The 144,179-nt window shown below is 39.1% G+C and overlaps 2 protein-coding genes across 3 annotated transcripts; one reads left to right on the top strand and one right to left on the bottom strand.

The window, feature by feature from the left end:
* The first annotated feature begins 10,246 nt into the window (after nt 1-10,246).
* NSG1 (neuronal vesicle trafficking associated 1) lies at nt 10,247-28,938 on the top strand. Its single transcript, XM_065735783.1, has 5 exons — nt 10,247-10,385; nt 10,682-10,832; nt 14,182-14,298; nt 23,499-23,609; nt 28,489-28,938. Exons 2-5 carry the CDS (start codon nt 10,704-10,706, stop codon nt 28,687-28,689), a joined length of 558 nt encoding a protein of 185 aa, XP_065591855.1. The 5' UTR covers nt 10,247-10,385; nt 10,682-10,703; the 3' UTR covers nt 28,690-28,938.
* A 2,410-nt stretch (nt 28,939-31,348) lies between these two features.
* On the bottom strand, nt 31,349-83,185 carry STX18 (syntaxin 18). Of its 2 annotated transcripts, XM_065735780.1 has the most exons (11): nt 83,001-83,185; nt 57,459-57,526; nt 48,561-48,676; nt 47,098-47,175; nt 46,923-46,989; nt 43,378-43,493; nt 38,810-38,898; nt 33,396-33,454; nt 33,077-33,146; nt 32,416-32,496; nt 31,349-31,461 (listed from the first exon to the last, which is right to left on the bottom strand). In XM_065735780.1, exons 1-11 carry the CDS (start codon nt 83,160-83,162, stop codon nt 31,366-31,368), a joined length of 1,002 nt encoding a protein of 333 aa, XP_065591852.1. In that variant the 5' UTR covers nt 83,163-83,185; the 3' UTR covers nt 31,349-31,365. The 2 variants fall into 2 exon arrangements, with proteins under 2 accessions (XP_065591852.1, XP_065591854.1); XM_065735782.1 differs by lacking the exon at nt 47,098-47,175.
* Between the last annotated feature and the right edge of the window lie 60,994 nt (nt 83,186-144,179).

Raw genomic sequence — 144,179 nt, forward strand, 5'->3', positions numbered from 1 at the left:
GCAGTAACCCTGAAGAATGCTTTTGACTGAAGTCCTAGTGCAAGCCTCATACAGACAGTGTTTATAAGCCATGCACTTCCACTTTGTCTTCTCATCTGGAATATGTTTTTCTTTCTTGTTGCTTTATGTCACTTTTTTTTTTAAGTTCTTGGAAGAACTCTATTAAAATAAAGCATTAAATAATCTTGAAGTCTAGGACTGTGCTGTGTAATGTATTTCTGATAAGAAGAACTCTTGATGTGGTCTGCAGTATGGGTGAGCATCTTGAGTATTCTGACTTTAGTAGTAACCTGGTTGTAGTGTTATCACTTCTGAAGCTTTGTTTTAAACAAGCTCTGTCAACCAGTATTAACATTGGCACCATTCAGCAGCTTAATTGTAAGATTTTTGCTGTTTGCAAAGTTCTGCCCTCTGATAATGTGATTAGGTAAAACTGCTAATAGAAAGAGTACTGCAGGAAAGGCCTGAAATGCTTAGAAATCAAAACATAAAAAGCATTTGAAAGTGTTCGTATCCATTATTTGTAAGGCACGTTTATGATGCTTTCAGGTAAGCTCATTTGTTTTTTGAATGTGTGGTTTGTATAAAGCATTAGAGTGCTGTCGCTCTCCCTTCTTTCTCCATGGTTTTAGGTTAAGCAATTTATTTTCTCCTCTGGGCCAAATTCCAAATGAAAAATCACTAGTAAAGTCTGATACGGATTGATTCGAAGGTGTAAGTCAGTTTGACCACACGGTGGCAGTGAGAGCCCGAGTTAATAAAGGTGAGGGAGCCCCGTGCTCCAATGGGCTGGTGCAGCTCTTGCCTGGTGAGCCAGTCAGCCTAGAATGCATTACCTTCTCGATACACACTGTAGGTGCTCGGGCTGTGGCTTTATCAGTTGTGATAGAACTCCTTTCTCTATTAGGATCACGGGAACCATTCCAAGAGTAATCAGTGAGTTGTCTGCGTTCAGAATCATTAAAGTGTTTGGAAAATGCAAGATGGAAGCTTCTGAGCTGCGGTGACCCCAAAACGAGAGAGATGTGTCAAAAATCAAGGACTTTTCAGGCACTTCTGTGTCTGAAAATGGTTCCTTTCAGATTTAGCAAATTGTACCTTGAAATAATGAACAAAAAATAAAATCTAATGCTAACATGAAAACTAAGGGCCCGGATCCTTAACATGTCATTTTCAAGGATGCCTTGAAAATGTGGAGTTTCAGTATTTGGCTGTGTGATTTTTGGCTTTGCAGGTTACTATTAGGTGCAGATGAAACATTATAGTGGGTTTTAAACCTGTTCACAGCTCTGGCAGCTGTAAAGGTATCTATAAAGTGTTATGAGAGGAACAGTGTACAACTTGGCTTTACCATTCATGGTAAGGGCTGTTATCTCTATAGTAGGTGTTACTTTGCTGTTACTCCCAGTGTCACTGCCAGAAAAGCAGCAGATTGCCCAAGCTGAAATAGGATGTGCACTTCCCTCTTGCTTCAATCACGCTTTTTCTGCTGTAGCATTTTCAACTCTGTTCAGTAGAATTCTTCCCACCGAGTCTTAAGTAACTGTAAAAGTATTTAGATGTAATTATTGAAAAACATGTTGCCTTTTCTGTTTGCTGAGTGCACATCATCTGATAAGCACGAGTACTGCGTGTAATTTTTCCCAAATAAGAGGGAGAATGCAGTTCATGACTATGAGATGACTTTAATACAACTGCCATTGCCCTCTTGTGTTCCGTGTGCTTCGTGAGATTTCTTTGAGGAAAAAGAATCATATCCAAACGGCCGTGGTTGTAGCCTGAGCAAAAATCACATCTCAAACATGTCTAAGCTTTTTCTGACATCCCATAAACAATATGCAGATCCCTTAGAACAGTGCCTCAAGTACGAATATAATCAAAAGCCTCCATAAATCAAGATCGTAACTGTTCCCCAGAAACAATGTGTTACAGATGCACTGAATCTGGTTATGATCTAATTTGAGGAAAAAAAAGTGTATATATGGATTACAAGTTATCCCTGTGCAGTGGAGAAGGAGCAACCAGTCACTGCTGCTGTTTCTGTAATGTTTTTATGATCTCCAGAGCTGTACAGTAGATGGCAGAATGGGCAGGTTAGCTCTTTAATGGCTGATATCCTTCGTTAGTAGGATACAAACGTTTCCTCATGCAGCACTTGCTTTTGACTTTTTGGTGGTTAACTTCCTTATGTGATAACTGGAGATAGAAGAAAAGAGGAACAGCCTTCTGGAAAACTATTAAAAAGTGTCCATCTGCTCCTCCCTTCATCCACTGAGCTTTATGCTCTTACGATTATCCACAAATTCTGTTAAGAGGTAATTGGCTCAAGTTCAGCTGAGCAAGATGCATGTAGGCAATTCAGGAAGTATTCAAGTACACAACTTTGGACTTCCTTGTAGAGCTTATAACCTGGTGATTGTCAGTGAACTACTGCAGCTGGTTAGCTTGGCCATCAAAAAAACCCTCTGTCCTTTTCTGTCTCTCAAGCCTCAGGACTGCTTTGTTTTTCTTTTGGAATTCAGCATTATCTATAATGGGAAATGGGGCAGGGAATTGTTAGTTCATCTTTGCCCACTGCTTTGTAAATGTAACGTATTTTTGGAAGCTGCTCGGTACAATTGCTCATACTCTCCTTGGGCAAAGGAATCTTAACATTTGTTCTCCACAGTCTGCCCGTAGCCTAGCATTCAAGGAGCTCTTGCTCCCCTTCTTTTCTCACAAGGCAACAGGATGCCTTTACTGCCAGTTCTGATTGAAGGTACTGATTCAAGGACTCGATTTATGGAGAGCTCTGAATGTGTTTGGCAGAGTTGCCATACTTTAATGCACAGTGGGAACCCTGTCTTTATGGAATTGTTCCTTGGTTGTCATGTTCATTTCCTATTTTTCACTCTTTGCAGTTTGACTTGTTCTTTTTTTAACATGCACCGCTCCTAGAGATTTGATTGATGTAAAATTCCTAAGATTAGAATTTTTAGCATCTAGGATTCTTAGTGCCTTAAGTTGCCATTAGCTAGGATAACATGAAATAACTGAAATATCGCCATATATCACAGCATATTTTACAGACTACAAGTAGGATTTGGTTGGTTTTTAAGCTCTTAGATCTCTTGCTGTGCAATATCAGTAATCTTTGCTGGTCAGTACCCATGTTGTCTGGATGGAGCTGGTCTTGGTTTTCCATTTTTTAAGCTAGTAGAGCAGGAATTATTTATGTGGCAAACAAGTCCTGAAGAGTTAATACTACTTCCCAGAAACTTCTGCTGATGTTGCTTGCTGAATCTTTTTGTTGTAATGTTTCAAAGTATCTTCTCTGATGTGGATTGTCACTGTAAAGGAATGCAAAATGGGTTACCAGGATCGGAAAACTCGCCTGTTTTAAGGCAGTGACAGAGCTCTAATCTTACAAATTAGCGTGGTATGCAGCACTTCTATGCTACAAATGAGGTTTTGCTTTTATAGTTGTTAATACCTGGCCAGATTTACACATGTAAAACTCTGTCCACCCAGAATATAAAACTGGAATATTGTATGTTAGCAGAAGTACATTTCAAGCTAAGGCAGTTTCACTTCAGACTTTGAATTGCTCCACTTCATTTCATTCTCTCAATTCTGAAAAATACTAATATAAAGTATTTCTGTTCTGTAACATCTGTCTGTAGTTCTCTTTTTCAGCGCTATATTTAAAGCTTTACGATGGAAAAGTTTATTTACAGTGGAGAGCTGCTGCAGTCTAGGCACCTAACTCTAATAATTCATTACATCCAAAAAGGAACAGCTCATCCTTTCAGAAAAGGCAGCTGGCTCATTCACTACTTGTTCTGCAGGCGCTCTTGTATTTTTCTTCATAATTTCAATTGTTATTTGACATGAGAAGATATTTTCTATCTCTTCTGTCTGTAGTTATGTAAACATCTTTGTGCACAAGAAACATACTTAGGAGCTGCAAAACAGGATGTGTGAAAACTGCCATATGCAGTGATTGAAGTTGTCGTGAATTTGGGCTCCTCTGTTATTTGGCTGTTCTTGAAAACTTTGCCCATTTTCCTGCATCCTTTTCCATTCATTTTGGAATTTCTTCTCATCTATTTAAATATCGAACAACTCTCCTAAAGTGCTGATTTAAGTCATCAAAAGTGAGCTTCAATTTCCCGTGCCTCAGATTCGGAGTGTTCAAATGCAGAGTTGATCTTGCTAAGCTGGCTCCCTTCCCTAAGCTTTCTTGAAGCCTTTTGGTTTCCCTTGTAAAGACCGAATTGCCACTTTTGGAAATGCCAGCTGATGGTGGTAGAGGTAAAAATGAAGTCCTTTTAGAATTCTGTCACAACTACAAATTGCGTGAAAGAGCAAAGACACAGACATCTGAATTTTCACGCACATTCCATAATGCCTGATTGCTTTTTTGTTTTGTTTTGTCCTAGACAAGTTCTATTTGCAAACTGAAATACAGCAATATCAGTGCCATAGGCAAAAACTTAAATGGCAGCTTTTGAAAAGTTGTCCCATTAACCTGATGAGTTTCTAATTGCAGTAAGATGTAAAAGTGGGTTTTTTTTTTCTGCACTGTGTAGAATTTTGTCATAACAGTTTTTTTTTAAAGGTACCCTGCTGTTAAAATAATTTAACTGCAGTGCTGGAGTATAATTTGTCCTATATTTCTTTTGCTTTCTCTGAGGAGTTACGTAACTTTTTCATTTCTAATGACTTTTCCTAAATATAAACTGTGATGTTGTATTACGCACCTCCTTTGGCTCCAAACCAATTAATCTGAAGTGGTTCAGGGCCAAAGAGAAGTCTAGGATGGCATTGTGGCATCGCTGGTGAAAGGTTTGTTTATGCGCTTTTTGTTTTAAATTAATGGTTCAGTGGTTAAGTCAATCTTCTGTTGAAATGGATCTTATCTTTTAAATTCATGTAATACCCTAAATTAATAGAGGATCGTTTGGGTATCTGCGTGGCCGTGCGTAACTTAGATGCTGTTTAAAATCCATTTGTATAATAGCCAAAACATTATTTTGCTTTCTGAAATCAGATAATTTTAGCCATTTAAATAACTGCTTCAATCATAAGCGGAATCAACCCAGGAAGAGATCAATCTCACCTTACCCCCACAGCAAAGCTTCCTGCCTCTAAGTACTGTCCGTCACTGCTGTCTCTCCAAATTCCTCTGGCAAAGCTCTTCCTCCTCATCATCCGACTGTCACCCTTGTGCCCCAGCTCAGCAAGGTGGTGGGGCTGGTAGCTGGCAATAGCCAGAGGCCTGGAGATCTGTTCAACTCACAGCACACATCTCTCCTGCTGTATTTTTGACACTCTGCTAGGAGGTGAATCTCTAAGCCTACAGAGTGAGGAGGTACAGATACAGGATCTGCCTTGCACTGTTTCTCCTTCCTGCTGTTTTGCAAGCTCAGAGTGCTGGCTCTTGCAGAAGCAGTACTTCTGGCCTTATTATTACTTTGTATTTTATGTGGATATATCACTGTTGTTTTCTTCACAGTTTGAGAAACACTTGACTTGAGAATGCTGTTTAGAACTTCCTTGTCTCACTGTTAGTACACTGCGTGGACTACTTTCTTCTTCACAGTGCAGTGACGGAGCACTGGCACAGCTGCACAGAGAGGTGGTGGAGTCTCCTCTGGAGATGTTGAAGACCCACCTGGATGCCTACCTGTGCAACCTGGGCTGGGGAGCTGCTTTGGCAGGGAGTTGGACTCGATGATCTCTAGAGGTCTCTTCCAACCCCTGCAGTTCTGTGATTATGGGATTTTCCTTCTGAGAAATCTCATTTAGATGTTTACATTTGAATTTAGGATGAGTAACCCAGGCTTGAAGAATTGTTTTAGAATTCTAAAATGTTAACGTTTTCATAATTCTGAAGTGACCATTTCTCCCTTTTCCCAGTCCTTTGTTCATGCACACGTTCACTACACATTCTCATATCCTTTTCAGCATGAATTGAACCCTTCTGGAGTGGTTTGCACGTAGGCCTATCACGTATACAAATCAAAGAACAAAATGCTAACGAAGAGGGGCATATTTCATTGTGTAAGAAGTTGAGTCTTAGCTCTGTTGCTGTCCAGGTGTGGATTTACTGGGTGGGGAGAGGGACTGAAGGTGCTGTTAAGATTTCCCTGTTGCTAGAAGTTGCGTATAGCTTTTGAAGACTATGCTTTGTTAAAGCAAAGGAATGGTCTGTCAGCTTGCAAATACCAAAGAAAGAATAACATTGTCATACACAGGTAACCTCAGACCACTGAGGGATGAAGGGATGGATCACTTGATGCTTCAAGGTAAATGAACTAGTAGGACACCAGACAAACAACAATAGGTAGCACTTCTTTCTTCCAGCAGAGTTCGTCCCTTTTCATGAATGCTTATGTTGCACAAGCAATTGCTGCATTGCACCGCATCAGCACTGTTCCTAATCCTGATTTGGAAACGTTAACTGATAAGTTGACAAAGCGTGACACATGCTACGCTGAAGTGTTTTCAGCTGCACTAACACAATAAATTGTAATAGCTCCAAAAGAGCCATTTCAGTTGATTGTGTCCATAAAGTACAGCCCACAGGAAATAAAAATAAAAAGACCTGTGGCCAACCTGAATAAAGTACCACCAAATCATGAAGAATAGCTTAATGGTCAGAGGGTTTTTTTTTACCCCTTCTTTGAAAAAAATACTTTGCAGAAAAAGCCCTGTAATTTTAGGAGCTTTTTCCTCTGATGAATCACAGGTCCGGTCCTGTGGCACTTACCAAATCTCCATTTCCTTCATTTCCGTATGTATAAAACTGGATGCTTCGTAGTCCTGCTGCTAAAGGAAGACTTGGCATGTATTTCAGTGTGGGTCAGTACACAGGCTGTCCCGTGCACTTCATCTTTCTCCTGCTCTTCTGGGACACGTGCCTACTGTTTATCAAGAAGACCTATGCATCATTTCCTGGACCGAGTGCAGCAGGCACAAGGTTAGCATTACTTCCTGATTTTATTCTGTATTTTTTCATTAGGAAGAACTACATCTGCTTGATGGTAATGCGAAAAACCTGCTTTCTTAGGAGGGCTGTCGATACACACTGAATTCTTGCCTCACTGAGCCCTTTAAGGTCTCAGACTAAGTAAATCAGGGTACAGCTGGACTTGATGAGACTAGCCCCTAGGTCATCCATCCTGTGCGCTGGCTGCTTTTTCCACTGCCTATATACCAATTAAAACCCATGTGGTGCTATGTGTATCCTCAGAGATCACTAATACAGATAAAGATTGCTCTCCATATGACTCTTGTGTGCCTCAGCAAGGATGTGCTTTATTGTTAAGCACCTGGAACTTCCTGAGTTACTCTTAAAGTAGACAGGAGGACAGTCCTTTCCCAGAATTTACAGCTCACTGACTAACCATAGCAAGATGACCTAGGGGAAGAGCCCTGCAGGAAAGAGTTGTACTAATTCTGAAGATGCATAATTTTTGTAACATATTTTTTTATGTTAATATTTAGTTTTTCTGCATCCTTAAGACAGTAACTTCTGTCTACAAAACTAGGTAGTTTTCCTAGAAGAAAAGAAATAAGAACTTACTGAAACATCAGTAACAAACCCAAGAAGTTGGTTATTTGCTATCAGAAATGGAATCTGCTTGATTGCTTATTTTGCTTACCTAGCAAGTGGAGATGCTAATCACAGATATTTGTGTGGCACTCGTGATCTCTGCCTTATTCTCATATAGAGGGTGGACTGCACTTAAAAGGGAAGGCAGCAAGCTGTTCAGAGGAATATCAAGTGGCAGCAACGCAGGATTGGAGCTGTGTGATAGAAATCACTCCACAAGATTTCTCTGTAAAACTAGGGAACTGGTGAAGTTATGGCTAGTTAGTTCCTAAAGGGCAGGCTGCCATTAACAGTTGCACAGCGCCAAAGAGATACTTGCACCATTGGCTCTCTGTCCAAAATGCTCCTTTTCTCTACAAGAGATACTGAACCAGCGCCTTGTGAGGCACTTTTGTCAGTTAAGGGAAGAATTCACCTCCATTCATCCTAACCTGATACTGATACTTTCTCAGACACACACTCAATACCCAGTGGCCCATTGCTTTTGATGGTCTTCAACCAGCAGAAATGCCCAACAACGAAATCATGACAGCTAAAGATGAAAGGATCCAGTCAGCCAACTTGCTGAAACATTTGCTGTGTTAGTTTTACTCCCTGTGGTACACTGGCAAACGCACTTCTGATCATCATTTGAACTTCTGGGGTCATTTGGATTCTGAGTGACTTTGGCTTCACACACAAAAGAATAGATTACACTCAGCCATCCGTTGGTTATTCATCTGATCGCTTCAAGAACGTTTATTTGTAAGGGTGCTGCCAAAATCAAATGAATTGCTTCTTGTTTTTGAGAAACTCCTTCATTTCCACTTAGAGGTGTAATTTTCTATATAAAATGAGTAACATTTTTTTCTATGTAACATATCCTAGGCTGATTTATGAATTGTTCCTCAAGTAAGACAAGCTTGTTTTACTCTTTATTTACTCAGAACAGAACACTGATGGGAGAAATGAGATGGACAAGAAGATCCACAGTCAGAGACACAACTTGCTTTATTCCCCAGCTAGCAACAGAATCTGGGCCTCTTGCATCACAGACTACTGATCTCAGGGTAAAAAACAGGAAAAAAAATGAAAAGATGGAATGCAGTTTTGATGCAGTAACTGGAACCAACATAGGAAATTGCTATGTATCAACTAAACTCAACTAAATGCAGGACATATCTTCTAGACACGTGGGTCAAGGAGATCTGAACAATCCAGACTACAAAAACAAGGCACTGAGGGGGATATAATTGCTGCTACCCTCATCGTGTTTGGGTAAATGCACCACTTCAGAGTTCTCAACAAGAAAACAGTACTGCTTGCTCATTAATTGAAGAGGCAAAACAATCCATTTCTAGCTTCAGAACGCTCTCTGTGGGTTTGGTAGTATTCAGTTATATATTTGAAGTATGGTATTCCATTCAAAACATTTTGTTAGTTATTTTTCTCATATTCCCATAGCTTTATTTCTCTGCTGCGAAGGCATTTCTCCAGCGAGCAGGTTAATGAATGAGATGTACTTGCCAGACCTGTGACACTGGTATTATCCGTGATGTTTATGACAAAAAAAACACCCAAACAAATCCAGTGAAGAAAAAGCCATTTGTTTTGTGCCCTCTGAGAACGAAAGGAGAAAAAAAAAAATCAATTATTTGCCAAATAGAAAAAAGGAAAAGGTATTACAGGAATCAGAGTGAGAAAAAAAAATCAGATGTTGAAATTAAGATTTATTTTGATAGGATGCTGGAACATGCTTTTTTCATTATCTCTACACCATATTCACTGAAAGTGAACTCGTGTTTCATGTGTACGCTTAATACCCGATGAAGAGTCTGCAAGAGCCAAGAAAGGGTGGAGTGAGGTGATCAGCCTGAGGTGATTTTCAGACAAAATACAATTCTCACATTAACAACGGCACTCCTAAAACAATACTTTTTTTTTTTTTTTAAAGCAAGCAATACAACAGTTTTGCTATGCTCTGCATGGAATTCCCATTACAGACGTGAAATTCTGACACGAGGCAGAAGGGCTCGTGCCTCAATCCCTCTGCCGTTCCCCATCTCCGTGAAGAGCTGCGCTGCTGGGGCCTAGAGCGTTTCCAGCGGCGTGGGGCTGCTGTGTGGAAGTTGCTCTCCCTGCTGTTTATAAGCTCCGTACAGCGCTGGAAGGGCACGGAGAGGTGCCGGGTCGGGCAGGGCAGCGCCGCGCACCTGTTGCACTGCCCGCAGCCCTTGGTGTGCTGCAGGGGTGCACCTGGAGCTGCCAGGCTCCGGGTCTGAGAAGCAGGAGAGCGTGAATCGCTTTTCGTTTATTTCATCTTAACAGCTCGTAAGATGTCCTCCTCGCCGGGGCTGAAAGCCACTGCAATATGCCCTCAGGCCAATATCCATTCTCCTGTTAGAATCTTTCCCCCTTCTTCGGAGAGACGAAAAAACCCGTTTCCCCCCCCCGAAAAGCACGCCCTGCCAGCCTGGCTGGAGAGCAAGGAATAAAAGGCGACAGCTCGAGCACAAAGCCGCACCCAAGGGCCGCCGCACCGCGCGGCTCCGCTAGGGGAGGGGCGCGGGGGGCGGTGCAGTGCCGTCCCCCGCCCGCTCCACCTGCTGCCGCTGCGCCAGTAGCCGGCTGGGGGCAGCGCCCGCCCCGTCCCCGCGGGGCTCCTTTGTGCTGCTCCAGAGCTGCCCTGAGCCACGCGGCGGCTGCGTCACGGCGCTCAGCCTCTTTGCCCGCTCCGCCATTGCTGCGCGGGCCGCGGCGGAACGACGCCTCGCCGCCCGCCGAGGAAGGGCCGGGAGCCGCGGCGGTGAGCGGCGGGGCGCTGCCGGGCGGGAGCGCTGCGCCGTGTGGGGGGCGGCGGGCGGGAGCGCGGCTGAGGGCGGTGCCGCACCGCGGGCGCGCGGATCGCGGTGACGCGCGGCGGTGGCTGTGCGCTGTTTTAATTCATTTATGTAGTGGTGCGTTCAGCGGTGGTCGCGGTTGTCGCACAGTGAGGCGTGCTCGGGTCGCAGAGACCGACGCCTGTGGGCTGTGCGAGGGGCTGCGTCCCGGCTGGCTGACGCTGCGCTTTTTTATTCTGGGTGTGCGTGCGTCTGCTTGCAGGAAACCGCTCTTTCCTGGAAGAATGGTGAAACTGGGGAATAATTTCAGCGAGAAGAGCACAAAGCAGCCCCTTCTGGAGGATGGCTTCGACACCATCCCCCTGATCACACCCCTGGACGTCAATCAGCTCCAGTTCCCTCCTCCTGACAAGGTACGGTGCCTTCCAGCCCGGAGAATCACACCCAAACAAAGGATGGTTACGTGTGACGAGTGGCTCGGGAGCAGCGGGCAGAGCTGACTGCCACCAGCAGCCGTGATTTGCGTTGAAAAGTAGTGAGGAATGTGAGCGCCTGTGAGGTATTCGGGTTTGTGTATGAAATACGGGAGCAGACAAACGCAAGGTGTTCGGTGCTGTGTTGTCACAGCCCTTCTGGCTGGCTGCTTCGTGTCTGCAAGGAGCTGTGCACTCTGTGCATGAAGGGAATTTTCTCTTCCCTGCTGGGCTGTGAGCACGGCTTTGTCTCTGTGCAGGATGTACATGGGCAGATTGGACACAGAGAACTTACGTGTTCCCTTTGTGCTTTGGTGGCCCTTCTGCCAGCACCATGCAGCCTGAGGCACTGGCATGAGAGCAGATCACGGAGCTTCCCATCAGAACCAGAGGATGGCTTGGCTTGGTAGGGACCTCAGACTGTCTGGTTCCCATCCTTGCAATTTGAGCAGTGTTGATCAAGTACTAGATAGATCAGCAACTTCCATGGCCCCAGACCTCTAAATGGAGGTGATGTAGGTGCTCTGTGGCTGGAAAGGACAGCTCCAGGTGCTGCTTACAGCTTGGAAGGGAAGAGTATATCTGCATTTCTCATCTCATGGCATGAGTGCTAGGGATTCAGGAAGATGACAGAGTAATCCATAAATATATTCATTTCACTCAGATGTTTCAGTATGGGTTGGTATGGGTGGGGCACGCAGTGGTAGGGTACTTTTTTCAGATATTTCAGTATCCTATTTCAGTAAGATACTTACTGGGCTGTTTTTCATGTGCATCTGGCAAAAAAAGCTTTTTTTTTTTTTTAAATCCCAAGATTTAACTGGGAAATGATTGGTAATATGTTCCTTCTGATTTTTGGTTTTGGCATCATGTCTTCCAAGAGCACAGTTTTCCTTTTAGATGAACTGATGGGTACATGTTCCTCGTAGTTAAAAATAAAGAACTCACATAATCCTACCTCAGGGTAAGCGTTTCAGCTTTGCAAGTCTGCCTTAGTAGATGGTGCTTGTAGGCAACACAAACACATTTATGACCTCCATTTTAATTCCTATCAGCATCGTGGTGCTGTGTGTGGTGACCAGTTGGCAGGCATAAATACAATAAGCCGTAACAGCTGTTACAGAGCCTTAGGGCCCATTTTCTGTCCTTGGTTACATGGGTGTAAATCTTGTAACCGAGGACAAAATTGCACCCTAAGGCTTTTGAACAAGTTAAGTCTGACTGTGTCTGATGTGCCTGCCAACTGGTGACTGTGTGGAACTGATTACTGAGAGCAGCATCCAGAGGAATCTGTTGTGTTACTGTGGTGTTAAGCAGGAGGCTGCATTGGGGCCTCGTGGGATAATAGGTTTACCTTGAGTGGAGCTGTGGCAAACATGAGAGGCTCTGTGCCTCCCAACTGCTCCTGCTGGGAGCAGGCAGAGCTCTTCACCTCCATGAGATTTGCCTACGTACACCTCACCTTGAAGCTTTATGAATAAAGGGGCATTCTGCGCTTTCCACTGTCTATTGGTGTGGTAGCTTTCATTTTGCAGACAGTGAGGAAAAAAACAGAAGCATGCATTCGTTGGTCTTAGCTTCCTTCTGTGACGTGGTTAGTTGTGTCAGCATGCCCTTCCCAGTTGCTACAGGCACAAAGGCAGTAGTAGAGTAGCTGATGAGAAATACAGCAAAAGTGTTGTCAGGATTGACAAGTGGATCAAATTTCCAAGTATGAAGACTCTCATGTATAACAAATAGGAGTACGTCCTTCATGTTTCTGTGCTTATTATTCACTTACAAGGCTCTGGTATGGCAGCGAAGCGTCACTTCTTGGGTAGTAGTGACTGTAGTGCCAAGGATTTGATGGTTTTGACAGCTTCTAAATTAAACGGATGAACTGATTTAAATTCATATTTAGGTATGTTAAACAAAAGAAGACATTACATAACCAAGCACATAGAACTCTGTGTTCAGTGTCAGCTGAAAGTGATTTGAGTTGCCTGAGAATTATGCAACTTAAAGGGGGAAGAAGTATAATGTTAAAGAGATGTTCCAGACCATTCGCTTCTATGAAGCTGTTGGGTAATTGAAAAGTAACATAGTTATAATTATCTTATTAATTATAGCTCAAAATAGATTTGGAAACTACTTTCCTTGTCTTCTCTGTCTGTGTGCTGTTATGAAAGTATCTGATAGGCTTTGTGCTGCAGTCACGCATTGTAGATACCATCTCAGAGAACTGGAGAACCCAAAGGTTTAATTTCAGTAGCTGGCTACCTGTAAGTGTACCTTAATTTATCACAATTTACTGCAGTCTTAATATATGAGTAATGCAGTTGCCACTGCTCCCATGGGCTGCTCTGAAGGCCGCATCTGGTTCTAAAAATCTGAAGTGTCAAGTCTTGATATTCATTCTTTGGAACAACAGAGAAAATTGGCCAAGCCTTAACAGCGCCGCCAGTTGAATCAACTGCACCCTGTTTTGTCTGAGATGCTTTGGAAAATGCATCCTGAAAAGTTGTAGAAGGAAAAAAGAAATGAGGCATAGTTTAGGTATGTGAGATTCTGTACAATGAGATTGCCTAGGAGAGTATTCGAGGTACGACTGACACCATGAGTATTTTTGGAATACTCATGGTAGTTTGGGGAAATAGCTTGTAACTGAAGAGCCTTGGGTATCGTGAGAGATCTCATTATCACATGAGGATGTGTGTGTACCTTGCTGCTAATAACTTAGAAGTTATCTGAGATGTTAAAAATTACAGCGCCAAAAGCTTTTGTCTGGCACATAGCAAATTGCATCTAGCTTCTCCAAATGCATCCACTTCTCTCAAGTTCAGAATCGTGCTGCTGGAAAACATGGCTGTGGAACATGCTTCTTGTGAAACAAATGGAGATGGCTGTTTCCTACTTTGGGCAGTCTGAAAGTTTTGTGATTTGGATTTGAACTGGGGTGCTTGCAGCCCAATAACAGAACAGCTGAAAGAAACGGAACGTTCCTGGAAGTGTTGCATAGCAAGTCTTCCTTTAGGTCCATCAGAAACTCTTTGAGAGAATTTTGTTGATTGGTGTGGAGAAAGCAGACAGAAATAACAAACAGCTTGAAGCCTGCACAGGAAAATTGCACAAAATGAGGGGGGAAAAAAGAAAAGAGCATTGTGCTAAATGTGCTTGTAAGCACATGAAAGAGTAAAATAAGGTTCCCATGCCTTGTTTCGTGCTATTCCAAACATGGCACATGCACCTGAGGATGTGCTCCCAAGGTACTGACAGCTTCATGATTTTATTTTTTCAACTTGTTTTAAAGGTTGTGGTCAAAACGAAAACAGAGTATGAACCTGATCGCAAGAAAGGAAAATTCCGTACTCCAAAAATAGCTGAATTCACAATCAGCATCACCGAAGGGGTTTCAGAAAGATTTAAGGTAAGCAATGCAAGCTAATGATGTTTGTGACTCACTTCTGCTGAAGGAATTCGGTGTTAAAATAGTTACATTGCTATATATACCTATATCCAATGAGTATTTAACATCTGGAAGCAGAAGGACTCCATGCAGTGTGATTGGCTGTAGCCCTTCCTGGCAGTTGGTCTTGGGGGCAGTGCTGTCAGTGTGTGTTACACAGCGGGGGTGACTGGGGTCTGTTAGAGGGTACATATGTACGACTTATGGCATGGACGAAGCTCCTGTTGAGGGGCAAGAACTACAAGAGTGTATGTTTTCTTGTTGGCTTACTGTTTTTCTCCGTAGCCAAACCATTCTCTTAAAAGCACTGTCATTGTCCATTAAGTATTCTTTTGTAGTGAGATAGATGACTTGGCAACCTAAGGATGCATACAGAGCTCTTTGCTGTCGATGTTGTGGTCCAGTTATATCATGCAGGTTGGTGATGACTGGTACTGGGAGATGGTGGAGCAGTGAGAGTCTGACTCATACTTGTCTGTGTCCATACCCTTTGTATTCCCTTGAGTAGTTCCAGAGGAAAGCTGAAGAGCTTAACTGATGCAAGAACTGTCAATCCTGGTTCCCACTGGTGGTCAGGTTTTCTTGTGCTGTACAAGTAAAGCAAAGCAGGAAAGTTAGCCTTCAGCTCACGCTTCCCTGTCAATTTTCTTAATGAAAGAAGACTAGTTTTCCAGTGCTGTTAATTTGGCATCGTACCCAAGGACACCAGAGTCTTTTCCAACAGCAGGCAACCAGGCAGGTACTTGGAAAGCCTTCAGTTTAGTCTGAGGAAAGATAGAAAGTTTCAGTGAAGATGTCAGTTCTCTTGATATTTCTAGAATGGTGTGGGTTGGAAGGGACCTTAAAGGTCATCTATTTCCAGCCCACTCTGCTGCAGGCAGGGCTGCCCCCCACCGGATCAGGCTGCCCAGGGTCCCATCCAACCTCGCCGTGAACATCTCCCACAGCTTCTCCGGGCATCCTGTGCCAGGGCCTCACCACCAGTCACTGAGAGCAGTCCCTGTGCTGGTGGGGGTGGGGGTGATGCAAGTGGTACGGCTGAGTAAGGTGCACACGGGCAGCTCAGAAGAAACAGGACGTGTTTGGCAGACTTCTGTAATGGGTCGGACTAAATGTGTACCACTTTGTAGCAGTGGAGAGGGGAATGTGCTGGATTTGAGTGTCCTGCTAGCACTTCAGTTCCAAGCAACTGAGCAGAACCACTGTCTGCAGAATTCTTCACTTCTCTGCTAGCTGCAGGGACTGAGGGTTTTCATCTCTCGAGCATTAAATTGTAGATAAGGGAGGATTTTGAGTATCTGAGCTGCATCTGAACGTTGTACATGTTTCTCTGTAGATTTGGGTTCTTTCCATCTTCGTTGGGAGTGCTGAGCAAGAAAGACCTCACTGAGCAACAAATAAATAGCTTGTCGTGCTGTTAGGTAGTCTTTTCTAATTTGTATATCTGAAGAGTCAGAACCCTGAGCGTTTTTATGTTGCGTTTTTATATGCCTTTGGATGGCATACTTAAAGGAAAATGTCTTTTAGATATTACTTTCTGATGATCGCTCTGGGATTAATCTCATGCTACAGGGTTGCTAGGCTTTGCTGCTAGGTAACTACTGCATCAGAGAGGTTTCGGTAAGATTCTGTATCTCTTGGGAATTACAGGATGATTCACGCTGCCTGTAAGTCAGCTTTTAAAGGAGGGTGTGGGGGCTGATCGATCAGGAAAATTGAGGCTCAGGTAGATGAAAACAATAGTTTCATGCAGAGCATTCAGGACCTAAAAATGTCCCTTAATCTCTAGGAAATGTTTTTAGAACTGAGCTGTGCTGCCCGCATCGTTTTAAAGGGGACTGGCTAGCTCTCCTCCAGGGACAGTTGTCAGATTCACCACTCCCAGTAGTAAATATTTCATAAATAATTGATGCAGTTTTATAAATATGTAGATGGAAAGTACTGATGGTGCGAGGTTTTTCTCCTGGGTCCTTGTTAATTGTGAGCCGTCGTGTTAACTGCTGCTGTTGATTCTGAGAGAACAAAAGGATATTTGTTTGAAAATTAAATATTTGCTATCATTATGAAATGCATTATTTAACTGGTAGGATATTGGCTTTGGCTTGTGCTCGTGAAAAAAGCTTCAGATGCTGTTTGAATGTCTTTAATATTGTGCATAGCTGATGCATGTTTGCCACAAGACACAGCACAAATGTGCTAAAATAAAGCCAGGCAGTCATCTTTGCTAATATTTCACATGTGCATTCCAAGATGTAGTTGTTAAGTAAGGACAAAGCAGATTGCATTTTTGGGATTCAGCAGTGCAGATCATCTAAAGCTGTGCTTCTTGAGAAATTACACATTGTAACAAATGAAGCCACTCCAGCGTGTACATATGTCACCTAGATTGTCTGTTGTTTTAGCAGCTGGGTGAATATGCAATTATAAAATGTATTTTTTTGCATTCAATCCACATTACCACAGTTATTACAACAGAGCTGAGAATGTTTACAAAGAAAACTGCAAGCATAATTTTCCTGTACGAAGCCACGATCTGAATATCAAATCAGAATCTGCTATAAGAATGGGAAGGCTTCCTCGTTCCGAGGCTGCAGTAATTCAGTTTTATGGCAGTACCCACGCCAAGGGGGATGGCACTTCTTGCTGGAGATTTTATTTTTTGTAGGGAAATAGAAGTCTCTCTCCTGTTCCTTTGAACAGTGAGAGTAATGGGGGAGCTGCTTCTTTGAGCAAAGTGGATTTTCCTCTCCTGTAAATTGTTTGCTGTACAGAACTGAACTGAGCAGCGTGGCTGGGAATGTCATTTCAAAAGAGCCTTCTGAATCAGCACATAGGACGAAGCTGTTACAGGCATGAATGGGTGGTGTCAGTTAGCCAAGGCCAAGCCTTTGCCTCCATTGATGGAGCTGTGCTCTTCCAAACTCCACTTGAGTTGTGCAGAGAGATGTGTTGTGTTGTTGGGAGCTGGCAGCTGCACACAGGCACGCCAGTTTCAAAAATTGTCCGCTGTATTGAAGAATGAGATTGGTTTCTTTCTTTGGGGAAACCTGAATAAAGAACACTCAGAAGTATTTTGAAAGCAAGCACTTCTGTTTCCTAGTAAATTTAAAGCCCTTAAATAAAGCCAAGCTGTGGTATGCTTTAGGCCATTTAATGTGTACAAAGGCAGATCAGTTCTTCAGACTTCATTACTGACGTTGTATGTATATGTAGCTGCAGAGCCAATGCCTGCAGCTTGTGTCTGAGGTAACACTACATGGGGCACAGATACACACTGTCAGGTAGCAAGCATGAGGTTATGGAGGAGGAATCCATGCATTACAAAATCAGTGTTCTCAGTTTTACCTGGTTATTTTAATTAGAAAAAGAATGTACACGACATGAATTTAAATCTTCCATGATTGATCTTTCTCAAAGGGACATCTTTTAAAACACATTTCCGCCTCAGGACTGTCTGACTTGATTTTCTTAGTCATTATTCTTACTGCAAAAATAATTGGACACAGAGAATATGTCTGTGTTAGGTTGTGTGTTTTTGTGTTGAGTGGCACTTTGCTTCCATTTAAAATGTGTGCAGTGCACACGATGTCATCCGGTTCCTCTTGCTTCTTTCAGTGTAACTGCTATATTTTTTTTATATGAGATAAAAAAGGTAATGTATTGCGACTGTCTTTATTCTTATGCTTTCTGATTATGGTTGGTTGGATATTGACAATGCTGATAAACTATTGGCTTGAAGGGTTTTTACAGTCAGAGCTGGCAGACTTAGGTGAAGTGGGTAATGCCCAACATTAGCTCCCCTGCTCTGAGCCAGGTGTCCTATGTCATTGTATCTCATTAGAAATCCTTTTCTTGGAGCAAAACCAAGTGACTGAGACACTGGTGACAAAAGATCCTTTGGGTCTCTTTAGATGTTAACACCTACTGCATGTTAGGAAAGTCTGTGTAACCTTTTCCAGCCTTTCTCTTGGCCTCGGTAATCCATTGCAGGTCTGTACAGGAAGGCAACAAGGCTCTCAGTTCAGGGAGTCGGGATGTCTTGGACTGCTTCCTCAGGTCTCCCTGGTTACCAGACTAATAGACGGTGTCTGTGTGATGGAGGATGAAGGGATGTTGCCATGAGCAGTCCTGTTAAGCCACGGTGTTGCTTAGACTCTGGAGGCCGCTGCTTTGTTATCTGGTTCCATGTACCAGCGTCTCCCTCAGGTTTCATTAGTCAGCTCCCTTGCACACTGCCTCTGCTGTATTGCACAGTCACTGCTAAGAAGCACTGGGTTGGAATTAGGTGATCTTTGAGATCCCTTCCAACCCAAGCCATTCTTTGTTTCTATGTGTCTAGCTTCTTTTCAGTTACATCCTTTCATCGATCTTTCTTGCTGCCTCTCCAGGTAAGCATGCATGCTACTTCTCTTCTTCCTTGAGGAGTCTTTTGATTTCTCCCTCTTTCTGTTGCAGTCCATCCCAAGACTGTCGTTCTTTTTGAGGTGGATCCAAGTCATGCCGCTAAACATGACCTGTTGTGTTAGAAACGTCCCTTTGAAAAAGGCACCTGGCTGCCATTTGAGTCACGAGCCATACATATGAATGTATGGTCCTGTGGTGGGAATGGAAGTTGTACCAAATTGTTCTGTATAATCTGGACTGCTTTGTAAATAAATGTGAATCAGTGGCTTTTTTTTTTCATATTGCCATTTCCCTCAAGCTTAATGATTCTTATTCCTTACGTGTATAATTTCAGACATTTTTCATTTAGGCTTCTAAGCACAGGCCCGGGTAATAGCAAAGAAAATCATTCTGGAAAAGCAAAAACGTTGGGGGAAATGGAGGGCTGCCTTCAACTTTGTCTCACGTGCTGGTAGAGTGCATAGCATGCTGGAGAGGCAGGATTTTAGTGGAGAGAGGTGAAATGGAGGTCACAGCCATTTGCAGGGAAGTAAGCACGATGTTTTACGAATTTTAGTCTGCGGGATGTAGTCAGACATCATCTATTGTAATTACAGTCTGCCTACCTAAAATTCTTTTGTAGTTTAAATTGGATAGCAGTAGTCTAAATTTCCTGCCCTCAACGGCTGCACCGAGTTGCTGTATTTCATCCCAAAGGGCTCTGTATCTCACTGGTAAGCAAAGCCTGAATTGGTTCTAAATCACTTGAGATGAAAGGCACTCTGTACGTGCATGCCCTCACTCATTGTGTTTGGTGCTAGCACCAAGTGTGTGCCTACAGACAAACCAGCAATGGAAGTTTATTCCCAGGAGGCTGCGAGTGGAATAGGCAACGTATAGAGTAGAACAGAGATGAGATGTGACTGAGTGCCAGAGACTGAGCACTGAAAACGACTGCATGTGTTGTTAGCTCCACTTTAGTTCCACTTCTCGTAATAATGGCAGTGCTCCTCGCTGGGTTTGTGTGCCCTCTGAATGGTGCATGGTGGAAATGAAAGCAGTGCGGACAAGCACAGTGAGAATGAATTAATGACAGAAATTCAAGCAAGAAGAGGAGACAAGTAGATTTTTTTTTTGTGTGGAGGTTATGGAATAAGAGTTGGCGTCAAGAGGGGACAGTGGGGTACAGGCAGAATGGAAGGACAGAGCTAAGAGTAGCAAAGCAGGTGGAGCTTGTACATGCCTTGAAGCTTGGAATTTGTTTAGAAAGGGACAGGAGCCAGCAAGGGTCTGAAGCAAACCAGCACAGTTGGTGCAGCAGATGCATTTTCTACTGTAACGTTCTGACTTGATTAAAAAGGGAGACCAATGCTGGTGGAATGAGGGAGGAGATTGCAGCAGCCAAGCAAAGAAGGAAGTGCAGCTTGCAGCGTTACACAGCTGCAGCAGAGTAGGATGGACTAATTGGGAAGATCTAGCAGCCCCTGATGGTAATAAGGCCTTACCAGGAGCTGGGTGCACGTTGGTGTACTTGTCAGATCCAGTGAACGTCATTTGTTGGGCTAAATGCTTGGAGTCGGAAGGTAGGGAGTTTTGGTGTTGGTTTTTTTGTTGCTGTAGGTCTGCTTAGTTCATTCATTAGTCATCTCTCATTTTGATTACTGTAATGGCTGCTGGCTAGACATTGTCCTTCTTCTGCTCTTCACTTACAATCTATTCAAAAATCTGCCACGTACATAATATCTGGTCATCTGTTGTGCTTAGTTCTGCTGCCAGATCCTCTCAAAACTTAACCTTAAAGTGCACTCTGAGATGAAAACAACTACACTTCGTATTACTCGTTGAAAGGAACACTTGTTTCTGCTCCCTTCTGGTTATTTTAAAAGCCTGTCACCTGTGTAGTGGGGCAGAGACCTTGGTGTTCTGCAGGGTGTATGTGGCAGTGAAGGGTCGCGGTAATTTGGAGGACTTGTGCTCTCACTGTGTGGGTCCTGCAGTCTGCCAGCTCACTGCCACGGGCAGAAGGGATGCAGCGTTCCCCTGTAAGAAGCACAGGGAGCAGTGCTGCGTGTGGATGGCATCGTCTCCTCCCTGGAGCAGAAGGTGAGGGTGGGTTGCTGCTAGTGCTCTGCAGGAGGAAGGAATAATTGTGCATTAGATTGTGGCAACTACACAGATTTGCTGTGGAAGAAAGCAGTCAGATCTGGTCAGGCTTGTGGTCTGAAGAGCAGCCTGTGGCCTTCTCTCTGTGCTTTCGCTTGTGAAAGGGAACTGCAAGGTGAGGCTCTGCTGGGTGACTGGCAGGAAAAAGCAGCAGCCTGGCTGGGGTGTGAACTGTTGTGGGCAATGAGAGTGAAGGGAAACAGCAAGTAGGAGGAAGGGAGGGATTTCATAGGAGAGAAGTGAACTGGATAAATAGGTGATAGGGATCACCTTGGAATCCAGTGGTGGATTTCTTTCCATATCATTGGCACATGCAGCCGTCCTTTACTGAAGTACACGTTACTGGTATCCTGAAGGGTGGTTGGAGAGGAGGCTCCTGTTAGGAAGGAGACAAAAGCTTACTTGATTAGGGATTTGCAAATGGAGTGTGACTGCAAATTATTGGGGATAATGAGGGCAAAATTTTACGTGCTAATACCCAAATTAATAACATTAGGAGACTGTTTACTCCTGTCTGTGCAGGAGATGGGTGTGAGCTGAGCCAGTCTGTACCACAGCAATTGTTCTTTTGGTGTCTGTGTTTTGTGTCACAGAGCTGTTCTCCTGCAGAGAGCAGGCTTTCTTGAAGGCCCTGTGGAATACATCTTGGAGGGCATGGTGAAACACATGAGAAAGGCCAGTGTAGGGCAGGGCTGGCAGGTACAGGGGGAGAGGGGATGTTGAATGTTACTGAACTGGGCGGTGGAAGATGTGCTTCTTTTGGATCCACCCGTGACATCCTGAGCCATGGCTGGGAGCACGAGCTCTGCAAGGCAGAGCTATCTGTCCGTAAGTGACAAACTTGGAGAAGGCTAATTGGATTTGAAAGCTGGTGTCGGTTTGCAGCTTTCAAAGAGTGATTAAGAATATGATTTTTCTTTTAATCCAGCGTCTGTTCTGAGAAACTGAAGATGTTGTTATTAACCAGAAAGGTCATTTGCTCTGTGTCTCATTTAGATTGGCATTGTTACATTAATATTTACATTTATTCTGCTAATTTACTTTTTGATCCGTGGTTCTCCCTGCCCTCTCCTCTGTCCATCCTTTTATTACATTTTTTACTTTACTTTCTCTCAAAAATCCTTAGCTTCAGCAGCACGCTACTTGCCAGCCTTGTTTCAGCCAGGAAATGTAGCTCTCCCTGCTGTCTGTCCATGGTGGAGTTACCTTTCTCAGCATGACAAGCCCCTAAAAGTTCATCTCAGTCCTTCAGTACCCTGGAGCCACCACCACACGCAGTTTGTGGTGCTGTGAATCTTCTTAGTTCCAGGGTTTATCAGAATGGAAAGGTGTGGTTGCTTTATATATATATATATATATATATATATATTTTTTTTTTTGCCAAGAGTCAAAGCTGCTATTTTCTGGTAGTTTTCTGAAGTAGCAGGTTATTACTTTTCTGCTATTTAGATTACTCTGTACATGATTCATTAATCTCTGAAGTTGTTTCTGTTTATTATTTGTTATGGTGTGGCACATGTTGGCTTCTTTTACCTTGCAAAAAAAAAAAAAAAAGGAACAGTCAGCACTCACCACCCACTCTCTTATTCCGTTCTTCCCATGATCTCCAGAAGTCACTCATTTCTGTGTCAGTAGATGTTTTAGAATAATAAAGACAGACATCTGGGCCGTTCCCCCAGGTAAGCAGTGCTCTTTGCTCAGTGCACGCACCTCGTTGTGTCTCCCATCTCACCTGCCAGGCTGCCTGGTCTCCACTGCTCAGAGCTCAATCCTGGCAAACGTTAGCTTGGCAGCGATGCCGATTTCAGATTCAATTTCAGGTATCTCCTGTTTTTGCTTTAGCTCAAATTCAGGACGAGAGGTACTTAAGGACATGGTGAAGTCAGTGCCACACACACAGTGCAATCTGCGATGCATCGATTTGTAGAACAGTTGTTCCTGAACTTGTCAAGGCAAACCCGTGCTGAACGTGGTGTATTCCTTACGGATCTGGCAGTGACTCCTGTGCAGTCACTGTGTGGCGAAGCAGTACGGGTTCAAACAAGATGTCTGAAGGGAGTATTGATTGGCTTACAGGTGGACTACTGATGTAGCCATGCATTCATAGCAGGTGCAGCAAAGTTACCTAACAAGAGCGGGCAGACATTGCTTTCTCCTAGCCTCACTAGAGCCATCTTCGTGTTATTTAGATGTCACCTGTTAACTTTTTGGCATTTGATTCCATTCTCAGACAGGTGTGAGCAAAACCAATGTGCTTATCAGCTGACATAAACCTAGAGTTACGCTTCCAACATCCGAATACTGAAAAAACAGCACACCCAAACCACCTCCATGTGTCTTTCTGGCCTCTGGTGTGCCCTGAAAAGAAAAGCATCCAGAGAAGTCTGGCAGCACAGAGGCAGTGAGCCACTGACTGTGTATCATCTGCCTTCATCTGTGAGGAGCAGGTGGTGAAAGCACTCGTACTCCTTCTCTGTTCTCCCTCCATGATTAAGTAGCCATTTTTTGCCTTTGCTTGATGGTTCCTGTAAAGTGGCTTCTGCTGCCTTTAGTAACAGCAGTATAATAAGCAGTGCATTACTAACATGAGCGTGTTGTATTTCTTCTCTTCACAGGTAACTGTGCTGGTCCTTTTCGCCCTTGCGTTCTTAACTTGTGTTGTATTTCTGGTAGTCTACAAGGTTTACAAGTACGATCATACCTGTCCGGAAGGATTTGTTTTCAAGGTAAATTGTGCAGCCATTGTAGAAAAATGGGAGACTATGTAATGTTGTCTGTGCTTTTTTTCTGTGTAGCCTTTATGAAGTCACGCTGTATTGTGTGGAAATTCATACTTGTTTTCAAAGATTAGAGTGCTTTCAGATATGTCTCCTTCTGCTTAATTTGTAACAGAGGTTGTGACTACCACCCAAATTTCACACTCTTGTTATTTTTGTTAGTGTAAACATTGCAGAAACATCAACACTGATGTCCTTCAGACCTCCTTCATCTGCAGCTGTTTGAGCAAAGCACTCATTTACTGCATCCTACAATTAGATGTTGCATGTTTTTCCAAATTCTCACGTCATTGGATAGGAGAGTGATAAATCTAAAGACCTGGAGGAAAAGACTCTGGAATATATATCAAAGAAAGACTGAAGTGATGGTCTCATTAAGAGTAGCAGTTACCTTATTTTTATAGAAAGAACTCCTTGTTCTAGAACAGTGACCTCTGAGTCCTGCTGCCACAGGCCAAAAGGGATGCCAAAAAAGGAAAAACACATTTATTGGAAAAAATACTTCTGCTAAGTGAAAGGGAGGCTAGGGCTCACTTAATTCTTACAAGGTGGTAGTGCTGGCTTCTGAACTGTGACCTGAGCTGGAAGCCCAAAAGGTAGTATTGATTTTCTCCGTTGAGAGATTTAGCAGGGTTGAACTCAAGTGTCACGTATTAAGGAAAGCTGCAGTGATTATGGTGTTCTTCCCTCTAATTAAGATTATTTAGTCACCTAATGAATAAGATAGGTACCTGGAATGATTTTCGAGTGATGTAAGGAAGAATGGCTGCTTCGTGCTCCGCACAGTCCTGTCTTAGGAGTTTTGGTTCAGTTTTCCCTTGGCTTAAAGATGAGATACAGTGGTTAGAACATTTGGCTGTAACTTGGGATGCACAGGTCTTAGTTCTGCCTTATTTTTTTGTGTTGTCCCACACAAGTTCTGAAGTGTCTCTTTGCTCCTGTCTCAAGGGATGACAGCCATTTGTTCTAAGCTTTTTCTTGGAGCTGTTTGGAATATGGACTGCATGTTCCTACAGAGCTTCTTGATGTGATCCTGACTTGACAGGCATGGCCCGTTACGTGCTCCCATCACCATTCCGGTGACGGTCTGCAGCTTCTGTGTTCCTTCTCACCATGCCTTCCCTTCCTTTGAAATGCAGCATTCTGGCTTCTTCTGCCTTTTCCTTTTAGCGTCACAAACATTTAAGAGGAGAACAGTTTTCAGAGCTGTGTTTCAGTTGCACAGTGTGTGAAGAACCATCTGGTCAAGTTTCTCAGGATCCTGTCTGAAACCCACATAGGAACCCCCACAGTTGGTGCTCTACAGTGTGGCACATACACAGGGCTGCACTGCTATGGTTCTCCAAGTGCTGGGTTTGGTGAAGGCTGCTTCCTGGATGCTTGATAGCATAATGCCAGGAGGTGTGGCATCTTTGGTCATGTAATCCTTAAGAGTTTTTTTACAGTATAAGCATGTTACCAAATGCCACCAGGCCTAGAACAGTGGTGCTGACATAAATTTGTATTTGCTGCCTGCATGTCTTTTGAGAGAGTCTGTGACATCAGCTGGCATTGCTTGGCACAGGTGTCCCAGGAGAGATGAAGCATTATATAGAAAGCCTGTGGCCAGCTGTGATCACTTTGTGACCGGCCTCTCTATGGACAGGCTTTGTGCTTCAGGTCACTGATACTCCCTGGCCTGGCATCACCAGGCTTTTGGTGCTAATCTGATTTGCTTGTTAAGGGTAGATGTGTCCTGCCTCAGGAAGCCTGGCACTGTGGGAGTCTCTGAATACAGGCTAAGCTACTGCAGCTGTGAGTTAAGTTTGTGCTTCTCTGCCTTGATGTTGTCATAAACACAGCAGTTCCAAACGTTTCAGTGTCTTCAACCTTTTTGCTACACAGGCAGAGCTTGTAAGTGTGATTAAAAAGGTGCTTGTTTTCCTCTGTATAACAAACTGCCTGAGCAGCAAGTTTGTGTGTGTTGAAGTTGACACAAACGTAGTACAGTCGTGGTGTGGATTCCTATGCAGCACTCTTTCTGGTTCAGAGTCAGACTCACTGGAACTATCCTCAAGGATCTGAGCACATTCAGATCCCGGATCTTCAGAGTGCTCCACGCTGCTTCTGTTACTCTTCTCCTTCACTGCAGAGGCACTTGTCTTCTGTCAGATCCATAGACAGTACAAGAGTCACTTCTGTGCAACAGAGATAGCACCATCATCTGTTAAGTTTGGAATTACTGACACAGCAAATAGGAGAGAAGATGCTGTTGTGGCACGTTGGTACCACTGGGCTCTTCATGCCAGGGGAGACAAAAGGAATCATCTTAATGCAGCCAAATATAGCATGGCAACCAGAACTTTCTTTGGCATCAGAGGCCTCACCCACAACTAACTTCTGATATAGAAAGGCCAGGAAAGGAACAGGAGATTGACAACTCCCTCAGGAGCATCACAGTTTCTTCTTGCGGCCTTTGTTATTGCTTCTCATGCTTGGAAACCAGTGGTGAAAAAATTTTTTCTGCTTAAGTTAGAGTGCTTAAGGTTGGAGTTGAGAATCAGTGCCACTTCTTGCAGCTTAGTAACTCCTGAGCGTTGCATTGCTTGCCTTGATCAGATGCTAAGCAAAGGAGTTGTCCTTGGGCAGCAGAGAAGGAGCAGAGAGTAAGTCAGGATGGGAACTCGGCTGTGTATTTCTTTAGGTTCTTCCATCAGCTGCTGTGGGGTTTTGACTACAAAAAATAACATTACTGAGTCATTTTGCCTGTTAAAAAGCAAATTGCTCCTTTTAAGCAACAAAAGATTGTGCCTTTTTTTTTTCAGACTGGCAGTAATCTTGGCTTGCCTTCAGCACTAATAATTATATTCCATTTGCTTGAATTTTCTTGGCAGGTTTAATTTGATCAATGGATTGTGTTCCTTCACCCATTTAAAATATTTAGAGTTGTGACTACATCCTCTGGGTGAAATAATCACTACAGAGGTCTGCATCTAAGTACTTCTTAGTCATCCTATCACATCAGCCATGTCAGTTATCCCAGATAAAGCACAGATAATGCTGACAGGACATGGCGTGGTGATGGAGGTGAACGTGCACACCACACAGCTCTCTGCCACAGTTGTCCTCCACGTTCTTGAAACTTAGGTCCCAGGCTTGCACTGACACACGTGGAGTGATGGGTGATTGTAGGGAAAGCTCTGTGCCTCACAGAGCGTGGAACAACCACAGGTCTTTGCTTCTCTGGGGTTAAACCCTGCCTGCTTTGTATTTCTAGCTCAAGTAAAACTTGGAGGCAAGTTTTGCCCTGACTGCTATGTTAGAAAAAAGATGATAAGCTGACCCTGGTTGGAAGTGGAAACTTCAGCTGCTGGTGTGAGTGACTCGCATGTAAGCTGCACAAAGCAGGCTAGGGCTGATGAGTTGGTGACTCCTGGGTGCACTGTTCATCTTGTGACCATCAGTCTTCCTTCCAGTTTGCCCTAAGATTGCATCAGGTAAGCGGGTTTGTCAGACAGCCCACAGTCAGCAGTGTCCTTTCATGCTGTTATCTTCAGAGTTTTTAGGATGCCAAATTTGTTTTACCTAAGGCTGTCTGCTGGATCTTTTGCCCAGTCTTTTTGTGCTAGATGATTTAAAACAGTTCTTATTGGTGTATGTTTCACAGTAAATGTGGCCATGTAAGAGTTGGATATAGATAGCATCTGGTCATAAAAACCATGACGATTTTATGTGTTTTTGTGCTCAGTTTTCCAACATTAAGACTTGGTCGCTCCGTGAGCAGCAGCACTGCTGACCTGCAGTCGTAACAAATTTTAGCCTTTGGTGTTGGGCACAGAAGATCATTTCTTCTCAAATGAGTCAGCAAAGAAACAATTAGAATCGTTCCTTTTCCTTGAGCTGGCATGAGATGCAGGCGCTCAGCGTGGATCTTAAGAGTGCTGCAGCACTCTGAGGTGTCAGGCCGTAGTGCTTGGCCTGGCAGGTGTGGCAGAAGAGCTGTGGAGAGTGCTGTGTCCTTCTGGAGCAGAACTGAGGGGGTCAGCAGGATCTGTCCAAGTCATTGTGTCTTTCAGTGCAGTTTGCTGCTACGTGTCATCATCACAAGAAGGGCTCAGTGCTGCCCACTGTACGGACACGGTCACTTGATTTTTCAGGATGACATCAGTCTGGCTCCTACTTAGTACTTAACTGTCTAAATCAGGTAGTTCATGTTCAAAGGCTCTGAGCACAGAGGAGTTTCTGTGTAGTGCTCTTCAGCTTCTGGGAAGTTAAATAATGTAGTACTGCAGCTAAAGATAGATTTTAAAAGCCTGATACTGACTTCATCTTTCTGAAATCAACAGTGAAGTACTGTGTTCGTGTGGGTGTGTATACACATCAGCTGGGCTGCCCACAATGTTTTCCTTCTCTATCTTATTTATTAGGCTGTAAAACTGACCCTACCTTGGCACCAGAGTATTTGTATTAATTTCTACCCCACGGACTGAAAACACTTATTAGATTGCACTAAGCTGATCTAATGCTACAATGCAGAATCTGGAAAAGCTGGAACAAGAGACTGAGTACTTAGAAAAATTAATTTGGAGACACTCAAGTATTATGTCCATTAATCATTCTCCAGAATGATTACTGAAATACAGACACAGATTGGCCTTTCTGGCAAATGCCATGTGAGGTGTGTTACAGGGAAGAACACTTTGCACACATTAGGACAGCACTGTAGTAACTGCTGTATGTTGCATCCTGAGTCACAAAGTGAATGCTTGCTTAGACTCAAAGAAAAAGAGAAAACGTAAGTATTGTGTGGGACTGTATTTGTAACCTGAGTGATGGATTTTCTTTTCAGAATAATCAGTGCATTCCAGCTGGGTTGGAAAACTACTACTCTGAACAAGACTCCAGTGCTCGAGGGAAATTTTACACAGTCATAAACCACTACAATCTGGCCAAGCAAACCATCACGCGCTCAGTGTCCCCGTGGATGACAGTACTGTCAGAAGAGAAACTGTCTGAGCAGGAGACTGAAGCTGCTGAGAAATCAGCTTAGTATGATAAGCTAATTATTAACACTATGTCATTTGAAGGTAACTAAGGGACTTTAAGAAACTTTTCATTAAATATAATTATGGATAATTTAGAGGTTACTCATGTTTATGGTGCAATTGCTTCTGTTTGCTGATACTGCTTTGCAAAAAGAAAACAAAAACATGCTGCAGAACATTCATGGGCATAAAACAAGATGCGTATCAGCATTGCTTTAGAGCTTTGACACCGTTTTCAATGTTAAAAAGAAACACAACAGATGTTCTTGCAGTTTATTGGATACTGACAGATTTCTTCTCTGGATTTTCAGGGCTTAGACCTTAAAACGTGTTCTGTTGTCTGAACTGATATTTTATTTATTAATTTTTTTATTGTTAGCCATTTTGCAAACTGAAACACCACAGCCATAACTAGAGTGATCTCTTGTTTAGCTGAGAGCTGCATTTAGTATATAGTTTTGGCTCAAGCAACAATGATAATCAGCACTGATGTTAAGGGCATAACGTAATGACTTGTATGGAGAAAAAAGGAAAAAAAAGTGTCAGGTAGCATTTTTCTTACAATTTTCTTTACTGTTATTTATTTGTAAGTGATAATGAAGTTCTCTGCAAGAAGGCATGCTCAATGTTTTATTAGTGCTGTCAACAGGATTTAACTGCATTTCCACTGTGGCTTTAGCATCTTGGTAAGGATGTGCACCGAAACACAAACTAGATAGACACTATGGAAAAACACAGACAAGTCTAGTAATGGATGTTGAGGATAGCGTAAGAATATAAAGTTAAGGATGTTTGAAAGAGAAATGACATCGATTGATTGTACTTAAGAGGCAGAATGCCTGTTCACAGTAGATGTAGCCCGCTGTGTAATCTGTTGGATACAGCAGAGGGAGTGATGTATCTGAATTTTCTCTTTTATTACATTGCCATTTACCCTTTTTATAAATTAGAGCTTTCAGTTTGTGTATGGTTTGCAGTTTGGTACTTCTTAAACACAAAGCATCAGAACATTAGCATCTTAGTAACACAAGTGGCTGTTGGAAAGCTCCATGTGAAACTGAGTGAAGAGTAGAACTGTCGATGTATGGCTTGGGATGGGAAAAGATGTAGAAGAACATAGTATTGTGGATGCACGTTGAAGTTCCATTGTAATTACAAACTTACCTATTCTTTGTGTGAAACCATGTTTTCATTTTTATTATAAATCTTAAATGCATTACAAAAGAAGGCATCGTCACTTTAACAGAGAAGGGTGTGAAGCATCTGGGTAAGCTTTCATTTTATATAAATGCAACAACTTCCAGAGGACACGTCAAAAGTTCCCTTGTTATAGAAACTATACAAAACCAAAGGAAAAACATGAGATGTGCAGGAGAACAAACACTCTTTTTTCTCCAGTAGAACTGTATCAACAGCTTTTCTTTTCCATCATGACTTAATTCTCTAGGTTTGAAATGAAGTGTGCATTACACAGCAATATCCATACAAGGACTTTTAAAGTAACTGGAGGTGGAATGCCTAACACCCATATGTGCCAAATTTTACTTTGCACTTAAGTCTGTAGTTTTTAAGTCCAGATTTTCAAAATCACTGTGTTTCTATCATATTTACGCTTTACTGAATGTAACTTTTGACATTTTCAGCTGTAAAGAATGATTTGCTGTTGCATATAACTCACAGGCATACGCGTGCCAGGAGACAGATAACTAAACATTCCCTGATCACCACAGTTACAGAAGCCATTTGATGTCACAAGAGTGAAAGTTCTCTTCCCCAGGACTGCCCCGTATAGATATGATCCACAGCACAACCTCCCTTTAAATTTAGCACACAAAGAACAGCTTTAATGGATAAATACTGATGAGAAACCTTACTTCTGTCACGACAACTAACATCACAAAACAGGGAGCTGTACAATCTGGGAGACACCCATTGCCCTGCATTCAAGAGCCAAAGGAGTTTTTCCTCTGATTTAACAGGATGAAGTTTACTGGTTCTCACCTACAGTTGGTTTTGGGACTTTCTTTAGTTAACAAATTGCTCCCCAGGTCAGTACTTTGAAGGGTTTGGCTTTGTACCAGACCTCAGACCATCTGTCCCTGCAGTCCGGTTGGCTGCACTGCATTATCTCTCTGCAGCCCAAAGTAAAGCTCTGTAGCTGACTTCTTAAATTATTATTAAATCAACACCATGAGATAGTTTTCAAGGATTAGAGGTAGAGGTCACAATACATCTGCAGAATGATCACTGGGTACTGAAAAAATGAAAGCCTGAGACAGTGTAGATGCTTTTGCACACAGCAACAATTCTCCTGCTCTGTTCTGTGCGCTGGGAGTTGGACTTTAAGCATCAGAGATGTGGGCAATGTGGGACTCTGACAATGGTAAGACTTTTATTTTAATTTTCCCTTCAGCTGTGCTCCAGCTTGCAGCTTTCTTAGGAGCTCTTCCAGAGGTTTAAGTGCAGGATTAAGTGTGGTTTCGGATCTGATAAAGGGATTTAAAGTGAATGCTACCATCCCTCTCTGCCTTAAGGGACATATGGATGTGCTTAGCTGTTGGAAAATATTTCCATCATAGCACTATGAAAAAAGGCATAAAGAATACAGGTATACCATATACCCCATTAAATGAAGGAGAAAAAAAGCCATAGGATTTTAGCAAGCAACGCAGTCGTTTTAATTAATTATCATACCAGTCCAGGAAAAGCAGGGAGAAAGAACACATCACCAGGAAAAAAAGGATCCATACTCTAAATCCAGCGTTGTTTTTGATTGCCTGTAAAGAAAAGGTTGTCTTGGTTACCAACTGTACACATTTCCACAAAGACAACTCTGTTACTGCACTGTGTCAGTGTGTACTTCAAGAACAAAGCTTGCCATTAACTTCCGGTGGTTAACAGTCAGGTTTGTTACACTTCTCTAGATTTATCACACTGTTGTTTCTCTCAGTCTTAGAGGTGATGATTTAAAAAGAACACAAGCGACATGCAGACTGCACACAACAGAAATACAGCCAATCAGAATGTACATCCTTAAGGGCTAATCTTCAGCTCTGAAAGGGAAATTCTGTGTGATGAGGAATAATCAGTCTTCCTTACTCTAATAAATGTCTTAAGTACGTTTGGCATTAAGAACCACGACTTAATGGCACAGTAACTGTATGCTAAACATTAGTAAACCTATTAAGTCTTAAAAGGGAAAATAAAACACCACCACCACAACTGGAAAGCCCCTCCCATCTTTCCCACCACATGCCATCCCACCACACCTCGGGGACAGCCACCAAACAAAGCATCATTGGTAGGACAGTGGGCAGAGTTGTTTACTGGGCACATGTGAGCTGTGCTCAGCATGGTAAAGAGACTCTTCTGATAATGCTTAATGTTAAACTCCAGTTTCAACAATTGCAGCATTGTCTTCTAGGCCCAAATTTCTACTTCTGAGTTAAAGGAACTAGAAAACAAAACCAACAGAAGAACCTGCAAGCATCAAAGGTGCTTAAATGCACGCGGGGAGACCTTCGTGCTTCAGGGCTGAGTGACACCAAGCACATTCCTGCAGCGGGTAGCAGGGCAGCACAAACTCTCTTAGCTGAGTTTCTTCACAGCTGTTCAGAAGTCACAGTGCACACTCAACGTGTGCTGTGTGTGCAGCCTGCATGTGCTGCTGCGACTGACACCTGGCAAAACTGAAAGGCAGGAGAAAGAGAAACACAACTTAGAGACATCACCTCTCTTATGTCTTCATTGCCTTCCTTGATGTTTTCTGTTGCACCCACAACTAATTGATGGATATTGTCAATATCAGTTTCCTGTTAAAAAAATAATGAACATAAGAAACACTGACGAAGCTTAGGGAAAAAAAAAACACACCACCTGAGGATCTGGAAGGAACTCCAAAGTAACATAGAATCTCATCTTATTAACTTGATGGCTTCATTTATGCTGCCTTCAACGATGCAAAGGCACAGAAGTAATTAAGCTGTAATTTTTTAGTCATCTGTGTTTTTATGAGCTTGAACTCAGGCCACCAAGATCAGTAGAAAGTCCCCTGCTTAGCTTACCTGGAATGGAATCTAAGCTGTCTGGATTTTGATGGCTCTTCTGGAACTGTCAAAAATCTGCTGTTACACGACACTCAGCTTTAATTTTCAGCCAGAGCCATCAGCCTTGCACAGTGCATTTTCCATTCCCAGTATACACAGTACACAGTGGTAGCAGTTACCATTCCGGGTTTTGGTTTAAAAAGAAAACCCTAAAAAAACTCTTCCTTCACATTATGTCAAAAAATCATTAGTCTTGTGTTTAAATCTTGCATAGATCCAAAGACCAAAATACGCCCAGGAAGAACTTTAAGCACTATTTGCTGCAGTACCATTAAATGTTACTAACCTGTTGCAAGACTTTCTCAGTGAAGATCTCTTGTAATCTGGAAATTTCTACCACTTTTCCTTCAATTTGTCTTGGCAAAGAAAAGAAATATTCCACATTTAACCAGTGCTATTTTGGATAACTTTAATGTACATTCAGGAACATGCCTTCATGCTGTGAGAGGACACGGCGTGTAAACCCATACATCTGCAGACTGCACAGCAGCAGACGTGCCCATCTTGCCCCTCCCTCTGCCCCAGCCCCGCAGCACAGTACCCACAGCACGTGCACGTTACCCTGGTTACAGCAGCAATCAGTCCAAGAGACAGAAAAATCATACCTGACTTCATCAAACAGATTATTCATTTCACCGACCAGCCTCTGGTTCTCCTGTTCAAACTGGAAGAGAGGAAGCAGTCGGTCTCACCAGAGTTGCCACGCCTGCACTCGGCGAAGCTTCTCCAGCCCCACCCCACCCATCCCTCCCCTTCCTTCACCAAGCTGTGCCAGGTTTACCACCATCAGCCTGAGTGGACTACAGGAGCTGCACATTGTCACCAACCCCTGCAGCACTTGTCACTGTCCTGTTGTGAACCAGACCCAAAGTTAACCTGCAGTTGGCTCAAGAGTTCCGCACTAAGGAAAATGTACTAGCTCAAATTTGTCCTTTTTTTATTTTAGACATCTGAGTGGAGGGAGCTGTCCTTGTGTGTGTTTGTGTGTACACCTTACCCGTGTGCTACCCGTGGCACGAAGTTACAGCTTTGAGGTGTTGCTACACTGTGAAGCATCCATCCATGTGGTACTTCGTGTCTTACAAATGCACTGTGAATGGCCTCACCTGAGGCCTCCCAGCCAACCTCTCTCATTTAAAACTCCCAGGTAATCAATGAAACATGTAAATCCACTTCCAGCACGGCATTTTTCACACAAACATAAACAGACTTTACACAGGAAAACCAGCTTGGAAATTTCTCCGTGTACCTCAGTGTCAGATCAGTTGGGAATCATTGTGGAAAAGCAAGGACAGTGCTTTTAGGAGAGGGCACTGTGAGGTGGGGCTCTCCAGGTGCCTGCGTGAGTTTGGTCCTGCAGCCCTGCCAGCGGACACAGCTCTTCAAGTCACAGAGGAGCAGTGCCACTGCCTCTTCTGCAGGCACTGGATATAGCAGCACACGGTCACAGCTTCCCGCAGCCTGCTCCTTCCTGCCCTCAGGAGCAGAGCACCTCCTGTGGAAGGGCTCACAGTCCCAGCTGGGGGAGCAGGACAGAGGGGTGTTCTGCCAATTCATTCTTCATGGACAGAGCCCCAGGGACAGCGGGATCTCCGAGGACATCACTTCTCACAAAGCAGGACAGACCTGCGTCCGTGGTTACACAGAAGTAGCACCCAGGACACATCTACCCTGACCCTGTTACCAACTATGTGCTCTAACAAGCTTCATTTCCAAATCCTGAGTGATACATGCAGCAGCCCAAACACTAGAAAACAGGATTAAAATCCCAAAGAATTTGATGCTGGAGCTGTGCAAGACAGCAAGCCCAATTCTACTGCGGTTAATCTACTTACTTCAAACTAGCTTTGGGATTAATCTAATTAATCAAGTTTCATTAACAGAATCCACGCAGCAAGGTGGCTGAGAGGAGTGCGTGGTCTGGGTGTCCTTTTTGGGACAGAGCAGTGTGCTGTCAGCAGAGCAGCACTGCCTGCAGTCACACTGGGTTTGCAGTCTGTGCAGTAGGACCTGCTCACCGCTGGAGCTCATGCCCAACACCTCAGCTTGCAAGAAAACCACTTGATGCTGCTGAATTAGAATCATAGAATCATAGGGGTTGGAAGGGACCTCAAGAGATCATCGAGTCCAACCGCCCTGTCAAAGCAGGTTCCTTGCACCAGGTAATTAGTAATTAGTGAAGTGACGCCCAGCACAGGAGCTGCCTGGCACAGCTGAACCAAGGGAGCTGTGCTCCTTTACGTTCACCTCTCAGATTTTAGGGAAGCTGCCTCAGGACAAAGCGAAGGAGCAGAGCAGTGAAATTAATCCATGCGATTCAGCGCTGAATCGACTGCGTGGACACGGAGGGATGGGGCAGAGCCACCAAGCTGTCAGCGTTTCTCTGATTTCTGCACAAAATAAGGATTTCTGCACATATACAGCATCAAAACATCCCCATGCTGCTGTCTGAGCAAAACTGAGACAACATCTAATTCAGAAGGCAAATTTTTAACTAAGAGTGAATGCTTTTAATCCCTTACAAACAGCACAAATCCAATTAAGTTCTATTAAAAAAAATTAAAAAATAACCTTTGATAAAATCTTCCACTGGCATGAATTGCCTTTTAAACTGCCCAATAGTCTCTGCAAATTCAAATGGTGGCTGATGAACCGAATGGCTCAGCAGCAGGATCTGGTAAAACAGGCACGTGAACAAAGGAGCACAGAATGCAGCACCCCAATAACATTGCATTCCTGGGGGGGTTACATGATGGGGACATAAGACAAACTCCAGCACTCACAGCTTACAGCACATTAAAGTAACCTCCTTGATGACAGTGACATACTCTGTTACCAAAGTATGCCATGAAGTGACCAACTGCTTCAGACATTTCTTAGAATCTAATGTGTGGCAGAAATAATTATAGTTCTTTTTGTTATCCCTTGAAATAAATCATTCAGCGTGCTACACCTGAACTTAGGACAACTGGTTTTGCTGGTTTGTTTTTTTAGTAACTTGCATTGGTCCACTCCTTACAAATCAAATGTTAGGAAGCAGAAATTTAACTCCTCTATAATAGTGAACATAATACAGAGGAGAGATAATTATCCACACTTCCAGTGGCACAAATGCCTGAAGCTGTGAGGGTTCATTAAGTGTTTGTAAAGACCTTCTAATTCCTTCACTAAAAGCCCAGTAAGTCATTAAGTATTGCATATTACTTCAAAGTACTTGAATTATTTCCAAATTATACAAATATTTACATCTTGGACCCAAACTGACATGAAAATAGTGGCTCCAGGGACATTAAAGACCATTACACAGTGCCCAACTTACTGAGCCCAACTCTCAGCTGTAACTTTCCCTGAACAGACACTGAAGGCGGTGCTGCTGCGGAACAGCCCCTGCACACACCCATAGCCTTTGTCAGTAACAGTGATCCCTAACCCTAACAAAATGTTAAAATAATTAAAATAGTTACAAACAAAATCATCAGGAAACACTGTAGGTCCACAGAGCAGACCAATGGCTTGCTCAGCTCAGCATCAACACACGAGTAGCAAAGTGTTCACTGGAAAACCCATTGTGCAAACAGTGCATGTATAAGACTTCCTGCTTGCAGCTCAACGACCCCAATATATATCCAATCCAATCCAACCATAAAAAATGACCTGAGAAGAAATTACCTTCAGCAGGGTCATTTGCTGTAACCAGAAATGAGTAGCTCACTTCCTACATGGCATCTGACTGGTGGAGAAAGAGCAAACCTCTCCATGAACACCACCACGACTCCAGACTCCTTTTTCATGCCACAATACACCTACCTCCTTCCAAGGCATCATGTGGAAGTAACTGATACTTGTTAGTTTTTAGCAGAGTTAAGAAGCAAGCCTGTATTGCCTCACAAGGGTGCTAGGAGAACTGCAGAAGCCACAGGTTTTTTTTCCAGAATATATAATAATAAAAAGCGTGGCATGAGAGAGGTCTAAAAGGACAAGAATAATAATAGATACTTTGCCTCACGGCTCCCCCCCAGGAACAGTCAAACACCTCACAATAAACACTTCAGAACTGGAGATTCAGGAGTCCAGAAATCCTTCCAAGTATTACACTACAAAAACGTTTTTTTTTTCACCTTACTTCAGATTGGAATCATTCCACTACACAAGTCAGTAAAGAAAACTTAGTCCAGGGGAAAAAAAAAAAGAAAGAAAAAAAATCTTAGGTGGGCAAAAAGAAACATGTGAAGATTTTTATTTTTTCCTCATGGGATAAGAGAAAAAATTCAAAGGCTCAAGTAACTCTGGTAAGTCGTGAAATAACTGAGGCCTTACTCTAAAATGTATAAATTGATTCCATAAAAAAGAAATGTATTCATTCCTGAAGAACGACAGCAAGAGATGCAACACATTTAAAGTTACTACAGAGCCTAAAAAAAGCCAGTCGAGCACTTAGCAGTCAGTTCTCAGTGTGCCCTTTCAGAGCTGGTGCCGAGGGGAGCTAATAACACTGTGAACAAGCACAGAACAACAACTACATCTGACAAATCCTGTTCAAAGAGAGAGCAGGACCAAGCCTTCTGATTTCAAATGCATATTCAAGAACAATGCAGCAGAGTCAAGAGCAGCTTGCTCTCTTCTCTAAACCACACCATAATTTTGTGTAACCTACCCATCCAGGATGGGAAGTGATGCACATTCTGCTTGGGAATACCCTAATCCTTGCCAAGGAAGCTTCAGGTTCTCGTACTGCAGCAGCCCCGTGCTGCAGCTCACCATTTTTAAAGCTGTTCATCCACTGGCTGCTTATAAAGAAGTTTTTCCTCTTTGTAAAATCAGTGCAACACGTACAAAAGTAGAGAGAGAGTTTTGAGCCATGCCCCAAATTACAAACTGCAGGAATGCTAAAAGGTAACAGATAGGCTGCCAGCAATCACTCGGATGCTGAATGCTGTAGCCTAACAGTTCAATCACAAACAGAACCAAATTAAACCTATACATCAATCAGCTGATAATGGGAAAAATGCAGAACGGGTGAAACTAATGAGATCCTGTTGTGATGGAAAGCTCGCAGCTATTCTTTCTAATAAAATCACTCTGATTTTGGTCAACCTAATGAAGAGGAATTAAATTAAAAATAGCTATTTGTCTTCTAGGAGTAGTCCAAGTCAAAAAGGGCTAGTCACAAAATCTGACGTTGCTCTGACTTCTACTGTTTCCTAAGAAAGGAAATAAAACCTTTGATTTCAAAACCACTTTTAATCTCAAAGGACACTTCTAATGGGATCTGGAAGGTGATCATCCCAGTATTCAGCTCTGGTGAGGCCACACCTTGAGTTTATGCTCATTTTTGGGCTCCTTGCTACATGAAAGACACTGAGGCATGTTCAGAGAAGGGTAACACAGCTGGAGCACAAGTCTTATGAGGAGCAGCTGAGGGAGCTGGGATTGTTCAGTCTAGAGAAGAGAAGGCTCAGGGGAGACCTTGCTGCTCTCTACAAGTACCTGAAAGGAGGCTGTGGCAAGGTAGGGGTCAGACTCTTATCTCACATAACTAGGAATAAAACTAGAGGGAAGGGCTTCACCATGCACCAAAGGAGGTTCAGGTTGGATATTAGAAAAATCTTCTTATCCCAAAGAGCAGCCAGGGGCTGGAATGGGCTCAGGGAGGTGGTGGAGTCACCGTCCCTGGAGGTGTTCAAGAAACATGGAGATGTGGTACCAAGGGACATGGTTAGTGGCGAAATATTGGTAGTAGGTGGACAGTTAGACTGGATGACCTTAGATCTTTTCCAATCTTGGTGATTCTATGATTCCATGAAAATGCCATGGCTGCATGAAAGTATTTCTAGCAATTTTAAGTATTAATGGCTACTAGAAAAACCAGGAATCTTTGTAAAGGTGTTATCTTGTCATAGCATCGCTCTGCACAAAACAAAAGCTGTAAATGAACTTGCATGAGCCTGAACTTTCTTAGTACATATGGACACAGCAGGAAGCATAACAAAATGGAAAATAAGACTAAATGCATACTTGCCATTTGTATTTCTTCAGGTGACAGCTCATCTTCACCTTTACCATCCCCCCATAACCCAAGGTTAGACTGGGCGTCAGGCAGATTCCTGTCTGTAACAGAACAGCCAGTCTGAGACAATGCAGGACAGTGAGCAGTGGAGCAATAAGCACTGATCATTATTTCTGAGCTCTGATAGAATTGTTAGATATCATTTCTCATTAACTGAGATTCAACATTCGGTTACAGCACAGAATTACACCAATAGCCTTTAACTTCTAAACCACACAGAGGCGTACAGGTACATAAAAATTTGGGGATTATGAGGAGCTGGACTAAAATACTGACAGTAAATGGACCTAGACTTGATAGGGCATAAAATAGGGCACCTGAATTTAGCAGAACAAGAACAGGGTCCCTGCCCATGGCAGGGCACTAAAACTAGTTGATCTTTAAGGTCCCCTCCAACCTAAGTCATTCTATGATTCTATACAAAATTCAAAATGACAGTCTACATGCAGAGCCACTACACCCCAATGAGATTTGACAGAAACACCAGCTCCTCATTCCTCAGATGTAAGAACAGGCTAGCAGAGACATTTTGAGCTAAGCTGACAGGAGAAATCTGGCTTCCACAGACTGCTCAGACTGCATATTACAGGGCAAACCCCACAGCACTCTGGGCAAAGGGTCTTCCTGCATATAACAGGAGTCAGTCCTAAACCCACAGAACAGCCCCTACACATCAGAGCTGCTCCACTGATTTCACCAGCACATTCTCTCTGATTAAAGCTAATCATCTGCATAAATCTTAGCAGGAGTTGGGCGTAAAACATCTTCAATGGCTATTTCTAGGATATTCCCTTCTAGAAGATTTATTTTTAGGCTTAATTATATACCTCTAATTATAGACAAGGAAGTTAGAATGGGAACAAAAAGGAACTTTACAACAGGAACCTACTGTTTCTGAAGCTGTGCTAACATTGGCTTAAACTCCTAACAGTAACACTGCAACCTTGAGAAGGCCTCCTTCCCCTACAGGCATTTTTACAAAACTCAAAACAGAGGTTTGCACCAACTGCAAATGAATTCAAAGCTGAACTTGCTTTAACTTATCAGCTGCAAGTTGCAAATTAAATTACAGTAACATTTAGTTTTTAATTCTTTATAGCTTTCAGGCTTTCTATTTATTCTAGTGGTTCTGTTGTTCTGGGGGTGTTGCTGGCTTTCCTGGGTTCTGTTTGCTTTTAAGGTATTTACAAGTTTTGTCATTTACCTTGCCATGTGTTTTTAAATTTTTAATACTTTTTTTTTCTATTGCATAAGCAGTGTTGATTATCATTCAGATCATTAGTCCTCTTGAGAAGCTCCTGAATGGAGGAGTCCGATTAATGAAAAAATGTATTAAAAGTATTATAAGAAGAAATTTTCCCCATTAATTCTTCATTAGAATATTATAAAAAATTTTTGAAAAATAAATATTGTAAGAGAGCACTGCTGTACATTCTGATTCCCAAAAACCAAACCAGGACACACAAACAGTGAGAATGACACTCATGAAGGATATGGGTCAGGAACACAGCCTCTAAATAAAATATCTGTTCTTTCCTATAAGTAATAAGGAAGAAAAACAAGAGCATTTCTAAAGATTGTGTTGAAGGGATTCAACCCAACGTTTCCACTGGGCACCATCAGTATTTCCAATCTATTTCACAGAGATACAAAACTTATTTGTTTACCTAATCAATATGTTTAAATTATATCAAAATGTATTGGATTCAAAGAGAAGATAATTAGTTTACAGAGCTAAGAAATAAGTTGCGTTCCTGTTTTATCCCAGAGGAACCAATTACTTTCAGGCACTGTCAGCGCTGTTAAAAAACAGCACCTGTATCCAGTGTGACTGCTAATAAGTAAATACACCCAAGAAAGAGGTAAGTGAGTAACACACATCTCCCCAGAGCTGCATTCTGTCACCACGGTCACTTTGGAAGTTGTTCTGCAGCTTTCATGGAGCTGACATCAGCCTCTTTTGCAATTTATCCAGCAAAATCCAGACAAAAAACAGCATCTACATTTCACTTGCAGAAACAGATGTAGTTACTGAACGATGGAGATGCAAACTAATGATCAAATAATAGTAAAGATGAACTCTTCTCCATGCTGAGAGGAGACAGCTGCTAAGCTAGTGGACCAGTTCAAAAGCTACTCAGTATTTACATTTATTTCCATAATGAAATGTCAGGTCTGTAATATGCAAATAAACACTACTGGCAGAGCTTGACTCCAGAGAGATGGTTCTCCTACCACAAAGGCATGTCCAGCATAACCCCTATGTAAGTACGTGCTTCGTCTCAAAAGTAATCACATTTTGGTTTGATACTTGCCAAAACACCAGACAAAACTCAAGTCATGCCCTGGGACTCCAAGAAGGACACTCAGCTTCTCATCATAACGTTAAAATTAAAGGACAGGATTGTGACCTCTCTCAGATGATCTATCTTTTCAGCTGAGACATTTAAGCAAGGAACCCAAGCAAACTGATGACCAAAATGTCAGAGATACAAATGATCATAATGTTATAAATGACCAATACCCCTAGGATGAAACATCTTATTTCTGAACACAAATTTCCCCAGTGTAGATACTTGTCAAAAAGTAGAAAATCCAAGGCAGTAAGATTTGAACAGAGCTGTTTATCCATCAGTCACTTCATTATCACTATGCTTCAACATATTGTCTATCAGTTACATTACTGCTGTGCTTCAACAGGCAACTACCAGTGAAGCCACAAGGCTGCCTTCCATAACAGGAGCTACAGAATGCACATTGTGTATATTTACAGTCCATTTCAGACAGATTTATGTTGATATATAATTTTCCAAGTTTTCTCTAAGACTGGTCAGCATCCCCTTGGAAGTACTACATCACCACCACTTCTGTAAACAAACCCCTACATCTAGCTGCTTCCTCATACAAAACTATGGCATAAACTAGTGAGAGTGAAAACTGGAGGAAACAAAATGTGCAATACGCTAAGCTTAATTTCTGTTTATTACAGTGGTTTGCTGTGTCCAAAGCAACTAGAGAACCGTGTTTCCCATGACATGGCACAGATTTCTGAGCTAAAGATTGCAGTGATGCTTTACACGGTGCTCTCAGAGGTTGTGGAGATGTTTAACAACAAGGAAAGAGCACTGAGCTCTGCAGATGTTACTGTGCTGCCCCTTTTCTGTTGGTACAAACTCACAGCTGTGACATACTGATAACGTGTTAAGGTGAAACTTATCAACGTGCTTGTGTGCTGCATCTCTTAAGACATATTACAAAAATATACTAAGCACTAGAAATGACACCTCATCAAAACCTTTACTTCTTACAGTATAGTCAGCCTCCAGAGGAGGCAAAAACCCACTGAGTATCAAACAGGGCTGCACTACAAACTGCTTAGGAAGATAAGCAATGCCAAAAAAGAAATAGTTTGTATGTTGTAAGGTAATTCAGTATTAGAGTGCTCATTCAGAAATGGAGTACCCCTGTCACATGAACGCAGCTGCTGTATGACCCGAAAGTCACTCTCCAGAGAAACTTCACTCTTTTAATAAAAACCAGAAAAGAAGCAACAGATCAGGAGAATAATATGGTTATTTGGTGCACTTTTTCCTATTCTGATGAGTGTTATATTATATAATATATAAAGCATTTTATTATATAATGACAAGTATTATATTATGGTTGTCATCAATCATTATATAATGACGAGCATTATATTATATAATGCAACATCTCTCTTGCCACAGTTTCTGCTTCCCTCCAAAAACAATTTTCATGCTGTAATCACGCTGTATCCTAGAAATTACAAGCAGGAGAAATCAAGCCAGGGAAAACAGCTCTTTTTCTTTCTGTATGAAACCTGAAATTATCTGCACAGCACTCTGCAATGAGGTTCTGTAAGTGTGCAAGCCCCAGAACAGACCAAGGGGCCATCTTGAGAAGTGGCTGAGAGGAGACTTGCACACACAGCCTCAGAAGCAGCCACTATGAAATTAGTGAGTTCTGTCACTACTTACAGCTGAAACGACCAAGGTCAGAGATGCTGCTTTAGACTTGTGGCTTTTTCCTGCCTACTGAAAGAGAAGGTGCAGTCCTTTCAGCAAGGAAATTCAAGGCTGTGCCTGGCCAGCCACTAAAATCCTCTCTAAGAGCATATTCTACCTTTGTGTTGCTATTTTAGACATGTCTAACTCAAAGTCTCTGTGCTTAAAATCTAGAAATTGTTCCTAAAAACAACTGCAAAATCATTGAACTCCTTCCTTGCCATCAGTCAAAGGTATCTGGAGTATCAGGCACATCTCAGAACCGAAAGGACAGTGGAAAAAATAAATAAAAAGGAGAGTTCACACAGAGTTTTATTGAGGGAGTTAGAAAATCCACCAAGAAATAAAACTTTTTTAGCCGCCTGGAAGAAGCACGTCAAAAAGCTTAAGACTACTTCCCCACTCCCACACTGTGCTTCTCAAGAGCCCCATCAATTCAGAGAAGAAGAATAAAGAAAAGTACAGGAATTAGGCCTGTAACTGTTTTGTGCTTACCTTTACTTTCCTCTGCAGAAAGTTTTTCTTCAGACTCATCTAAAGAACTCTCTGAAAATTTTTCAGGAGAAAGTGGTGATTTGGCCACGTTGCTCTGCTCAGGTTCAAGTTTGGACCTACAAGCACAACAGTCTGCAATTTAATTGAATGCAATTGCATTTCTCTAAACTAAGAAAAACCTCAGATTATTTAAATTCATCACACTCCAACCTGCTCTTGCAGATTTCACAATGAAGATTTCCTAGACTTAGGTGTACTGAGCAACCTTCACTGAAATACTATTACAAAAACAAAGAAATCATATAATCCTGAACAACATAAATCACATATTCAAAATTGAGAAGAATTTTTCAGGCCACAGCACGAAAACCAGACATTTTGTTAAACTTCCTTTCAAAGAATCTAGCATATTAGAATATATAATGTTTTTTCCACACTGAAATTTTTTACTGGAAACAGCCAAGTCAACTAGTTAATTTTTTTCAAGTACTTTTTAACAGTTTACATTATATTTTAGATTATCATAGGGGAAAAGTCCAAAAATATAACAGAAATAGCTCTTTCCTAAAACAAGTTTATTTTATTTAACCAGCTACAAGGAATAATTTAACCAGGATGAGAACAATCCCTAACTTGCCTGACAAGACATAACAGAGTATTTAGAAGCAAAGAGAAGAAAAACTGCATGTAATGGTCGGATATATATTCCATTTAAGCCTCTGCTATGTAATTTTAATACAAAACCAACAGAAAAAAAATGAGAAGCATATTCAGTGCATCAGTACTTCTGTAGTTGTCAAGGATTTTTCCACTATGGCACCACAAAGTCTAAAATTAGTGGCTAAATGTTGTTTTTCCCAGTAAATTTTCGTGGTTTACAGTTGTCTACAATGAATTCTGTAACCACTACCTAGTAGATGGTTAAATGCTGAGCAATTATGTTGACAGAGAAACTAAAGAACAAAAACAGAAATAACACGCTGCATCACCCGCTGTGCCACCTTCAACACTTCCTCCCTTCTCAAATATAATCAACAGTTAATCTCATTATGATCTGCAATCTTCTCCTGCTGCTCAACAGAAGGTGTTGCATTTTGTGTCTTTCCCTCTTTGTATTGTGTCTAAACTCTAACTCATAATTAGAAAATTCTGAGAAAAACAGAATATAGCATATTAGTCATCAGTGACTGACTACATTATTTAAACAAGGAGAAAATAACAGGAAGCATTTATTAGTTCAAAAAACTCTGCAAGGCTGATTTCTGGTAATTTCACACAGAAGAATTTCTCATCTCTCACTGCTCAGGTTTCAAATTTGAGGAATACGAAAAGAAAAACCCAAAACCAAAAACCACTTCTCTGGGTGCCCATACTATTCAAATTATAACTGTGGTACCCTAGAAACATTAATTCAATATATAATCAAATCAAGCTGATTTTTAGTAACTCCATACTTAATTCACAAGAAATTATAATGGAAGAAAAGACACTGAAATGAAATATACATTTGAATAAGAATAAACATAAACTGAAAATCTTAACCAAGTACCATTACACAAAGAGCTGATTGTGTTTCTACTTCTCAACACTTCACATCGGGGAACCACCCCTATGTAAGAACTTTTTAATAAAAAAATATAAGCCCATTGACAAGGACAAGATATGTAAGAAAACTGTAACACTGGCAATTTGCTGAAGAGCTTAGGTTGTTCGGATGTAAAAGTGAACACAAAGTGTATTTCTACTGCAGACCTCTCAGAATTGTCTAAAAAGCACATTATTTTACGTTGACTAAATTGCAGGAAAATGATCTGCACTACAACTGATTTACTTCTAAATAAATGTATTCCTTTGCTATTTGTTTTTCTTACTTTTCGCAGTATAATAATCCACAAAGTTTTCAATTAAAATGAACAAAAAGTCTGGAAAGCACTACTTAAAGTAGCTTCAGTGATGGGAGATATTATCTCATCAAAAGTCTGCTGAAATCCTAGGGGAAATTACAAATCGACTCATTGAAAACACATGAAAAAATGATTTTTTCTTAAGTTATCATAAAGATCAGTTTATTCCCTGTGATTTATTTAAATTGAATTTTAATTTAAATGACAATTTAGCCATTGTATCACATCTGCAATGCATACAGACGACGACTTGGCCAACATGTGGTTTTTAATTCTTATGCCCAGAAGAGGCAAGTATTGCCCAGCATTACAGAAAAGGGCTGTATCTTCAGGGCTATTTTTTAATGCCTTATTGCTCTATTCATTAAATGATATTCTACCTTCTGGCACAGCTCTTTTTTTTACTGTACAAATCCAATTAACTTCTTTTGCCTGGTTAGTCACCTGATAAGTCCCAAACCTTCAACCTGACATGGAAGCAATAATAAAAATAGAACACAGTAGTTGGTACTTGTTAGCCAACTATATTTATGTAAAAACCATGCTAACTTTCTTTGAAATTCTTTACAAGTTAGGTGTTTTCACACACTACAAATATCACATAGAATGTTCCAGTATGTTTTTTTCTTTCTCCGCAAAGGCCTTCAGTGTTTTTATAACTCCCACCTTAATTTTCTCTCATTACTACCTACCAAATTTCAGAACTGGTCTGGGGTATTTTGTTTGCTTGTTTTTGACTTGTACTTCTATTTCTGTCTCAGGGAGATATATGTAAGTGAATACAAATGCATGTAATTATGCTGAATCACTCTGAGTAAAATGTACATACGGACGTTTGGAAACGTCCCTCTAGTTTCAGTGTAGAAGCTGATCAATCAAGTATGCAAAAAAAGAAACTCCCTTAAAGGTACTGGTTTTTTGGTACATGGGGTGCAGAGCCTGCAAGCACATCATCTTTAGGTACTTCCCCCACACACCTGTACCCTTAGGTTAGCAGTTTGAGCCAAATGCAGAAGCAATTTGGTTCAATTCAAAAGTTACATACAAGAGACCGATTTTGAATAATTCTCTATTTGCCACGAAACCTCACTATCTCAGGGATAATTTATTCACAACATAATCCCTTGCTTTAGCAGGAAGACAGTGGTCTAAGGAAGGGGGAAAACAAGGAAGAATGAGGGAGAGAAATAGAGAAATGAATATTTCTTGCACCAAAGCAAATGGTATCCTAAATAACGGAAGACATTAGCAACATGCAGAACTTCATCCTAAACTATTTTTCATAAAATATTGCTTAATGGGACATCTACAAATACAACAAAACATTTTTAAACGTCCAATAGGTTTATTCTCCCTCTTTCTACTAACTTGGTGCTCTTATCATTTACAAAAGGAAATAGTACATAAGGTCGTGTTGGCATTCTGCCATTTACAGAATTAACATGGCACATGAGAAGTATGAGAGCACCCTGGAATGCATCTGCTGATGGTAAAAGTTCTTCATCCAGATACAGATTTCCATCTAAAATAATCTCCTTAGAATCTAAACGTGAATAAAGGTTTTGTTTAATGTCATACAGATTGAAAAGCACAGGTTAATCTGTTTTGCTTATGTTCTGACAATGAGAGCTCATTACTCACAGTCTCTTCTTATCTATCACTCGCTTAACTCGGATGGCCCTCTGTTCAGAATACAGCTTACACACTCCTGTTTGAGAGATCAGGAAACAAAACTTCAGGTCAGGAGAGCACGATTCTTGGAAAATACGCTCATTTGTTTTTAACCACTCACTACTGCAGAAGAAATACTACACACTTTTTAAGTAATCTTCAATGAAGTCTAAGACAGCTGTTCTGTGCTCCTTCACCTGAGCAGACTGGACATCCTTGTGTGCTGGAATGCAAAAGAAAGATAACAGTGTGATCTTTTAACTGGTTATCACATTGAACCAAAGTCTACATTTTCACTTCATACACAAGTTATATCCAAGAGCCTATTAACATTTATATATATATGCAACTACTTTCAAAATTGCTATATTTTAATGTGGGTTCTGAAAAATCAGTAAACTTCTACACGAAAGTAAAACCTCAAAAAAACTTGTGTCACATAACTTTTGTTACTCTTTATATATGCTGCTGAGTCATATCATCTCCATTAAGTACCTAAACAAGAACAGACACCATCAAGCTAAGCACTGCAGAGCAGATTAGAGACTTCACTTATTTAACATGTTAGAATTTAAACATTTTACATTCTTCAGAGTTCACAGATGATGTGGAAATCTTTGGGACTGTGCCCAGCATCCTTTCAATTTAAATACCTGTTATTCTGATACTATGAAATTTCCATGACTGACCCCTATGACTTTCAGTGATTCTGAATAATGTTGGAAGATGGCATCCCAAAGTTGATGAAAACCTTTAGTACGCTGCTAAAACACATACATACAGGAAGACAACCTGAAAATGGCAAAATAGAACTTCTTTCCTCAACTTTCATGAAATAGTGTTGTAAAAGTATTATTTCATACACAAATTGTCAATCTGATGTTACCAGGACTCTGTTCCATGGTATTCCCATTCAGAAAAGTAAAACTGTTAATACTTCTCATAATGAACATGATGTCTTCTGATATACTTGTAAATTTTCTGCAAATATATGTGCACACAAGATTTTACAATTAAAATATTATATTAAGAAAGACTGGTTAGTTTTATTGGTTTCTTTGTTTTTTTTTGTTCGAATTCAAAACTTTAAGAGCTACACTCAACAACTCAAGGGAATATCTGTAGTTGATGAAAATATCCGAAGAGTTAATGCAATGACATAGATGATATTCCATTTGATACAGGGACTTAATTCCTTCAAATTTGGAAAGAGTATCCCTGTGAAATGTTACCAGTGGAAACCACAGAATGAGACATTCACTGAGCTTTGGCTCAGTCCTCTTTGCCACAGTGCTAAATCACAACTAAACAGTAAATATGTAAGACTATTGTTTTTACTGAAAAAGCAAACAAACAAACACACACTGCACTTGCAGTGCATATGAATAAATAAAATTTTATGCTCCAGCTTACCCTTTCACTTACATGAAAGAATCAGGCATGGTTCTACTCAATCAGTGGGATTATACAGATGAAACAAAAGAGGAATGAGACTTCACCAGTCTCCTTACAAAAACATTTCAGAATTCACAATGGCATGCAATATTCATTCTTGTGTTAGCCTTAACTGATAACCAAGAAAGAACATTTAGAAGTTGCTCAGTTTACCTTCTGTTCTCAGTTGATGAATGGCATCTGCACACGTTCTCATAAATATCTGAGCATCTTGATCTATCTGATCACGCTCGGTTTCTGTCATCCTCCCATATTCAGACATAATATGGCTAAGAAACAAGAAAAACTGTCACTTGTGAAATCCTAATATAACACCTACAAGAATACATTTGGGATCTTCTTCCCACTCACAATCTCCACAAATGCCTTTTTGCAACACTAGTTTTCGCAGAACAAGGAGATATAAACTATTTGTAAGAGTAAAAAGTGCAATATCCATCAATTCTATAGAGCTGAATGGTTTTTTAGAACATTTGTTTGGAGTGGTAAAAGATGTAAGAAGAACAACATATTCTATCACCTCTGATACTGTCCAATACTGAGTAAGTTAGGAGAAAATACAATCAGAAAATAAATAGTCACTCTCAACACTTATCTAACTGTGCATACTTCACTTCTGAACATAAGACACCAAGCAGAATAAAGGAACAGCTCCAACAATGAAGAAACTATAATGCCTTGTAGTTTATTTCACTTATGTATGTCTTCATTTCCTAACTGCTGAGCTTCATTTTTAAAGTAGTTGTATTATGGAATATGGGAATTCAAACTACAGTACAAAAGGACATTAAAAAAAAAGAAGTACTTTTACAAAAATCCTGTCCACATGGTTTATTTTCATTTTAGTCGATCCATTGTACATTTAATATTTTCTAGTAAGCTTAGAATATTTTTATGCTACTATATTTTAGTAGAAAGGGAGGCTAATCTCAAAAGGACAAATAATACCAGCGAGTTCAAGGTAAAGCTTTCCAGAAAGATGGATTTCCCCACTATTCTCTCCCATTACATGCCATACCACCCTCCTGAATGTCAGCATACTAACTGTGCTTATTCCAGATCTCCAGCAAATTTTTAGGCTTACTCTAATGTCCCTGAGTGTTGTATCAAAACATCTTCATCCTCATCCTGCATGATTGGTTGCATATGAAAAAGACAACATGTAGTCCATCTGGCTTGAAAAATCAGTAACTGCTGACTGGCAGCTCATACACAAGCACAAATCAGCCAGTAAACAGAAAGGCAAACTGATTAGAAGTAATATTCACTGTTTTCGTCTTGTTTGTTTCCAACACTGTCACCTAGTTGTCAGATAAATCCTGTGAATTTTCCTTTCTAATTAAAACTGCTCTAAATACTCTGTAACTTACAACGAACTTACAGAAATGTTTTCAATTTGTATTTTAATAGTAGTATTGCTCTTTTCTGGTAACAACAGTGAGTCTGCACATACAATAAATCTATCCCATCACCATTCTCTAACCTTACTGTAGAAATAACCATTGCTTTAAGAAGAACGGGCCAAAGAGGAGAAGGACATCACCACCACCAAAAAGAACAACCAAACAAACAATAAAACCACCCATGTGCCATATGTCACAGATGCAAATACTTGCTTAGAATTACTACCAGTGATGTTATTGTAGCAATGAACTGCTGCACCACTAAATCAGGAGAGGTCTTATGAGTCCAGATGATCCAGAAGCAACCTCGAGAACTAGCTAGAGTAGAAGATACGCACTGGCTAATGCATACATATAGAAAGAGGATGGAGTGCAATATTCTTCCAGATGTTTATACTAAACAACTGGAGAAAGCTTCATGGAAATTATGGACTGGAAAGCAACTTGAGTTTTTTGTGATTCTCAAAAAAAGGTACTGAAGAGCAAGGAAAAGACAGCAGCTATCAAGTAGGCAGACTCCAACAGTCCAAAAAATAAAAATACTTAAATTAGGAAGATGAACATTTCCCATAGAAATGACATTGGGATACCTTGCAATTCTGCCCTTGGCAAGAAAAGGCAATGCAATAAGAGATCAACTATGCTATTTCAAGAGCTCTTCACTGAGTTCAAACACAGTTAAGCAGAATACAGAAAGTGCAAATTAGGTCTGATTGCTACTGACAATTCTAAAAGAACACTGCACGTAGGGATGCAATCAGAAAAGGGTCAAGTCCAGGATGAGACATAACTGGCAAGGGATGCCAATAATAACAAGAAGTTACTCTGCAAATGTTACTAAGTGAAAGACCAAAGAAAACTGGCTTGCTACTCAGTAGAGAAATAAAACTATATGCAGAGAATGAAGAAAACCTCGATGTTCCTGGCTTTTTCTACATTAACTTTTACCACTAAGGTAAATTTTAAGCTGCTGTTACTATTCCCTTCAAATCACTGAATAATCTGGGCCCAATTTAGCACATTTGACCTTCAGAGAAAAGTCACAATTTTTAATTGATACTTTTGTCAGTAACAGCAAGCATGAAATGCTATTATGCTATTTTTATAACAGGATGCTGAGTGAGTGAGTGTCTGAGGAAAAGTACTGGGCAATCCAGGCCATTGAATAAGTTTATCTCAGGGTGCAGTGCCTCTAGGCTAATGCTGGAGGTAAAGCTGATGAAGGATATATTCCTCCTCTTCAATTACAAATGGTGTGCTCTGAGAAGAAACTGACTTAAGAAAGACATCCCAGGTGAACACACATCCATATAGTATGCAGAAACAGTAGACAAGGCCCTAGAATAAAACAGGCAACTCATCAAGTTAAAGGATTTATCCTCACTGCCAGGAATCACCACACTGAAGGAGAGTTCTAGGTGGATGTAAGTGCAGCATCTGTATTTTATAAAAGGAATGTTACATTAAAAATAAAGTAATTTCCACATCCCTTGGTCTAAAAAAAAATATAGGAACAAATAGTCAATTTTAAGTGCTTTGAAGAGAACCAAAAAAACAAAACAAAACAAAAAAACAACAGCCGTGACATATCAAGAATAAGTGCAGACTACTTCTGGGGTGCTGAACCAGGTCGTATGGAGGGATGTATACTGCTACGTATCATTACTCAGGCTTTTGCTACTACTTCACATGACATTCTCTTACGCTGCCAGTAAATAAATGCATTAAAAGAAACAGGCACTGTGTAGACGTGAAATGGGGTGGAAAGCTGAACTCAGAGTACTTATAAAGCAAACCAGAAAGACATACTATGTTGTGTTCCACAGTGATCTACTCTGGGTCTGACCCTGTTGAAGGTTTGCATGGGAACTCGGAAAGTGAAATGGAGTATACATTTACTACATCTGCAGGGGCACAGAGCTAAGCAAATTCAAACTGCATTAAGAGAACAAGACTTTGACACAAAACAATATTGCCAACTTGGAGAAACAGCAGGAAGAATTTGAATGAGGAATGGTCAAAGGCTCTTTGCTGCAGCAGGACTAATGACAGGCAGAATGGGGAACAAGCAATTAGGAAACAGTACTTCAGGAAGACATCTGGGATCACACTGGATCATGAACTGAACAAAACAAGATGCTGTAGAGAAAAGTGATAACAAGGACGCATGAATGCGGCACAAGCCATTGCAGCCAAAAGGCAATCCTTCTGCAGTCCTTAGCTTTGGGCAGGGCCTCAGCTGAAGCATTTCAGTTCTGCCCCTCACTGCAACACCAGATGGGACAACATTCAAAGAGAGGAAAAACCATAAGCAAAGAGAGTATGTACGAAAATCTAAATACACAGTAGTCATTGATTCAAGAAAAGACTGAAGAGTCTTTTCAAACTAACAAAATTAATTGATGAGGAAAATCAATCAATCAATCTAGTAGAACAGATAAGGAAACAAAAAAGCAGAAGGAAGATACAGAATCTCCACTGAGGACATACCAAAAACCAAACAAGACATGGTGTTAGGAATGACCTGTTTGTTCCCTTTTTTGAATAAGTGTCAGCTATGTTCATTCCAGTGCACCATTTATGTGATCTTAATTTGCTGGAAAAGCACAGGGAACAGTCTATGGAGGTATTAAATCAGCTTTTGGAATTAGCAACTCTTTATGTTGGTGCATGAAACATTTTCTGCTTACTTATTCAATGAAGACACTAAACCAAGCAGAAAAACTTGATTTTCTTCCTGCATTACAAAATGGAGAAACAAGGTAAAAACTTCTCAAATGACAGAACATTTCAAACAACATCCATGGAAGCTTCAGGTACTATAGCAGGCAGCACGGACATACCTGAATTAACATTTTCAGATTCGCAAAATACTGTTGAGAAATTGCAGAATACTCTTAGGAACAATTACTATTTCTAAAATGTGATATATGAACCTAGAAAATTCAATAAAAAGTCATTTGAAATTAGACTCCTACAGAACAGAAAAATGTTGTATATTCCCCCACGAAGACAACGCTAGACTTCCTCTGAAGTCCTTACAGGTCACCTACACATTTCACTGCTTCTCATAAAAACATAATTAAGTTACCGTAATAAAGCAGGCTGGCAATGTAGGGGAGACAATCAGAGACTATTTTTAGAATCTTTTAATGGTTACTTATTTCCTTTTATTGGTTACATCAAGGGAATACGCTCCAGAAAACACAGGGCATGTGCTCAACTATCTCCTATTAGCTGACAAACACATAATTGATTTACTGTTCGTTTTTTTCCAGCTTTAGTAGGTAGATAAATGTTCATGCCAGAGGAACAATTACTGAACTCCAATGTTATTTATGACAAAAAAAAATTCTTTAACATTACTTTCAAAGCACATCAACTGATGTAAACAACATATGAAATGTTCAAGCACTGTTCAAGCCACCCATCCCACGGAAATAAAAATAATAAATACATTCTACTCAGAACAACCTAAATAACACTGATGAACTACATAAACACTCCTACGGTTGCAAGAAGTGAGTAAATTAGATATCAAATAATCCGTGGAAGAAAGATCCCAGAGATTTCCCATTCACGTATGAGGTGTTCTACCACCACAAACCATCCCAATTCATTTCCAATGTCCTGCCAAATTAAAACAATAAGGATAACTGCTGGTCTTTGAACTTACTAAGCCTAGAAAGATCCTTTGGAGAAACTGGAGACCTGCAGAGGAACATTTCAAATTCCCAAGTGTGAATGCAATACTGCTAGTTCCTAGAACCACAGGTAACACAACTGTACAAATGATCAAATGGTGCAATTGTCAAAAACATAATGGAGCTCATAATGAAAGGCAAAAACACGAGTCACTCACAGCATCAGACAACTTCCCCAAGAACAAGTAAAGGATTTCACCAAAGAAAGCAATGTAGGAATGTATTTTGCTAATGTACAGAGAAGAAGAATATATGGAACACACAGAATAATACTCTAAAAAAGCAAAGGCAAGTAACAATTTCTATCTCAAAAGAATGAACAGTTTGCTTAGCAAGGAAAAAAGAAGTCACCCACATCTCATTAACGTATGCAGGAATGAAGAGTTCCTGCCTCCTCCTTTCCAGAGAAGAATTATCAGAGATAATTCTTATCAGAAAAGAATTTGATATTTGGATTTTACAGAATTATGAAAGGTTTTTTGTTTTGCTTTAAAAGGTACTGTTCATCACTGACTCTCACTAAAGATAGGCATTTGCTGAATGTTATATTGCAAGGAAAATCCTTAAGGACTGCAATTTGGCCAGAATAAATTCCAACATTTAAATTTCTGGTGCTTACCATATTTACTAATCAACTGAAAATAACTTCTGCAGATTATCAAGTATTTCACAATAAACCTACCCGAAGAAGCTGGTGAAGAAGTCCTTAAGATAGAACAGATACTAACAAATATCCAACTACTGCTTATCAATGTGGTTTTTAAGTAGTGAGAGTATTTTCCAACACAAACATTAATTTTCAGATGTTCTTAGATGTTTTAATGTATTTACTAATTGCTGAGTTTCATTTTTCTCCAAAGATTGCTGGAGAGTGGCTGCAGTTAAAAACATGCAGTGAGTACTATGACAGCTACTATTAGCAGGAACAGTGGCAAAGCAACATCCCATGACTTAGCCAACTTTCTTATAAAATATCATGCCACTGAATGTGCTCCCTTTTTTCACAAATAAAAAATTAGAAACTACCATACTTATGGAGAGAAGTCTGATGGAGGAGATCCTACATGCACCCCTCTGTAAATCAGTCTTCTAACTTGTGCTGCCAGTACAAGATGGCACCACTAAAACGTCAAGAAGTTCTAACCAGAGAACATAATGGTAGTTAGGTTACAACAGAAAAGATGTCAGAATAGAAAAATTCCCAACAGAAAGCTGAAAAATCCAAGTATAAGCGTAAGACAGTGAATCCTGATGAACAGGAAAGATACAAAGGCTTAAAAAGAGTTAGCTTAGCTCATTCCATCACTTAAGGTTTGCCCCTCCTATGTTACAGCTGACAGTTAAATCAAGAAGAAAAGAAGTGAACAAGCAACTACTAATTCTTGAGCTTTTTGAACTCAATTTAGTCATTTCAACTGAAAAGTCAGAGCTTGATAAACTTGGTCTGTACCTTAGTTTCAATTAATCCTTCTTCCAGCTGTCTTTCTCATTTGTAGAAATACCCCTCTATAAATGAATTAGAGATCTCTCCTCTCCAGAACACTTTATATGTGCCCCCTCAAAAAATATTTCTAAAGAATTCACTCCGTAATTGAAGTAGTCAAATTTCATTGCCAGGATTAAGCCTCCGATATAAAATCCAGCATAGCCTTTTTGTATTAAACTGTCATAAAATCTTCCCTGTAGTTTAAGTATGTTATTAAAATAGCTGTCTTGAACAAGAGAGGCATTTGTTAAGACTGTGAGAATGACAGTATGGATGCCGTGGTCCTCTTCATATCCACAATTATGGAATTTGACAGCACTATTTAAATTTCACCATTAAGTACAGGATCAATTTCAATCAGATAAGATTAAGTTTATTATTTCACTGTTTAAGAAAGGAAACAACACTTATTTTTCCTCTCCTTCGCTAATACCTACAGCAGAGTGAGGGAAAAAATCATTCAGAGTTCCATGACAACTGGCTAAAAGAGTTTATAAAAAGAAAATTATCAGTTTTTAGAAACCAAAATAGCTCGGACAAAATCTTTACTCTGTGTTCTCACGTCTATTTTATATATGCTATTGTTAATAAAATCTAGAAGTTATCACTGACAGTTTGTTCTTTCTGTACTTTTTTTTGCAGTTTCATAGCTCATACATTCACATGAAGTTTTCACGCAAGAAGTTATTTCAGTATTCAGTTGCTAGCTCCACCTAGTGTTACCTGTTATCTATTCCAAAAGGAACTGAAAAGCAGAGAGCTAGACATAATACATAAATATACGCTACTTTTGCCTGCTGGTTGGAAAAGCAGTTCCTCATATGTCTTCCATATAGAATTTTCACTAATACTATGAATAGCTCTCATTGCCCTACCTTTCCTAAAGCACTCAGAATCTTCACTTCTGAGGTTTCACTGATTTCAGAATCTCAGGTTAGGTGCCAGAAGAGTCCCAAGGACACCTTTTGATACCACTGACCATACAGCATTGCCATCACTGTTACTGACTTTCTTAGAGGCAGTTATTTCTCAGAAAGTCTGTTCTTCCAATACAGAGCCTAAGGAATTGCAGAGGGCTCAAGCTGTTCCTACTCCTTTCCCACATGGGATGAATATCTGTCCAGATAATGCTCCTTACTTGTGTCTATGAAGCCTTTTGGATAGGCATTAAATCAATATGGGACTGTGTCTTCAACAGATAGATGCCTTTAAACTACACTTTCTCAACTTGGATTGCCACAACAGTTTTGTTACAGGAGAACTGGAATGCAGACAGGGCTGACTCAAGCCATGCAATATTGCCACTATGCTGAGCAGAGAAATACAACACTGAAAATGGTGAGGTTTACAGAAGAATCTTCAAAGGGGAAAGTTTACCCACGCCATTTCATTGAGATATAAAAAAATAATGAACCAAAGCAAAACATGCACAGATTTCTTCTCAGACGGCTGTAAAAATATATATTTAGCAGCTTGAAGTTCTTTTTCCCCCCTCTCAAGGAAGGTCATCACCACAATGATCCACTTTGGTCACTTCAAGAACAGCCTACTGACATTTTCTTTAAAATGGCTGCACCCTGAAATCTGGAAACTTAATTTCTTAGAAATTAAATGGCTTCTTTCTAAAGGGTATTTCTCAGCTCTTTAATGAATCTGTTAGGATGCATTAATTATGCACACATTCTATATTCTGCCTATTTTACATCTGGTTGGGATCTGCTGTTTTTGAACCAAGAATCTCAAAATAAAAATGAAGTCCCAGAACCCTGGAGAACACCTCTCTTCCTGTGCATAACTGGGGTGGACAGTTATCTAGCTTTGAAGGATAAGGAATTGGTTAGATGGTCACAGACAGAGGGCTACAGAGGGCTGTGGTCAATGGCTCCACATTCCTGTCATAACCAGCATCTCAGAGGGGTCTGTCTTGAGACTGGGACTCTTCAACATCTTTATCAATAACCTAACCAGTGGGATTGAGAGCACCCTCACTAAATTTGCTGATGACAAGCTGAAGAGTGTAGCTGATTCAACAGAAGAAAGGAATGCCATCCAAAGGGACCTGGACAAGCTTGAAAAGTGGGTCCAGGGGAACCTAACAGGGTTCAAGAAGGTCAATTACAAGGCGTTGCACTTGGACGGCAGCAACTGAAACTAGTCTTCTGTCTCAGGAACCACTTCAGAAAGTTATTCTGCAGCCATTAGGAAGTGTTGGGCTCAGACTGTCAGTCTGATTTGTTTCAGAATACATCCTAAAAACCAGAGATCTTATTCAAATTCTAAGCTTCATTTTGTTTAGGGCCATTTTCTTCCTAAGGAGCTTATAAGTAAGCTAATTAATAAGCAACCTACATTTTTGTTTTTAGCTATTATGCCTATACATTTTGGGCCAGTATGCTTCATAAATAAGAAAATATATTTAAAAAACAATCAAAACCATTTCAGCAAAATACACACTTACCTGTATGCATTAATGTAATCCTTTCTGTGTTGAAGAAGAAAATCTTTCAGTTTCCCAATATTGGAAATCTAAATTAACAGCAACAAAAGAAATCATATTTAAACTCCATAGTTACAGATAGTAATATTTGCATACATTTTCAGTTCAGTACTTCCACTCTTCAAACATAAATTAGTAATATTCACTGCGTAATTAAGCAGCAACATTTATACTCTTTTATAATATAACTTGCACATTTTTCAAGCAGTCAGTACATACAAATCATCTGAAGATGTTTGCTGTACGAAAACAGAATTTTGAAGAGTAGCAAAAATGTACGTCTCATGTAAGAAAGCATAAACTAAACACTGAATACTACAAAATGCTAAACATAAATACAATATAAAACATTAAAATAATAAGCAACTCCAAGCATAACTAAACATTAAAATTCATATCAACTGACAATTCAAAATCCAAAATATGTTTCAGAACATAAATTCATTTTAAATCATACAGGAAATTTTAAAACTCTCTACTGATTAAGAACAATAGAAATACTCAATTTCCTTTGAGAGAACTTGTAGAGCAAGGTGCTGCCTCCGTAATTCCTATTTCTGCAGCAACACAGTGACCAGTTTGTGCCTGAAGTACTGCAGGTATCATCTGAGAATTTTTTGTCAGGACACACATACACAGCAGAATTATTTCCAGACTTCTTTTTCCATTTCTGGGCTTTCCCTTCACCATGGATGTATTTGCATCGTATCTGCAAAACCATTTGATTTTCTTCATAAAAGTCTTCACAGAGACCTTCTGAAAGACTTCCTAATCTATGAAAGAACTTTTGCAAACTTTAGTTGAATTTAAAAGATTTTGTGGAGCATAAGATCCCACTTTGTCTTACAGAATACATGAGCTACAGAAAATCAGTTTTCATCAGCCACAGAAACAACGTGGCTACCTCAGCAGATCTAGAAGGAGAGGAAACGATGGAGTGAGGAGAGAAGAGGTTGTTGTATTACTGCTAAATATAGGACAGGGAGTTGGAGGAATCGTTCTAAAGCATTTTCTCAAATATTCATTAATAATTCTGTGTAAGAAGCATGCAAGGAATTTTCTAATTCAATATTTTAGTTTACAAACACAATAAATGTGGTTTATTCCATGTATCTGGGAAAAAGCATCAAAAGCTGTTCAAATCCTATTTTCATGCAAATGTTCCCTGTAATTAAACAAACAAAAAACCACAGAGACAGAACACACAACAGTTTATATAATAAACAGAAGATTAATACCCCCAATTATTTTTTCACAAGATCAATTGGCCTTTGAAAAAACAGGAAAAAAACAAACTTGATAAGGCCACGGTGATCTGTTAAAACTAAAAACTTGTTTCCTGCACAAATACATGGGCATAGGTTTCCCTGTTATCTGCTGTTTGTTTTTTTACTACAGTTCAACATAACACATAATTGGTTTTCCCTATTTTCATGTTTTAAGTTTTCCATACAAAGAACAGCATGTGAAATTTCAAGCCATTGACAGCAACACATTTCAGGAACTCCAGCAGAACCAAATAAAGTGTGTTAGCACTGCCAGAAGCATTAAGAAGAGAAATACTGAAAACACTGCTCAGGATCAATTGGACACAAACAGTCGATTTAAATCCTTCTACAGATGTTTCTTCTGGAACTTATTTTTGTACTCTTTCTCAGCATTAGTATATAAAGAACTTTGCTTAATAGGCAAACTAAGCTTGACTATAAAAGCAGAATCTTCAAAATAGCCATACAGTACTTCAGTAGAACAATAATACGTAACAAGCAGAAAGTACTACAAAGAACAAAGAGTAGGACTGTAAAATGAGACACATTTGAAAACATTTACATTAATACATGAACAAAGACTAAACTAGAAAAGGGATTAGCAAAATTTTATAAGTAATAAATCTTAATATTATTGCAAAAGCTACAATTTAGGAGTGATTAACAAGCAGAAAGAATCAGAATGACAAGCAAGAACACTGTCTTACAGTAATTAATTCATCCAGTCACAAAGAGCATTCTATTTAGGCTAAAATTGTCATCGTGTGTTTGAATTGCACTGACCCCACTTTGCCTCTCCTTCATTTGTAAAGCTATTTTCATGAATTTAGAATGACACTATTATGCCCATACTTGCATCAAGCTCTCAGTTCCCAAGATTTGCATCAGAAGTGAGACTTCCTTGTTCTACTTTCCCTCAAATTCTAACAGCATCTCCCTGTGATCTTGCTCTAAGGCTATTTCTCTTTGGCCTTTTCTTACCATGTAATACTGGCACAGTACTGAATTAAATTTGTCATTATCACACACAATTAAGCATTTTTTAATTAAAAAAAAAAGTCTCACTAGCATTTAATAATGGGAACATGAATTTTATCTAAAAATGCTCTCAATTCTGTTTATCTATTCTAAGATTCTTTATCTTCTACAGACACAAAACATCCATTATTTCACAAATACAAATCTTGAAGATATCTCCAGGGTCATCAACTGGCATTTGGTTTGGGGTTATCAGAAGCACACCATACACTACACAGAGTTATCACACTCCATCCTAAAAGCAGTAAAGCATCTTCCTAATCCATCTGACTTCCCCCATTAGAATCTTACTGCTCTTACTAGGAATAAGATCTGCCAAAGTTTCAGGTTTCCTAATTAACACATTACACCCATCTGCTCTTGTTTCTAAATAGTCCTTACCCCAAAAGTTCTTCCCTGCACACGTGCTTATGAGTTTGCTCTAAGTAGTCCTGTCTGCCCATAACCCCAGACAAAAGACCCCAAGCTTTTAGTTTTTTCTCATAGGGTAGTTCTGACATTGCTTAATTTGTGACTTCTCTTGTTTACTCCACTTTGTATCCATCCTCTTCCAAAACAAATAACCAGAAGGGTATACACTGGTGTTTGTACTTCACAGTTCAGCTGCAGATATCTTTCTGTCCACTATTTTCATTTATTTGCTTTTTTCTTTTGTTTGATCTCAAACTCCATATTCTATTGTTGGATTTCTTTCTTAACAACTCCAGACCTTGAAGTCATTCATCACGTTCTCTAACAGAGCACGTTCTTCCCTCTCCTTCCTCTCATCACGACATTTTAACAGCACAATCTTACTTCTTCATTCCCCAAAATAAGAACATTATTAAATGTGATTATTCTTAGAATACAAACCCAGAGTAGGTCAACTGTTAACCTCCCCTCAGTGCAGTACTTCTTTCAATACAGCTGTATCACTACTGCTATAGCCACATCTTACTCAGGTAATATTCTCTTTGCCAGTATTCTGCAGACTTCTCATTAGCACCTTATCAGACCCTTTGCCATCAGACACCAGATCTCCATAACAAAGGAAATGAAATCTTCTTAAAGCATCAGGTTGGTTGGGCATAGTCTATTTTTAGTATGATAGCAAATTGTACTCCATTGTATCTTACTTCTCATTTATCTTTTTCCACTTAAAGTCTTTTCTGAAGCCTGGAACACTTCTGCACCAGAATAAAAGCCCCGCTGATGCCATAATCAGTTTCTTTCTGCTGACTTAATTAGAGGCATTAAATTTGCTACCCTCTGATCAAATGAGATCATCACTAACTCAATGCATTTTCATTAAAAAAAAAAGCTTCCATCAGACTGGTGATTTCTCAAATGCACTGTGTTTGAACTCAACCCATAGATATCTGATGGCTATGGCTTGACTTCATCAACATTTCCAATTCCGTGCCCTGATTGCCAGTACCTACCTTGTTGGGCTTTTTTGCCCTGCTCTTCTGTGCCTTTTCCTCATTAACTCAGTTTAAAAACCACACCTAAACTATTCATAACCTATGTTAGAGATGCATGAAAAATCCACTTTTTCCCTAGTTCTCCTTTTATTTATAAGTTGAAACATTCTTTAGCCATATAGGTTTTTAATCCTGGTTAAGTACTGGTTAAATCACTGTGAACTTGTCAATTGTCAACTTTATCCTCACAAAGTCTTTCCCTTCTGCAACAACGTTTTTGGCCAGCCAGTTTCTCTCTCTCCCAATGTTCCCCACTCCTTATTGCCTCTGAGCGACATTTTTTTCTTGTATCGTAACTAATCCTTCAAGTAGACATGGAATGGTTTTGAATCTCCCTTGCATTTTAGTGCAGCCATTTTTTTCCCCACTCTATTTACTCATCCATCATAATCACAACTTCCTATTGCTGTGCACACCTCTTTTGAAAACAAGTATACTGCTGGTCTACACAGCCTTCAGAAGGATAGATGAAAGCAGACCAAGCACAAACATAACAGAGCAGTGGCCCCCATCACAGCTCTTGTAAATTAAGTTGCTTCCCTTATGAAAGTTTGGTCTAGAGAAATAAAGGTGTCCTTAGCTGCCCTGAAGAGTTAGGAGAGCTTAGAGAAATGCCCCTTACAGTAGCAGCACACTTACACGACATTAAAAGAAAAGTTACCTTATGAGGAAGAATATTACTGAATAGCTAGATTTAAATGACATTTTTTGGGGGAGTCATAGGAATTCCTCCCAATATTGCCAGCCATCAGTTACACTAATGCATTAACAGCATGTTCCTGAGCTGCTGCTCACCACCAGAATGCTGAGGCTTGTTTTATTTTCAACAACACTAACTGCTTATGCAGTTCCAGCCTTTGCCACCCCCGTTCCCACCTGCCCACAGTACTCCAGCTCTCCCTTGAGGGTCAGCACCATACAGCAAAACACTGGAATGATTTTTCTTAAATTAAACTTCTGGGAATGGGACTAATCATGTTTAACTAAAATAAATCTACTGCATTCATTTGAGCCCTCAAATACCTTTTTCATCAGAAGGGAGAACAGAAGCTGGGTAACACCAGCAGGGAATTTCCTAACAGACACCTGACAAGAAAGGAGGTAAATTCAGTTACAGCTTAAGAAACTTAAAACAGTAACCTCATAAGCTCACGTGCAGAAATCAGAGACTCCAGGTGTTACTTAAACCCCTCTCAAGCTTAGCTCTGGCAGTGAAAACCCCAATGGCCCTCAGCTGTGAAGCAGCAGCAATTACCCACTGGGTGGCAACACGAGCATCGGCATTGTGCAAGTGAAAAGCACACCATAAATTCACATTAAAGCCTACAATGCAACTTTTTAAACTTGCTTTAGGTTCCAGTTTGGACTTTATCTTCATTTCAAAGTTTATCTTCGTTGCAAATGATCTCTTTAACACACACAATTGTGTTTTGTTGCCACTGTAGATTTTTCAAAGAACTTTTAATAAAACATAAAGGCAACTACTGTATATAATGTAGGTTCAGCACAAAAAGAAGCTGAGAATGGCCGCCATCTGCTACCACAGGTGGCATGCACAGCTCTATTTGTACTCGGGGCCTTTACCAGTAGTGGTGGATGCACTTCTGTTAAGAGATTTTTCTTATTATTTTAGAACAGGTTATATTTCTAAATAAGAAGATGAACAGGAAAGGATTCCCTAAAAAGCAGCACCTTTGAAAGATGCATATACTTTGGACAAAGACGCTGGGTATGTTTCCTGCAGTATCTTAGCAATACGAACACCAATTCTTGCCACTCACAACAAAGAATTGATCACTCATGAAACAGTAGGTTCCAATTTGCATACGTTTAACCCACTGCAAGAAGCAGCAGCATTGTTTACGATTAAAATGATTGGAGTAGGTTCCCGTGACATTGTAGAGGGAAGCCAACAGCGCTGAATAGTCATTGCCATTGAACAAACAGCACTTCAGCCCGTATGCTCTGCCATCAGAACAATACCCAGCTATTCGGGACCATATAAAACTGTTTCCCTTTGCACTATGTTTCTGTGCTGATTTTTTACAAGATGTATTGGTTGAAAAACACTTTAAAATATGTAGAAGTAAAACACAACAGAAAGACTGCAGAAGTTGTTAGAGACGCTGCTCTTAATGTCTGGCTCAGCAGCACTGAAAAGCACAGCTGATGGAAGGACCTCGCTAAGTCCTGAAATAAACAAAAAAAATCCCACCACTACCACAGATGTTTTATATTTAATTTTTCAGTATGCTCAGAAATACTCATTTTCAAATGTCTTATTTAAGTAGATTTCACTTACAGATCCATGAAAAGGTGATGAGTTTTGCAGTCCCCTCTGCTAAAAGCAAAATAATTAAGAACTGAACTCTTAAACACATTTTCAGTTCTAAACATACAGTCAACCCAAACATACTCACTGTCCATTTCAGAAGAAATTAAGAGTTTGTGAGACACTAGGTGATGTGCAGAGACAGAATGTGGTCCCAGTACTAGGAGATACGGCAATGAGCAGAAGAACATAAACTTGCTTTTAGCACATACACGCACAACATATTGTTTTAAGTGTCCAAAGCATTAAAAGAAAAAGAATAAATAAATAAAAAGGAAGATTTCCATTGTTGGTGCAAACTATTTCTGAAATGTGGAATGAAACTCGATCCATAGAATAGAAACAGAAAGCCAACTCATATTAAATAAAATTTTTAAGTGAAGAGTTTGAGTTCTTACCTATACTATTAATGTTGAGAAAGGCTGATCTGAAAGGCTTCAATACGGAAGTTACTCCTATGGATGCTTTTTCCCAGTACAAGCTACCATTGAGTACACAAAGGTATGAACTTATTATTTAACTGCACACAGACAAACAGATTTCAGTAAGTGTTCCTTACATGTAATATTTTAAGCCCTGTAAGCCCCTTTAATTCACACAGGTTTCTGCAGGACTGTTGCCTAAGAGCACGGTACTTAAAAAACAAAGTCTAATATCTGGGTTGTACCCTTCAGAAACTCGAACTTCAGTGATGAAGTGATGCACTTCCCTGCCACCACACCACGCAGCAAAACTGCTCAGCTTCGGCATTTCCTTGGTAGCACGAACACTCGTGGAGAAGCTTTTGCTGACTCCTCATTTCCAGGCTCTCGCTGCTTCCCTTTGCCCATTAGATGGTGCTGTCCCACCGGCATGCAACACTGCCCCAAACTCGCCAACGTTTTCTGATCGTTTGCCTCTGGAGGGTATACATTTGGTTTAGGTTTCCACTGCCAACGTTATAGTTTCTAAAATAGGTCACGCAGATCAATTGCTCCTGTAATCTGAAACCCAAAAGAGCAACTAATATCTAAACAGCATAGGGGTGGCCATATGCTCCAATGGGGTGGGGGAAAGGAGACAGTCAGCCTGGCTACCTCTAATCTCATAGAAATTGGGCCCTGGTTCAGTTCCTGCTTTCCATCAGCATATATGTTACAGGAGCAGATGCGGGCAGGGGAAAATTGTAACTGCATTTTATTAGTAGCCTTTTGTACACAACACAGTAACAAACATAACCAAGAATGGGCATGCAAAGCATTAAAAAAGTATGGTAACACAGGGCAAAATCGTTCAATATTCAACTGAGTCAGTTAAAAGCCATCAAAATGAAGACCCAGTCATTTTAATCCTTCAAAGGTAAATATATTTAAAAAAGTAAATAAAAAATTGCTTAGGAAGATCAAATGTGAAATATTATCAGTATTTCTGCAATTAAAAATAATAGTTTATTTTCCAGAGGGGGGGAGGAGAGGGGGGAGGGGGGGGAGAGAGTAAAACTAAAGTAAAATCTTCAAGAATCATTAAAAAATACATGCATCAGCCACTGTGGGATGTTCAAAGATAAAAATCTAGTTGCAGAGTGCAACGGACAGTATTCGGATCATTAAGAAACTAATTAAGAAGCTTCTACATAGCAGTAAAAGGCAAAGTCCATTTTGCAACATCTGGTCTGCAGCAGAAAATGCTTTGGTTTGCTTAACAGCAACTTGGCAACAACGGCAGTGAAAAAGCATTTTCTTGCACAGTAAAGGGAAAGCAAGCTCACTTTTAAGGCAAATGTTTTTCATTTTGTAATACCTGCTTTACTTAGGATACATTTAAATGTCCTGCCCAGGGTTCAAAAATTCTCTCACGTTGATTCTTGCTACTGTCAATTCTCACTCTGAATGCTCAGCCTCAAATTATGCCCTGGGTGTGCACTTCATCACTTTAAGGTTTTAATTCTCTGTTTATTACAAGTGGAAAATTTGGTAATAAATAACTCACTCTCAGTCTAAAAACTTCAAATTGTATCTTCCCATGCTTTCCTTAAAGCATAATCCATTGACGGGGGATGTAAGATTTGGTCAAGTAAAAGATGGACAGGCTGTTTTGTGTTACAAATTCTTTTAGTAAGAATGAAGTAAAATTAGAAGCAAAGAGGATGACAGCTCTAGTTACCCATCAAACACAATACAGACTGAAAGCACCCAGTATTACCACTGGCTTTAGGTAGCTTTTACTGGGCTGTTATTTGGGTTGTATATACCTTGTGTACAGTACCTACATGAGATTCCAAGTAAAAAAGAAAAATTATTTTGAAGCTTTTATTTTTTTTAAATGACTGAAATTATGATAATGCGTATTACTGCATTCTAACAGAGCATCACAATCATTTTACTCTAGGGATCTGTAAATACAGGAGAAGTCTTATTGTATAGCTGATTGCTTAAAAGCTAGGTTTACATTCTCAATCGGAGAACTGCAATACCTATTATCCACATGCAGAATTTAGATAAGGATGTTTGTGCTCAGTTTGTCACTGTTTTCTTTCATCTTGTGGGAGTACATAGATTTGACACCCATGTGGACAGAAGTGCATCTAAATACTCCAAAGATCTGCAGAGGGTCAACAGGAACGTGAGGTGACCCTGAGAAAAAATTAACAGTAGACTTTAAAATGTACAGTCATGCTAGATGTTTTTATTTAACCAGTCTTCATTTACTCTCTCTGTGGCAATAAATACCTTCAATAAAAAAAAGGAACATCTGATTTTACTTAAACTATTTCCCTCTTTCTTGTTTATAGTCCAACTCTAATCATAACTTTCTTGAACATTTATATTTTTTTTACACAATCATCCAAAACCTCACTGACTAAAATATAAATTCCACAACAATTGTGGGGAATGTTTTGGTTGAGAGATAAAAGCAAATTGGTCAAAATACATATTTGCAATAATTGGCCTTTACCATCGCTGCTCGAAGCGCTCCACTTACAGCACCGCAGTGACTGCATTCAGCTTTATGTCTGCATGAGAGATTTTTCTCATCCCCGTTCTCACAAGCTAAACTCGTGTAGCATTACATATTCCTGCTTAAATATATTTCAAGATGTAATAAGATTTCCAGTCTCATTTACTGCACATGCAGTAATGAAAGGTTACTCTATCTGAGTATCCTTCTGAAATTCCGGATCCAGAATTTTAAAGCACAATTCACAGGGAGTTAAATGTGCACGAGTTAACTGTGGGACCAAACTTTGACAGAAGTCATTCCAGGGCACAAAAGCAGGCAGGCAATGTGGCACCAGCTAGGCAGGCTCCTCTCTGTTGAAGCTGTGGCCAAATGACAACCTCCCACACCAGGTCCTCTGCTCTGGTCATCTTCACTTCATGTTCTGTGTTTTCTGTGCATTTGCAGTCTGCACCAATACACCTATACACCAGTGCTGTACCAACTGACACAGTACACACCATCCCTCAAAATTCCTATCACTATTAAGTATCATTCAAATAGACCATCTCCTCTTGCTTCCATGTTCAAGGATTGTTCATGGATTTTCATCATTAGCACAATTCTGTTGAGAGTACAAAAATTCTTTTCATTACATTTCAGTACCGTTGCTTTTATCACACTGATGTAAGATCACATCAGTGGTTGCTTTAGTGCTTGTGCCAATTTATCTGTTTTTTCTCCCTGAAAACACACGAAGGACTGGACCAAGCACATGGGCTGCACAGAGAAGATCATTACTGTTTACCTACAGAAGGCACAGATCAGGCACAACAGCAAATAAAAAGCTGCAAAGTAGGTATTTCTGAGCACATCAGCTAATAGTATCCTGTCCCCTCCAGCCTTTTTATAGAACTCTTTGTTGCCCTTCTCTGAACACACTCCATGTCCTCAATGTCCTTCTTGTAGTGAGGGGACCAAAACTGAACACAGTACTCAAGGTGCAGCCGCACCAATCTGGAGCACAAGTCTTATGAGGAGCGGCTGAGGGAGCTGGGATTGTTTAGTCTGGAGAAGAGGAGGCTCAGAGGAGACCTATGAACTATCCTATAAAACAGCAATTAAAGCAATCCGTGGCAGCTTTTCAACCCCACAGCACGGGCCAGAAGTTGAAGCCAAGCTCAACCTGGCTTGAAGCAGCACTGAGAATTGAAGACCTTCCTTTGAGTCTACCTGACAGGGTCCTGCCTGAGTCAGTCAAAGCCCAGCAGCAATGTCTGAGCAAAATGCAACACCACTGCCACACACAGCTACCAGAGTCACCCACCAGCTGAGTAAGGTACCATGTAACGTGACATGACAAACCATCTCCAGAATCCTTTGTTTCATCACCACAAAATGCATTTTGTATCAGTTTTGATCTACCTAGGATGTGCCAACTGGTTGGGCCTGTAAAGAAATGGGAATGGGAGGATGGGGGAGACTCAGTTCTACTCGTAAAATTTACAGTAGATGGACATATAGGATTTTTTCCCTGAGAAAGTGCTTTCAGAATTAAGGAGTAGTAAGCTTTAGCTGTAATCCAAAGGGAAATTAATGCTATTCGTTCATGCGTGAGTAATGCTGACAATTCCAATGTATATATTTTTTTAATCACTTAAAAGTAGGAACTCCTGACATGAATTTTAGTTTAGTGCAGCAAGATACCTTTTCTCTCCCCTCTCAACTATGAATCTTAAGATTTCTTAAATGTCCGTTTCCTGTAATTTTAATAATTTTAGACTATAATTATTTATATATGTTTATGATACCTTTGGGGTATCATTACAATTATTTTTGTAAGCATTTATACTTAGGAAAATAAAATTAAGTAATAGCTTCTCTTAAGGAGAGACTGTCAGCCCTGTTCTGAATAAACAATCCCCTTTGCAAGTAAGCTTGTGATTTATATCCCCTGTAACCTCAGAAATTTAGCTTGAGTTTATACAAAATAGAGTAAAGCAATCTATTTAATGAAAATCAGAATAGCACTATTGCAAATGAAAGTTAATGTTCTGTTTTGCTGCACTGATTTTTGTGTTTCCGGTGTTTGTTTTTTGCTTGCTTTAATTCTGCTTTGTATGCAGTCGTAAGATTTTACTTGATGGGCTCTTTCTTACAACTTAATCATACTCAACCAATTTGAATAAGGCATTGGGATACTCGTGTATTTTAGTTTTACTCAAGATGCAGATCAAACAGCAAGATGAAAGTTAAAGACTTTTAGAGGTAAGAAGCTGTAGTTAAATGTAAGAAACATTTTTAAATGATAAAAGCAATCTTTAGAAACAGTTATGACACTGAGACTAACAAGAAAACAGCACAAAAAAATTTATGAGCTTTTGATATAACAACTTCAGGAATGGCAGAAAAGGAAAAATAACAAATTGAAACTACTTTTATGTCAGCATAGCTAAAAATGATAGTATATAGTATGTTAGAAAAAGCAAATGACAGTGTTTACGATAGGGTAAGAGTATTTAGAGAGTTGAATGAAACAATACAGCATGCAGTGTTGGAAAAATAATGATAAAGAATCTCAAGGTTAAAATAATTAAATATTGATAGCTCAGTTAAGTAAGTACATGTATGGAAGAGAACTGGCCAGGTTCACACAGGTATATGTCACCAAGACAACAAATCCTAGCCCAAAAGTCTCAAAATTTTTCCACAGTACAATAGCTTGAAATCATTCCCTGCAGGAACAGCCAGAACTGCTACATAAATCTAACAAAAGCTGTGAAAATAAACAGTAGAATGAACCTTCTTCAAAAGAAATACAACCTAACAGATCACTTCTCTTGCACCTGTACATACTACAAAAAACTATTCTGGTTGTCCTATTATCCACATGTGCTGGGTGTTAGAAGCCTACCTCAGTCATATCAATGGGAAATTATCAGACCATGAGAAATCATTTCAGCCTTATTTACAGCTAGAATGTTAAACTCCATAAACGTAGATATTCTCTCATCTGTTATAAAACAAACTGATGTATAACTGAAGAAAGAAAAAATTAAGCAGCTTAGAAGAGCTTATAAGTTTCTGTAGATATAGCAGCTTCAGTTTCAGGAACAATTCTGAAGTCATAAGGACCCCTTTACATGGGGTTACTCACAGTGCAGGCTGGCTATCTGAAAACCAGCAAACCACTAGGATGTTTAAAAATGTATTAAAAATACAGAATTACCTATAGTTCAAAAACTAGTTTCAAATTTTGGAGTCCTTCTCACTGCCTGTGACAAAGAAGCAAGTTTCCAGAATGGCCTTACTCCTTGCCAGAGGATCCTTTAAAGGAGGAGGTGAATGACTTAACATGCATGGGTGACAGTTTTATTTTAAAGAGTTTTTTTTTTGTTACCAACACATAAAATTATGCTGTTCTCTGCTAAAACATATGACTGGGTCTTGAACACACCTATCAATCTGACCAGACCATAAGCTGTAGCATTACTGGTTTTCTCCAAGCACTTGTGTCTGTACATCCCCCTACAGACCTTTATTTGAGCAAAACTGGCAGCTGGCTTTTAACTCACAGCCAGAAACTGAAACATTACTCAGAGCAGCTTTAACTTTTATATTCAAGAAAACAAAGGTGATGCAAATGACACACTGCCAATTTTTTAACAAGAGCTCCCTTCAAAGCTCTCGCTGTCTCTCAAACAAAGAACGTATGGGACTTTTCCTGGCAAAGTAACTTCCTCCTGTCCTGCACAGAAGAGTAAATGACAGGCCCTCACTGCCCCAGACTCCACCCCTGCACATACTTACACCTTGTAGGAAAAGCTTTGAATTCTCCCAGCTGCATGCAACACAACTCACTAACACTTTCTTCTTACCAGCACCTCAGAGGTTTTTGATAAATCTCTCTTTATCTATCAGTACCCCTTAGCAGTACTGATATGAACACATTAAAACTGGGCACATTTAGGGCCCACACTGATGCCCGCTCTTCCAAAACCACTTTTGTTTGTCACCTCAGAAGTGACTGGGGCAAGCTGAGTAGCTGTGTAATATGACACACGAATATGCACCATTCTAACCCACACTCTCATAGCAAATACTGCTTCGAGCCCTCTCACTTCATAGAAGGTAATCAAGACAGAGACTCAGCAAAACTCACTGCTTGCACAGATACAAGAATGTTCATGTCGTAAGGTAGAGACTGGCTGATGTGAACATTGCAAGGCCACACGCAACCCAGTAAGGCAGTAATTGCAAACAGCATCCCTAGTAAATTACAGCAGCTGCTACAGCATATTGATTACTATTAAGAATCATACTGATTACTATTAAGAATCATTAAGTTAAACGAAATGTATCAATTGGCCTTCGCTTGCCAAGAAGTGCCATCCCAGCAAAAGCACAGCCCAACTGGAAGTGAAAGACACTGCATTTATTGTCCTTACTGTTGCTCCTGTTGCCTCTGAACAGCAACCAGAGACAAAGCACAAATGGTGGTAGCAGAAAGTTTGGCTGTGGTTGATCTCTGCACAGCTCAACAACTTCCTCTGCAAACTACACACATCTTTATCACAGAGAGCACTCTTCAAGTAAAGGCAGTATGTGTAACACAATCACATCAGGAATCACAACATCACTTTGGCAACGTGTGCACACAAGTCAGCAAGCTCAGCAGAGCACTCTCAATGACAAGTATGCTACAGGGTGGGCTGCACGGATTGCAAGGTAACATGGAGATGCCTGACCTCTGACTTGGCAATCAAGAGGATAACATGCATGCACTGGTACAACTGTGTATGTATTCTTTAACACTAGCTGAACTGAGAGGCTGTGCCCTAACAGAAACAAATTAATAAAACAGTCCAAAGCGTATTTGCATCGTTATTTCTAATCAGTGTCAATTGCAGTCATGATCACAGCCAGGTAGGATTGGGATTCAATTTTCTTAAAGAAAAAAAAAAAAAAAACCAATGAAGTTGCATTTATGTCTTTAATCTCGATATTAAATATAATTTCATGAGTACAGAGTATAAATTCTGCAAAGTTGTTCAGATTCTTTCATAATCTCATTGTAGCAACATTAAAGACTCAGGAGATGGTTAGCCCAGTTTTCATTACATTTTAAATGATCTATCCAGTAAACTCTTAGGACTAATTTTATAAAATTCACTGGGATAAAAATGTAGCCATAAACACTAGGTCAAGAAGTTAAATAAATAAATAATTGTGATCTAGCGACTAGACAGCAAAATAAATCCTTTAAAAACTATTCAAGTGAAGCTAGAAATAAAATGAGATATAAATTCAAGTTTTAGACTGTGGTCAATTGAGGTCTAGACAAAACCCTATGTTTGCTCACTGCCTAGTCTCCAGTCTGCTCCAAGTTTGAAAAGGTAATTGAACTCAGTCTGTAATTACTGGATTAGATACAGATGGGCTCTGTACATTTCAGGGGAGGAAAGAACTGTTTTGATTCATTTTCTGATTGCCTGTAAGGTCAAACTTTTCAAAATGTACTTTCATCTGCTAAATGGTTTCTCAAAGTCCCAGGGGGACATCTTCAATAACTGATGTTTTAAGCAATTTGGGTCTATCAGATCCAGTCTTTGAATGTAATAAGCCGTCCATTTTCTAGAATTACAAATGTGCATGTAGGTTAATTGCTACAAACATATTTCCAGAACTGAATTTTCCTGAAAAACTGCAAGTTGTACCTACTAATTGTTATGCATAAATATTCATATACTTATTTCTTTTTTTTTTTAGAGTAAAGAACATCTATGAAGCAGGAATAAGTAACACAAATTAGAAATGTCCTTCTTCACAAGTCCTTCCCATTTCTCACAAGTTTCTGAGAACACTCTCTTACAGACCAATTCAATAAGGCATGAATAGCCCCAAAGAATTCAGTTCACACTTGTTACAAACAAAAAACAATCAAAGCGTGTACCTGACTGAAGGGGTCTAAAAGCACTTCAGAAGACTTCTCTTTCAGTACTATCTATCTTATAAGCATTAAACTCTAAAGGTTTTTTGCAAAGTGCTTCCTTCTATTAAGTTGACCGCAACTCTGAAACGTATTTCAGTGCAAGGAGGTTTTCATCCCACATCTAGCTCTATGCCTTTAGAAGTCTTGCTCAGTTAAAAGTTCAAAAGCTCTGCAAAGGATACCTAGCTCTGCTCCCAGTTAGGGGCTCTGTGAGCTACCATAGCAGCAATTTAAAGCAGAACATGCAACATGCAATTAGAAGGCAATATAGTCATTCAGTTCAGAGTTTCAAAAGACAGAGGAAAAAAATAAGCAAACAAGTTCATTATTCAAAATGTGGAGTTTCAATTTATTTACTTTACAACCATCTTCTTGCTTATAAAATTCTAGTAAGAAAGTATTATTTGTTACAACATAAATTTGTTTTTAAATTAGTAACACTATCACACTGGGAACACCCTTGGTCAAACAGATAAGTTCGCAGGATCAGATACCCATAGTGTTGTTCTTTCAGACACTTGGTATTATCCACAGTGCCATCACTTACATAACATATTTGCGAAGGCAGCCTCCCTCTGTCAACAGGTGTGATAATGAAAGATAGTAGGAGCATGGCAAACAAGTTCATGGCAATTCCACAATGAACATTTTATTCATTTTCTTTCAAAGCCATCCCCATAAAGGACAAATCCTCATTCCAGACCCAGCCACCAGGAGAACCCCAGTAGAAAGATGCTCCATAATGGAAGGAGAACTCTCGGCACATTTGCTTTGGCAGCAGCTTTTTAGGAACTAACAGCTTTTATAGAAACATCAGTAACAATCACTTAGAAGCAAACTTAGAAGCAAATCAAGAAACAATCTTTGAAGTAAGCTTCTGATTCTTGTTAGCATCAAAGACAAGTGTGCAAATCAGCTTTAACTCAAAAGATGAAATTAACGTAGTATTTCAATTGTCTCTTCCTCCCGTGGATGCATCTGAATGAATTTCTTAAAAATTGAATGGTATTTGAAATAGAATTTATGTGGTGCTTAATTCAATAGACTCTTATTTTAAGAGCTCTATAGGAAGGGCTTCTTGTCATTTATTCTAAGCAAAAAAGAAAAAAAAAAAAGCTTCCTTCTGGAAAAAATTACATGCTTTAGTTTTCCCTACAAAATAAAATTATACCATGTATTTCAAGTGCGTTGAGCGAACCCACAACCAACTCCTAAAACTATCATAAATTTCAGGACAGGGACAATAAACTGTGATGCACTGTATGGTAAGATGGTGAAGACACAGCCAGATCACAGCACTGTGCTTTCTATATGCCACAGAAAAAAAAATATATAGAACTTGGTCCAACTTTAGACAAACTTATTTGCTCCTTGATTTCTTCCATTTTTCCTTTCCTTCACATTATGATTCCCTATCAGATGTATTTTTCCTTATTGTGTATAAGTGTCTCTACTGCATTTTGTATTTTTGAATATGATATACATCTGAGTTCTTGTAAGTATTTCCCATCTACACTACAAGAGATGCAATAATGAACTAAGAATCTTGAATTGGAACTAACAATTAATTCTTACAATAACTAGTCTCACTCACTTTTTGACTTATAATCGTGTATTAAAGAGATTGGTAAATGTACAGAACAAAGGAGATACCCAGCTCATGAGTTGATATGCAGACTGCAGTATTATTTCATTAATTAATATCTAACTTGAGTTAATGCATTCTTCATTTTTTTAATGAAAACAAACAAAACCACATGTAACCATCCTTGTACATTCATATACCCTCTGAAATTTGTGAGGAAGTAGTCAGATCATGATGAGTAACAGGTCAACAACATCATGATGAGTAACAGGTCATTTGTTTTGCAGTAAGCAACACCTCTGGTAGATATCTTGACTTCCCAGGGTGCTTAATGAAATATGGCTATGTTAGTTCAGAAAAACTTATACACATTGTTTCCTGTAATTTTGTTTATTATTAAAAAAATTAAGACAGAGCATTCAGACATTTCCAGGCTGAATCAGAGTCATAGGTCACCAGAGGAGAAGTAGTCTGAGATTTGGAAAACCCAGTATCCAATTCTTTGCTTTGGAAATAAGCAATATCCCACATGTAAAAATGAATTTCTGAGCCACCCTTCTGTATTAACTTCTGCATTACTTGTTGAATACCATTTGTACTGTACAGTACTTGCACCTGAGTCGACATGGTACAGAATTAACTAAACCAAAGGGCAGCTGAATCATATCACAAGAACACCCTTTCTCCAGCACTGTATCTCAGTTTTGTCTTTCTGTAAAATCTGTAGACAATCAGACTTTTCATGTTACTATGCCCCCTAACAAAACAGGGGGAGGAAACTTCCCACCACAACACAGATTTTTCAAAATTAAGATCGTTTTTGTAGCTCTTTTCTATTAAAAAAAAAGAAAAATAAAACACTATTAAAAAAGGTTGACAAGAGAACTAGACACAATATACTGCCATTGTGAGAGTGCTATACTCTTTTTAATTGATTATTCCATCCACGTTTCATTAAACTTTTATCTTTTAAAAGATTAAATTTATTTACTTTGCTATCATCTTGAGGGTAGTATTTACTATGAACCAAACAGACCAAATTATGTCCTAATACATCCATGAGCAGAAACAGCAAGTGCCCTGCTCACACACGCAAGGGTAATGTCTGCCCAAAGGATCTTTCCACATGTTTAATTTATTTTTTTCTTTTAAAAACAGAGTCAAATGAACTGTCCTTCAATCTAAGCCTAGACAAAGGAGCTTTCTCCTTGGATAACACAGCAGAAACTACAGTATCTATCACAGTCCAGTGAACTCACCTAAAGAATATTATACATATTAAAGACAACTGAAGAATAGGGAATTTTAAATTAATAAAAAATTTGTAGCTGTCACTTGAAAATGGTATGAAACAAAGTTCTAAATGAGGAATATCCCAAGAACACGCACATCTGTTTAATATTACAAGCCAACTGTCAACATCCTAAGTGAAGTTTTAATTTAATATTTTTTCTTTCTTGATGTTTTACCTTTAGTGAATGCCTCATGAGAATATCAGCTTTCTATAAGAAACTGTTAAATATAAAGAAATGTTATTGTAGCATGTTTGTAAAATCATAGTTCGAGAACTTTCTATTTTTCTAAAGCCTGACCACAACTTAATTATCTGCAGGACATTCCAAGCTCACAATTGCAAGCTCCAGTTCCCAAGCAATTTTAAACAATATCTACTGTATGGGACACACAGTATTGCAAATACTGCTACATGGCAATGTTTCCTAAAGTCAGTATTAGAGCCTTTAGTCATGGTTTTATTTTCAATAAATATTTGTTTCTCTACTAATCATTAAATGGTTTTCATCACCATTATATGTTTGTCTTTCACACATCTGTTTGCTATCATGATTTATTTTTAATACGAGTGAACTAGTTATGAAGACAGATATCATGTATAGGATGTCTTATGTATAAAAATGTTCTAAGGCTAGCCAATGTGGTGGGTTTTTTGTTTGTTTGTTTGTTTTTTTTGGGGGGGGATTTGCTTGTGTGTTATGCACTTTCCTGAAAAAGGGGGAAAAAAAAGCTGAAGTAAGATTAGAGGAGATATGGGGTGGGGGGGTGGGGGGGTAGAAACAATTATCTCAGCCAAAAACTCTTATTACAGCTTTCTTTTCAGAAAGAGAAATACCAAAAAGCCCAGGAATTCAAAATTGCTTTACTTTGTAAGAACATCCAAACCACCTGAAAACAGGCAAGGAAAAAATCCAAAGCAATTGTGTCTATATTTCACTCACATCAATCTGAAAAAACAGCAGATGAAGTAACACTTTTAGAACTACTCAGAAGACAACCATCCTGAACATGCTTGTCCTGAATTACTGACAGTCTCTCTTCTTCCTGCTGCCAGAACCCACTTTCCTATTCTCCGGTCACTATTTGTGGGCTCCAGGATCCGTGCAGCTCTTTGGGCTATCACACACAGACAGCGCTTGCTTCAAAGCTCCTCTTCATCACACCAGGCCTCCAGTATGCATTTCGTTCCAGAAATCCCTCAAATGTTCAGCAAGGTTATTTCTAGTTTTCCAAATTAAAATGTCACCACACTCCATCTGTGCTAGACATTTGAGGTCTTCATTTTTTTCCCCCAACCAAGGCTTTTCTATTAAAAAAATATTTGAATGACCATATTAAAAAAAGTCTACTTAGAATATTATTCTGCATTAGAAATCCAGTAAATGTAGTGAGATTTCATTTTTAACAAGCCCCAAAACAAGTTGCTCCTCTGTTTTCTATCTCAGACCAGAACACTGAGGAGTCCCCTGGTTGTCCTCACTGAACCTCTGCTCACATTCACCTGAAACCTGTTTCTCGCTTTCTGGTTGAGACACGGAGAAGTGGGAAACAGTTCCAGCTTGTGCTACAGAAATTCATCTTACTGATTCTAAATGAATATTAAGTCCACAACAAAAAAATATGGAGATGGATTTGAATTACATTCACAGAACCATAGAGCTGTTAAGGTTGGAAAAGACTTCTAAGATCATCTATTCCAACCATCCACCAATACTGCCCACTAAACCATGTAGCTAAGTACTACATCTACCCTTTCTTTGAACACCTCCAGGCACAGTGAGCCCACCACCTCCCTAGGCAGCCTGTGCCGATGCCTCACCACTCTTCTGAGAAGAGATTCTTCCTAATATTCAACCTGAATGCATTTAACTGCATGTAGGTTTTGTTTACTTGTCTCAAACGCTGGGCAATACCTACAAAAACGGAATATTTTTACATTTCAGCAGATGCAGTACATCCACTTTTCTATTGCTCTTGCTGTTCTCAGTGAAAAGGGGCTTGAGTCAATGAAAGGATGATGACAAGCACACGCCTCAAGGCTGGCGCTCAGTTACTAAAAATGGGCAGTTCTGGCAGACAAAAAGCTTTGCCATGCCACTCTGAAGCCAGGAAGTTTACATTTTCAGTAAGTATTCATAATTGAAAATCCTCAACAGTTACACTAAATTGAAATATTTTTTACGTTAAAGAACATTTTCCCCAAAACTGCTGCCAACAGTTCGTATCTCCAGTTTTCACCCTTTAATTGCTTTCACTGAAGCTGTCGTACCAGAGTTTATTGTTTGTCAGCTTGATAAGTACTTCCAAGCATAGCAGTCTGACATTTCAAAGACAGAGCATGTAATTTCAAAATATTTTACTGACAATTATGACAATTTGACTATGGTGGAACACAAAAACTTGATTCCTTCGTTATAAAAAAAAAAATCACAGTGAATTAGCTCAACATTACAGAGGTAAATAATCTCATTATCCAGTACCAAAGAACACAAAAGTCTCTGTACACCTGGTGGAAGACCATGATTAGTTATTAATTTGCTTGAAGCTGCAAATTCTAAGCTTTGAAATACCCACTTACTCTTACAGAGTAAGAGTTTAAACTTATTTTTGTTGATTTCACCAGTGCAAAGCATGGTATCATAAGTCATCCCCTTCATTTATTACTGCTTCAAAACATCTGAGAGCTCAAAGCAATTACTATCAGAAATTCTGTTTGCTAAGTGTCATTATGGGGAAAGCTGCTTAATTCACTTCTAGGGTTTTTTTTAATAAGTTAACAGAATTAGTGCCCTTCAACTGACAAGTGTAAAAGAAGTATCCCTCTCTATGCAACTTTACACACATAGAGCATGCAGAGAGAAAACAAGTGCAGGATGTTGTGAAAAGTCACATATAAGTTTGGACCAGGCTCTAAGCAACCTGATCAAGCTGTAGGTGTCCCTGTCGTTCTCCCAGCAGGGGAGCTGGACTACATGACCTTTAAAGCCCCTTCCAACTCAAACAACCCTATGATTCTAAGTTCTTCCCTGGTCTACCATCCCCTAAATCTGTCCAGTTTTAAAACAGAACAGAATCAAAACCTGAAAGTTACTTAATTCCAGAGAAACAAACTTTATTTTAGCCTCACTGCTGACATTACATCACTAGCAAATCACTCTGGTACTCCCTATTTGCTCAAATGTAAGTTCTTTTCTGTCACAAGCAAGATTCTAGGTTAAAATACATATAAATAAAGAGATAATTTCTAGCAAAGTCAACTGAATAATGAACAGTGAAATGCTCTTTCTTCAGGAGCTTAATAAATAACTCAGAGAGAGAGCAAGTTGATGCACAGCTACAAGTTTCATTCTTCCCATTTCTTCCTCCTTTTCCCTTCTTGCTTTTTCTAACTCAATTTAGTTACATTCCAACATCCCCTATCCCAGTTCCTGTTTTTATTTCGTTCCTTTGCATCCCTGTTGCTGTCCTCTCAAAGCTGACTGTCCCTTCTCCCACCTGTACTGGCCTGCTTTCCTCCTGCTCAGCCTGCTCACTCTGTCATCATCCCATAGCATCACTTTGGCCCTTCCCAACTAGAGCACCTGCCACTCTGCCCCAGTCCACCATTTTCCTTCTTCAGCTGTCACACAAATGTAACCTGTATTTGAGAAATGAAGGAAGCCATATGTATTAAACCTCAGGTTTCTTCCAATAACACATGTACAACACCTTCCCTTAGGTCTGTCCTTATTTTTCTGCAAGGTGACAACAGCTTACAGCAGGCATCAACTCCAAGACGTCAACTATGGAAGACCATAGACTGCAAAGAGATCCTAGTAACCACCTACATTGAATAATTCCTCCAACAACTGTAAGCCAGGAAAGAACTTCCCACAGCCAAGTGGGCTCTGGAAGGAGGTGGGGAAGGACAAGGAGAGGGAACCCTCTGCCCTCAAACCTGCGCTGCAGCCCTGAAGGACTCTGCAGCACCTCGTGATGCTCAGCTAACCAAAACAACCTCAGTGGGCAGCTAAGGAAGCTGTTTCCCAAGCCAGCTTTCAATCCAGCTGCTCAGCCTATGCTCAGAAATAATTCCCATGGAGTTAAGAATGTGCTGAAAAGCAAACAAACAAAGGGAAGGGGGGACAACAGACATTTGTACAGACATTTCAGATCTTCCCAAAACACAAGAGTTCACAGCTCCTCCTCTAGGGCCAACCTATATCCTCGCCACTGTTACTGATGGAAGTTTTACTAAAACCAGAAGCATCACATGGGGAACATTAGTGATTTGGCTTTTAATCCCACTGCATTAAACAAGGCTAGCATTTCATTCCTCTCCAAAAATCTTTTTAAAATCCTTCCCCTGCTGTTCCTTTAACCCGCTTTTTAAGTTTCTACCCTCTTAATTTACCAACTTTGCCTTCCATCTCTTAGCCTGAGTTGCTTTCTAACAAGGATGGCGGAAACGAGAGGTAAAAAACAATTTGCAGAGAGGAAGAGATAAATCTGAAATAATATCATGCAGTATGCTGTACCTTCCCATTTGAAAAAGTATAATTTAGAATAATGTTTTCTGCCTAGAAAATAGGAGAGGGAGTCCCAGGTGCGTGCAGATGACTACAACATGCAGCCCCCAGTGAACTCAAGAGGGGAGAAGTGAGTGTTCAACACAGTACAAAGGAGACGTCAGCATGAGTTTCAATGACCTCAGCTATGGGTCCAATTTATTAGAATTTACCTCTCATTAAGAGCTAAAAAGTGAACTGAAATATCACTTGCTGTCCAAAATTTGGCACAGTCATTAATTTCTAATAAAGACTGTAATTGGCTGTACCGTAAGCAATAGCTATTTCCCTGGCATCCAGATATTCTCTCATGGGAGTTATTCTTACGTAGTGGTTAGAGCCAGAATGATCATATAAACTAACATGAGTAAAGCAGATTGGAGTTTTAAAGTCTGCCCGAGTATAAAACAGAAGAAATTAAAGAGTTCAGTCTTAACCAGTTTTGGCTATTTCCCTCCTAGTGCTATTAGAGTCAGCCACTCAGCTACATGTGGAGCAATTTACTCATGGCCATGCAGACTGACTCACCAGTTGTGTTCTGCCACACACTTCTAATATTAGATCTCAAATACAGAGGTTTTGGAGATTACTTCTCTATTCTAGACCTGGCAAATGCACACCCTATCCCATAAAAAAAGTTAATACAGTAAGCAGGTTATTTTATTTTAAAACTAACATTTTCAACAAGGAAAAAAAAAAAGGAATGCTTCATGTAGTAATTAACTGGAAGTTGGCAGGTGGTCTGGATAAATACAGTATTGTTAGGTTATTAAAGATGGTTGTATAACTGAAAAAAGTTTGAGTGCTAATACTGACATCCTGGTTTCCCTGGCAAGGGAACAAAGTAGACCTAATTTTCACTTGAGTGTCTCCTTCTTCACATGTAAAGGCAAATTAAATAGTGCTATAGCTGAGGCTGTCTGTGCATTAGCTGTTCTCAGGCTAGTAGGCACCATATTCTCTTCCTCTGTTTTTAGTATTTTGAATATTTCTTGATCTTTTAAAAACTCAGATGTTCTGAAACCACTAATGTGAACACAGGGATTTTTCCTTCTCACTATAGAGAATGAAACAGAGCAACCAAACATATTCTTGATGTGAATATGGGCCTATTATACCAACTAAATATATATGTATGTATATATATATATATATATATATATATACACACACACAGATCATTCTATGGAATACATACAAAGAAATTATATGAAGAACAGATGCAGCCCCATGAATCTGGGATTCTTATGCATTCAACAACTTCAATCACAGACATTTGATCATTCTGAAACTGCATTTAAAACGCTTAGAAACAAGTAACCTCCCAAGTTTTCCATTCTCAAGAACATGTTTTCAGATGCTTCTTGTATCACTTTTGAATATACATTGTAGCACTTATTTTTTTAGCCTTCTGCAAGAACATTAAAAAAGCAGATAATCTCCCTAGCAAAATGAAAAAAAAAAAGCAATAATCTATGGTTGGAATCAAGTCCATTATGAAATTCTGCCTTGCCACCAATTTTTTTTCTGTTAATAAGCTGTAGCCCCTAATTGTATTTCTCTAACACATACTGAACAGTCAGTAGTGATTAAATGTTCTCATCCCTTCCATATTTTCAAATAACTAAGTATATGTGACAGATGATCTTCCTAACAGCTTGTACTTGCCATAAAAAGGCAAGAAAGCTTAAATAGTAATATTTCCCAAGACAGAAAGAAGTTAAAGTGCCTTCCAAAACCGACAATCATTTAAAAATACACAAACCAGTCAGCTTAAGGCTACGGTAAAACTCAGAACAAGTATCACAAACCAGGCCTATGCAATATCTGTACTGGTTATAAATTGGTATCAAATTGGATACCAAAACCAAGCTATCATTTAAGTATGTAAAAGGGTGATTAAAACATACATACTGAATTTAAAACAGTTATGCCGAATTCCAAGGACAAAAAAAGAATTGCTTCTGTTTCTGTTGACCAAAAAGCACTAATACACATACAGTAAATTCTAACATCATTCTATAAATGTAAAGCAATGGAAAGTCCATGGCTGTATCATTGCCTTCCTGAGGGGAATCATTCAACAGGCAGCTCTTGGCTCTAGATGGCATGTAACTGGTGAACAAAGGGAGGGGTGCCAAAACCACACACTAGAGCTTTAGGCATCTCACTACACGTGACAAGCAAATGCTTGAATAATGCAACTGACAGACAGATAGACAGAATTCGTCTGTGAAGCCATCTTAAATGACTCCTGAGCAAGGAGGTATCAAGCCAAAGGTTCCCTGTCACCCTCTGCTCAGCCCTACACTTGCATGTGTGTTCTGGAAGTGTGTGTCCTCACTGCAGGCTGAGCACGCTGTTTCTCTGGGCTTTTCTGAATCACAGAATTGCTTGGGTTGGAAAGGACCTTAAAGATCATCCAGCTGCAATCCCCCTGCCGTGGGCAGGGCTGCCACCCACTAGATCATGCTGCCCAAAGCCCCAGCCCGGCCTTAACAACTCCAAGGTGTGCTCCAGTGCCTGATTCAGAGCGTCACTCAAACAGCGCCCTGCCACCACTTCCCCCACACACCTTTTGCTGAGCATGGAGGCAAAGAATCTCCGACGTTTGCAATATCACTTAATATTATTAAGGCTGGTCAGCATCCAGCTCCTCAATTCCTTAGCTTCTCAGTGCTCATCTTTCCAAGTCGTATAATACCCCGGTTATCTGTTTTCTCGCTGTTTGTAGGGACCCGGCACTTGTCACAAGAAACAAACGAGCAATAAGTGACGACGCAGCGCTACAAAGACTCGCCCACTTGTTCCGGAGCCGACCTACGTGGCAGCCCGCAGGAGGCACCGAGCCCCAGCCCGGCCGGGGCGGACGCGGCCAGGGCAGCCCCAAAGCCCCAGCCCGGAGGAAGGGGGGCTCGGAGGGAGGGGGATTCGGGAACATCAGCGCCGGCTCCCAGCCCACATCCGCCTGGGGACAGCAGACCGCGGCACCGGAGGAGCCGCTCTCCCGCCCGCCCCGGCTCCCCGGGGAGAGCAGCCCGCCGCCGGCCTCCCGCTGCCCGCACTCACCACCTCCCGTGCCCGCCCGGTGAAGTCGCTCCTGGAGCGGGCAGCGCTGCGCTTGAGCAGCTCATCCCGGGCGCTGTCGCCGGCCGCCACCCCCAGCGCCTTGTTGCGGGTCTTCACCGTCTTCACGCTGGCTTTGAAGAGCAGGGTGATGTCCACCGCCATGGCGGCCCGCCCGGCCCCGGCCGCCGGTGTCTCCCCGCATTGCCTTCCCCGAGCAACGCGGCCCCGCGCTGCGCGTTCCGCTCGTCCCGCGGCAGCGGTGCGTGCCACGGGGAAGGTGGGGGCGGGGGGAACGGGGATGCCGCGGGGCGCTGCCGCGTGGGGCTCCCCCGCTGCTGCCTCCCAGCACCGAGCGAAAGCTTGCAGAGTAACGTTTATATTCCAGAGAAACTCTGACTTCTGGATCACCGAGCTCTGGTGTCGCGGCAGGTGTCACCAGGTGGTGCTGTTAGACAGTCAGCCGCGCCGTTAGCCTGGGAATTCAGACTGGGAAAGGCGGGTTAATCAGAGCCCATTAATGGGCTTCGGTAGATTTGCACCAGGATCCGAGGTTGGTGATACCGTGAGATTTCCAGAGGAAATGGCCATACATGTATACATAGATTGGTTATCGGTTATTTCATAGAATCATTTAAGTTGGAAAGGACCCTTAAAGGTCATCTAGTCCAACTACCCTGCAATGAACAGGGACACCTGCAGCTCCACCAGGTTGCTCATAGCCTCATCCAGCCTGACCTCAAGGGTCTTCAGGGACGGAGCAGCCACCACCTCCCTGAGCAACCTGTGCCAGTGCCTCACCACCCTCACTGTGACAGACCTTTTCCTTGTATCCAATCTAAGCCTCCCTTATTTTAGTTTTAAATCATTTCCCCTTGTTCTGTCACAACAGATGCTGCTAAAGAGTCTGTCTTCTTTCTTACAGCCCCCCTTTAGGTTTTGAAAGGCCGCTCTCATGTGTCTCTGGAGCCTTCTGCAGCCCCAGCTCTCTCAGCCTGTCCTCGCAGGAGAGGTGTTCCATCCCTAGGAGCATTTTTGTTGCCCTCCTCTGAACCCTCACCAACATATCCATGTCTCTCCTGTACAGAGCACTCCACATAGTGACACAGTACTCCAGATGAGGTCTCACCAGCACAGAGTAGAGGGGTAGGATCACCTCCCTCCCCTGCTGCCCACATTTCTTTTGATGCAGCTCAGGATATGGTTGGCGTTCTGGGCCACAGGGGCACATTGCTGGCTCATGCCCAGCTTCCCATCCACCAGTACCCCCATGTCCCTTTTGGCAGGGTTGTGCTTAATTTTTTTGTCCTCCAGGTTGTATTGATAGTGTGGTTGCCACAACCCAGGTGCAAGATCTTGCACTTGGATTTGTTGAACCTCATGAGGTTTACCTGGGCCTACTGCCTGAGTCTGTCTAAGAATCTCTGGAGGGCTGTTTCTTCTTGAACACAATAGGTGGAAAGACTTCAATGTACCTGCAATGTGCAACAGTGATTTCTGTGCCAGGATGCTGCCTGTTAAGACCCTTAAGATCTGCTTATATCTTGATCAGCATCACTTCTGCCCCAAGGACATACCCCTCAGAGAGCTACAATGTACAGCTGTTGTTAATTTAACTGAATCAGAAGCTTTCTGAAATATCATTTGGTGTTATTTTTGTTGGGGAAATTTCATTACCATATTCAGTGCAGGAGACAAGTGACTAGAAAGAAAATTGTGTGGCACAGTGGTGGAAACCACTATTCTGACCAAATAACTAGTGGTGGTGGTGTACGTATGCCATATAATACTCCAGGATCCTACAGGCACTATGTCATTTTAACTGTGCTCTCATTGAAAGTAAGCTCCCTAAGATAGATTCCAAAGAAAAAAGAATCAAAATCCCACCTTTCTCCATCATTCTGGAACTTGACCAACTACTTCTGATTTCATATCTGCTCCAGTGTATCAGGACTGTTTCTGTTACTGTTTCTGAGAATTACTGCTTTACTTTCAGTTCACTTCAATCTTAGCAATAGATTATAAGTTCCATCATAGTTATATTGTGGTTAGTATTCGTTCATACTCTGTTGCTCTACTCTAAATCACGTTTTATTGCGTTATGGATATGTATGTCTAATTTAACATACAGTTGCTAAGACACTATCCTCAGTGCTGGATACCCTGAAATATATTTAAGTATTAGCAAGAAAATTCCAGGAACGCCTCATTGTTTGCATTGTCACCTAACAGTCTGTAATTCACTTAATTTCTACGTGTTTATTTAGAACAGAAAGGAACAAACCAGGATAGAAAAGAACCTTTACAAGATCAAGTCCAACTGCCTGACTGCTTCAGGGCTAACCAACACTAAAAATAGTGGGAGATCACCTCTTGGCCAGCTGGCTATGCTGTGTTTAATGCAGCCCAAAATGCAGCTTACCCTGCTGGCTGGCAGGGCACTCTGCTGGCTTATGCAGGGCCCTTCCTGCTGAGCTGCCCTCCAGTCATTCATCTCCCATCTGTACCTTTGTCTGGCATTGCACCATCCCAGGTGCAGAACTTGGCATTAACCTCAGCTGAACTTCATGCTGTTGATCAATACGTATTAGAGCAGTTTTTGTGTGCTGCGATTCTGCCATCCTTAGGGTAACTATGCCTCGCTCCACAGACATGTTACTTCAAGACACAGTATGTGCCAATAGAAATAAACCACTCACAGCTTGGGCCAGAGTAGTATGTTCCAGAAAATCTAGGGAAGGGAATTAACTTCTCTAGTTTTGTGTATATACAGCCTGTTCTATCATCCGGAGTATTCCCATGTAAGTGGACACTGGATAAAAATCTATACATTTTGCAGTTTCACATTTAAACTGTAGGGATACAAATATTGTTTTGAAATTATAATCTTCATCTTACCTTCCTGGTTTTAGAAGCAACAACTTACCATTGTCTATATTATTCGTTCTCTAAAGAAATTTAGGAACTTTAAAATAACTAGAATATTAACTGGAATATTGCAGAGATTCATGCACACATTGAACCACAATGAATACTGTGAATACTCCCACTGTGGTCAGTGAAGCCACACACGCTGCATACAGCTAAGCACATAATGCTTTTCTCACATCAGGGCCTTGGCTCAAAATTCTTTGGACACATGATTGTGTCTTTATTTCTAGTTTTACTTATTTAATGTGTGGTACATGCGTGACCAGTAGTTACTGAAAACCACCCCAAAGCAGTATGGAAGTATTACACAACCAATTCTGAACTTCACCACTTTTAAAGCTTCCACTCAGGCACAAGGAAATAAACAGAGACACGTTTTATAAGAAACACAGTATTAAAATTCCTGATCTCATCTCTCTGAAATGGACTGAACAGTTGATCTGGTAAAGAAAAAAGTTTAAAATACCTTTTCAATGTGAAAGAAGCTTGCTCTCAAATGGTCTAACTCATTAGGTATATAATACCCAGGGCTCTGCTGTAGAGATAAATAGATAGCTTTGAAGATTGCAATTACTTTAAAATCAGTTGCTAAGAAGTGGTGCCTACAGCTTTTATTTGAACTTGATCCTTGCTTCCTGTATACAGTAACTGCAACTACTCAGTAGTTATTTGTGCTTCCACAACCACCTTGTTTTGAAAGTTTAAATCTTGCTTTGGAGCAGATAGGTTTCAGTAGTACATGCTAGAGCTTCCTGTAATTGCTAAAAGTCTAACTTTGAAATATAAGATTTTAAGATTGGAGTAGAATTCCAAAGCACACACAAAGAGCTCCAGTGGCACCTCAAGCAATTCAGGTAAATCTGTAAGAACACATGCACTGTGCACCCATTTGTGCCTCAGCAGAAGTGTCTGGAAGAGGAAGAATTAGGAGCCTTCAAATTACAACAGTTTTATTCGCAGAATGAGGACAGTATGCTGATCATCAGTGTACCTACTTAACTGCTATGTCCAGTAAAATGCCCTGGCAAACCTGCCAGTGAGACAGATGCCAAGCTCCCCTGTGGTTATCAATGAATATGCCTATTAAATGGGGACTAGTGGGGTTTGTCTCCACGCAGAGACAGGTAACTCCTCGGTGCATAAGTTCTGTCTGTGTGTGAGATAAATAAAAGAGAGAAAGCTCCTGAACTACTTCCTTTCTGGTTCACTCTGGTTACAGGGTCCTAATTTGGCATAGACAACAGAAAGAGCTATGCTGTCCATTTTATACATTTTATATTTTTTCTGGCATAAAAACAGTAACTTTTTTATGTGATGGCAATCTTACAAAATAAACAAATTATCAAAAGGAAGGCAATTTGCTTACAGTGCACATTTGCAACTGAGACAAATCAAGAAGAGAGAAACTGTATTTGATGGTTGTATAAACTTTCAAGTCAGTAGCATGCATGCTATTGGCTCGAACTCAAAGTAAATATAACAAATTTGTGGATATGCGAAGAAACCTTTGGTGTTTAAAAGAAGGACTGGAAGACAGTACAACCTGCCCAAGGAAAGCATGCCAACTGTATAAAACGGTGAAAAGTTCTGTGAAACAATGGATATAAACTGACAGCCTATGCACACACAAGTATTACTGTCTGTGGCAACAAATATTGACTGCCCCAAGCTGGTTCAATTGGCTGTAACATGAAGGTTCTGTTATTCCTCTTGAAACTAAACAGTCACATCAAAGTTCACAGTCACAGACAACAACAAAAAAGCCAACCACATCATTGAAAATACTTTTTTTTCTTCAAAATAAGTTGCCATATGTGAAGTCTAATAATTCAAATACCGAGTGGATCTTACACAATGATATCTAAAAAGAAATCTAGAACCGAGGACATAGGTCAGGTTCCCCAAAGGTAATAAGGAGCTGAACTCCTAGTGAGATCTGAATCTGATTCTAATTATTCACAGGTCACTTAATTTTTGTAAGTTTGCGGTGTCAGGACTCAATAACAGCCCTGCTTGCTCCTCTCCAGCCTTCCTTGGAGCTTTCCCCAACCCTGCATGTGTCCCAAAGTCCGATTTCATGCCCCCAGGGTCATCAGCCATTAGTCCATGCCCCAAGAAGGATGCCTGTCCATGGACTCCACCAAGCCAGGCCCAAAACATGGAGTAATTCCAGCTTGATCTCAGAATGTCCATGTCCCCAGGGGTATGTTTGATGAGCTGGGGCTGCCCCAGCCACCCTGCTTCCCTCACCCTGGGGCAGCAGGACAGGCTCCAATTGGGCAGGCCCTGCCCTGCAGGCTATGCTATCAGTCTCTCCATCACTCAGGAAGCAGCTGGACCCCATACTGCCCTAACAATCAAGTATCTCAATCTCGTCATTATGGCTGTCATAATTAGAACAGATAAAGCCAGTAATATCTATGATAATTATCTCCTACAACCAACATATATATCTGGAAAAAGTCAATAGAGACACTGCATTCCTTGTCTTAATTTTTGCTGTAGAAATGTGAGCTTGTTCAAAGCCTCTGGGAGCTATACAAATATAGAGGAATATGTGGCCTGTCTCCTTTGAGATCTTTCCGTACCCTCAAGATTCTTGCAATCTGTATGGCTTCTGCAGAGCTCTGCAGGAAAATAATAAAGCTGACACACAAAGTTCAGTTTGCTGAATTCTGTATGATACTACTACAGAGACTGACAAAGTCACACTGTTCTTCAACATCCGTCAATATTTGTCTAAGAAGTTGAAAAAATTTTGGCCTCTGTATCTAGGAATGAGGAAATGTGTTGTCTACCAGACAAAAAGGAAGAACAATAGAAACTGAGATTCTTTTTAACAACAAAAAATATACTTACAATAACAGGCATTGTTTCCCATGTGCTTAGATAATCATAAAAGATGGTGAAACAGCTGGATTAGCATTTAATTTTCTTCAGTGATCTGAACTTTGAGAGCAATCACTAAAATATTAACAAGATAAAACAGGAAGGTTTGCATTGTCACTTCCACAAGCTGTTATTACTATATGCCTCAAAAATATTATCTTTTTGGAGAAATTATGGTATTTGGAAGAATGGGAATTCAAGAATGAGATAAAAAATATACAGAGCTTAGAGGGCAAATGGAAAATTTAAAGTGATGTAGATAGTGTTTATACAAATCAATACAAATATTCCAATAAATACAAGCTAGGAGCAAAATATAATGAAAGAAAACAGGAGATTGTAAAGCAAACGAGGGAGTGGAAGGTTCTAGACCAGGCACAGACAACAGCATGAGGCTAGAGAAAAAAATTTAAGAACTATGAGAATACATGTGACAATAACCCAATTAACATTGTCTGAGCCCTTGGAATACTCTCTGGGTGGCAATGATGAATGTAAGAGGAACCTTTGGTTAAGCACAGAAATGTCCAGATGTTTTAGACAGAGCTTGGTTTAGTGCCTAGCACATTCACAAATTAGTCTGATAATCATAGTATTCCCTGAGCAGACAAAACCTTACAAATTGATCAGTAGCCAATACAAGGAACCTCAGCACAAAGTTCTTACAAGTGTAATTTAACATAGACAGGGAAGAGAATGAATATCCCCAACAACTGCTTATGTGTCTGTCATCCTATGTAGCCTCGCAAGCTGGATAACATCAATACACAACAGATTTTCTACACCACTGCTCACCATATTGGACTCAAGAAGATTTGGCTTGAAAATATACGTGCAATCAACATTGTGTATGTTGGAGGCTCACGTTGTCGGCTCACGTTGTCCCACAGACTCTGAGATATTGGCAGTGAGCAGAGCTAGAAGTATATATGCAAGAGATCCATTAGAAGTTCTCCAAGAAAAGTCCTCTAAATGATATCAAAGTGAGGGTAATATGATTCAAGTTTCAGGAACCATCCTACAGTGAAGACTACAAACACAGGAGCTCCAAATGATATGGTATGTAATGATATGACATAACATGACAAGACATAATATTATATATGTGTAATACATAGTTCAAATTCAATATCACAAGATTCATGGGTTTAGGAATTAGACCAACCTAGCTATTTCCTAGAATTCCAACCCCTTAATAAAAATAGAGAAAAAAAAAACATGTTATAAAATATTAAGATGAACTTCAGCCATTAAATAAAGTACAGTTCTTCCACTGAAGAACTGAGGTGGTTTGGCCCTTACAAGAAGATGGGCAGAAAAGAAGTATAAAAAGAGCTTGTTTAAATAAATATGTTTAAGGATGAGAGAAGAGGAAAAGGAAAGACTGAAGTTATTTACAGATTATGGCATGAGAAAGAATTCTGAAGTATAGTCAATTTTTGTAAAATTTTCTCATAAGAAACTCAAATCGTGGTGCATATATAACAAACTGTAATGATTGCATTTATAGTGTTGCAAGTGCTCTAAATGAAAAAGGAAAAATTATACTGGGATTTTCATTCTGTTTCGTTACATGTCAGCTGCACCAACTATCTCATATGCCAGAGAAAAAATACTTTTGCCCCAGTGGTCCCCATGTTTATGGGATCAGAAATATCAATAAGACAAATCAAAGACACTTTCGTCTATGGGATTTGAATGAGGCCCGGCATACGTCACTAGAGATCCTACAAAGTCTTTGCCAGAACCACAGAGAACTGGAGTAATTCCATAGCTCTCTGTTTTGACATTTCTGAGGTTAGGCAATACCTCACTATCTGTTAAATATCATGCAGATTAGCAGTACAGTGGCTTGTCATCCTGGCTTTCTCAGTAAATAAAGCGCCGGTAATGATACCAACTGAATTGGCATTGTAGAACTCAAAACAAAGTTCTGTTTAATTGTATTGCTTATGATTTTAAGATTATCTGTGTTCTCACGATAATTGTTGAGTTTTATTACAGCTAAACTCCCTGAACTTTTCATGCCCCATCGCTAGTAAGTACAAGGGAGAGGTAAGAACATTTTAAGGAGAAAGAGTGTAAAGAATCTGCAAAGCCCCAGTTTTTTGCTGGTTTATTGTGTCAGTGAACAGACTGCAAATTAAACCAGCATAAGTAAACCAGGCAGATTAGCCCTATGAAAAATAATTTTACTCTCATTTATATCAGCTCGATTTAGCAACTCCACAAAGCCAGAGAAGAGGCATTGAAAATGCAGTATTTGAGTCTATTCTTGCTTATCTTGGTAGAAACAGGAATTAATCTGGATGTAAATGGGTGTCAGGGCATCATGACATGTTTACAGCCTTCATAGCAGCACTGTATGGAGCTCCCTTAGCTGGCTCCAAGCAGACTAGTATATCCACAGTGTGCTGGATTCAGGGCCCTGAATGTTTTCTGTTGGAATGTAATCATATCCCCTTAGCCTTTCAGCTTAGGCTTGTACAAAGGCATTATTATTACTATAAAGAATGTATCTTACCTGATAGGGTTTTAGAGCCAACTTGTTCTTTTCATGTTGATGACTGAGAGGCAGTGTCAGGGCTTTCCTGGTTGTCTGTCTTTTCTGAACAATTAATGGCCAGTTCATAGCAGCATTTTTCCTTGATAGCTCCTAAGTGGAAGACAGAGAATTAAAACCCTGTAACACTGACCATCTAAAAGTTAATGTAGAGTCTTGACTCATTCTCTGGGCACAACTAGAGCCCATAGTCTTCTTGGCAATGTGGGCTATTCATTGCAAAGGACATCTGTGGTGGGCAAGATGCAGCTCCTTTTTGCAGCTCACAGTCTATCAGGGTGAAAATCAGCTTAGATGAAGCATCTAGTTGCGAGGCTGCCAATTTTGGGTGGTATGAATGCTACCTTTCTGGTCATTGTACTTTGTGTGATAAAAGTATAATATGCCAAAATGCATCGATACAGTACTTACTTGGGAACACTGGAGGGAGCTCACAGAAAGAGACAGGAAGAAAAAGGTGGTAAGAAAGAAAAATTGTTCTAGTTAAGTGAAAGTTTATGTGAATATTTACAACTACAGGTTGTCTGTGTCTTCAGTTGATGTACAAAAGTCGTAAAGAGGTACTTGTGTATCATATTAAATACTAGTTACTTTTCTTTTTACTTGTATCCTGGCATCATTGTAACTTTCTATTTTGAACATGTGTATTTAGAAAACACCCATAATGGGCATTTTCATTTAAATTGATGTTTACTTGAGTTCTCTTGTTTCCTATTCATTTGGCCTCATTCTCTACAGCCAGATATTTAATCTAAAATGGGTGAGAGGGACTTTGGCAAACTGTAGTTATACATCCCTTAGGAAAATGCCATCATCTTCAGTGAACACAATATAATGAGGGGGTGTCCTATTACATAATTGAGGAGGCATTGTCTTTTATATGCTTTCTGGTTCACTTTTCACACTAAATTAATCTTAATAAGCATCTGCTTTGAGTAAAGAGAGTTTTGTGATATTTCAACCATGACCTCTCTGGAAGTCCAAATGATTTCACTTTACATTTCAGACTGGAGTATTCTTTTGAAACATTTCCCTTTACTGTATGATAATCAGTGCGTTAACATAAGCTGATTAATCCCATCAGTCTAACATTGATATCATGGCTCTTGTGCCCTTTCTCCAATAACCTCATGGCTGCAAAGTCGCTGGCTTCTTAAGTGAATTCAGGGCAATCCTATAGATTGTGTTATATGGGAGGTCAAACTTGATGATCACAATGGTCCCCTCTGGGTCTATAATCTATAAATCTGTAACTCCAACTAAAAGAAACACAAAGACTGCACAATAGGAATGTCTGAAGAAATAAAAGTTAATACTTTTAAGATAGAGCTTGTAATACTTATGAAAAGGATTGCATGAGGTGGTTTCCTGCAATAGCTGGAGCATGGACTTGGTGGCCCCGCAGTCACTTCCACATCTATTTTACGGTGTTTCAATTGCTCATCAGCTTGCTCTCATTTTTTACATTCGTTTTAAAACAGTTTTGATACAGTTACTAGGATAACAAATTAAAGATGGATTTTAGCCTTTTAAAGAAAGGCTTTCTTTCATTTCAGATGACAGACTGAATTGAGGCCTATGAATAATGCTTGTGTTGAACTGCCAGAATATGTCTTAGCAGCAATGAATTCTCAAATACCCAGGCTGTGCTTATTCATTTTGAATTCAATGAGAGGAAAGGCAATACAGCCCAGTGCTTAATCAGGCTGCATTTTAACATATCAGTGGCCATGTACCGCACTTTCTTTTAAGAAATTAAAACTTTGCAAAAGCTGCAGTTGATTTTGTGTGACTTTTTATAGTTATCTGCTTGTAATTACACTATCCTACTGAAGGTATTAAAGAAAGTGTTCAAAATTTACAGCAGAGTTCCACAGTTACAGTTCCCTTCTGCCCCAGTAATTTGTAAGACTTGGGAGAGCTACAGCTCAGAGAAGAGCTGGACTGGCTGAATATGGGAAACGGAGACATTTCCAAGAAAAGTAGGAAGTGGGTTTAGTAATTTATTCAGTAGCTCACTGAGGATCTGGACAAACTTAAATCATTGGTAAAATATAGTCTGGCTTGGAGGGAGTAAATAGAGGTCTAACCATTTCAAAAACAAGCTTCTTTCTTGCTCTGAAAGTACATCTCAAATGAGACAGAAAGAGATTCCAGCTCCTCTTTTATCATTATCAATTTTATGGCACTTTTAAGTAAGGCTGAGATTGGGAAAAGGGTTGGCCAAATTCCATTCCCAGTAACTGTATTTAACCACCTTAATTTCTTCCTGGGGTGTCCATTAGTGATGGTGTTGTGAGGCTCTGCTACCCCTGCTGTGTTTTCTTCCAGATGCACCTGCTGGCAGGTGACTACTTCCTGATAAACATTTGCTGCCTCATGGAAAGCTGTATGGGATTCTGCAGATATTTGTGAAACACTTGGAGAACACTTGAGAAAGAGCTGCATCTCTGTAAGGTATCAAACTGAGCTCATAAAAAATAAAAGTATTTTTGAAAATCATAGTTTCCTGTCTTAGGGCTTTATATGCAGGCAAATCTTTCAGACGTGAATTATTTGTTTTGTGTCTGTACAGTACTGAGCATCAGCAATCCTCTACAGAGGTGCAATGATACAAATAGAAGTTATCAAAATAATAGTAAATATCCTAAGGATACTACTAGTTGTGTGGATTTTAAAGATACATAAGAATCCATTATTGTTTTGTTTTAAAAGCAGTTAGTTAGTTCGCTGCAGTGTATCATGCCACGTGGTTTTTAACATCCTCATCTATAATCCAAATTGGGAATCAAGGTTACTTGAGTGGACATCACTATCATGCATCACCCAAACCACTTAAACAATTCATTGTCCCCTTTCATTTCCCACCCATAGTTGCCCACAGTGTACATGCTTAAATTCACTGCTGTAATTCATATGTCAACACTCTCCCATTAACTAATCACAAATTACCAGCTTCATCTCTATAGCTCTGAGCACAGGTAGGTTTTCCCTTTGTTCAACACACTTCGGAGCTCAGACGAAGTTTTGAAGTATGATTATAAGTGTTAAGATATGCAGTGGTAGTGATATTTTGTGCTTGAAAGGGCATATTTAAACCTGCATACTTGTAATTATGTGTGTTTAAATTAGCATGAACTTGTGGTGTGCATATACTCCTATGAATACGTGTATGGAGTTATTCAGTGATATTTAAAAAATGTTTTGTAACTTTATTACCGAAAAATTAATCTGAAACATATGAGCTATAAATGTGGAAGTTAAGAAGATTTTAAAAGAATATTAAACTGTAGGAGAAATATAACTGTGGGTTACAATTTCCCTTGGAGAAGAGTATTACATTAGAATGGCTGAGATTGTTTTCCCCACTGATTTTCCAGGTAGGAAAGAAAGTGAAGTGTCTCTCTGGCTCAAAATTAGCTTCCAAAAATGTTAACACTATGCCTTCTCAATAGTGTTTTTTGGGCAGATATGAGAAAGCAGGGGCTCTGCTAAGAACAAGCCCAGAGTCTGATTGCAGGGAAATCTCTGCACCCTACACAGCTGCCACAGGGGAGCTGCAGGGCTACATCAGGGCTGAGAGCGCAGCACAAGGGGACAGTGCCTGGGTTTCCAGCTTGGTGAGTTTAGGGACCTTTGGTATCCTGTATCCTGAGTGTTGGTTGATAACCTGTGACCGTTGGTGGATATGAGGCTCTGGAGCCTACTGATGAAGTCAGTTAAAGTATCTACATTTTCATGTTTGCTTTCTTTTTGTGAATTCAGTTGCAGGTAGTGTTAGGTTGGGCTCATTACTAATATTATTTATAACACCAGTCTTGAAGGCTATACAAACACACAGAAAGTGTTACTAGGCATCACCAATTAAAGAACACTACCTCAAAATGACCAGAAAAATACCATAAGACAGCTCTAAAGTCTTTCAAGTTGCATCTCTGCTATAGTCATATATGATTTACAAGATAGATAGATAGACAGACAGACAGACAGACAGACAGACAGATAGATAGATAGATAGATAGATAGATAGATAGATAGATAGATAGATAGATAAAAGATAAATCCTTTCTGTTCATTCATATTTTCTCATAATTTTAAGATAGGAAGCAAAGCAGATGTAAAGCTGCTAATAATGTGTAAATATAACTGGTCATGCTTGAAAGGAGCACAGTTTATGGTGTTTTGTTTTTGTTGGCTTCTTTTTTATTTTGTTAATTTATTTAGATTTTTATTTTAGATGCAAAAATAATCTTTTTATTTCAGTAGGTTTGTTTGCTTTTCACACAATTTCTGCTTCTCGTGTGGCTTCTTTCAATAATTCCTTATTTGTCCAACAGGTTTCACAAGCAAAATAATTGGCTGCAAAATATGAAAAGCCTCTGGCAGCTTCTTATTAAAGCAGTGTCAAATCCTGAAGTCCTTGGTCAGCTTTGCCACCATCGTTCTCTCCCTGGCTCAGTATCTCAGGAAAAACAAGTGCTAAGAAAGAAGATATGGATTTTAGCATTTGGTCCGCGAATAGTTTGTAAATTGTTAGATCTGAATTGCTGAAGATGCTAACCAGCCCATTTATACATATTTGCATGTTTCATTCGTGCTTTGAAAACAAAATAGTGTAATCCTTCGGATTGTAGCTGATTTTTAAACCATGCCCACGGTGAATTCTTCTCAAAATCTGTCTAAATTAACGAAGAATTCTTAAATGAGGACAACCCTTTTCTAGAGAGCCAGTCGTATTAACATGAACATGGCCATATCTCATTTGTTCACTTGGCTGATGTATGACAGCTAAACTGTTTGGAAAAGAAATGCCCTTATGATGATATAACAGCTCCCAGACCGAGGGATCGTAACAATTGAATTCGTTTGTTTGTTTGTTTGTTTGCTGCTGCTTTTTTCAACTTATCGGTCACGTCGTTGAGAGCAGAACCCGAGCGCAGATCGGGCCTCGGATCGTGCTCCTATTAGCAAACCAAACACCGCTTTTGTTTTTGTTGCTGACGTTGTTTGTTTTCACTGCCGTCTGAATGAGCCTTTTATGGCCCCTGCCTTGCCTGGCTGACTGCACCCGATTGTATTTAATTACATTTACTCGGCAGTTTCAGCCGGGATCCCCGGCCGTTACCCATCAAGTCCAATCACTATTCTTTAAATCCAATGGCTCAGAATCAGAGAATTTATCTTTTGCACAGTTATTGCCCAAACATCCAGCGTAAACAGGCGGGGCTCCCCGGCCTTGCTCCGGCTGCGCTGATTAAAGGCCGGCAGCAAGATGGATGGAGGCGGTGCGGGCAGCAGGCTCAGCACCCCGCTGCGCCCCAGTCTCTGCCATTGTGCCGGCCTCTGGGTACCAGACTCGCCGTGGTCCTCCCAGCTCCAAAAGGAAAGCTGGCTTTGTTTGCCCGTAAGCATCTGCAAACTGTTCTGACACATGATCTACCCTCTCAGCAAGGCCACTCATTAGGCTGATTATCACTTCAAAGTTTGTATTATCATCCATCTCTAAAGGCAATTAGGAATGGGTGGCTTTGAGTATCAGACACTGGGTGACACTAAGTGACTCATCTTTATTGATTCTTTTGTGTGCAGAGACAGTGATTGAGATGATAGGATTGCTGCCTACCTGCCCCTTTGACTGGTAAATACTGAAGAAAAACGGTGTGTAATTAACTGACAGTTAATATAGGTTCTGTTTAGTGTTCAGAAAGCACAATAGTGGAAGCTGCCCAAAAGGAACAAAGTAATGAAACTCCTTTGACAAGTTAAACTCTAAAGCCAACTGTGTAATTATCTGACGGTTAACGGGGGGAGGGGTGGACTCGGATTCGTGTTTATGAGACCAAAGGAATTCCTGCCCCTGAACAATGGGGACAGTTACTGACAATAATCATAACAGCTACACCAGATATTTGTGCAAGCTCGGCGTGCAGGCGACTGCACCCCGGTACCCAACCCCGCTCCCTGCCTGTGGGTCAGGGACACTGAGCCCAGGAGGCCACAGCCTGTTCTTCACGAGGAAGTACTGTGGCAAAAGTTATCTGTCCTGGATAGCCTTTACATGTTATGCTGTCCTATGTACAAAGACTTCGCTTTTTCAGCACAGTTATAAACGCTCCTTTTAAAGCAGTGGCATCAGCCTTCTGCTAAAGCTGTCAACACCAACCTCAGGCTTGTTAACACCAGCCTTAAGTTGGTCAACAGCAACATAAAGTTGGTCAGTACAGAGGCACACTTATATCTTCCACCTTAACACAGTGGCTGCTCTCCACCTACAAGTAATCCCACAGCACAACATTCCCTGTAGGAACAGTCTCCTTCTGTGGAGATGTTTAAGGCCTCTCTGGATGCCTACCTGTGCAACCGGGTTTAGGGAGCTGCTTTGGCAGGGACTTGGACTAAATGACCTCTAGAGGTCCCTTCCAACCCCTACAGTTCTGTGATTCTGTGAACAGGTTGTCCAGAAACACCTTGAAATCCCCTGTATGGGGTTCACAATAAACCAGTAAGAAAAAGTCACATTCATACCCTGATTTGAACCATACCATTTTGAAAAGGGGTATGCACACCTGCTTTCTCCTTTAAGGCAATAAGAAGGGAGCTGCTGACTTATTAAAAGTCCTCAGAGAAGGAGTCTGATCACTGGAATAAGCCTTCTGGAGTGCTGAAGTCCAAACAGATTATCAAGTCATGCTGTTGGAAATGGCAACCTATGAACCGCTGAGGAACTTCAAAGAAGGCCCTCCCTTTGGAATGACATTCTGTGGTCTGAGGTGTGCTTAGTTTTACTTTTGATTTCAACTTACTGGGAGAGGAGAGGGTTACTTTTACATTGTGTATGAGCTGAGAAAGAGTAAATCACTCTTTACAGTTCTTGTGAGCAGAGGATCTCAAGGCACTTGTCATACTAAATAATCCTGAGAATGTCTCCATGAGATGGGTGAAGAAAAGAGAGTATAACAGCACTGCATATTTTAAAAGTATATATACACACAGACAAACACACACACACACACACACACATATATATAGACTAGGTAGTTTGCTGAAAGAACACTACTGAATGTTTACTTTCCTCTTCTACTGGTGTCCCATTGACCATTTTACATACGGCAGAGAAAAACTCTGGGGACAAGTAGGAAGAGTGGTTATGGCTTTTTATTTTGAACTGTCTCTGACATAAATCATTTCCCTACTGCTTTCACTGATCACTTTTTGTTGGACATGCTCACAACAGGAATGAAAATATATCCGTGGAGTTTATGGAGTTGGTGAAGGTCTAAGTTGGAGAGGTATGGATTTGACTACTAGACTATTAGATCAGTTAAGGACTGGTTGGCTGATTGCAGCCAGAGGGTTGTGATCAACAGTTCTATGGGCGGAGCCAGTCAGGAGTGGTGTTCAAGGGTCAGTCTTGGGACCAGTGCTCTTCAAAATCTTCATCAATGACATAGACAGTGGAGTCGAGTGCACCTTCAGCAAGTTTGCAGATGACACCAAGCTGAGCAGTGCAGTCGATACACTGGAGGGAAGGGAAGCCATCCAGAGGGACCTGGACAGGCTTACTTGAAGAGAGTGTATAAACAGGAGAAACAACTCTTTATACAGGTGGATATTGATAGGACAAGGGAGAATGGTTTTAAACTAAGACAGAGGAGATTCAGGTTAGATATTAGGAGGAAGTTCTTCACTCGGAAGGTGGTGATGCACTGGAACAGGTTGCCCAGGGAGGTTGTGGAAGCCCCATCCCTAAAGGCATTCAAGGCAAGGCTGGATGTGGCTATGGGCGGCCTGGTCTAGTGGTTGGTGACTCTGCCCATGGCAGGGGGGTTGAAACTAGATAATCTTTGAGGTCCTTTTAACTCAGGCCATTCTATGATTCTATGATAAGAAAGGAAGAATCAGGATGACTTAGGGAGCTGCGAGGTTTGGCATGTGATGAAACATAACCTGATAGAAGATTCAGATACATTGGGTCATTAAATAATGAAGGAATGAAAGTCTTGTGGCAGTGGGAGACTGGCAAGACTGTGTTCAGAGATCACATACAAGTCATACTGGGACATAATGAACAGAAAGTGACATGGCGAGAAGATGTGTCAGCAGAGGACCAGCCAAAGAGACAGCAAGGGTGCATGGTCTTTCTGAAGCTGCTGTAGGAGCAGAACATTGTACCAAATATGGATACTCATTTCACCAAAATAAAATACTGACAAGATAGAAGAACAGAAAAGAGCTACAAAGCTCTTTGTAGAAGACTAAATATCTTTATTTAATTTATCTAAAAGAAGCTCATGACCATTCAAAACCATCCATTTACTTATGAGATTTTATCCATCAAACAAACATATCACAAGGCTCAGCATCTGGAAACTAAAATGTGACAAATTCAAAGTAAAAATAAACAATGCTTTTTAAAAAAATGGAGCAATTGATCATTGAAAGACATTATGTAAGGATGTAATGTTACATAGAAATACTGTATCTTCCTTTTCAGGTTTAACTCAACAAGTCTGCCTTTTAAAATAGGCCAGCAGAAGGACCCCTCACAACGTTATCCAGCTTGTGGAATGAAGACAAGTCAAATAAATTAGTGTACTTTTCTTCTGAATGTATGCCTATGAGAGAGTGAAGTAAAGAGGAACTGGAGAGAGTGAGCAGTGTGAGTGATGCCTCTATCAGGAGCTTGCAGATGCTGCTGAAGCACAACAGAACTCCAGTCCTGGCTCTGCTGCTGCTGGCATGCTGTGTCTTTGGCAAGTCAAGATGTCCTGCAAGGTTTGTAATTCCCCAGGCATTCTTTGATTACCTTATCTACTCAAAGTAAAGTCATAAGATAGTACTGCTTCTGAACAAAACAGAGTCCAAATCTCAGACACAGGTATTAATTGCATACAAAAACAGAACACCAGCAAAAGACTTTAACATGGCTAGTTTCTCCCTTCCAAATCACATCCAGGCCTCAGGCTTCTGGAGTTGCAATACAGGATTGATTTCAAAGACTTGCACTGATACAACAGTAAAATGAATCAGTATGAGAAATGTATGGTAGAACAGAAAGTAATAGCAGCCACTGGAAGAATTGTCAACAGGCAACAGTGTGACAAAGGGAGCTAACTATGATAGCTGAAATTATGTTAGAGCCTTTCATTCTTCCCATGACATTTTCTTATGTAACAATAATAAGAGACATTTAAAATTCACATGAGCTAAGGCATTTCTTTTGGACATGCTATTATAGCTACCCTCTACCAGAAACTAATTTGGAAAGTCAGACAAAATGAAGAGAAAACTTCAAACATAATGTTTGCTAATTCATTTTGACCTCTGCTGCTCATTTGTAACAACCATTCTACTTTCCCTGTCTTTCACTTTTACCTTCTTTCCAATTTAATCTGATCCAAACAAATTATACATGAAAAGTCATTTTTGTTTAGGTCTTGTTCACTGAGATACTTAGCAAACAATCAACTGACGAACAAGATAAGAACAGTAAAAGAAAGATAAGCTTTTGTTTAGATAGTGCAGTCACAGATAAAGACCTAGGTAGGCCTGCACACACTCAATAGCCAGAGATACTATCTTTTAAGCTGTGACACTGTGGTTGCTTCCAATGTATTTATTTGCGATACATACTCATATAGGCTAATTTATGTTAGGGTTACTTTATAAGTTAATTTTAAATGTACACAATTCAGATTTCTTTTTTTTTTTCTTCTCATTTTGGATGAAACTGAGTGAAGAAGTCTGCAAAATAAATTATTTGCTTTCGAACCTTTGTATTTTTAATTTGGAAAAAAAGAAAAAAAATATCACTTGAACTTACAGAAAGAGAGGAAACAGAAAAGAAGAAAAAACTGTGGAAGTTAACAGTATTGAAACCCCTTTTCTCATTATGACTTAGTTTTATTAGTGGTGTCGGTGGACCTTCTTTTGTGAGTAAATTTTAAGTCTTATGGATAGAAACATTTCCACAAGGGTTGTACTGTACGTTTAAGTCAAGTATTTAAAAACTTTTTATGAACATTAGCGAAATAAGCTTCATAGCTTTTCTACAGAGTAGGAGGAAAGATTAAGCCCTCCTTATGGATGGGCAGACTGAGTTACAAAGTGATCTGGTGACTTGCCCGCGGTTAAGCAGCAGGTCCAGCAGGGTGGGTAATGAAAACCTGACCTCTTGACACATACTTCTATTCCCTAACCACAGGACCTATACTTCTTCCATAATACTGAATGCAAAGTAATAGTCTCAGGTTGAGGCCCATAGAAAATTGTAGCCTCTGAAGGTATTTATTTGGCACCTTTCACAAGCATGATAGCCACACTATTATTTTTTAAAAGCATGCTTCCACATAAAGTACACTGACAAGTACAGTAATTTATTTATCTCTATGTGAGAAAATACGTACGTACACTTAGAACACAACCAAATTTTTAATTTGATGAGTGTAAATTTTTCTAGCAAGATACATTTAACTGTTCTACTGAACACACTTACCATATAGATCAGCGTAAAAACTTGGAGTTTGTGTGTTGCTGTAAATATGGCCTCAAATGATATTTATATATGGGCCTAAAATTTGTTATTTTTTAAATGTAAGTGATTGAGAACTTGAACCTACAGTTTCTCCATGTCAAAGAAAGGGGTCTCTTGGTGGAATGTCTTTTTGTAACCGAGGAGACGTTTATTTCCTTTAGTTTATGACATATTAGGTTTGAAACCACCATTTATTCAATCATCACAGTGCTATGACAATACTGAAATTTCCTAAGACAATCTAATGAGTAGATGCCAAGAACTGTACTGATTGGAGCATTATGCTGACTGCAGACACTTCACAGTTACTAGGACCCTCCTAGCCAATGCCTGTCTGTGGGCAAAGGAGTTTCAAAGACATGTTTTAAAGAACTATGGAAAGAGATGTTGCTTTTACACCTGTCCAGAAGATCAAAGCAGAAGGAGACATATAAACTTCCCAGTGTCTCATGCAATAAAACTCAAGGACAATAATGTGGAATTCGGCAGTGCTGAGGAGCAGATGGTAGGAATGGAGAAGGAAGGTTCCGTATAACATAGGAACGGATAAGAAAGGGAAAGGAGAGGTTCCTGGAGTCCTAAAGGGAAAAAGGTGTGAATTTTATTCCCTAGAATGAGTAATTAATGAAAGGATTCAGGGTGCCTGTAGTGAACACTGTGGTCAGTGTGGAGTACAGTGAATGTTTTGAATGGGCAGGAGGTCTGCAGGGCAAACTGTCATTAGTGGGACTGGAAGTAGGAGAATCACGAGCAAAAGGATAGATATTAGAAAGGCAAAACATCAGCTGAGGAGGTAAGGGGAAGAATGAGCCATCAGAAAAAGTCCTGCTGTAATAACATCAGAGAGCAAGCAGTAATGCAGCTTAACTTGGAATGAAGGGTAGTGATCTGAGGAAGAAATGAAATTTGGAAGGAAAGAAAATAATTCTTAAATCAGATCTCAATTTGACTCCAGGTTTCAAACATTTTTTATGCTGGAACTTTGGCTCAGCTTGCAAAGGGTGGAGTCACTCAAGACTGGTTCAGATTTCAGTCACAGTAAAGATGCAAGGTTTTGGTTTGACAGCATCTTAGAATAAAACCCCACATAAAACAGCTTGGAGTTAGGTCTACGTAGAGGACAAAATATAGAGTATTATGGTGATTGATATTTGTTTGGGAGTCAAATTTGTTCTGCATGAAAAAGCCAGGGAAAGGGTTCCTCTTCTCTGATTCACTGAACAGAAGGTAATTGAAAGATCTCTTTATGGCGGGATTTACGACCCCTGAGCCTCAGTCGTTTTGAGCTAAATAATAATGCATTTGCATCGTAAGTGTATCTAATTTGAATTTCGCTTCCTGCCTAAACACTTTGAAAAGATGCATGCCTTGAGGTGTCTGCCTGAATAAAATTCCTGTGGAACTGAGGCTAACAAATAAAGTATGTCGTGGTGTGTTAGAATCTGCTCTGCCCTGGAGAATAGCTCCCCTGATAAACTGTCTGATTTATAATGACAACTGCTCCCACTGTTATATACAAGTATACCTTACAGTAATGGAGAATTAAAGAGGCTTTCATGTGAACCAAATATTTAGCTTTGAAGTCAGTGGGAGCTGAGGGAGCTCAGCACCTCACAGGATTAGTCCCTGGGGAATTAACCTTTTCACCTTACTATAGAGGAAGTATGACATTTTGAGGACAATTTTTGCACCGAATAACAGGAAAGATGAGAATTCATAAGAGTGAGCAAACTACTCAAATGAACACTGAGATGATCTTTTAAGACCACTAACTTTCTGAGCACCCTTAACACTTTGATAGAATCAATTTCCAGAGAAGGTAACCTGTGGTCTTCTGTCATAACCTTGGTCATAGAATATGTGTCTCAGAAAGGGACTTTGTGTTTTGAGCTGCTGTGTTAACTAACCCATCAGCACCACATTAGTTGCTCAGAAGCAATATCAGTTTTTATGTTTTCCTGTGAGAGACTTTCCATCTGCTTTCTACCTTTTGTTCCCTGATTGAAAAAACAAAAGCAACCATGAAAACCCAAATCATTCTATAGTTTCTTGGCCAAAAATATGGGCTCTTCTTTTTTTCCAGGTATTCCTTTGTAGATGATGATATTAAAAGTGATTTAAATTGGCTGTTGTGAAACAAACAGAATTTGCTATTGAGGGAAAAGACAAACTGTTTATAATTAGTTCTGGCAACTGGAGGATGGCACTCCTGCTGTTTCTGCTGCTGGCACTGTAAAGTACATCATGTCACAATGCCTGAATTATCTGAGGTCAGCTCTTCCAACACACTCAAATTGCTACCAATTATTAATTAATTAGTATCATTATGGGACTGCCTTAAGGGCTCTATTAGTCCCCTTGAAGCACATGAAGTGACTAAGAAATAAAAGGAGGTAGAATGGGTTAGTGATGAGTAAAAAAGGTAATTCTTAGGACAACCTCATATGGGTCTAATCTTGTAAGGTTCCTAATGATTCCCAGCTGATCTCAAATGCTCTCATGATTTCCAAGTACATTTGAGTTCCAAGGAAATATAAATCAACTGTTGCAAGAGAAATATCAGGAGACTTATCACCTTATAAGTTGTTTCCTTTCTGGGGAGTTTAACAATAAACAGTGTATTCAGAGATGAGATATGGGCAAAGATTTTAAGCAGCAAGACTTACCCTTTGAAGGAAACTTTGGCAAACTATGTTTATTTCAATGGGTTCAATGAGAACTTTGATTTCAGTAACAACTTGGGATACTGAACTTGGCCAAAATGCGTATTTCTAACATGAAAGGAAATGTGGGTGCTAGAAGTGCAGCTACTGCAAGAAGTGATAGTAATCTGTCGTTCCTTGAGAAGACTATTTTATTAGTATTATGATGTATTTTGTATTCATTATTCTGGTTTTTCCTCAAGGGTATGGACAACATTGCTTGTAATTCAAATATTTGTGAGAATTCTCTGTTAAAAATTCAATGACAAAAAAATTCAGTTTCACAAGTATTTAAGGTATATAAGAATTTAAATAGTGCAGGTACAAATGAAAGCTGAATAAGACTAATGAACAACTTATATCTATGACCTACACATGTACATAAAACTAATATTCCTTCATAAAGTCAAGATACTGACTTTGCAATGTATTGATGACAACAAGATCTTGGTCTCTGTTTCTTCCTCTACATGCAAGGTGAAGGCAGCAAGTATTCTTCTGGTTTTATCTTTAGCAACTATGTCATCTTTCCTGAAAATAATAAGTGCTAATGCACTTTTTTTTTTTTTTGTGATAAAAAATTTTGTATTTAAACATTATTTTCACATTTTATTGTTTTTATCACATCTGTCTTCACTTGCTTTTGTTTTGAAGGATTCATCTACAGTAATTCAGGAGCTGTATCACTGAATGGAAGTTCAAATACTGAATAGGTTTATAGTTAACATTTTGTCATCTGTCTTCTGAAATAAAATCAAGAACTCAGTACTGCAAAGCCTCCCATGCAATTCAAGAGTTAAATTACTTAAAAAAGGTTTAAAAGAACAAATGTAATTAGAAGGGAAGAAAGATGTAGTTCATTAACTGGAATCACAAAGGTGATTACAGGTTAAGAATGAGTGAGACAGGGAGTCTGTAATTCCACCTAAGTACTACTTTAGGAGCTTAATTCCATATTCATGGAAGAACATCACCATCAACATGTGCTGCACACTCTCCAAATGTGCACAAATACATGTGAATCTAATGCACGTGTCTTCTGCTGTGAGGTTTGTTTGGGCAGAATAAAGAGAGTGCAAGGTGTGTCAGATTTTTTCCCAGAGTATTTTCATAAGTCTTTAATCATTGTCAAGTGTTAACATAAAATGTCTAAAAATATGGGACTGAAGAAAACTCTGTGGCTGTTACAATACGTTGATCATACATTCTCTCTATGTAGAAAAGTTCTCAATAAAAACATCTATCTGTTGATGTAGAATGAAGCAGACTATAACTGCCTTGATATACATTTATAAGGAATGACAAGACAGTTTTTCAGCTCAAATAAAAGGCACATCTATTTGTAGGGGAAAAATAACCTGGATTTTATTCTGGAGGTATTTTGTGTTCTTGGCAGATGTTTGTAACTCTTATGTTTTTCTGCAAAATTCATTACTTGAATATCACGGGACCAGAATTCCAGAAAAGTTCAGCACTCAGCTAGACAAGTAAAAGAGATTTATAGTTCCAAAGTGGTTGTCACATACCAGATCCCAGGAGATCCAGTTTATGGGGAAGGATTTTCTTCCTTCAAGAGGTGCTGATGTCTTGAAAATCAACCACTTAATTCTGCACAAGAAGAGCTCATGTCTTCTGAAAATGTTTCTTAAGGATCACAATGCTACACGTGGGAATACAGAATTAAGAAGTCAAAGGAATTAGATAGGTGACTGTATTTTCTGCATTGAACTCTGTTTCTTGCTTGTTTTGCCACAAAACATCAATGGTAAGTCTATGCTGTTCAGCCTCAAACATTTTCCAGAAGCACTTTTCAGAATTAGGGGAGCATAAATGAGACAGAAGAGCTAATCTTGGATGTAAGTGATTTAGACCATGTATGTCATTACTGTTGCAAAATAACTGTTTCAGGGAGGCTTTTAAAAATACGATGCTGCTAGTATATCATTGTTAGAAGTATAACAGTTGTAATTGTATTTCAAGTCCACAGCCAATTGCAGAGGTTTATCAACATTTTCTCTAAACACATTGCAGTCACGATGTTTATGGTCATACACAAATTAGGGCAAAAGAAGAAGGAAAAGGGAGCATGTGTGGAGAATAAGAATTAAAAAACAAACAAACAAACAAAAAAAACACCTCAGAAATGTAAAAAACATAAAAATCCGGAGAAAAGAGTATTCACTGTGTGTTTTCCACTTCCCTGAAAATGGTACTTATAAAATATAGTAACTCTCAATCATTTAATACTGAGAACTTCATCCTCATCATAGTATAGTTTATCTCCCCCCATCCCCAAATCAGTTTTATTGTTGACTCATAAGAAATTTATTTACTTTTTAACTTCAATTATATATTGTTTTTTCCCTGAAGAGGGGAGTAAGAAATGAGCAAGGACTTCAGGATATTGTTTGCTGAAGGCAGCAAATGGAAGGGTCCAATATATGATTTTTCCATTCTTCCATCCAGATATTCAGGTTTTACTTTGCCATTTTTCAGTGTAACTGCTCTTCCATCATGGTTGTGTTCTAGGATGCCTTTCCAGAGATCAGGACAGACTTGCAAACATACTGTTTGACCTGACTATTTAGAATGATATTGGAGACAATTCATTACAAAGAGGTGTCTCAGTGATTTGTACCTATAGGTTTAAGAAACAGCATCTTTTTGAACAAACTGATAAATTAACGTACACGACATGTATTTTCTGTGCCAGATTTTTACTTCTGAAATATATGTATGGGCAGTTCAGAAACTGTATCTTCCTTCAGCAAAATTGTAGCAGCATGTATGCACACATTTGACAGAAAAGATTAGATGTCTGATAAATGGTTACAGCAGGTCTGAAACTGCAAAGTCAGCACTGTCTCCCCATCTGACCCCCACAATAGGCAACATTTTATAGCTGAGAGCTGTGTCTGATTTCCAGTATGCTATTGCAAATCCAGAGATACTTTTTAAAATAGTTTCAAAATAAAGTGGAAGCAGGAAACATCCTCCTGTGAAGTTATCCACCACACAAAGTGGTTTTCTACAAACACCTGCAGTACAAAACAATATGAAAGACAGCTTCAGTGTGTTGTGACAAACGCACTAGGGAACAGGTAATTTTAGTGATTTTTATACTATTTCAGAGTTGAAATATGCTGCTCTGAATCTGATGTTCCAACAATTCATAATTAGAGTGCAAACAACTCCATTAATTATCTCTGTAAATTATGTGGTTTGTTTAGTTGAGGTCTCTGTTGTTAAGCACTGTGAATAAAGCATCTTTTTTGTATGCCCTCATCTGGGAGATGTTCCCCAAACAGCGTTTGACACTGGTGTTTGAATAGGCACTCTGAGGGCACTGGTATTTATAATCAAATCCTTCAAATCAGCGTAGACTAAAACAAAAGCCCTATGGCATTCCTGTGGTTTTGATGTGGCTTGTCAGACATACTTTGTCTTTTCAAGAACTGTGTATGTTGTACCACAAGTAACAGATCCAGACATGAGGGATAACATGCTACTGATAAGACCAATATTAAATTACTTTCAGAGGAGACAGAGGAGGAGCCACAGAAGGAAACATACTTCAAGTCCAGATTTTTTTTTTTGCTGCATCAGATGAACACATTACTTCTTAGCAGAACCGGTGTAAGATCTGCACTTTTTCCTCAAGAAAACAACTTGCACCACAACCACTCTCAGCTTAGTAGAAATGAAAAATACGTTGTACATTTCAGAAATAACAACAGTTTTTGCATAAGAACATTACATTTAATATTCTTGGGGCTTTTCATTTATCTATCTATGTATCTATCTATGTATCTATCTATGTATCTATCTATGTATCTATCTATCTATCTATCTATCTATCTATCTATCTATCTATCTATCTATCTATCTATCTATCTATTTTTATTTTTACCCTTACAAGGAATCACGTGGTTTAGGTCTTTATGAACTTGGCTTTTTGGAAGACAGTAGGAATGAAAATATTGACATAATCTGTGCCCATTACAAAGTGAGACCTTTTGCATTTGATCATTGCCTTCCAGAGGTATGAGTTCAGCTAATGTTTTATAACTGCCTGAGAAGCAGGCCATGAACCTAGTCAGAAAACAACTATAAAAACAAGTAACATGGACCATTTTTATTTTATATTTACATTTAACTCAGGTGGAAGGTAATCATCTAAAATTTTGATTAGGGAAAGTTATAAACTCATTTCTATCTGGCATTTGTGTGTCTCTAGAGAATATATTGGATCTTACTTTCCCCAAAACCTTCAGATACCACAGTGAGTCCACAGAAGCTCACAAATCTGTTTGCATGTAGCAGACTAGGGACCAGAAACACATACTTTAGGATGTGCAAGCTTCTCACTGTCAAAACTTTATCTTTTTTTTTTTTTTTTATATTAGAGTGATGTGCTCCTGGAAGAGAAAGTCAACACAGAATTTACATGGCCTATATATGGTCATGTTATTTAGACAATCATCTTTAAAGCTGCTCCTGTCAGCCGTGCCTGATTAGCTTAACACTCAGATAAAACTAGCTTAAAATGGCACCATCATACTGAGAGCTGTAGTTTTGCTTCCTCAGAGTTTTTGTATTCTTTCTTGCTTTTATGAGGACCGTGAAATTAATTAAAAGTGTCTACAGCTGTGCCAAAACTACTGTGTAGACACTGAAACATCTGTGCTCTTTTCTCCCCTTTACATTAGCAAGGTCACTTTGGAAAAATAATCATGGAGCCCAATGACATCTCTCATGAAAGAATGAAGATCTCAAGATCTTCTATGAGTAGAATTGGCTCATTTTCTTACCATCAGGATTCCTCCTATCAGAAAGTAAGAGGTAGGATTTTGTTGATCAGAGTCCATTTCTTATAACTAAATGATTGATAGTTTTTTTTTTAACAACAAAAACATGAGGATAATATATTTAATTTCAAAATAAAATCAATGTTTAGAATTCAATTAGAAATGTTTTGTATTTTCTATGAGAAAAACTAATATTATTCCCCGAAAAAATAACTAAATTAAGTCTAATTCCTAGAGATGCAGAGTTTCTTTTTCTCCTGTAAGTACATAAATGCTACGTTGACAACATCTCTATAAACATATATCCTTTCCTCATTTACAATGGCACACGGAAGTATTAGGGCTGACATCTCTTAAATGTGAAAAGGGCTCAGCAGTGCAGACTCAGGTACATTTCTGAAATGCTGAGAAGACAAAGTATAACCACATCCTGTTGAATATCTCTGGGTAGTAATGACACCATGAAAAACTTGGTGATGACCTGTCTCAATTAATTAACATCTTTGACCAGCTTCTTTTTGTTGCCATATGGGACCTCTAAACTCCTCCCTGACCATAGGTAGAGAATTTGCTGTATATGGTTGCTGTTATTATCTCAAAGGTAAATCTGTCTCCTGTTCAAAATGATTCTTTCAGATCCTGCACATTAATAAAATGTGCCTTTTGGGCAAAATGTTCAAAACAATTACCTATGCAACCTTGTCTAGGGAGCTGCTTTGGCAGAGGGGTTGGACTAGATGATCTCTAGTGGTCCCTTCCAACCCCAACAATCCTGTGATTCTGTGAATTACCAATTCATGATGAATAGTAGTGCTTTTTACTGATATGGATGAAACCGAGCAGTCAAAATTAGAATAAATCTTTTTTGTTTTACCCCAAAGATGAAATTGAATCAACGCTTTACCTAAGAAGAGAAATGCATAACAGCAGTACCCCACCAGGGTTTTTCTCAGAGTGTTTTTAAATTCCTTGACAAATTCATCTGTCCCATTTTCTCCTCGACTGAAGATTTGTCTTTAGTGTTATATCAGTCTTGTCTCCACCTCACCCAAAATGCAAAAAAAATCTTCAAGTCTCACATGAGAGCAAACCTATTTGAGCCCCAGGGCCTGATCCCCAACCTGGTGAAGTCAGTAAGTGTTAGTTGATTTCTAAGGGAGCTGGATGAAGTTCCAGTGTCAGATACAACTCTTTGGAGAGTTATTTCAGGATAGAGTCTGGATAAGCAGCTAAATATTTGATTCATTATCTGAAACCAATTGAATTGCTGATGGAGAAGTTTAATCCATCATTTCATTCTGCCTTCCAAGTTTAGAACTTGAGGATTTATCTGCTTCTCTTTCATCAGTGATTCACATCACTAACATGATTATTTAAAGCAATGCAGAAACAGAGCCTTCCCCAGAACTTTTAGCAAAGGCTCTTGCAGTATGGTGGACAAAGGAGCTTGTTGAAGGAATACTGAACACATCTGACATGAAAGGATTACTGACTCTTTTCCTCTGGTTTAACTGAAAAGTCTGTGCTGTCTAATATCACCTCAGCAGTCTTGGCTGAGCAGTTAAGCAAGGGACTTCAGACAATTCCCAGCCCCAATTCCTCAGAATCTGGAAAAGGTCAGAATGGAAACTTGCAAGTCTTCACTCCAAGTTTCCCATCATAGAATTCACATGTGAGAGGGTTTTTTTTAATTATTATTTTTTATTTTTTTACTGTAGTAAATTCTGGATTCTATTGTCCTGGTTTTAGTAGTTAGGTGAAGGAAGGACTGTTTTTAAATGATACATCTTCAATTGTATTCCTTATTGCAAATCAAATTCCTTATTGCACTCTACCACTTCCTGAAGGGGGGTTGTGGTGAGGAGGGGGTAGGCCTCTTCTCCCTGATAAGTAATGACAGGACGAGAGGGAATGGCCACAAGTTGCGCCAGGGAAGATTTAGATTAGACCTCAGGAAGCATTTCTTTTCTGAAAGAGTGGTCAGGCACTGGAATGGCCTGCCTAGGGAGGTGGTTGAGGCACCGTCCCTAGCGCTGTTCAAGAAGCGTTTAGATGAGGTGCTAAAGGATTTAATTTAGTAGTTGGGTAGAGATAGTGATAGGAGGATGGTTGGACTAGATGATCTTATAGGTCCTTTCCAACCTTATGAACTTATGAACTTATGAACTTATGTATTTTCAGTGAAGTATTTGTAATTTAGATGTGTGTCTTGTTCTGCTAGTGATCTAAGACTTTAAGGTGCTTAATACATTTAAAACACTTTGAATCACCTTTAACCACATCTGCCTGTAACACAAGAGGATGCTGTTTCAGCTTCAGATCTCTAGGGTCTTCAGGGGCTTGGGACCCTGGAGTCATTTGAGCTGGACAAACCAACAATCAAGGGAGCCTGCAGCCTCTGGCACTCTACATTCAAAGCATCTTAGGGTGCTCACACTGTGATTTCCTCCTCCATAATCTGGCAGTGACTGTGTAGCCATGGGACTTTTCTGTTTCCCTCTTTTCTTTCCCCGTTCTTGATGCCTCTTTCAGCTTTAAGGCTGCTACACAGTTGTCAGAAGTCTGGCTTCAGTGGTCTGAAGGGAGACAGATACTGATAAATTTCCTTTTGATCTCTGCTCTGCAAAATCACTCGGTCAGAAAAAATAGAAGGGTCTGTGTGTGTAGGGGTTGGAGGATGTGAAAAGCAAAAAGCACCCTCTCATGCCAGAGCGAGGCTAACTCCCACTTCACATTAGATCTGAAAGAGGGATATAAAGAGTTTTGTATACATTTTGCAAATGAAGACAATGCACTGTAAGAAAATGAAGCCAATGAATAAAATAGGGGTAATGATACTGATCTCCTTTCTAAAGTGCTCTGAGATCAGTTGATGAAAAGAACTGTACAAGAGCTAGGTATTATTATAGATAGATCACTGCAACTGCTTTTCTCAAAAACCTTATCTTTTTGTTGTATATTCATCAGGATTGGTGTTGAAAGGTTACAGTTTATAACAACTACTTTGTTGCAGTATAAATGAGGCTGAAAAAGAACTTTTGTCTTCATGGGGCTCCAGAAATTTGCAGGTATCTTTTCAGCTGTAGCAGGTGACTTCCACTCAACTTTTTCTCTCTGCCCTGATCTAAGATTGAAGGAAGAGAATGTGCCAGTGACCTGCGTGCTGTCAAGAAGAACATGGTATTTAAAGTACGAAACGTTAATCTCAATACATTGGCAAAAAGGCATCAGCTGGACAGGCAGGAGCAGTTCACGAGCCCTACAACTGCATTTGGCATGACTAATTCTAAAATATTATCCCCACCTCTTGGCAGATCTTACTAGCTGAGATATTGTGTTGCATTAACTCAAAGCACCTCAATGTTGGTAGAACTGCCACTAATTTGTCAGCACAAACATAGGCAAATTCTTCTGGGAGGATGAAAAAACTCAAATGAGAGTGACTCAATAGAATTCTGAAATGAGCGTATCAATCTGAACTAAGATTCAAGGAAAATGAATTCCCCAAAATGTTCATATAAAACCCCACATTATCTTTTACATTTCAGGAATAGGACTACCACTTTTAACAGCTGATAGACAGGTTATTGCAAACAGGATATTTTTGGTAGGATACGCAAAAAAAAAAAATTAGAATTGGAACAGTAATGAAAAGAACAATGCAACTGAAAAATATTTTTCCTGACAAAAATGCATTATGCATTCTTTCATATAACATCACTTACTACCCATATAAAATAACTGGCAGTATCAACATGCTAATAAAAATTGGCAGCAAAATATGAGCTTTGGAGCACATGTGTAAAAATAACATGGCCCCTACATGTGGTTTAACGAGGTCTGTACTGTGTTGTGACTTTATTCATTTCACCACAAAATCGGCATAAAGTAATGTGTAGCTGCAACTGAGTCTTCCAAATGTATGGAAACAACACAGCCTATAGTCATATGCAAAGGTTCTGGTTCAGTTTCTGACAGATTCTGAAACAGCATAGTGAGTGTTACTGAAGAACTTTCTACAGAATTTCTCTATCTTATTGTATGTTTTTTTTTCTTTTCTTTTTTTCTTATAGCCGTAAAATAAAGATATTCTCAAATAAATGTTTTCCATGAAAAATTCTCTACATTTTTACCAAATCTGTTTTTCCAGAGGTTTAAAAAGCTGAAATACAAAGATAGGTTTACTCACTGTTGGGATTTTACAGATCACGTTGCAAAAGCCACAGTAAATGGACCTGTATGGAATTTTTAGAAGAAAAATAATTATAGACCTGTATTATTAGGACAGGAATGAACTTACTATTTATTTATGATAGCTGTGAAATGTCATTCAAACCTTCCACGTAGGCAAGCAGCTTAAATAACTGCAGTCTCCAAATTCCAAAATCCAAGTGAAAATAATGAGGCAGTTTTGCAGGTGAGTGAATTCAAACTGATTTCCAATTAAGAAGCAGGGTAATGCTCAGAAACAGACAGCAGACATGAGAAGGACTGATTCCCATAGAGGAAGTCTACAGGGTATGTTATCTGTTAGGTACTGGTTGGAAGATGTACTATTACTTCTGTTAGCTTGAATTTTGCTAGTTTCAAGAACGCGGGAATTTGTTTCTTGGAAAGAAACCTTCTTAGAAATAAACGCAAATAAACATCAAAGAAAATTTGCTCTGTCAATTCCTCCATCCAAAGGGAATAACATGAAATTTCACAGTATGTCTAGTTGCTCAGATCAGAAAGGGTAGCCATATGTTTCTCACTATCTTTAATTACAAAGAAAAGTATATTACTGAAGAAGGTCATAAATTCAACTAATTCTGATAAATATAGGAGTCTGGTTTATTGACAGCTATGTGCATTTAGATACACCCGAAGTTCAGTTAAGCCTTTAAAGTATGGTTATTATTATCACTGAAATGAAGTGGTGTCTAACTACTGAAATGAGATATTATGGAGAAAGTTATATGAACAATGGATAGAAAAGCACAATCTTGCCTCAAATGCAATTTAAAGATATGACAAAGGAATAAATTCAGACAAATGAGTGTAAGGAAAATAGAAAATATTGGGTAAGTTTAACAGAAGTAATGATAAGGTTCATAGGTTCATAAGGTTGGAAAGGACCTACAAGATCATCTAGTCCAACCATCCTCCTATCACTATCTCTACCCAAGTACTAAATCAAATCCTTTAGCACCTCATCTAAACGCTTCTTGAACAGCGCTAGGGATGGTGCCTCAACCACCTCCCTAGGCAGGCCATTCCAGTGCCTGACCACTCTTTCAGAAAAAAAAAGTTTCCTCAGGTCTAATCTAAATCTTCCCTGGCGCAACTTGTGGCCATTCCCTCTCGTCCTGTCATTATTTATCAGGGAGAAGAGGCCCACCCCCTCCTCACCACAACCCCCCTTCAGGAAGTGGTAGAGTGCAAAAAGAGCAAAGATTTTGTTCAGTTAGTAATCTAACAAGTGCTTATTCACAGATATCAAGGAAAGAGAAGTCTGTGAAGCTGAGTGTAGATGTTTGCATGCAGTTTCTACTATGCATAATGAACAAAGTAGGCAAAGGAATGAAGGAACTTGTTAAAAATCTAATATGAATTGCTGAGAGACACAGTATATTTCTGTTAAAAACTTAAGAAACTATAGTGAAAATGAATAAGAGATACTGAACAGGATAAGAATTCATAGTCCAAAAGGTCTTCGACAATTAGTGTTTTGGTAGAATAAAAAAAATGTTGTTTGGAAGTGGTTCTGCCGTGGAACCAGGGAATCACAGAATCACAGATTTGTAGGGATTGGAAGGTACCTCTAGAGATCATCTAGTCCAACTCCCATGCCAATGCAGGCTCCCTAGGCCAGGTTAATTTTCCATTAAATGAGCTTGTAAACAAAGTAAAAAGCGACAGGGCAATTGCTGGATGGATAAGGGTGGACAGGTGACTTTTGGAGCAGGATTGCACTGATAGGTGAAAGAAGCAAAATCTACAGCAAGATTAATGGATAAAATGGAGGGAGATAATTGGTGGCAAGATGGGACTGCTAGAGAAAGCTGTGTTTTGAGAGAAAGAAAGTTACTCTAGCATCTCTTCCTCAAGAAAAGAGGGGAAAAATTTGGGGTGGAGAAGAGAAAGCAAAACAATGTAGAAGACTTTGCTGATTTCCTCTCCAAAGTTGTGAGATGCTGTTTAAGGAAAGAGTGGTGAATACAGGAGGATGGAGAGCTTAAGAAGTGAGTCAGAGATGTGGAAAAAAGTTTATTGAATTAAGTAGCTTTATTCTGTGGAACATTACTTATAGAAATGGCAAAATTGGAGAAGAAAACACAGCCATGGTGCAGGAAATCATCCAGGCTATCAACTCCTACAGTGTTGTGCAAGGTCAGGAAGAAAGAAAGGAGTAATGAGAGTGTTAGAATTCTGCTGTCAGAGAAAGGATTAAAACAAAATAGTGGTGGACAGGGAATCACAGAGGCGGGTATTACTGAATTAGTGAGAGAAAGGAATCACTTTCTTGGGAGTCTGCTAGCCAGGCTTACAGATTGTTCTAGCCTCAGATCAAGAAGTGGTCAGTTTCCCTGAAGCAGTTCTATCATGCAGTCAATCAGAACTTAGGTTCTTAGATGTATTTTCTGCAGCACCTTTAAAGGATTGAAGTTAAAGAACAATAGTACTGTAAATGGCCATTTGTCACCGTTTGCCCTGTGCAAAATTGTCTCAAGTAATACAGTTAAGCTTAACTTTCCAAGGAAAATGTTTTTATGCATCAAAACTGTATAGAAACTCAGTAGAGAAAACACACTTTAATAATAAACAGATAATTAAAACCACTTGAAACACATGCATGTGTTTTATTAGAGGTTAAAATCAATGGTATGTTGCATTTTAGTTATGCGGGCTGATTTAGTATCATGTTATATACCAGTAACAGAGACATGTGCTACAGGCCTAGTCATGAAAGTGTGGAATGCACCACTAACAAATTCAATTTTTTGCCCCTAAGTACTCACAATACTCTTCTTCTTCTAAAGGAAAACCACACATCACCTCTTACAGAGAACTCGGCCAAAAAGAAAGCCAAAATAAAGACATCCTTAACAGTGGACCCTAAAAGTATATATTTTTGGAAGAAAAAAAAACCCACAAAAAACAAAGTAAAGGAAAAGTAGTTAGGAAATGTTGCCCCCATTCTCAGTGGAAATTTCTGCTCTTAACAGAGTTCAGATACTGCAATCATATTTCCATGTCACCTGGAAAAATGTGTAAGTATCTAAGTAAATGCTGACAGACATACTTTCTATCATTCTGGCTAAACAAATGAAGCACATGGCTGGCTCAGTAGCCCACTGGGGATTTCATTCTTTACCATTTGTAGGAAATTTGTACTGGAAATCATATTTTCAACTAACTCATGTATTAGGTCAGACGCAGAGGAAAAACAGCTTCCTTTGGAGCACAAGGCCACTAATGCCAAGACAGTTAAATCATAGCCATTTCTATCAGTAAGTGCCAGAACACCTAGCAGGATGTATCCTTCAACTGCCATGAGGCCTCATGGGAATTGTAGCTAGAGTGCCTCAAGCTGGGTTCTCCTGAACTTCTATTGATTGAACTTCCCATGGAAATGTCCTTGATGCCCTGTTATAGTACAGTTAGAAAAGGTCTCCTCAGTGACCAAATGCACTCCCAGAAGCATGTCATATAAAAGAGCTGCTAAACATACTCCAAGACTGAACAACTATTTCTATAGTAATTGTGCAGTGGTCACAGGCCTACTTTTCTACAACTTAAAAGGGTAATAATAGCGTGTAAAAGAAGAATGACCTTATTTTGCTTTAAAATATATTGTAAATTAGAAACTTGCATGAAAAGGAGGGGTTCGTGGAAACTTCTGACTTTTGGTTGAAACTGAGTGATCAATAGCTACTGATGCATTTGAAAATCTATGAAGTCATCATTTATAAGTTTACACTGAGATTGGCCTATACACTTCAAGTAATGCAGGGCCTCGTTTGACAAAAAATTCATCCACTAAATGTCAGACCTATTTTCCTAATTTATATACGAAAAAAAAAAAGCCTAGTTTAGCAAAGATTTGGACCAATACAACTATGTACATGTGCAAACAATGTAAATATAATGTTTTATTATGTAGGTCAGATCTTGAAGCTGCTCAAAATCATATTCAGATTTCCTCAAGCATGTACAGATTGTATGTGAAGACAGTTATAAGTCACACTTCATATGATATGGACAATACAGATACCATTTTCATTGAGATAACTTTTACTGAGGGATAATAATAACAACTAGAGCACAAGGAGCATCAAAGCTTAACTAAATTTAGACTCAATATATACTAGTGTGCGAGATGTGCTAACAGAAAAGAGTGAAAAAAAACCATATACAGCTTCTCCCTAGGCAAAATATGTGAACTTGATCTCACAAGAAGGCTGTGAGGAAGGTCACAACCTGCAGTATTTATGTAGAAAACAAACAATGCAGATTGTTAAAACTGCATTGTAAACTTGGTATTGCTGGTTTGTTCCTTAGATGAAGGAAGAAATCCTACTAAACACTAAAAAATTTGACAGTAGCTCGTGAAGCAGTTGGAGTGTAACCTGTATGGCCCTTGCTCCTTTCAAAAAGCCAGTCTTATTAGACTGATGGCTTCAGGTTTGTTTTGTGTTTTGTCATCACTGTAACTGCATTTCAGGGCATGTTAGAAGTAGTACAACAGCAGTAACAGAAAATATCCTAGTCAGTCTGAAATTGTCACTGATGATCCTGATTTTAGACCATACAAAGGAAGACGTATCTTGAGCTTTTCAGAAGTTATTTGCCTACAAAATGTTTAAAGACATTAATGACCAAAATCAAACCAATAAAGACCAAAACGCTCAGGGGAAAGATTTTCTGCTTTATTATTTTATTTTTTTCTTACATTTTCCAAAGTTTTAAATGAAAGTGTTAGTGAAAGCTAGTTTCAAGCACTTCACAAGCTTATTGAGTTTAGGGAACTAGTCAAGTTAGGCTTGTCAATTAATTTGATGTTTGTATTCTGAAATCATGGAAAATGCTTATGAGTTTTGATTAGCAGCTTTTCACCAAACTTCCATTAACGGGCATTTTTTATGACAGCAGTTGCATTGAATCCAAAAATATCTTACCTTTCTGCTCCTTGGTGCTTTCATTGCCAGTTTCTGCAACAGAATGATTGCCAGTAAAAATTTGAAGGAAGGAGATCTGCTATCTCACAGCAGAAAAAATATGAGACAGATGGTTGTTAGAAATGTGCCATGAGGAAGCCCATGCAATGGTCTGCTTGAAAAGCAAAGGATTTGAATTAAAGCAGCAGAGATAGTTGTCCTGCAGCTCAAGCAATACCATCTGTGCATTATCTCCCACCTCTCTGCCAGAGGGAGGGAAAAGTAACCAAAGATCTTCCTAGCCAGCTGCTGACATTCAGATAATATCAAAACTACACTAATATTAATTTATCTGGCTTTTTCTGAGGTGAGTTAACCTGCATGGACAAGATTTTTTCCACTAGCAGAGCTCTTTTCTGCTCTCATTAAAAAGAGGAGCACTGGCATTTTCATCTTGGCCTACTACATCTGTGCCCTGCCTTAGGCTTCAAAATCTCCAGTGAGTGTCTGTGCTGTCTGTTTCTTTAGAGGTGAGTCTTTTCAGTCTTTTTATGGGAGCTGTTTTAACCTGTTTGAATCACAAAATAACTGCTGGAGCTAAACCTTGAACCTTAGTATCTCACGCCTCAGACAGCAACTTATTAATGTGTGCTGCTCTCCTTTCCTTATTTTGGGCAGGAATCTCATCTTTATCAGAAGTGGCATGAATATTCCACTGAGAAGTTTTGATTTTTACTTACTGACATGGATTGAAAATGACATGACGGGAAATCTCTGATAAGCTCTAGATGCATCATTCACAGATATTGAGGATTCAGTGATTCAACAGCAAGCAAGGGCTCTCAGGCTGCCTCCAGGAATTAGCAGATGATCATTTTTCAAATTACTTTTCTAAGGACAGGAGGAATCAAACCCCACACTTGCTCTTAGTTAATGAACCCAATGGCAAACGAATTAGAAAAAAGTAATAAGACATAAATATCTCAAGTTATTTCAATGGTTTTTTTTTTTTTCCCACTAAAATGAGGTGCACAAGGGATCCTGTAAAATCCATACAATGATTACTACTTTTATGTCAACAAACATGAAATGAATACAATTGATGACATGCATCAGGGACGGTGTCTGGGAACTGGAGCATTGAAGCTGGAACACTTTAACACTAGCAAAGTAAGAGAAGAATCAAAATCCATATAACTTTTTAAGGCTAAAATGATATTTTTGGGACCTTGGACTGATTGATATTGTTACTGGATTGCATATAGTGAATAAATGTTAAAATCACTTTTCACTTTGCAGATTGGGGTAATATGGTCTCAAATCAAGGTGTTAATGTACCTGTGCACGACAGGATGCTAAAAGATCACAAAATCTGGCACTAATATGAATTATTTTTCCAAAAACAAGGCAGCTAGATTATACCCCTAGTCTTTTCTATGACCTCTTTTTCATTTTGTTTTATCGACTATTTAGTATGATCTGGAAAGAAACATATAGGGTTAAATCAAGTGTTAGAAGTTGAATTGATCTGAAAACCTCTCTTTTATTAAGATTTCCACCAGTAGTTTTTGAAAAACAGTAATTTCTTCAACACTTGTGACACAGAAGTGAAAATATAGAAAATTCCTTCTATGGAAAAAATTATCTATAGTATCAAATTAAACTGAAATTGCCTTTATAACGTGTAATTAGTATCAGGGGAAATTGACCATATGGATATGTAACTTTCAAAGGTTCAACACACTAGTTAGGCTAAGATTTTCCAATGTTTTGATCAAAGTATATTTTAGTAATAATGTACACATACATAAACATTAGTAAAATAAGTTTTCACTTTAAAACTCCGAATAACACTTTGACATCTGAAGTGCTACAGTGGTTGATATGATTCTGTTCATGTTTCATGTCAAAGGAAATTTGTTAGACAAAGTTGCCATGTTTTTTGCATCTGGATTTTATGATGTTTGGCTTTGTAATGGCTTCATATAGAACCAATTCCATCACTTGAGATTCAGGCTAAACGTAATTAGTTTAAGTGCCTGGGAGGTTAAGGTTTATTTGCTTTACATTGGATTAAAATGCAAGTAGCAAAGGTTGTATGAACACACCGTGTATGTTACCTCCAGCTATTTGAGTACCAAAGACCTACACAGCAACACAGGACAGTGATGGCCAGGAAGTACAGGGATTTTTGAATTTCTTTAATTTGCTGTAAGAAGACATAAAATAGGTTAGATGGGCTAAATGGTTAAGTGAAACTGATTTTTCTGATCATATTTCCTAGAAATATTATCACATGCATATCATACATTGGTATTTGGAGCTTGAACTTTTTTGACTCCTGTACTGAAGAAAATAATCTCCCTGTTATGAGAGTTAAAGATTAAGAAGATGGAAGTACACAGGTGATTATTTGAATATCACACCACTGTCTAATGATTTTCTTTGACCACTAGTGCAGGAGAGCAGATACCTGGCAGCCTAATTTTACTTTTTATTAATTATATGCTAAAGTGAATTGTAGCTAACTAAAACTAAGATAAAAATAAAATCAGAATGACAAGGAGTTCCATATGTGAAAGATAACTGTTGGCTATTAGATGTGGAAAACATATAATGAAAACTCAGCCTTTTTTGCAGAGTCTACTTGCAGATGAAACATTTTTCAAATGAGTTAAATGTATATGCTTGGATGCTATTCTTTATTTACAAGATCTAATTAAATCAGTTTTAACAATTCTATATTTATGTAAAACACATGCTATCTCACTTTGAATTCTCTTTCATGCTATTAAACTTTGGTTTATTTATAGTTTATGGTTTTTTGTTTGTTTGTTTGTTTGTTTTCGCCTTCCCACCTTGATACTAGAATAACCTGGAACTTCTGCACCATAGCCAACAGTAAATGATATGACTGCCAGACGTTGGTGGTTTGTCCTTTTTCTCAATCTCTAAGGAGAGTGGAAAGCTGATACTGCGCAAGAGCAGAGTTTTGCTTTCACTCCTTTCTACTCTGTTGTGTTTATTTGTTTGCTTGCTTTTAATCTGGAATGGAAGATACATAAAAATGGACAGATATAGAACAGGTTTTAATGTCTGTGTTTTCTGACCGCAAACCTTTTTACAAATTCAACATTAAAATTTTCAGGAATGAAAGGAAAAAAGAAAAAAAAAGCATTGGCAAGATGATATTGATGATGCAACTTAAAGTATATCTCTACCAATAAATATAACAACCACATACTGGGACTGTTGGTTTTTTGGATTAAGCTAATATTTTAATACCATATCTGGTCATACATTAACAGCCTGTGTCTACGTTTGTTTCACAAACACAGACATAGTCCTATAGTTTTCATTAAAAAAAGAATGGACATTTTGTTCCAGTCCTCTATACTCTGTAGGTTCATCAGCATCAGTTGACAATAGCTTATTTTACTAACCAAAAATTAAGAAATACAACACTAAGCCTCTGGTTATTACATTTAACTGCAGATCAGTAGGTATGGATATGCTTACTTGCTACTAATTTTTCTCCATTCTTCATACCTTAGAATGAAGGTATATATCTTCATATATCTATACATATCTTCTGAAGTGTTTTCTCAGGAGATAAAAGAGGCTGAGTAGTGTCTTGCATCCTTTCTGTGGCTACTATGGAAAGTCCTCTTTTGTGCTTCCCTATTAAAGTAATGGTAGTGTTCTTTCAAGTTCCAGTTTTCCCCAAAACTGTTTCTCAATAGGCAACATGAAAGCATATATACTTGAGAGGCCACACAACATTATTGTTTCATACTTCAAAAATGGGAAGGAGCTCAAACACTTGGAGCTCAAAGTAGCTGATTGCATCAAATGCTTCTTTGAGTCTGTGTAACAGAGAGCCTCCAGTCAAGATACAAGTGTTATAATTTAATTTTCTCTCCAGTTGCCATAGGGGAACTAAAAATCAAGCATTTTTCAAAATGTGACCACAGCACTTCTAAGAAGCTGTAAACTGGCTTGGGGTCTGTTGGATTACAAATCTGTAGGAGTTAATGTTGTGCATCCCTGTACTTCTCTGAGAAGAAAAAGAGAAAATGAAAAATTTCTGTCCAGTGGTGAGGATGAAGAAGTTAACAGTAAGCATAATTGGCATAAATGCTATAGATTAAATTCAGGTCTCAATCAATGGGAAATTTACTCTTAAAAAGGACTTTTTGACTCAGGTCATGTGTATTTCTATATCTTAGTTATTTGTTTGCAACAGTTACAGATTCCCTACTTGGTTTTCTGAGAAATTATATAGTGAGAGAACATTCTACCACATTTTGTCATGGGAAGCAAAGGGTGAGAAATAGTAAAAGCACTGCTGCAAACAGGAATCACAAAAATGTCTGAAGATGATCATTATATTCAGTAGATGGACTTAATTTACAGGTTTTGCAATGCAGAAGTTTAGCTTTCTTTCTATCTGCAATAAAAAAATTGGCAGTGAAGGTGATGCAGCAGAGTAGAAGATGAAGCCTCCCTGTCTCCTGAAAAGCAGTAAAGGGATACATATGAGATTTCACAGACAGAGTGGTGAGATGCTGGAACAGGCTGCCTGGAGAGGCTGTGGATTTCCCATCCCTGGAGATGCTCAGGAGCAGGCTAGATGGAGTCCTGGGCAACCTGGTCTACTACTAGACCTGGAGGTTGGTGGTCCTTCCTGTAGCAGGGGGTTGGAACTTGATGATCCTTGGATCCCTTCCAATTCAAACCATTCTATGATTTTTTTATTCTATGACATGCATCATTTAATGGCAAGAAGAAAAAAAAACGATGTAAAAACTGGTTATATAATATATAAATTGTTTCAAAAGTGTATCTTAGAATCACAGAATCATAGAATTGCTCAGGTTGGAGAAGACCTTCATGATCATCAAGTCCAACCACAACCTAACCATAATACTCTAACAACCTACTGCTAAATTATGTCCCTGGGCACCACATCCAGATGGTTTTTAAACACATTTAGGGATGGTGACTATCATGGTTTTATGATTTTGTTATCAGTGTTCCACATCATAACATCATGTCATGTTAAAAGAGTTGATGCTCCAGTTCTGTGAATCATTGATAGTTCCAGGTACACCTGTCACAGAAGAGAAGAACTATGTACCCCAGAGGACTTTGTGTTACTTTGTGTTTTGGTTTTCCCTTCATAGGGAAAGATAAAACAGTTTGCATGTCACAAGATGTCCATACTTTACGCCTTTCTGCTCATCTTGGCAGCAGCGTGCATGCTCCCTAACCATCTTGTCTTCAGCATTAGAGTAGGGCCTTCAGTTTTTGGACACACTTTCTCTCATTTTATTTGATTTATCAGCTTGAATTCCAATTATATTGTATTATATCATGTTATTTTGCACTCCAAGATCTCATTTAGTAAATTAGTTTTCCTCCTCAGATTGTTGACACTGTTGTTTTTTTTTTCTTAGGTCCATCACCCATCTCCCTGCCCTCTCCCTTTTTTCCCTTTTCCCTTTCCTAGGGCATGGGTCCATGGATCCCCCCTCTCCATAAGTCAAGGAACTGGGCTGAAGCAGCCCATAAACTGTTGACAGTGACTCAATCACCTCCCTGAGGAGCCAATTCTATCTTGAAGCTGTCTGCCTCTAATCCCAGTTTTGTGTACTAGGACCTAACTAGGTCTCTTGGCTATTCATGTTATACTCTGGATTAATGTATAACCTCTTCTTTTTTAGAAGAACAGAATCTCTCTAGGCTCAGAAAACTAGTACATTTTGCCCAGCAAATATAATACTTCTTTTCAAAAACTAATTAGAGACAGATTTTATTTGAATCAACAGATCAAAACCAGAAATTATCTTCAGAATGCTGAATATTATTTATAGATGTTCACAGTAATGACTATAACAGTACAGAAAGAGAAAATGCTTGCTGAGAATGAGCATAGCAGAATTGCCATTTTAGTTACTTCTGCACAGAATGTGAAACTAAAATGCATGACACAGGAAATGTGCAGAAAAAGATGTCAGAAAATTATAACATAGGTGATATTTTATTCTTCTTTTCTGTGTTTTAAATCTCAAACTGATATCATTTGCAGTGTCACATCTCATTTTCTTTAAGACGATTTAGGAATTAAATAGAAAGGAGCTGTGCTGAGATTTGCTGAGTCCCTGGATCTAACTTGACGTTCCTTCCTGTGACAACTCTACAAGTTATCTAGATCAGGTAATTCTCATCACTGAGTTTTAACATAAATAACTCAACATTGTTGCCCTTTTGTGTCAAAAAGGGGTAGACATGAAAGTACTGCGAAGTGTTGCGTGTAAGGAATTTGACCTAGCTAGAATTAGCACAAATGTCAGCATAAGGAATGATATAAGAACATATTGCCAGCATTTTGGAGGTCAATTTAGGGCTTTTCAGCAGCAATCAATTTTTAGGTAACATTAAAACACTTGTAAGCCTAGGGTCTGAGGTTCACTATACTCAAGGCTCTGCAGACTTCCAGCAGAAGTGGTCATTTTCCTTTCTTTCTTGACCAATTTTTTTTCCTTTCTGTGGCAGCTGTAGCAGAGAATGAAGTAGTTCTGTGAACTAATGCAATAGAAAATTGTTCTATTCTTTTATATTTTGGAGGATTACTTTTCCATGGGAGCAGCAAACTGTACTAACTTACCCTTGGGTCACTTATTAGGTCCAACACAAGTGACATGGCAGGAAAAATATGAAGGAATAAATGCAAGGACAGGACAAGCCCTTTTGAGGGTTGCACGTGCAATTTCATGAGATTAGATGTAACATCAAACTCACCAGTCATCAGCTCTCTTTCATCTCTCAGTGAATGAATTCATGAGATTTAAATTCAGCCTTATGTAGTCACTTCCTGGCAAGTTAGACAAACATCTTACTTAGATTATTTCCTCTTGATCATTTCAAAATACCACAACATATTCAAATAAATCCCTGATGATTTTACTACCCGTTCTTAGGTTTATATTGTAGTGATTACTCATAACTTTGAAAGCTGTAAACGGTAAGAATTCAATTTTTTTATTTTTTTATATTTCCAAGGCAACATCTAGAAGCTCCAATAATGGAAATGGGTTAGATGTTGAATGGATAGGCAGTTACTGTTCTATGGAGTTAAACACAAAGATAAAATTGGCTTGAACAATAGATTACATGTTCTCTTGAAACTGCTTTCAAGTCTCTCTTAGTTCTTAAATGTGCTTGGAGAAGTTGTGAAACTTCATTACAGAAGGCATGGAAGCTATAAAACCATTTACAGACCAATGAAAATGGCATGCATTTGACAGTCTTCTGTAGAATTCTGCAGAAGAATTTGAGTCTGCCAGGAGGAATGTCATACTCAACAGAATGACTAAAGATTCTATCTAGAATGAAAAACACCATCGAATATATCAGATATATCGGATGACAGAGTTTGCTTGAGTAGTATACTGTATTCTAATCCCCAGGCTGGGTCGTGTCAACATGTAGTATTGGTTTTCCCATTTGATCTTAGTCCAATAAGCCCTCTTATACATATATATTGGGTACCCAGTCTGAGCTGTGAAGTGGTAATTAACTACAAAAAAAGGAAGGGATGGCTTCTTTAAACGGCTTAGCCTGATACTAGTTTATGCTCTAAAGTAATTCAAGGTTACAGGCTTTTTTTGGCTTTGGGAATGCTAGGTTTGTATGAGAAATGTTTTAAGGAGGTGATGATTTTTAAGCAGTTGTGCTCAGCTGAGAAGTTTAGCAGCCTCTCTCTGCTGGTTCCTAAGCTGTTATGGCAAAATCAAACAAGCAGACTGGCTGAAATCCTTGGTAAGTAGGAAAATTTAAATATTCCTGCTTGTCTGTTATTTGAAATAGAGCATACCTGTTTACACAGGCAGAGCTATAGAGGAGAGATGAATTAGGCAACTATTAGTATTGCTTTATGACCTAAAAAGAAATGCAGCTCCCATACCAGGGCACTGCACAGATCCGCTGCCATTGCAATCACCGCACTTCATGTGCACAGGCTTCTGGCTGCAGCACTTCCTTCCCCCCCTTTGCAACTTGTGGTTGACTCAAGCTTAATCATTTCATAGACCAGTTTATGTCTGGTAGCAAAGTGAATCGACAGGGTTTCTTTGAAGTCAGATCATTATTTGAAAATAAAAGATTGCTAAAAAAAAAAGGCGATACAGAGCTAACCTCACCAACAAAGTAGTACAGGAGGCATCCCAGATTGAGGTGTTCTCCTGGCTTAGAGGAAGCTGGAAAGAAGCACTGCATATTCCATGACATTGTAGGAGCTACAGCTATGACTGTAATAAAGCATCTAAAGAAGATGGAATTTATTGTGTAGGAAGATGACTGTAGTTTTTCACTAGCTATACAGGAAGTCTGGGTAAGGAGGGTAGACTAGACTCATAAACTTCAGGCATCTTTGGGTAAGATAAATCCCATCTGCAGTTTCTCTCTCCAGGGAGCTGGGTGATGCATTTGAAGTGAGAAGAAAAGTTTCTGTGTATGAGCACTGTCTAAATAAATGAAATACAAGGATACAATGACTTCTCCAGTCTCTAGTGCACAGTAACTATGTGATAGTTACATTTGCAGAATAGTGACTAATTAGTTTGTACCAAAAGTAGCTCTGCTACAATGTGAGAATAATAAACATATTATTGTTTTCTTCAGTTTAATTTTTATTTTCACCTTTTTGAGCTGTATTTTGTGCTGTGCTATCACACTGATAGTTTTCCCAGTAGCTAGAGGTAAGTGTGAGATTCATGTAAACATTTAGTTACGAAGTGATTTCAGTGATCTTTTACAAATGCTTGCATAACTGTCCTGAATAGGCAAGAAACTGCCCACTGGCAGTGACGGGCTTGATCTCAGACAAGGCTTAGGCTCAGAATGGAGTATTAGATAGGCTCAGGTTTTACATATTACACACATTACATATACACACTTACTTGTTCAGCTGTACTACTGATACGTAGTGTTCTGTCAAAGGAAGTAATGTACACATCATAGAAAACTCTTGAAACTTCAGTCTAGGAGTAGTCATATCCTAGCTTAAAGTACACATTGATCTTCTTCTATCAAGTAAGGCCTCAAACATTAGGTTAATATTAAAAGTGCTGAAATGAACAGAGAATGAGTAGAGTGAACAGAGCAAGTTTTTATGCACACAATTACGTGCTTTTCCTCCTATCTAACCACCTATAAAATACTTCTTCCAAAACTAGGTATTTCCTATATGTTCAGTGAATCTTATTTATTTACAGAATCACAGAATCATGTAATCACAGAATGGCTGAGGTTGTCAGGGACCTCTGGGCCCATCTGCTCCAACACCTGCTCCAGCAGGACAACCCAGAGCAGGTTGTGTTTGGAGGCACACTCCAAAAACTCTGGGCAACTTGTGCCAGTTCAGTCAATACAGAGCCTAATGTCCAGTTCCTACCCTCCCTGGTTGCCCCTGCATGCCTGGCTGCATGATTGCAAGCACCTTCTTGTGCCGGCAGCAGGAACTGAGAGAATAGTGTACTTTCAGCTCAAGTTTTCCCCCTATTTCTCTTAAATGTAACTTTATAAATGTACGTATTACTACTACACTTAGGATCCAGACTGCAATGTTTGGACGTGTAAAGTATATCTAGAATAAATTTACATGTAATCTTTCAACGACTTGTACCAAGAAAGTTTCACCTTTAATGTACAACCTTTGCAAAACACAGTGTTTGAACTTCAGTTATTTATTTATTTATTTATTTTCATTACATTCTACACGGCATCCCACTGACTTGTGAGTGTCTCAGCTTCCAGTTTCATTCCAAATCACAGGCTGCTGCTAAACTTTTATCTCTGCTCCTATCAACTTTACTACTGAGTGGCTTTAAGAAAAAGATATAATAATCAAAGAGTGGTGCTCATTTTAAAGAGGATGTTCATATTTGTATTATGTATGAACATATATCTGCCGAGCTATAAAGCTCAATAATTTCTCTGCATATCCTACTGCCAGGGTATTTAGTTCAATTGAAGCAAAGGATTTTCTAACATGCTGCATAAATCTCTTGAAAAATGAGCTTTTCCATTGATGTAGGCGCACAGCTACTCATTTGAGAAACCAATTACTTGGTATGCCTTGATAAAAAAATAAATTAAGATGGCATTAAGACAGAAAACAATTAATTCAAGGAAAAAAATGTACAGATTTGTTGTGATTATATCAAAATCAAAGCTGGAAAATGTGATTAAACTAGAAAGAGGTACACTCATTACTGTAATCAATGAAGATTAAGACAGAAACATCTTTATCTGTGTGTTAATGATATGATTATAATTATAGCATTTTGTATTTGTGGTCCTGGATTAGATTGTATTTCATTTTTAAAAGCATGTGAGATTCCTCAGTACTGTGTTTTCCCTACTTATGCTATCACTGAAGGGTAAAGTTAAAGTTCTTTTGGTGCCAGAGTACCCTAATTTCTGTTTGGATTTCCATCATGTGTAACCAGACTCCAAGAAAACACTGACACAGATGCTAACTTTCTTAAGGACACAAATTTGAGGTAAATTAAGATAATGTATTTACCTGGATACTTCAAAAGACTCATCCAACACTCAAAAACTACAAACGCAGTGTGGACTTCCTGCTTGAATACTACATTCACTATCTTGGGCACATTTAAATACGCCTTCACAGCAGGGCTACAGCTGGCTTTTCTGTAATTACACCAGTATTGATATGCCCTGACCTAAATGGGTTAGTGTACATGTTGTGCATACATGGACTGGAAATCAAGTGCTAGTGAAGACGTCAAAGTCTTTCTAATGGTGTCAGTGGGCTCTACACTAGGACAGTGAGAAGAGACATTCAGTTGCCACAAGGTCTTGCATTCTGCATAGGAGGACAGACAAAATGCAGGGCAAGGAAAGGCTTCACTACTGACATTTCACAAAGGGAAACTGCCTCCAGAGTTTCTCCTCACTCACTTATATTGTCTTGAAGACCTTTGTGAAGACAAAAATGCCTATTGGCATGAAGTGCAGCTTAGCAATGTAAAACTTAGACAAAGTGGCATGGGAAACCCCTTCTGCAGGGCAAGAGCTTTCCAATGACAAGATGTTGAGTTACATAGGTTTTATGATTTTTATGACATCATAACATCATGTAGTGCACTAGGAGTTAAAGAGTTAATGCTCCAGTTCCGTGGATCCTCAGTAGTTCTGTGTATACCTGTCTCAGAAGAGGAGAACTATGCATCCCAGAGGACTTTGGTTTTTTTTGTGTTTTTGCATTTTCCATTCAGAGGGAAAGATAAAACTTGGCAGATCATGCGATCCTTCTTTTCCCTTTCTGCTCATCCCTCCAGCATGTGTGTTCCCTTGCCACCTCACCTTCAGTGTGAGAGTAAGTTCTTCAGTTTTTGGACACTCTCTCTTTCATGTTATTTGATTTATTAACTTTGATTTAAATCATATAGTTTTATAGTGTGTTACTTTGCATTCTGATGTCTTATTTAGTAAATTACCTTTCCTCCTCAGATTGTTGCCACTGTTTTCTTTGTAGGTCCATCTCCCATCTCCCTGCTTTTCTCCCCTTTTCCCCTTTCCCAGGGCACGGGCCTGTAGATCCCCCTTCCCCATTAGTCACCATTGACACTAGGTAAAGAAAAAAATCTGATGGATAGCTGTACAGCATGTTGCAATATGAAAAGTTTGCAACCAATGAAGCAACTGAAAGTAAAAGTATCTTTTCTATACAATATAAATAACTTATTTTAAATCAGTTTGTCCCCATTATTATGTGCTGCTGTCAAATATCATAAAAATCGTTTGTTCCATTTGTAAAGCACTTAGCATCAAGTTAAAGTTCTTGAAGAACTTCTGCTTTCACATAACCCTGTTGATACAACAACCAATTTTATTATAACTAATAATAACTTTATAATAACAACCATATAATAACTTTATAATAACTATAATGCTGTTGCTGCATACTTTAGATCTTATTTTGTTTCTTTCATGGTTAAAACTGATATCCTGTGCTTGAAAGAACTGCCTACTTTATAAAACAGTACACTTCTATACTGGAATGTTCTAGAGCTCAATGAATTTTAAGACTTGACAGAAGTTCTACACAGTGAAACAAGCAATGAAAATGAAATTAAAGATGCTTATAAAGAGTAAACTCACAAGGTAATGTCAACAAGCATGAGAGATAAATTATCTTTCTAACTTCTCACTGATTTTGCAGTTTTTACAGCAATTACAGTGTGTCAGAAACTCCAGATTAAATCTCTTCATCAAAGATTAAAACCCCTGTTTGCACTGACTTATGAAAATACATTTAACTATTATTAACAGACTTTAATTGCACCAATATGCTTCTCACTTTTTAAAAAGGCCTTTGTTCTTCACAAATAGCAATACAAAGGTAACAGTGATACTTTAGTGGCTTTTACTGCTTGGATGCAAAATAGGAGTCCTTAAGCTTCAAAAATCTTTTCTCTCAGAGATACAATCTTTTGCCTGGAGCTAAAGGAATTAGGGGATATTTACATGATTTAAGGCTAATTTTACAGCATATTATGTTCCTTCTCTGCTGTGGAATCAAATACTAAAGGATTTGATTTTTTAAAATGTAAATAAAGGTAAAATGTAATAAAACTATTGTTTGTATGGGAAATTTCCATGTTAATCTGGAAACAATATGCAATATTTAAACTGCGTAACTTGGTAGTGAGCAACAGAAACAATAACAGTGGCTCTAGGAAGATAAGAACGTGATAATGCATGCAGAATTCATATGAGACACTTGAAATAAAGTTAAAAATAGCATTTTAGCTTTGTCAGGGAAAAAGGAAACAGACAACAGTATGTACAAAAGAAATGCTACTAAATCTGATGAACAGAGTAATTTAATCAAATCTGCTCTTCTTGCCATTTGTAAAATGAATTTCCAAATAGTCTATTCCAATTATGACCAGAAAACTTCAGCAATGTTTTGGTGAGGGAAAATGCAACATTACAGCAGATGAGAAATAGCTCTTGCTTTTTTTCTAAAGATACTGTTTAGCTCAAGGCAACTACAGGGAAAGACTCAGCTGCCAATATGTAGAACCTCTGGGAGAGCTGTTATTTTATGTGAACAGGAAATAAGGGAAATTGCTAAACAGAATGAAAGATGGTTAAGGATCTTTGAGAATAATATTCTGTGATAAATGCTTGGGCCAGTTAGAGGGAAAGATGCATGGAGAAAACTATTGAACAAGTGACTGTGGGAGGTCTATGATGAGCCAAATCCAGTGAATGGGGTGAAATCTCAGTGACCTGAGTGGGTAGAGTATGTGGTTAAGATGATGGAAGACAGACCAGACAGGCTTATTTTGGAAAGCCATCGTTAGGAGTTTCAATCCTCAGGCCGATGAAGAAGAACATGGGAAGATAATATTGAGCAAGACCTAATTGCATGTAATATGAATTACCATCAAAAGGAAAAATATGCATTTGGCTAAAAGACGTAGGAGAAAATCTGCCAAAAACCTTTGGTCTACAGAACTGAGGGATAATAGCACACAGATTCAAGGAAATTCATGTGATTTCTCTCATCTTAATTTTGGAATAAATTCATAGAGAAATGACTGCCTTCACTCTTGCTGGAACTTCTTGCAGTTCATTTTGAGGAAGACAATAATGAAATGGCTAGCAGTTGCCTATTTAGTGGCTAATGTTTCCACATGCAGTTAGGAATGAAGCAGGAAGATGTTTGCTTTACAGCTATATGTACAGACACAGGGCTCACTGTGGGACAGATGAAACATGAAACATTCTGCACCAAGAAAAATAGCAAAAAGACACCTTACCTTTCAAACTGAATTGTTACTGTTCCCAACTTTCTGTATAAGAAGAATTGTGAAAGTGACCAGTTGCCCACTTGAAACTATTACACATACTTACTTTGTCAAATGAGAATAGTGCATGACCAATAATGCCACTAGCATCTAAGTTAGCAAGTCTGCATCAGAGTAGCTTGTGAATGGGAGATTAAATAAACTTCAGGTATGCAAGGTATATAAAACATGCCAAAACAGCTCTATTTTGGGTTTTTTTTCTTGTTCTTAATATTAGAATTTTAAGCCACTGGTAGTAAACCTTTAAGAAAATATGTGAATTTTCTGAACAGATGGATTTCCAGGTAAGATGTACAACTGGTGCATAATTCACATGTAATTTCTTAGTTTAGGTTTAAACAGCAACATAACCTGTAACACATGATACTTTTTCTTTAGTGAAACCTCACTTACACATTTGATTTTTCCTTCAGTACCACCCTTAATGCCTTCCAATTAATGCTTGATTTTCATCAAAATACCCCTTTCAAGGCTCTCACTAAATACAAGCAAACTCTCGTATCTGTGTACAGACCTGCCGTTTTCAGAACAAACACAAGAGGGGGCATTTAGATGATGCTGTACCACTTCTTTAAATACTACTCCATAAGCTGTCAGCAAAACACTGGGCATCAGTAATACATTTGTAACTTTTGGCTCCAATTCCCTCTCTCTCACTTTCTACTCATGTCTTCACATAACTTCTTAAATAAATACACAATTATCACTTCAGTGCAAGAACTAGACTCTGCTTTACTTCCTCTCTTGGAACACTCTATGTACTACATTGTAGATTTAATTTTACGTCACACACACACACAAACACACACACTTATAGACAGCCACGCATCAGATCTACATGAACATTGAGACAAGACTCCTAAATTTCACAGACCACAATCAAAAATAAGCAAGCAGTTAAATCATTTCATGCCCCATTTATAGTCCACTGATGAATATTTTTTCTCAGCCCCAAGTACTTCCCTTTCATCACCCACAGCACACATACTCCCACCTCTCTGCAGAGACACCAGCATACAGCCGTGTACCTCACGCAGTGTTTAGTGGTTATAAGTTTCTATGTTACAATGATTATCCCACAGTTGGTGTGCCTTTCATGAATTACATTTTAAGTAATTCTGCATGAGGTTTTCTGTAGTGATGTTTAAGAAAATGAGGTAAGCTATAAGTTCAAGGAAATGTCTGCATGGTTGATCTGTGGTGGTTTTTTTTAATTATTTTTATTTTTGTTTGTTTTTCTACACTTTATTTTTTTGAGGATATTTTAGGTCTGAAGTCTGACAAAGTGCTTATTTTGGTGTGTTACACTAATGAATGGTGTTACAGCTGCTTTTTTGTTGTCCAGAATACACTTGGGCACATAGAGGCTGCAGAAGTAACAGAAAACAATGACAGGGACAAATTCAGACAGTATAGGTGAAGGATCATAGTTCATATGGAACGTTCCATGTTTCAGTTTCCTTACTTAACAAATAGATCAGGTTCCAGTATTGAAGAAAGCACCACCTATGAAAACAACACATGTCGCATTAGAAGAACTGGATAGGGAAGGATATAAAAATGTATTGGATGTGCAATAAATTTGCGTTCCTGACTGATTTGATTTTGCTTTAGTATCTGTTTATTGTAAGTTTGTTACAGTACAGTGAAGTACAAATAGCCAAGCAACTATGCAGTGGTTGTCTTTTGCAGGATTACATGCCATTCACATCCAGGTATGTATATGAACAGGACTGTACAAGAGCAGAGTCTGACAAAAACAAGAAACTGGCAATGAGGCTGGCAGTATGAGTCCTTACAGGGAACTGGTGAAGCATGAAAATGAAAGATGAGTAATGAACAGGTGACCAGACTACAGTGAGGAACGTTACTTCAAAATTAGTCAAGTTACTGCAATGGTGTGTGTGGAAATTAACCATGCATGCACAAGGCTTCTTCCTCACTAGCATGGAAGCAGTTAACAGAACAGAAGGGTATGGTCATTTATTTATCATGTCCTTTGGAATATTTAGCATCTATTGCTGTTAGAATCACAACTCTTGACCTGATTTTACTGCAGGCACTATTCTGAGACATCAACTTTTCTGAAAGTACCACAAAAGTTGAAAATATTCAATTATCTTATAAAAACCTGCGATGCAATAAGATGCATGCAGATCTCTGTGTAAGTTACTCAAGAGAAAAGACAGAATAGAATCTCTCTGCAGAAAACACACTTCTTAGTCTCAAAGATATCAAAACAGATTATCCACAAACTACTTCTGCAACTTCCTGTCTCTGCGTATGCTTTTATACTTTGACTTGGAATTGAAGCAACTGAAGTTGGAAGCAATCTTCCCTTCAGCTCACTAAATTCAATCTTTGGCTCAGAATAAAGTCTCTTTAAAATTAAAAGCTGAGGCCACGCAGAAGGCTAAAATACAGTAGTAAGCAGATAAACTTATGGTTTCTTGCATTAATCTAGCCACTTAAATCATGCATAGAATACTCTTGACAGTTTGTATTTTCAACTGATAATTGTACTTAGGAAGGCTATCAGATGCATTCTTTGCTTAACAAAAGGCTGAATTTCAGCAGTAACTTCTCTGCTTACCCAATAACTGTTTGGACTTCTTAGCTATTTCCCCTGTATTTATGACAGTTAATCCTCTCTGTGCTTTGAGCACTTTCGGTAAAAAAGAATGATTATATTTTTTGCTAAATAGCTTTCAAATTCACTAGTTTTTCTCTTTTGATTTATATTTATGATCTACAGAATTGCTAAATCCAGCAAAGATTAGGGAATAAGATGTAACAGTTTGGGAAACCAAACAAACTTTTCAATTCAGCAGTGAAATTTTGACAAAGGCCTCCTGACATCCTCCTGCCACTTTGCTAAGTGGCACATCTTAAGCTTGGTGCCTAAAACTGTGCTATTCTTGTGGGTAAAAGCATATCTTAATACAAAGGCTAAAAGCAATGATGACACATATTTCCCCCTGATATGACCTGAAATAATGACATGACGCTTGCACAGCAGTCAAAGTTAGACAGTTCCTAACAAAGCAAACATTTGGGGAAACAGCATGTGCTGTGAGTCTTTGGGCTGGTAAATATAATGGCAAACAATGCAGGCAAAGCTGGTAGAAAGGGAAAATAAATTAATCTGTCCTCAATGTAGTCTGGAGGTGGCTCAGCTATGGAGCTTTGCAGTCACATCCCCTCTGTGGCAGCTGATGGGGAAGTTGTCACACTGAAGGGACTGCAGCTGTGCTGAGACAGTTACCAGACTGCGGGCTCCCAACAGGAGTTTTTCGTGTGTGTGCAAAGTCTCTAGTTATATTTCATATGGTCAGATTCTGAGTGGGGATATTTCTTAATCATGACTATTTTTCCTCAGGTTCACAGCCAGCAAATTCCTGATTCGCATCAACATGGAACATTCATTCCAACTGTGGATATTCATTCAGATCAGCCTCCAGGAACAAGTTCTTTGCTGGACAAAATACACTTCAATTTCTTTGAAGTACTGAAGTCTGAAAAATTCTTTTCCTTTAATAATACAAAGTTGCTGTCTCCTCTTGCAGCACAAAAGCAGAGGAAGCTTTGGGCTACAGAGGTACTGTCAGATCCAAGTCTAAATTTTAGACAATTTCTTCTGCTTAGACACAGTTGAGTCACTTCATTGCCTCATTAACTTTCCTTTGACACAATTTGCTTGACATACACTTCTTACTGTTGTGCTTTGGCTCTCCTATAAACTTTTATTTATTTATTTTATTTCAAGGGTTTTATGAGCATGGGACATTGAAGCAAGCACAACTACAGTTGCATTCTCCCATTGAGAGCCTGCTGGCCTTATTTTTTACTCCTCCAGTTTCAATTTCTTTTTAAATATGATTGTAAGATAGATGAAATTGCTCTTTTATGAGGAAGAAGACTAGAGGATCCATGAATCTCATGCCATTTCAAAATGTACATTCACTTGAAACTATGTGCACTTCAGGACATTTTCTCTAGCATGTTCTTGGTTTATTCATGAGTACTGTGCATTAACAACAAATATTTTGATGCCAGGAAGTAGTTTTTCCAATGAAGTCTTTGAAATTATTTGATATCTTGTAAATTATTAGTGAATTTTTGCCTGATCGCCTGCCAGGTTCAACATGTTGAAGATGAACACTTTTCAACAGTGTGCTATATCTATGTAATCCTGAGTTCTATCAGCTATGACAGAATGGTATTGTGAACCACAATTAATTTCCTTTACAATAGTGTGGATAACTTCATGGCTCATTAGACTGATGATTTCATTCTGAATTGTTGGACTTGTGTAATCTTGTTTTCTCTTCAGTTAGCTTCCCAGGGTCTCATTGTCATTGCTGTGAAGCTTCAGTAATTCGATAAAATTTTCCTCATCAATCTGATGGTCATGAATTAGCAAGCCCTGCCTACTCCAGTAATGTACAGAGAGTATTATTTTATACAGCGAACAAAACTGATGTCCTCCTTAATGTTTTTGCCTGCTTTATCCTTCAGACATGTTAAAAAATGCACCACGTTGATATTGCAATAAGTTGGTAACAATTAGAACAAGCTATTAGATAGAGGACATCCATGGGAGGTGGCATGTTGGCAATGGAGTGGGTTTCTCTTTCTCCCTTCCACTATTACTGACTCAATTCCTTCTGCTGATGTTTTAAGTAAAGCTTCATGTCAAATGATAGAGAGGTAAGACACTGAGTGGACAGCTAACTCCTTATAAGGGTTAATTGGTGACACTACACCAAAAGACGTAAGAAACAGCCATAGAAAAATGGAAATTTCTTTTGTAGAAAAAAGGGCTATTATTTGTAATGAATATTTTTGTAGGATAATATAAAAATTAACTGCTGATTCTGGTATTATGCAGATTGAAGATTATTTTCATGCAAAAACACCATGCAATGACATTATTCTCAGACCTACACCAAAATACGGTACTTTCATGAATGAAGTTGAGATGACTCATAATTGTATTTTTCCATCTCCAGAAAAACAATATGCAAGACGAAGGGAGGGGCAAGAGAAAGTAAGAATGAGAATAAATTAACTTCAGAAAAAAATGGAGAATGGAAAAGCAAAAGCATACTGTAGTTAACCGCTGTTAAGCTAACATTCAGATATGAGGACAAATGAGTTTTTATTTCACACGTCTCATCAGAAACACTGAACTACATTTGGTACTCAGGGCAACAGATCTGTCATGCATAGTAAGCTTAGAAATACCAGGTGTGTTAGCACACACTGAATGACTGAAGTTAGAAGTTGAGAATGGCTTGCACATTTCATTATTCAACTGTCTGTGCTTTGGTTCTCATCTATGAGTAGAAACAAACTGAACATTAATATATAAGCTTTTAACAAAGATGAATGTGTCAATGTTGAAACATGGTCATACAGTAAACTAAGAAGATGCTTGAACATATCTAGAAACAAGTCTAAAACCAAGACCTCATCTCACTCTTGTTTGTGAAGACCATAATAAAATAAATTTCACACACAAAAAAGCTTCTTTTAATAACATTTCAACTAAAGCATTTTATATGATATGAATCATGCAGCATGAATTATGAAGATAGTCCCAGGTTGTAATGGAATTTTTATGTTCTGACTGATTCATATTATAGCACTGCTCTCTTTCACTGTCATAGTTAAACACTGGAGAGCATCCAAAGGGAAGTGGACAAAACTGAATTAATGAGTGAAATGTCTGGGCCACATTTTAATGCCATAAAACAGAACATGGAAAAATCTTGTTTGTCATCCATAAATAAACAACACTTTGGTTATGCTATATTTAGAATGTAACTAAATTGTGCTATTTTCTATTTTAAGTAACTGTGGATAATTCACAAATTTGTATTCTTTACATGTAAATGCATAACTGTATTTTCACTTTCATACTTAATTGGTATTCTTAAATCTTACTGCATTAATCATAGTGCATATTTCAAAGTAAACATTTTGAAGCTTACTGCTAATTCAATTATAAATATAGAGAAGAATAACTATACAGTGTAATTAGAGAGTAACTGTAGAACCTTTTTTTGGCAGACATCAACTAAACTGACATTGTTTAAATTCTTCTTAGAAAACAAAATAAGAAATGGAAGATTCGATTCTTTTGTAACTTCTACAGTGGTCTCTCAGCTACCATCTCAACTACCCTAGTAATTTTAGGCATTTTAACATAAGTTGTGTAATGTTTTATTGTGATCTTCGAATCTCAGATTACACTTTCTGTGGGGCACAGCCTTTAATAGTATAACTAAATTGTTGTTCACTTCTGAAAAAAAAAAACCAAAAAGCCTGCCTGTTTTTGTTTGATCTAGGTGAAAGGCTGGCCATGGATTCCATTCTGACATTTGGAAATACTGGGTAGAATTACAAAACTGTGCACCAAAAGTAGATTTTTTTTTCATAGTAAATTACAGGTATTTTACACATATTTTCTCAAAGAAATTCTTCACTTTATACTTCAGTACTGTGACAAATCCATCACAGCCTTTTTCTTTTTCACAGAAGGGAAGAGACTGAAATTTACTGCAGATTTCGGGGTAGATGTATGTGCCAAAATGTCTGCTTCATTTTGCATTTGATCTTTGTGTAATTACTTAAGTTAGTTCTGATGGTCATCATATTCCCAAATGCTATAGCTTATTTACTGAAGCTCAAAGTTTTCCTATACACAAGACTTCTCAAAGACCAACACCAATCACCACACAGCGGACAGTATTTAGGACTACATTCAACACTTGTTTCTGGGAGAAGTTACGTATACGATGTATATTTCTCTTATTAAGCTTTCAGTACTTAAGATATGATTACTTGAGATAATGCCACTAGATCCTTACTATCCAGTTGCTTCACCATGGATATCTTATTAAATTGCCTGCATTGTCTTAGCTACATTCCCATGTGTCCTGTACAAAAGTGTTCACATTATTCTGAATTACCATACAACAATCAATTCATTTGCTACAGATTCTTTTTTGTTTTTCCCCAAGTCCTCTGTACTATGAGTTCTACTCTCACCACAGGCACCATAGTCATAAATAATGATTTCTATCCCAAGGGGAGACAATATGGCCAGCAGATAAGCAATACACTGATATTAGTTCTTACTTCCTCTTAACTATGGTGAGCAATGGTCTATGGGTAGAATGAGAAGTTCAGAAAGGTGTCTTTCAGGCCAGACTTGATAGAAGACAAAGAAATAATTTGGACATTTTAATAGAAAACTCACAACCAAGGGAGAGAAAACATTAAAGTGCTTATTTGGGACTTGCGCAAAGGCAATCCACATAACATGATGATTGGTGATAAATGATGTTTGCATACTGTCTAGAGATTATGTGAACTATGCAGTACTTCATGAAGGCTTTTGTGACTGAGGCAAGGAACCTGACTAGGATCTGTTAGAGAAATGGGAACCAACTGAGACACCACTGTAGAAACAATGTGATCAGAGTGATCAACAGGAATTATTTGGGTTGACACATATGTGACAAAACTGTATTAATTACAGTAAAAATGTACATAAGAAATTGGATAAAAAATTACCTGTTTAGATAGATAGCTATATATAAGAGGTTATAGAAGTAAAGAAAATCTATAGGAATTAAGCCTGCAGGTGATCTAGAGGTATGAATGTATCCTAGAGAACTAGAAGATATCAGATAGGCAGGTCAGATTTAGAGGATGAAGAATTTATGACTTTGAAAGAAAAACAATGTGGGATTCCTACAAATAGGATCTTGATCATCTGAACACATAATTTTTAACAACTTTTGCCTGCTAATGGAATAGTTACATACTATTTTTCTTTTAACAAGAGAATATTTTCATCTTCATAGTATTCGTAATCCAAGAAACACAATCTTCTTTTTTGTGTAACTCTGTACCATGCAATTTTTTATTTTTATTTTCCATTTGATGGGCTAAAGAAAAAGAATTTGGCAATTATTCTGGTTAACCATTCTATCTAGGACTGAAACCTATTTCCAACTTTGGACACATCCTTCTCTCCCTTTTGTTACACTGCTTTCTTTTTCAGCTTGAATTTCAAGTCTTCTTGCTAAGAGGCCTACTAAAAGTTCTTTCCATTTTGTTCAGTATGAACTGAATGAGATCGTCTCTGTTCACTTCAAGTCAGTCATACGGCTTCAAGAATGTCATAGTTTCAGGACACAGAATGCATGACTGTCCTATTAAATGCATTTCTACTGCGCAGTAGCTATGATACGTAATAGTGGGTAGTTCACACTGGTGCGATCTGCACTAATTTTACCACTGTTTCTGAACTGCATTCAAGCAGAATCAACTTTCCAATATACATACATATATATATTTAAGAATGAAATACTTAACTACTACTACTACTTAACTACTACTTACTACTTAACTACTACTTAACTACATTCCTAACTACTACTGTAATATAGATGACAGGATTGGGGCAATGTGTGCAAAATCATTGAATTAGTAGGTCTTATTTGAGAAATGAATTGTGAAGTATTAGAGAAATCATCGCTAGTAGCCATGATCTGTAAGTCTCATAGCCATAGCAATGTATTCTTCCTTTAGAGGATCCACCAGGGAATATGTGAACGGCATAAGTCAGCTTGAACAGTAAGAGAGAAAATTCCAAGTTTTGGATGATTAAAAAGTATTTGATGTTCTACATGAATAGAATATACATGGAGACCAAATACATACTCTCCAAATTTTATTCAATAAAGCTGAAACTCCTAGCCTTGCCTGTGGCCTCACAGTGCACCCCACATTAAACCATTCAATAAAATTTGATACATTGCCAACTGTTGGCTGCCTGAAGATTAAACTACTTAAGTTTTCAATTACCTATGATATAATGCAACAAAGACACAAGAGTAATGTCCTTAACCCTCCAGCTGAGCAATCAGGGGAAAAAAAGGCTATTTACATTGGAGGAAAGCATGAACAAAGAGATGGACTTTGCACTGTGCCCTGAAGGTCAATACAGAGGGACTTGGTCTACACATTCTGCTTTTAGTATAACTGTGTCAGTTTGGGATATGATTTTAAACATATATAACCCCTGACATCAAAGAATTTCTATTAGTATGAAGATGCTTGATCTTGGTGGAGCTGATACAGCTATTTTAATGCAAGTATAACTCACTGAGGAGTGACTGCTGAGGGGCATGTCTGCATTGTATCCTTTTGGAGAGATATCTGAGGTAACTCTAGCTGACCTGGCTCTGGAAGTAAAAAAAAATGCGGCTGTATTAAAATGGCATTGAGACTTCTGAGAAATAGATGCAACAAGCACAGAACTGTGATAATCTGGCTGCTGCTTCTAGACTTTAATGTCTGCTTTAAAGGAACGCTGTACTGTGTTCTGTGTAAACTTGAACAATCAGAATTAACTGATTGGTTTCTACTATAGTTCTGACATATACAGTATAATCACTGTTCCCCACTTTTTGATCCTTGTAGATCTGATCCTTAATCCAGCAATAATTATTTTCATTCTGTTTCTTCTCAATAAAAGAGGACTAGGTGATTTGTTCAGCTGGAAAAGTTTACACTAGTTTTGAAGAATCCTATTTTTAACTTTCTGAGCAGAAGAGTAAAATGTTAAACTAGAATGTTAATTCCACTGTAGCCACATGCACATAACGAGGATTACATCATTAAAGTAAGCAGATTCACTTAATAAAAGTGGTACAGCTCCTCCATGGAGAAGATGCAGCTACAACTATCTTCAGAATATGGAATGAAAACTCCAGAGTTAGGAAGCATCATGAAAATTTGCTATTCTCATCTGCTATGAAGCTACTAACTCACTTGGTCTCAGCAGTTCTGCGAGACTTGCAGCAGTGCATGAGGAGAGAACATGTACCTCAGGTAGCTAAGTCCTGGGACATGTAAATGTCTCAAAGAAAAAAAACAAGCATGCAGATTTGCACTCTGAAGGGAAGCAGTAACTAATGTACTGATGCAGTGTGATTCTTCTGACCAGTTTGACTGAAGTAGCGGGTCACTGCATCTGCACCAGCTGGAGCTTCTGAGTGACTTTCAGGAGCATAATATGTTTAGCAGGCAGCATGGTAATCTAATCAGTGAAAGGAAAAGCATGACTGTAGGCAAAACGTGGGAGAATGGGAAGAACTTACCGGATGAAAAAGGAAAACAAAATGAACTTCCCTTGACGTTTCTGAAGTTGCATTTGTTAATGTATTACCAAGAATTATAATTCACTTGATTCCTATGCTGTAAACTACATTGCCAAACATTTTAGTATCATATCAACAACAAACTTCGATAACATTTTATTTTACAACTTCTAAACTTCTGGATTGCAAATTGCTGCTTTAATGAGAGCTGAAGAAACATTTGCAAAAGCACCTGGTCCTATCTGCACATAACTCCAATCTGCAGGCTCCTAGCATTGGTAATAATCCCAGAAGTAAGAGTAGCTGAATTCCTGGAATTGAATTTTGTACACTTTCAAAGACATGACAAATTTCTGTTTAAGGTGTCTAAAGTAGCAAGCTGACATTCTAACCAAAAGACTATTCTTTTATTCAGTGAAGAATCAACTAAATGTTGCAGGAAATGCATATTTTTTTGAACAGTTCTTTCAAATGCTTTTGTTATGCTCTGCTTTAAAGCAGAGCATGCATTGCAGTAATATGTTACAAAATTACAACAGATGGTGTGAGATTCATATCCTCTAATTTGTGGATATATGAAATACATTATAGAAAGGTAGCAAGTTTTGCACCTGAGTACTCTAGCTATTAGGTCTCACAGAAGTAAGAGCATTAGGAAAATTGTAGTGCATGCCTCATACATGTAATCATATTATCAGTCTATCCTGTCAGAGAGTGACAAGAGCCACTGCCTACTTCTAAATTAATCCATTTTTACTTCGTAGCAAATCATAGCAAATCAAGAGAATTTGAGCTGAATGTACTAGTCTATCCTCCACACTTGAACACACTGTTGAATATTTGGAATTACTGCCTTGAAATCAGTGAAGTTGCAGTGCATGTAATTTGATGCATACAAAGTGTATTTCAGCCCATTATCTTTTTGCAGGAAAAGGAAGCTTCAGATAGCTTTTCTGTACTGCACTGTAAATTCATTCTACGCATTGCAAAAAAACACAGGAGCCGACATTCTAGATCAAACTATCATACGAACAGTATGTGCCAAGGAGAAGAAAAACATGTTAAAGAAAAATGTAAGAAACTGTGCAAAGAAGAAGTATGAAATAACCTGTCCAGTAGACAGAAATATGGGGAAAAAAGATAAATACATACGTATATAAAGAAAGGGAACACAGTAGCAAATGCTTGCAAAGAGTTTAGCACTCTCTTTTCTAAAGACGAATGAAAACACGTTTGTGCTTCATAAAGTGTTAAAGAATTATTTTTTTAATTAAATATTTAGAGTAAATTCTCTACTTAAAGAAATGCTGGGTACTTCTTTTGCATCCAATGAATATTCATTGGGAAGTTCATTGGTGGGTGCCTATTCAAAACTGAAAGATCAAAAGGGAGCTGTGTCAATTTTGTCCTTTTCTGGGTTGACTGCTATTTTTTGATGTAATAAATTGCCAATTTTAGAAGGGTAAAGAACAGAAATGGAAACGAGTATGCCTTTCAGAAGACTTTTGACTGTGCCATTAT

The sequence above is a fragment of the Cyrtonyx montezumae genome, unplaced genomic scaffold, assembly GCF_038088225.1.
Source record: "Cyrtonyx montezumae isolate F1298 unplaced genomic scaffold, pur_monq_1.0 scaffold_2, whole genome shotgun sequence".
Taxonomy (NCBI): Eukaryota; Metazoa; Chordata; class Aves; order Galliformes; family Odontophoridae; genus Cyrtonyx; species Cyrtonyx montezumae.

Coding starts and splice junctions, on each gene's coding strand:
- STX18 (XM_065735780.1), bottom strand. CDS start 83,162: ATGGCGGTGGACATCACCCTGCTCTTCAAAGCCAGCGTGAAGACGGTG. Junction 57,527..83,000: donor CCGGGCGGGCACGGGAGGTG/GTGAGTGCGGGC, acceptor CTGTTAATTTAG/ATTTCCAATATTGGGAAACT. Junction 47,176..48,560: donor TCATCAACTGAGAACAGAAG/GTAAACTGAGCA, acceptor TTTGCATTCCAG/CACACAAGGATGTCCAGTCT.
- NSG1 (XM_065735783.1), top strand. CDS start 10,704: ATGGTGAAACTGGGGAATAATTTCAGCGAGAAGAGCACAAAGCAGCCC. Junction 10,833..14,181: donor AGTTCCCTCCTCCTGACAAG/GTACGGTGCCTT, acceptor CTTGTTTTAAAG/GTTGTGGTCAAAACGAAAAC. Junction 23,610..28,488: donor CGGAAGGATTTGTTTTCAAG/GTAAATTGTGCA, acceptor TTTTCTTTTCAG/AATAATCAGTGCATTCCAGC.